The 115529-nt window shown below is 42.0% G+C and overlaps 3 protein-coding genes across 10 annotated transcripts; all 3 read left to right on the top strand.

The window, feature by feature from the left end:
- Positions 1 to 9516: 9516 nt before the first annotated feature.
- Positions 9517 to 12976, top strand: LOC132891142 (uncharacterized). The gene is made up of 7 exons (XM_060928600.1): positions 9517 to 10288; positions 10381 to 10434; positions 10527 to 10580; positions 10666 to 10907; positions 11046 to 11205; positions 11295 to 11382; positions 11492 to 12976. The coding sequence occupies exons 1-7, from the start codon at positions 10150 to 10152 to the stop codon at positions 11511 to 11513; spliced, it is 759 nt and encodes a 252-aa protein (XP_060784583.1). The 5' UTR covers positions 9517 to 10149; the 3' UTR covers positions 11514 to 12976.
- Positions 12977 to 21386: 8410 nt separating this feature from the next.
- On the top strand, positions 21387 to 77698 carry LOC132891482 (uncharacterized). Of its 3 annotated transcripts, XM_060929096.1 has the most exons (9): positions 21387 to 21445; positions 21575 to 21688; positions 22450 to 22546; positions 56355 to 56427; positions 56615 to 56792; positions 61396 to 61667; positions 73359 to 73943; positions 74263 to 74450; positions 74909 to 77698. In XM_060929096.1, exons 3-9 carry the CDS (start codon positions 22500 to 22502, stop codon positions 75594 to 75596), a joined length of 2031 nt encoding a protein of 676 aa, XP_060785079.1. In that variant the 5' UTR covers positions 21387 to 21445; positions 21575 to 21688; positions 22450 to 22499; the 3' UTR covers positions 75597 to 77698. The 3 variants fall into 3 exon arrangements, with proteins under 3 accessions (XP_060785079.1, XP_060785080.1, XP_060785078.1); XM_060929095.1 differs by lacking the exons at positions 21387 to 21445; positions 21575 to 21688 and adding an exon at positions 21706 to 22134; XM_060929097.1 differs by lacking the exon at positions 22450 to 22546 and having other exon boundaries at positions 21434 to 21688.
- A 2234-nt stretch (positions 77699 to 79932) lies between these two features.
- LOC132891481 (uncharacterized) lies at positions 79933 to 112057 on the top strand. 6 transcript variants are annotated; one of them, XM_060929092.1, is made up of 16 exons: positions 102220 to 105184; positions 106717 to 106743; positions 108945 to 109150; positions 109238 to 109343; positions 109449 to 109576; positions 109666 to 109710; positions 109806 to 109865; positions 109973 to 110002; positions 110113 to 110157; positions 110313 to 110372; positions 110477 to 110506; positions 110617 to 110661; positions 110743 to 110975; positions 111127 to 111287; positions 111781 to 111888; positions 111987 to 112057. In XM_060929092.1, exons 4-14 carry the CDS (start codon positions 109324 to 109326, stop codon positions 111226 to 111228), a joined length of 798 nt encoding a protein of 265 aa, XP_060785075.1. In that variant the 5' UTR covers positions 102220 to 105184; positions 106717 to 106743; positions 108945 to 109150; positions 109238 to 109323; the 3' UTR covers positions 111229 to 111287; positions 111781 to 111888; positions 111987 to 112057. The 6 variants fall into 6 exon arrangements, with proteins under 6 accessions (XP_060785076.1, XP_060785073.1, XP_060785075.1 ...); XM_060929093.1 differs by lacking the exons at positions 102220 to 105184; positions 106717 to 106743 and adding an exon at positions 79933 to 79947; XM_060929091.1 differs by lacking the exon at positions 102220 to 105184 and having other exon boundaries at positions 105208 to 106743.
- Positions 112058 to 115529: the final 3472 nt, after the last annotated feature.

The raw sequence follows: 115529 nt of genomic DNA, 5'->3' as shown, positions 1-115529 counted from the left end.
GCCGCATGCAGGTCATGTGCGCTGTGTGCATGCCATGCATACGGGTAGAAAGTGAGATGTACTTCTGTCTTGGGGGCCACACAAATATCAAGTGTGGAGTACTTATGTAGTAGTTCTGAGGCACGTCACTCATACAATAACCGTGCATCACTCATGCATCTTACTGTCATCGCAAAGCCCCTACTAGCCGTGCTGCTGATTTGGTTCAGGTGTACAAAAGGAGTACGGGTCCTGTACGTAGTGTATGCGTTCTTGATTTTTCACAAGACCTGTAGAATTTGCATGTGCAGGACTAAAAGTCTCCACAGCCAGTCTGCGATATTCTATGGTGCTGAACACACGCAAGTGTCGCGCAAGTCTCAAGCATGGTTTTGCCAAATTTTTTACTGGAGACCACGTGTAGTGGTACGTATGGCAGGTTGTGAGTGAGCCTTTAACCTTGGTAGATGGTGACATTTACACATGAGTCACTGGACAAGTCATGCCAAAAAGGTGACTTCTGGGAATATAAAGAATACAGTACATAAGAAAAACCATACAGTAACCCCATTTCCAGAAAAGTTGTGATGTTTTCCAAAATGCAATACAAACAAAAATCTGTAATTTATTAATTCATATGAACCTTTACAGCCCTGCGATGACCTGGCGACTTGTCCAGGGTGTGCCCCACCTCTCACCCATAGTCACCTGGGATAGGCTCCGGCTTGCCTGAGACTCTGTACAGGATAAGCAGCTACAGATAATGGATGGAGGGATGGATATGAACCTTTATTTAACTGACAAAAGTACAAAGAAAAGATTTTCAACAGTTTTACTGACCAACTAAATTGTCTTTTGTCAAGATAAATGAAGTTAGAATTTGATGCCTGTAACATAATCAAAAAAAAGTTGGGACAGAGGCAAAATAAGACTGAAAAGTTAATAGGATATTCAAATAACATTTTGGAAGATTCTACAATAAGCAGGTTAATTGGTAACATGATTGGATATAAAACGAGCATGCACCAAAGGCTCAGCCTTGGCGAGCAAGGATGGGTCATACATAACATTGTGAAATATTACAGTATATAATATTTTGAAAAGATTCAGGAAATTGGGAGACATCTCAGTGCGTAAAGAGCAAGGTTGGAAACCACTGTTGAGTGTGCATGAATTTTGAGCTCTCAGGCCTGAGAAACCATCATGCAAATATGACAAATATTGTCACATGGGCTCAGGAGTACTTTGGAAAACCATTATCACTTAACACAATCCACTGCTGTATCCAGAAATGCAACCTGAAACTGTGTTATGCAAGGAGGAAGCATTCCTCAATTCTATGCAGAAATGCTGCTGATTTCTCTGGGCCCGAACTCATCTCAGATGACAGAAAGACAGTGGAAACGTGCTGTGGTCAGATGAGTCCACATTTCAGCTTGCTTTTGGGAAAACCAGACACTGAGTTCTCAGTGCCAAAGGTGAACAAGTCAAGTCAAGTTTATTTGTATAGTGCTTTTAACAATAAACATTGTCACAAAGCAGCTTTACAGAATTTGAATGACTTAAAATATGAGCTAATTTTATCCCTAATCTATCCCCAAAGAGCACGCCTGTGGAGACGGTGGCAAGGAAAAACTCCCTCAGACGACATGAGGAAGAAACCTTGAGAGGAACCAGACTCAAAAGGGAACCCATCCCCATCCGGGCAACAACAGACAACATGACCCCCCCCACCGATGTAAACCCGAGCGCAAAACCGTTCACAACAACCGTAGTCCCAAAGTCAGTAAGTCAACTGCAGTCCTAGAGTCAAGTCAAGTCAGCAAGTCAACTGCAGTCCCCAGCCACAAAAGCACCACTGCAAGAGTCCAGAGCATCCTCCAGGCGCGACCTTCAACTGTCCACATGGAGCCGCCCTCCACAGGAGCGATGCAATGAGACTCCAACCAGACAAAGGGCACCAGGATGGATCAGGCAGGTCCAAAAAGCAGAAGAGGTCAGCATCCTGATCCCAGGACTGACATGTAACTCAGAGGGACAGATTTTTTGTTTTTGGGGGGGGGGGGGGGAGAGAAAACATGGTCACATGAACATGACCATGCAGTTTGTTATTAGAGGAAGGTGCAAAAGCCAGCATCTGTGATGGGATGGTGGTGCATCAGTGCCCACAGCATGGATAAGTGATGTGTATAAAGGTACCATTAATGTATTGGGGCATATATTGGGATTTTAGAGAAACATGTTCATCAAGGCAACATCTCTTCCTGGGAAGTCCATGCTCATTTCAGCAGGACAATAGGGATGGGAGGGGGAGGCAGGGATGGTGAAGGAGTCATGAATGGCCATTATCTTTTCTTCAAAGAAGACCTCAAACTTCTCTGCAGTGATGGAGGACTGAGGTGCAGCTGGTGGAGAGCTGAGGAGAGAAGACAAAATAGACAACAGTTGACAAGTGTTAGAGATGGAGTTATGAATTTTGGATTGATAAAATTTGAGCTTAGCTGATGTAAGTGAAGCTGTGAATTCTGCCAGGAGGGACTGGTACTGAGGGCAACATAGTGGTGTAGTGGTTAGCACTGTCACCTCACAGCAAGAAGGTTCTGGGTTCAAGCCCAGTGGCCGATGGGGGCCTTTCTGTGTGGAGTTTGCATGTTCTCCCCATGTCTGTGTGGGTTTCGTCCGGGTGCTCCAGTTTCCCCCAAAGGCATACAGGTTAGGCTAATTGATGGCTCTAAATTGACTAGGTGTGAATGTGAGTGTGAATAGCTGTTTGTCACCATCTGTCAGCCCTGTGATGATCTAGCAACTTGTCCAGGGTGTATCCTGCCTCTCAGCCATAGTCAGCTGGGATAGGCTCCAGTTTGCCTGTGACCCTGCACAGGATAAGCGGTTACGGATGATGGATGGGACTGGTACTGAGACAGGTCGGCTGGGGCCTTGGATATTCTCCACTTCCTCTCTGCAGCTCACAGGCTGCTTCTGCTAGAGTGAAAGGTTTCAGACATCCAGGGACTAGGATATCTTGCTGACCCGCAAACAAGAGGAGATAATGTGTTAAGTATGAGGAGAGCAGAGAAGATGTAGCAGACTCGGTGGGAAGATTGGAGAAGGAGTCAAAGGGGGGAGGGAAGCAGTGACAGAGGAGACAAGAGAATAAGGAGAGAGGGAGAAATAACACAAATGAAATAGCAACAGCATGAAACTCTCAGTTAGAAAATATGCAGTTTGACAAATAGTTTAAAACTTATTTATCTCCTTTAGACTTTATTGAAATCTGCACCAGAGCCATGTAAGCACAATCTCATGTAATATATGCATGCAGAAGGTTCTGTTTCAACTCCCAATGGCATGTGGATGTGGGGATGGATTTTAAGAGGCGAAAATGACTAATTACTTCAAGCATGAAAGTGCAAAGATAGAGACTGTTGAGGACTGTCTTGCACATAAACAGTGAGCTTAGGTCTAAATTTCAGACTGTAGTACAGTTTACCAGCGCTGAACAAGCAGAGCCACTGTTAGACCTAGACAAGTACAGCAGGTTGAAAAGAATGTTAAGAGTAAGAGCATGCGTAAAAAGATTCATAGCTAATGACTGTTCTAGTTAAAAGACTCAGGGAGAGCTAACTGTACAGGAGCTCACAGCAGCAGAAGTGTACTGGGTGAAAGTGGCCCAAGAGCATAGTTTTAGCCAAGAAGTCAGTCAGTTGAAAGCTGGACAAGGTGTGAACAGGGTGTCAAAAATCAAGGACTTGAAACCATTCCTAGATGAAAACAGCCTTATTTGTGTAGGAGGCAGGCTACAACACTCAGATCTTAGCTTCAGGGAGCAACACCCATGGGTGCAACCAACAAAACACAAATACTCTGAGTTACTGCTACAGGACTCTCACGAGAGAGTGATGCACTCTGGGGTCAGAGATACTCTAGTGCAGGTGAGAGAAAGATACTGGGTTTTAAAGGGGAGACGGCTAGTAAAAAAGGTGGTCTCACATTGCTGTTGGTAATTAAAGGTGAAACCAGCACAGAAAGTCACAGTTCCACTACCCAGAGACAGAGTTACTAAAGCCCCACCCTTTGAGATTACTAGGGTAGATTTCACAGGCCCATTATATGCAAGGTCTAGTGGTCATTCCAAGGCATACAGTGGTGCTTGAAAGTTTGTGAACCCTTTAGAATTTTCTATATTTCTGCATAAATATGACCTAAAACAACATCAGATTTTCACACAAGTCCTAAAAGTAGATAACGAGAACCCAGTTAAACAAACGAGACAAAAATTATACTTAGTCATTTATTTATTGAGGGAAATTATCCAAAATTACATATCTGAGTGGCAAAAGTATGCGAACCTTTGCTTTCAGTATCTGGTCTGACCCCCTTGTGCAGCAATAACTGCAATTAAACATTTCCGGTAACTGTTGATCAGTCCTGCACACCGGCTTTGGCTCATTTAAACCAAAAAGTTCTATTTTGGTCTCATCAGTCCACAAAACATTTTTCCAATAGCCTTCTGGCTTGTCCACGTGATCTTTAGCAAACTCCCGATGAGTAGCAATGTTCTTTTTGGAGAGCAGTGGCTTTCTCTTTGCAACCATGCCATGCACACCATTGTTGTTCAGTGTTCTCCTGATGGTGGACTCATGAACATTAACATTAGCCAATGTGAGAGAGGCCATCAGTTGCTAAGAAGTTACTCTGGGATCCTTTGTGACCTCACCAACTATTACACACCTTGCTCTTGGATCACTATCTTTGTTGGTCGACCGCTCCTGGAGAGGGTAACAATGGTCTTGAATTTCCTCCATTTGTACACAATCTGTCTGACTGTGGATTGGTGGAGTCCAAACTCTTTAGAAATGGTTTTGTATCCTTTTCCAGCCTGATGAACATCAACAATGCTTTTTCTGAGGTCCTTAGAAATCTCCTTTGTTTGTGCCATGATACACTTCCACAAACATGTGTTGTGAAAATCAGACTTTGATAGAACCCTGTTCTTTAAATAAAACAGGGTGCCCACTCACACCTGATTGTCATTCCATTGATTGAAAACACCTGACTGTAATTTCACCTTCAAATTAACTGCTAATCCTAGAGATTCACATACTTTTGGCACTCACAGACATGTAATATTGGATCATTTTCCTCAGTAAATAAATGACCAAGTATACTATTTTTGTCTCATTTGTTTAACTGAGTTCTCTTTATCTACTTTTAGGACTTGTGTGAAAATCTGATGATGTTTTAGGTCATATTTATGCAGAAATATAGAAAATTATAAAGGGTTCACAAACTTTAAAGCATAAAGTATATTGCACTTTTTACTTGTGTTGTCACAAGGGCAGTGCATTTAGAGCTTTTATCAGATCAAACTACAGAAAAGTTTCTCTTAGCCTTAAAGAGGTTTATTGCTCAGCGAGGGCTGTGTAAGGTTATATACTCAGATAATGCCCAAACCTTCAAAAGGATATGAAAGATCCATGGAAGTCAATCAGAGAATCAGAGCTCACAGAGTTCTTCACAGACAAAGGAATCACCTGGGAGTTTATTTCTGAGTGCACTGCACAGTAGGGTGGCTTCTGGGAGAGACTCATGATATCTGTAAAGGCATGTCTAAAATGGGTGCTGGGAAAGGCATTGCTAAGCTTTGAGGAACTGACAACTGTGCTTGCAGAGATTGAGGCTCTGTTGAATTCCAGGGCTCTGTCATATGTGGACAATGAAGCATCAGAGCCACAGCCACTCAAGACTAAATTTCCCTAGTATGATTCCACTATCTCAGGTGACCAACACCAGCAGAGAGGATGTGGGCTGGAGATGGAAATACTGCCAGAGACTCTTAACCAGCTTTTGAAACAGTCGGAAGAAGGACTACTTTATGGACTTGAAATCAGCTCACAAGTGTGAGACACCTGTGCCCACTGTACTTAAGGTGGGAGATGTCATCCTGATTGGAGAGGACAACTTGCCCAGGCAGACCTGGAAAATAAACAAGATTACAGAACTGTTTCCAGGGAGATTTGGACTTGTATGTTCCTGCACTGTCTGTACCACTGCGGGCAGTTTGTTGAGGAGAACTGTTCAGCTGATATACCCTTTGGAAATTACTTGAAAACTAAACATTGAGTAGTAACAAACAGTCGTTCATTGGACAAGAATGTTGAGAAATGTTTATTTGAATAATTAGATAAATAAAGTAGAATAAATAGATAAATGTTAATTTGTTTAATTAAAAAGGCATAAAAATATTAGTTAAAATGCTTTATTTACAGTTGTGATGTTGACAGAAGGTGACATAAGAACTGCAGTAATGGTAATAATTCAGTATTGCCACAGATGTATTTTATTCTGAAATGCCTTGGTTCAAGTTAGTCAGATGCTTTTATTTTGAAGCAAAAAAACCAGATGTGGCATTGTTGTTTTTTCACACCCTGCAAGATGTTGGATGTCCACGGTTCTCACTCCTCCTGTAACTTACCTCAGCAGTCCAGTGATTAAATGTTAAGTTTTGAAGTTACAACCATTCTTATTATTGAGAAGCTCCAGCTAATCAACAGTTACAACCCTGGCTCAAAGGGAAGCAACACAAGGAAAACACAAAATAAAGTTTAAGTTAATGTGTTTATTAAACACACACACAAAAAAGGGAAAAGATAAATAGGGAGCAAGCAGCAAGTCCTGCTGCCAGGTAGCAGCAGTGTGTATGTGTGTGTGTGTGTGAGGGAGAAAGAGAAGGGGAGGGTGTGTCCGGATTTTAAGGACAACTCACACTTGCAGGTAACCACAGATGAGACACCTGCCTGCAAGAGAGAAAGACACCAGCCACAAATACAGGGCCTGCAAGACCCCCACCCTTAATAGGATTGCTCCAAGGCAACCAAACCCACATAAAACGCAAAATTTACTCAAGCTCTGGAGAGGGCATCTGCCAAGACATTGTCCTATCCACAAATGTGGCAGAACTTCAGATTCAGATATCCTTGCAGAAACAAGCTCCACCACATGAATCTCTGGTTGGAGCCTTTCGTACTGCTGATGAACACAAGTGGATTATGATCTGTATAAACCAACAGTGAAGCACTTGAAACAAACATCAAAATGCTTCAAGGCAAGAATAAGTACTAAAGCTTCTTTTCGGCATAATTGCTGCGGCATTACTGCTGCTAGACAAAGAACATTCGCGCCAGTTAATGTTTATTTTATTGTTGCATGGCAACCCGTTCTGTTGTCTGGAATAATGTGGCTAAATAAACACCCATGCCACAAGGCCAGGGGGCAGTAACCAGGAAAGTTTGCGATTCCTGTCAATTCATCAAAATAGTAAATACAGACATTTCTCCGCTAATGATTCCCACGCTGCTCAGTCGCAAACGTCACAAGTGGTGAAAACCGGGACATATCCGTGTCCCGACAGACTTTTGTCGGGACTCGGGACACACAACCCCAAATCGGGACTGTCCCGGTAAAACCGGGACATCTGGTCACCCTATCTGTGGTGCAGTCTCCATTCATTGTTTTTATAGCACATTAATTGAACCAAAGCTGAAATAGAAAGAGTAAAGTACGCTACAATAAAATAAGTATATATGTCGCAAGTTGTATTAAGTCAAGTAGACTACAATAAAAATAAAATGTAGATGTCTCAATAAGTATTCCAAACTGAGTTTTAAATTCACACAAAAAACTAGAACAAGAGCAATTAAGCTTAGCCTACTTGCTAATGACAGCCATTCAGAGGCACATGAAATGGCTGGGCTATTAAAGCCATTGTGTGTGCATTCTGGCTTTTGGAAACTGGTTCAACCAGTTTTTGTTTTTGTAACTGACAAAGCTGCTACAGCAACACTTTGCAAATTCAATAGATTGCCATATAACTCATGAGTTAACGGACACAACAGCATATTATTGTAGCAGTGGACTGAAATTATTAATCTACAAAATTTGCGGTATGCCTTTAAGACTGCCTCGCGTGTGTGTGATGTCACGTCCTGTAATAGCCATGGTTAGAGAGCTCACTGGAAATGAGAGGACAACTGGATGTTTACATTTTTGCAGAGGTCTTTTTTTTCCTCTGTACACTAAATGAAAAGTCTAATGGCACAGCAATTCAGCATGCATCTATTTGAAAATGTTTCACCTTACAGCAAGATCAACTGAAGGTATGTCGATAGTACAGCCATTTATTTAGCATGTTAGCTACCATGATGCCATCCTTTATGGAAAGAATCATACTCTGCACTACAGTGAATTGTTATTACTAGAGTAATGCTGTAGTGCAGAACAGAATTACTACAGTGTTAGTGCAGTAAATGCTATAGTTTGGATAAAAATAAATGGCATACTGCAACGGCTCTGTATTTAATGCAGAAGGCAATTTCGTGGACAGGAAACACTGCCGTCCTGCCGCAAGAAAAAAATGTATTGTTTTCGCATAAGGGATATCTGCCTCTATATTTACTAGAATAAATGGTTGTTGTTGCAAACTTTATGCGGTAGGCTATGTGGGTAGAAAATAGAAATGTATTTTTAGAATGTGGTAGTTTTATATCATGAGAGGGTTCTGTGGAAGTCATTTGTTAACATTTTACTATCTAAACGTTTGTATCCCAACGACCGCCCTCCTCAGTTTGAAATGAACATAGACTGCTGATTGGCCACCAGGTTGCCTGACGTGGTGGGGGTGTGGCTGTGAAGACATGGATAATTGGGCTGATCGCAATGAACAGAATCAATTGCTGCTACCTTCGGATGCAGAGAGCACCTTTTGCTTCGACAGCGCCTACTTTGACAACAAAGCTTTGGATTCTACTTGACTACACGACTAGGATTCACTCTTGAAAAGGTAAGATTCATTTTATTGTGGTTGTATAAAGGCTAGTTTATATACACTCTGTCTCAGGCTGGAGCTTCACTGGATGTGGTGCGCTATGCTTAGTCAAGTTGAGTCAAAATACATGAAGTTGAAAAATAATGGGCTATTTTTAGAATGTTCTCTGTGCTGCCTTTTCTGGTGTACCTAATTCCATTGATTATAGTTAAGACTTTAATATTATAGTAATAATACTATAATAGCTACTATAAAAGCTAATTCCATTGATTATAGTTAAGTATTTGACTTAATGCATCCATTGTAGTCCCAGCCGCAGACACAAGTTGCCAACAAGTAATTGCAGAATATTATTATATATATATATATATATATATATATATATATATATATATATATATATATATATATATATAATATTCTGCAACAGACCATTCTTTTGTTACACATTTGTTTTGCTTTCCTGCTCGATTGAATGCAATGCTACTGTCATGTTTGTCACACATATTCTTACCTCATCCCCAGTTTTAATCCTGTGTGTATTTTTGTCAAGTGCAAGTATGGTTGTAAACTGAAACACTGTGCTTAAATTTATGTTGTTGTAATCTCATCTCATCATTATCTCTAGCCGCTTTATCCTGTTCTACAGGGTCGCAGGCAAGCTGGAGCCTATCCCAGCTGACTACGGGCGAAAGGCGGGGTACACCCTGGACAAGTCGCCAGGTCATCACAGGGCTGACACATAGACACAGACAACCATTCACACTCACACCTACGGTCAATTTAGAGTCACCAGTTAACCTAACCTGCATGTCTTTGGACTGTGGGGGAAACCGGAGCACCCGGAGGATACCAACGCGGACAACATGCAAACTCCACACAGAAAGGCCCTCGCCGGCCACAGGACTCGAACCCAGGACCTTCTTGCTGTGAGGCGACAGCACTAACCACTACACCACCATGCCGCCCCTGTTGTTGTAATGTTGTATTTAAATTTTCCCCGCTTTTCATTGCAACAGGTACACATTGTTTGTTTGCATTGTATTGCATGGCATTGCATTGCAGCCAATGAGTTCAAAGAGGTTGGCCAGACAGACCTACACAAAGGAATGGAAGAGGTGCGAGAGGTGTTGAATGTGTGAGCACTGGTGCATGCCCAGCTGGATGCAGGAGATGCAGCAAACAGGGCAGAGCAGGCTGCGCGAGATGCAGCAAGCAGGGAAGAGCAGGCTGCGTGAGATGCAGCAAGGACAGGCCAGGCTCTGCAAGAAGCAGAGCAACAACATCATGGACCTCAACACATACCAGAGATACAACCGGCGGAGATTGAAGAACAGCCTGAGTTCATGGCAGAGCCAACAAGTTCAGTCAGCAGCTCGGAGCAGGACAGCAGCAGTCCCTCAACCCATGTCAGTCCAGCACCCAGCCGTCAGACATTGGAAGAGTCGTACATTGAGGAACAAATATCATCCGACCCAGTTGAGGGTACATTTGCTTTGAATTTTATATTTACTATCTGATTACAAGCTCTTAACCAAGAAAGCAAACACTAACAATTTTCTTTTCAAAAACTTCAGGAATGACCCATGGCGAAGAGGAGGGGGCTTCAGGCATGGCTACCGTAATAAGGCGTAAGTACTTCATACACACTTGTTGATGTTCACACAGGAAAAGTGTATTGGGTATAAAACTAAAATGAATTTCATCTCAATTCTATCTGTAGTCCTGGAGGAACAAAAGAGGCTCCTATTGAGGACGACGGATGACACAAAAAGAAGTAAGTACTATATACACACATTTTCACATATGACAAGTATATTATGTTCAAAAACTAAAATGAATTCTATCACAAATGTACCTAGCCATGGAAGAGCACATGGGGAGAATGACTAGGAGAATGGAGGCTATGGAGAGGAGGATGGAGGCTATGGAAAGGAGGATGGAGGGTATGGAGAGGAAGTCAGAGACGTTGGAGGCTGCCGTGGTCTCGTACCCGCCTCAGCCTCCTCTGCAGGAAGATGTGCTGTTGGGCCTATGCAGCACAGTGGAGGAGCTGGAGGAGCTAGACAGGAGTCTGGCTCAACCAGAAAGAAGGAACCAAATGGTAATTAATTGGACATAATTATATATGAAATAAATTGTCATTGGTAATGTATTGATTTGGCTAATGAAAGTAGACCACATAAGCTCTCCACATTCATTTTCATTGGATACTTGGTTTTTCTTGTTTTTTTTTTTTTAGAAACGTTTCTTTGAAAGCCTGGGAGGGGCGAATCTGGGGGCAGCCATTCGTCGCATTCTACGCCAGGTGGCTACCAACAATGTCCTGGAGCAGTACAGCCTGAGGGGGAGGAGAGCAAAAAAGCCTTTCCAGAACTTAACCCTTTGCAAAATTATAATGGGTAAGTGTTCATATATTTTTCAAATCAGTGTTATGCCAAGCTTGACTGAGATTTAAATGTGTAACTTTTTTTTTTACTTCTATTTGTAGAGGCCTGCATGCAGAACTTCCTTGGCAAGAAGGTAGCTGATATTGAGGAGTGCATTGGGCATGCACTGAAGTTTGCACCACACAGACGGTAAATTAAACTTAAGTCTTTCTTTTATCAATCACTGAATAGTCACAATAATTAAATGAAACGTTGGCACTAAGTTGGTGTTAAACGTTTTGTTTCTTATTCTTTTTAGGTCAGCTGGTCCTCAAGATTGAAGAAGTACACCAACTTCTATGCACACGCACCCGTTTTTGGCATTTCTAAAATTTGTTTTCTTATTTTTTGCCTTTATTGTATTTTATTAAGAAATAGCTTTCATAATTGTTTATAGTTGTCAGATGTTTTATAATGTATAATAATGTTGCACTGTGTTGCTGATGTCCTTACCAATGTTGTATTCTTGATATTTTTTCTATCAAACTTTCTAGTCCTGCAACATTTTCCTGGTCATTCATCACTGCTTATATGTTCTGAAGTAAATAGTTGTCATGCAACCAAAACTTTTACAATGAATTACATACTACAGAAATATGACAACATTATGGTGTGGGAAACAACATTGGGGGAACACTGAGGGAACCAAACATGTAACCAACGAGGTTACTAGAATGTTGTAGGGGAACCTTGTGGGAACCAACACGTAATAAACAAGGTTGGGGGAACATCAGGAGCACGTCTAGGGAACCAGACATGTAACCAACAAGGTTATGGAAACGTTGAGGGAACAAACATGACATGAACAAGGATAAAGGGACGGTGTGAGAACGGTGAGGGAACCAAATGGGAACCACATGAGTAACGTTCTGGGAACCAAAATTAAACTTTCCTGCCAACCAAGTGACAATCTAAACAGAACCAAAAATGACTTTCAGGGAACGTAGCCGGAACCAAACTGGAACCAAAGGCTCGTGTTCCAGGAACGTTCTGGGAACCAAAAATTGTTAGTAGGGCAGAAGCACGGCAGGCCAGAACTGAGTTCTCAATGAACTATTTATTGCTAGCTTTTCAGCTTTTTATCACTTCCCAGCCACGTGCACACACACACACGTGTTCTGGTTGGGGAGAGAGAGCTCCCTTTCTCTGCTCTCCTCTCCTCTCCTTTTAAAGGGTGTGGTCACTGGGGAAGATACACAAACACAGGTTAATCCCCATCAGGTGCAATGATTCCACCACTTACCTTCCCTAACTCCGCCCTCCATTCACAGACCACCGCTTGGCCACGCCCCCGCTGCCACATCACGTTATCAAATTCAATAGATGTGGCCACATTATTGTCCATTTAAACACGTGTTTTTGTTGTTGTTTACATCTAAATCTGCCAAAGCTACGTTGCGATGTGGAATTTTCTGAGAGGTGTACAGAAACCGCCAGAGACGGGGACAAAGCGACCTCGGTCTGAAGAGGAGAATAGACAAAGGACTTATAAGCAAACGTGGGAGCAGGGTAGGCCTTGGCTGCGATATGATTTTTATGGAATAATTAATTTTTTTCAAGTTGATTCCTAGTCAATATGAAGCTCCTAATGATTTCTCTCTCATAAATGGTTAAATACAGAAAGCATGTTGGACATATTTTGGGTGCTATAGTCATGATAGTAAGTATGTTTGCTTTCAATACTCATACACCAAGTTGCCAAGTTTTCCAATATATTATTATTTGTTGATATTATATTATGGTGCTCTGTGTTGTTCTCATTTATGTATTTAACAACAGTATCAAAATACTCAGGTCTTGAAATAAATGCACATTAGTCATGAACAATGGTAACTACTCTCTTTTGCGTTATTTTTGACAGAAGTAAAATTCATACATGAACAAATTTTGGCTAGTTGATTTTCTGTTTGGCTAGTTACTTTGGAAGGTCACTAGTCTGGCTGGCTGGTGAAAAAAAAAAGAATTTCGAGCCCTGACATTCCAGCATAAGAACCTTATCCCATCTGTGAAACATCAATCGATCAATCAAAGTCCTTCCCACGCCATGTGGTGCATAGGGCGACGCCAATCCCCGTTTCCGTAGCCCTCGGCCTCTCGCCTATTACATAGCAAGGGTTACAGTGGGGGGCTAGTCGTCTGATAACCATGAGAGTTTGACTCCCCACTCACATCTGTATTGCAGTGTGCCTTGCCAGATGGCAGTAGGTACCATTTTTAATGATGGTCTTTGGTATGACCCAACCATGAGTAGAACTCACAAGCTCATTATTCCTGAATTTCACATCAAAGTGAATGCTGAAGGCCAGCATGGTGGTGTAGTGGTTAGTGCTGTTACCTCACAGCAAGAAGGTCTGGGTTCAAGCCCCATGGCTGGCGAGGGCCTTTCCATGTGGAGTTTGCATGTTGTCCGTGTGGGTTTCCTTCAGGTGCTCTGGTTTCCCCCAAAGACATTTAGGTTAACTGGTGACTCTAGTGTGAATGGTTGTCTATGTGTCAGCCCTGTAATGACTTGTCCAGGGTGTACCCTGCCTTTTGCCCATAGTCAGCCGGGATAGGCTCCAGCTTGCCTGTAGAACAGGATAAAGTGACTAGAGATGATATGAGATGAGTGAATGATGAAATGTCAGTTTTCACAGGAGAAATGTTAGCAATACAGTGGATAGAGGACACAAGGCCAGACTGAGAGCAATAATCTGTTCAGATTCAAGTTCAGTATTTTCCTTTACAGCTAATTTACAATTAGTTTACAGCTCATTTAGACAGCAGACCAGATATCATGATAGAGATGCAGCAAAGACTGTACAGAATTTAGATCATGGGGCTGACGTTAGCATTCTTATGGGTACCATCACATGTTATGAATTAAATGGCAGACAAGGCTGCTAAGGAAGCCACAAATAAAAACTATTGATTTTGCAGAAAATATAAACAAAACAGAAATCAAAAGTATCATCAAACAAAGAATTAGGGAGAGATGGCAGAAACAATGGGAGGAAGAAAGGAAGGGGAGAGGGGTTTATAAAATTTAAAGGAAAGTGAGAGAAATTAGATATGCAACAAGGAATAGGAGAGAGGAGATGATACTATCAAGACTCAGATTTGGACATACAGGACTAAACAATACTTTATACACTACCCTTCAAAAGTTTGGGGTCACCCAGACAATTTTGTGTTTTCCATGAAAAGTCACACTTTTATTTACCACCATAAGTTGTAAAATGAATAGAAAATATAGTCAAGACATTTTTTCTGGCCATTTTGAGCATTTAATCGACCCCACAAATGTGATGCTCCAGAAACTCAGGCTACGTTTACATTAGACCGTATCTGTCTCGTTTTCTTCGCGGATGCACTGTCCGTTTACATTAAACCCCCTGGAAACGCCAGGAAACGGGAATCCGCCAGCGTCCACGTATTCAATCCAGATCGTGTCAGCTCCGGTGCTGTGTAAACATTCAGAATACGCGAATACGCTGTGCTGAGCTCTAGCTGGCGTCTCATTGGACAACGTCACTGTGAGATCCACCTTCCTGATTCGCTGGCGTTGGTCATGTGACGCGACTGCTGAAAAACGGCGCGGACTTCCGCCTTGTATCACCTTTCATTAAAGAGTATAAAAGTATGAAAATACTGCAAATACTGATGCAAATACTGCCCATTGTGTAGTTATGATTGTCTTTAGGCTTGCCATCCTTCCACTTGCAAGTAGTAAGTGATATGCGCTGGGATCACACACACAGCGGCTCAGTCCCGAATCGTGGCTTGTTCACTTCACTCGCGCGCTGTGTGAGCTGCGCAGGGCCGGAGTGTGCACCCTCCAGAGGGCACTCGCTGTTCAGGGCGGAGTGATTTGGAGCGCAGAATGCCTGCGGAGCCGAGCGTATCCGTGTATTAGGCTTGCCATCCTTCTACTTGCAAGTGGTGAGCCTTGCGCGGCTTGCCATCCTTCTACTTGCAAGTGGTGAGCCTTGCGCATGCCCTAAATGCACTGGGATCATGTTACGCGCCGTCTAAAGTCATGTGATTAGCGTATCCGCGTATTGCCGTTGCTGTGTGCACGGCTAACGGTTTTAGTGTAAACGCGAATCGTTTTAAGAACGTTAATCTGATGATCCGCTGATTCGACGTAATGTAAACGTAGCCTCAATCTGCTCAAAGGAAGGTCAGTTTTATAGCTTCTCTAAAGAGCTAAACTGTTTTCAGCTGTGCTAACATGATTGTACAAGGGTTTTCTAATCATCCATTAGCCTTCTGAGGCAATGAGCAAACACATTGTACCATTAGAACACTGGAGTGATAGTTGCTGGAAATGGGCTTCTATACACCTAGATATTGCACCAAAAACCAGACATTTAGTAGAATTTAGCTAGAATAGTCATTTACCACATTAGCAATATATAGAGTGTATTTCTGATTGGTTTAAAGTGATCTTCATTGAAAAGAACAGTGTTTTTCTTTCAAAAATAAGGAAATTTCAAAGTGACCCCAAACTTCTGAACGGTAGTGTATAAAATAGGTAAACAATACTGGCAACTGTGACCACTGTGGACAAGAAGAGACTTGAGCATGGTACATTACATTGTCAAAATATAAATCAGAAAGAAAGTAGTTAACCATAAACTCAGGAAGAGAAAAGTACATCTTAATATCATAGATATCCTGCAAAGAAACATGAGAGAGGAATGCTTCCACATTCCATTTAGGTTCTTAAAAATAACGAATTTAATTGAGAGGATGTGGGGGAAGAGTCTGATCGAGGCGCGGAAACACTGAACGCAGAACCTGGTGTTAGATTTTGAAGTGGGAACGAGTAAGTCAGAGAAAGAACCACCGGACCCGGTGGATTCGAACTTTGTTAGAGGAGGACTGGGGTGTGACACTGGACAAGATTTTGATAATGTCTTAGACAGTATTGAGTTTGAGGAAGATTAAATGAGTACAATCAGTGAGGGTGACCAGCAAGACGACTTTCAACTAGTGCAGTCGAGAAACCAAAGGAAAAAACGTAAGACAAGAGATACACCTGATGGTCCTAGAATTAAGCAGAAGAGGAGAGACATTAAGGTGGTTATGAAATTTCAAAAACCCGGTTTACTGAACCCCTTGAAAGTGAGTGCAGCGATACACAAACTGGTTGGTGATGTGTTTGATGTTAAACCTCTAAGAGACGGGAGTCTGCTAATTGTTTGTCGGGATAGGGACCAGTGTATGGGACTGATGCAGTGTAGGAACCTATTAGGAATTAACGTTAAAGTTCAGGACTGGGTAGAAAGGGGGAATGCACTGATTGTGATAACAGGTGTGCCGACTGAACTGTCAGAAGAAGAAATTAAGCAGAACATTAGAGGTACTAGAGTGATCAGAGTTAAACGATTGCTGGTTACCAGGGCGGGGATAAAAACGCCAAGTCTGTCTGTTCTACTAACATTGCAGGAACCCAAGCAACCTGAAAGAATTATGATCGGATACGTTAGTTATCAGACGAGACCATATGTTCCACCGCCAACAAGGTGTTTTAAGTGCCAAAGATACGGCCACATTGCGTTAGTGTGTAAAGCCAAGTGTAGGTGTGCTAGGTGTGGGGGGGAGCACGAATATGGTAAATGTGAAGAAGGCACTAAAATTAAATGCTGCAATTGTGGTGGAGAACATAGTGCGGCATACAAAGGCTGTGAGATGCATAAGAAAGCCGTTCAGGTGCAAAATGTTAAAGTTAAAGAGCAGATCTCATATGCGGAGGCCATCAAACGGGTTAACAAAGAAAACAAAGCGAGAACTGCTGTTAATGTTGGTTTGCATGCTGCCCCTATGCCTGCTGGAGTCCAAATGCCCCAAAAGTGTTGCAAACTCACTGACGATACACTTATAGTGAATAAGAAGAATTTTGTTGCTTTCATAGCGGAGGTTATTAACCGATCAGCACTGATTGAGAGTCGGACAGACAAAATTAAAATGATAAAAAAGGCAGCTGAGAAGCATCTAGACATTCGAGGATTGACAGTACTCGACATACATAATATGCTTTCAGAGCCATTGGACCCCGACTTTCGTCTAGCCACCCCCAAGTGTTCATAATGTGTTTGCGTGTTTTACAATGGAATGCCAGGAGTCTACTGGCCAATGGCCAGGAGTTTAAACAGTTTATTGAAGAGCAAGACGTCAAACCCAACATCATTTGCGTACAAGAAACATGGTTGAAGCCCTCTTAAGATTTTGTTTTATATGGTTATGTGGCAGTGAGGAAGGATAGGGATATGGTGGGAGGGGGGTAGCGACGTTTGTGCAGCAGGGGATCAATTACAGGATTTTAGAAATGAATGAAGATGTTGAAGTGGTGTTAGTTGACATATGGATTGACAAAACTAGACTGAGAATTATTAATTTCTATAACCCATGCAAGGTTATAGTGAGAAAGGCACTGGAGAGTTTGTGTGAAGTGGGACATGGGAATATATTGTTTTGTGGTGATTTTAATGCACACAATACCTTGTGGGGGGGCACAAAAACTGATGTAAATGGGATCACTGTTGAGGAAGTCATGGATGATTTTAACCTCAGTTGTTTGAATGATGGTAGTAGTACAAGGTATGATGCTGCGCATAGAACTGAATCGGCAATAGATCTCACATTTACTTCTGGGCCAATAGCTGGCGTAAGCAGATGGGAAGTTTCTGACCATTCTCTTGGCAGTGATCACTATGTCATAACTACAACGATTAGAGATCAAAATATCTGTTTGGAGGAGAACTGGTTTCCGCGATGGAAGTTGAAGCAGGCAGATTGGGGATTGTATAGGGTTACTGTAAGTGCTAAGCTTATGCAGCTCCCTCCTGTACTCACTGATGACGTGGACGAGCTAAATTCTATAATAACACTAATACTGTGTGATTCAGCTGAAGAGGTAATTGGTAGGTCCTCTGGAAGGCAGGGAAGGAAGATGGTACCTTGGTGGTCTGATGAGTGTACAAATGCTATTAGGATCAGGAATAAGGCTTTCAAGGTTTTAAAGGCAAGTCATACTTATCACAACCTACTGGAATATAAAAGGGCTCAGGCCAGAGTTAAAAGAATTATTAAAGACACAAAAAGGAGTTATTGGAGAGCGTTCTGCAGCCAAATAGGGGCAGATATTAAGGTCAGTGATGTGTGGGGCATGATTAGGAAGATGGGGGGCATTAGGAGGGATCACTCCTTACCGGTGATCAAAGATAATGGAAGTGAAGCAGTAACAAACTTGGAAAAGGCAGAAATGTTGGCGAGAGCCTTTGTTAGAATACATAGCTCAGGAAACTTGTCAGGTGAAGAACTATCTCGGAGGGGAAAGATTATACAAGACAACAAGGAGATCCTGGAGAGGGAACATGTTGGTGATGGTGTGGTGGATAGGGAATTTACAATGAGTGAGTGCATAAGAGCCTTGGCTGGAGTTAGGAATACCTCACCAGGGAAGGATGGTGTGTGCTATAAAATGATTAAGGAATTAGATGTTATGGCTAAGTTTGTGATTTTGAAATTGTATAACGAGGTCTGGAAACAAGGAAAGTTACCAGTGAGTTGGAAACACTCAGTTGTGGTTCCCATTGGAAAGCCAGGTAAGGATAAGTCTAATGTGAAAAGTTATAGACCAGTCGCTCTGACGTCTAATTTATGTAAGCTCATGGAGAGAATGGTGACTAAGAGGTTGACCTATGAAGTTGAAAAAAGAGGCCTTTTTTCATGTTATCAAAGTGGATTCCGTAGTGGGTGCACTACCATGGATTCTGTCCTGTGCCTGGAGAATGAAGTGAGAAAGGCACAGGTTAACAAGGAGTCTGTGCTGGCTATCTTTTTCGATATAGAGAAAGCATACGATATGTTGTGGAAAGAAGGGCTGTTGTTGAAATTGCATAGGATGGGCATTAAGGGTAAAATGTTTAACTGGGTACGTGACTTTCTTAGAAATAGGACCATCGAAGTGAGAGTGGGGACAAGTCTGTCCAGGAGATATCAAATAGAGAATGGAACGCCGCAGGGGAGTGTGTGTAGCCCTGTATTATTTAATATAATGATTAATGATATATTTTGCGGTATTGAGGATGCTGCTGTTCATAGAGCGTTGTATGCAGACGATAGGGCTTTGTGGATGAGGGGCCGCAATGTAGACCATGTGAAAAAGAAGATGCAGGGGGCTATTAATATAGTTGAAAGGTGGGCTAGAGAGTGGGGATTCAGGCTGTCGGTGGAAAAGACACAAGTTATTTGTTTTTCAAAGAAGAGAGTGAATCCTACAGTAGACCTTTGATTGTACGGTCAGACTCTTTTTCAAACATGCACTATTAGGTATCTGGGTATATGGTTCGATGTCAAGCTAACATTTAGGGAACATATACAGAAAGTCATGGAGAAATGTAAAAAGGCTGTGAATGTTCTCAAATGTGTATCAGGGTTTGACTGGGGAGTGACAGGGTTTGCGTTGAGAAGAATTTATATTGCCTTGGTTAGGTCGGTGCTAGACTATGGCTGTGTAGCTTTCATGGGGGCTTCTAAGACCTTGCTCAGCGGCCTAGATAAAGTTCATTCTACAAGCTTGAGAATTTGTAGTGGTGCATTTCGAACATCCTCTATACCAGCATTACAAATTGAAACAGGGGAAATGCCCCTACACCTTAGGCGACTTAAGCTCGGTATGGCGTACTGGACAACTTTACGGGGGCATGAAGAGTCACACCCTACAAAACAGGTGCTACTGGATTGTTGGGAATATGGTAAATCGCAGAACAACAGTTTTGGTTGGGGAGGGAACAAGTGGGTGAATGAGTTGGAAATTGGTGCCGTTTCTTGCTGTGACACAGTTCCTTTAAGCAGAACCCCTCCATGGCTATTTGGTATACCCTCTGTAATATTTGAAGCAAAAAATAAAATTGCAAATAATGGAATATATTGGGATGTTGACCAATATCTGCAGCATGCGTTCTATGGCCATACAATCATTTATACAGATGCATCCAAAGATCTTGATGGCAGAACGGGGGCAGCAGTGCACATACCAGACCTTAATATCTCAATTAAAAAGAGAACCTCTGACCATTTGTCTATCCTTGCAGTGGAAATGTCAGCCATCATACTTGCCCTCCAATGGATAGAGGATTTTAAGACTCTTCAGCCTATGATCTGTTCAGACTCAATGTCGTCCTTATTGTCTATAGAAAATGGTTCCTCACCATGCCGTCAGGACTTACTAAATGAGATCAATCAAATATTGTTTGTACTAACCCAACAAGGCCTGCATGTCCAGTTTGTGTGGGTCCCTGCTCATAGGGGAGTGGAGGGCAACGAGGCAGCAGATAGGCTAGCAAAGGAGGCTACTACAAACACTGAAGTCCAACTTGTAATTCCCCTCAGCCGGCCAGAAGTTAAGGTTTTAATCTACACTAACGTGAGTAAACTTTGGCAAGCCGAATGGAAGGAAGAGAAGAGAGGAAGACATCTATATAAGGTACATAGACATGTCACATTCAGTAAATCAGGTTATGCCGGGAGACAGGAAGAGGTATGGTTTTCCAGATTAAGGATAGGCCACACAGGGCTGAATAGCAGCCTATTTAAGATTCAGAAACATCTTACTGGTTTGTGTGAGCACTGTGGAGGGACAGAAGATGTAGAGCATGTTTTACTTAAATGTACGCATTATTCAAGGCAAAGAGAAGGACTGAAAAAGGCTGTGGAAAAATCTAAACTGACACTGTCTTTAGAAAATCTACTAGTTGAGCCTAGATCCAAATACATCACCGATGCAGTATTAGCATTTCTCAGGGAAAGTCAACTATCTAAGCGCATCTAGGGGATTTCAGCTTTCACGTTTTGCAGTTGGTCATTTGTTTCTTTGATCTACTTTTGTTTAATTATGCAATTATTTATCTGGTATTCAGTTGGAATTTTTTTTTCTTTCTCTCTCTGGCTCTCGCACCCTCTCCTCATTTACATCTCTCTTTCATAGCACATTATGAGTAGTGCAAGTAATTAATTCAAGTGTACACACCCCAGTCCTGTAGATGGCGGTAATGCACTGCGTTTGCCAACCGCCACATAAACCTGACAGAAGAAGAAGGAGAGGATGGGGGGGGGGGGGGGTTAGAGATCCGGAGCCATCCTCCATGCCAGTTGGTGGCGGTATTGCGCCGATTTGTTGATTGCCAACCGCCAATAAACGAAGAAGAAGAGGAGGAAGAAAAAGGTAGGTGACGGAGGATCGTATCTGTATGAGCACGGAACCATCTTTTCAGTTGGTAAAGTTTATGGATGTGGAGGGAAGGCAGAGTGTGACTGGAGTTACACACTTATCTCCTTTCCTGTTTCTGAGCAGAAATCTGACTTCTCTCAGCTCGGTGGTATCAGAAGTAGCCTGATTTTCAGCTGGAACAACAACAACAAAAAAAAAAAACTAGAAGCAGTTGGTAACGCACAAGTTTGTTACATGGTAAGTGTGTTGAGACCTTTCGTCGAGACACTGTAAAAACGGTCTCTCGAACGCGTTTTGGCTATATTGTGTACACTCCAGTGACGACTGGAGTGACGGTGCGGATTTGTGGCATAGCGTTAGCCTACATGGTGGATCACAGGAAAGTTCGGTGTGACGTCACCATATGGTCACGTGATGCTTTGGTTGGCAAGAGGTTATTTATCGTATTAGAGGTTAGCCGATCGGAGTTATCGGGTCATTCACACTTATACGTTAATTAATTATGGTAGTGTCGTGTTGTGTTATCGGCTGTACATACAGATTTGATAAAAATGATCCCAAGAGCTTTTATCGCATACCAAAGAAACCTGAAGCTCGCCGAAAGCTTTGGATCGCAGCAATTAAGCGTGATAAGTGGGAACCTACTGCCAACGACCGTGTTTGCTTTCGACACTTTATATCTGGTAAGACACATTACTTTTTTTTTTTATTATGATTTTGTTTTGCAGTTTAATATTATTAGATAAAAACGCACTCGCGGCAAATTTATATACTTTTTGCAGTATAAATATTTGACATTAGAAGATTGGTCGAACTTTTCATGATATGTATTTGAAGATAAATAGCATAGCCTGGATTTAAAACACTGCTCGTGCATTCTAAATGTAGAACTTGCTTAAGTTTAGTACTGTACTCTTTGGTGTGTGCGTGTGAAGCAACAACATTAACTTTTATGTTTCAAAGATTATATTGTGCCTATTTCATCTTTTTATTATTAGGCACAAAAAGTAATGATGAAAGCAGTCCAGACTACACTCCATCTGTAAATATGGGTTACCATGCTAAACAGGTCAACAGCAGTCAGCAGTATGCAAGGTACCAAAAAAATCCTTATATCAAGCAATTATAACTAGCTTTTTTATATATATATATATATATATATATATATATATATATATATATATATATATAATGAGAGAGAGTATTTCAATAAAACAACTGAATAACACTTACTTGTATGCATCAAGAGACTTGTAGGCTTTCATTGATTCTTTTGTGTATATTGAAGGCGTGTCAGTCACATACAGGTAGATATCGCCAAAGGTCAGGCCAGGTGCTTGGATTTGGGTCCCATTTGTCCGTAACTGCGTAAGGATCAGGCAGAACTTTGGTGCCACTGTTGTACAGAAGCTTTGCTGCATATCTTTGCTTAGCATCAATTGACAACGAACTTGCATACTGCGATAAATCGCTACGAAAATTAGGTGATGATGCAACTTTGTCGGCCATTGTGAATGGTTCTTGCCAACCAATTTTATGCGCATGTGCAATATTCCGTCATGCTCTAGTTTCGCAGTTTCCTATACCTTCTTTTTCCCGAATAGTCCCGACATGGAAGAGCTGTTAAAATCGTGCAAAAATGCAACAAACTACTACAAAAGCAAGCAGACCTTCTTTGTCTAAATATTATTTTCCCTGACATCAGCTTTTAGGAACAGAGTGCTGTGAAAGCCAGAGCATTTACTCACAAAGGACTCCTACATGAACTGTTGGCTAGATGGTATTCCGGCCCTCCATGTCTCAACAACCCCAAGGACATCTAGTTACACAGCTATTTGCACTTTTTACGGTTAAACATTAATACTATTGTTGAAACAATATCTGAAGTGTTATTTGTAAAGTAACAAAATATCTTGCTCTAGACTTTCATTGTTAAGATTTTATTTTAATTTTACCTCATAGTGGATACTAACAGAATCCGCACATTCCAATTGTAGCTGTAGTCCTATAGAGTGGCGGCTACAATTATCAACACCTTAACGATCTTTTGGCCATTTGCAAAAGTAGAAAAGACTTTCAATGTATAAATTGTGCATGAATAGTTACTCAAATTTCCACTGGGGGGAAGAGTTGATTCCTGATAACTTGGTGTGTCAGATCGTGATACACCCCGTTTCACCATAACGCAATTCAAGACACTAGGGAATCCCCTCAAATTAAATAACTTCCCAGCTACAGAATGGCCTGTGGTGGTTTTTTTTTTTTTTTTTTTTAAATTGACCAAATTTCAGAGGGGACTAAATTTCACTGATTTTGCCTGCGACCCTGTAGAACAGGATAAAGTGGCTAGAGATGATATGAGAAGCTGTACAGCTTTAAGCAAACGCTTCCATAGGGCAATTCCATGTAAATGTCAACCTCACCATGCAAAAATAAAGCAGCATGTAATACATCAAAACCACTCCCAGAGATATCACCTAGGCCTGTATTTTACAGATGTGAATAAGTTGAACCAATTTGTAACCAACCTAATATGTCACTGTCAGTCTTTCTTTCTTATAATGTAAAACCCAAGCTAAAATCAACTTTGATCATGTACAATTCTATATTATTGCCACAAGCCACAGAAATGTATGCTAAAATCCACAAAACAGCAAAACAATAGCCATCCTAAATATTATTTAAGAACTTTGATAGTTTTAACTGATATTTAGAGAGTTTTTCAAAGGGTTATGGTGGTTAAATTGCTGATTTTCTAAACATATGCCATGTCTATTTCAGACGCGTCACAGCCATAACGGAATTTCGTCACATCCATAACGCTGACTTTTCCTTCTGAAACTCTGCATGAAATACAAAATATTTTAAACAAAGATTTTTTAATATTCACCTTGGACTCCTCTATCAAATGGATATCTCCATTTCGACATTAGGTTTATGATTTCACAGAGTTTGATAAAAATGTACAGTCACCCAAGAAAAGTGATACTTTTTCTGTCACATCCATAACGCATCTTTTATTGGCATTTCCTGGCATGCCCTAGATGTACTATGGGAATTGTTCTTGTTCTATCACTTCTCCAGTATGGTACAGCCTTAAAATATGCAACACCTGTTTAAATACTGGGAGACAATAAAACATGCACTGGGTCATTTGTTGCCATTTTGAGTTCAAGTGTCGCGTCCATAACGCTGGAATTGCCCCATACTCACTTCCGATATTCTTTTTTTTAATACAATCGTGAATTTCTCTGGAGTTTTCAGGCTTAGATCCTCTCGTCGTATTCTCTAACCCCTCATTTCTTTGTTGTTCTTGAAGCATTTGCTTCTCTTTAACATTTTTCTTGATAGCGGGGAGACAGTAGTACCTTTTTATCTACTTCACTATTTGAATGATTTGAACAACCAAAAACAGCGTAAAAATGAACCATGCTGAAGACAGATTAAGCCTTGCTTACACGAAAGACGGTGTCTGTCTGTTCCCCAGGTGTAATTATCATGTGGTGTGAGATGTCATGCGCAGGGGCTCTATTGTAGGACAAACATGAGTATAGACCCTTTTCAGTCACGTGACCTTCGTAAACGCGACCACCATTTTGGACATGTAGCGGACTTCGGCTCGAATTGGTTTGAATGCGAGGAAGGCGACAAACGGAGAACATACAAGAAAAAGGAGCGAGATGCAGAAAACACCTTCGCTATCCAGCGACGGAGGGCATTTACAGGGCGAGCAGAGGGAGAAATAACAACAGTAACAACACATTAGCAACGCCGTACAGAAATAACGGTTTATGGCACAGACCCTTTCGGTTCTCGCTCATCTAGCTGCTACAATGACTGCTTAGACTGCAACAATAATACCTAACACACATTTAAGTATCCATCGTAAAGACGTGAAACTCGTCGAGTGACGAGTGTGTTCATTGATAAGCTAACACAATCTCTAAAAGTAGACATACCATCACACTGCCCTGGCACTGTGTACAGTTTACCTTCTATGGTTTGTGCACTCACTATTTGCCATTACTTTCTCCAACCGTTGTTACAGATTACAGGGAATGGCCTGGATTTAAGAGACAAATACATGTTCCTCTTGTTTTGAACACTTATTTGTAGGCAGTGCTTAATTTGTAAAGTGGGAGGTCCCGGAGCGCAGAGGATGAGCGGCTCCGGTGCGGAAAAAAAGGGGGCGGGGGGCACGGCGCTGCGCTTCTGGGCATGTTTTGTAATAACACTGCAAATTAAGTTCATCTGCAGATATTTTGTGGATGTCGTTTCATGAGAGAGATCACCAACAAGACAGATATCAAAATCAGACATTAACACTAAATAAACTTGCATTTTTTTATTTAATTATTTGGGATTTTTTTTTTTTTTGTTACATAGTCAAAAGAGGTGTCGGATCACCGGATCCAGTGTAAATAGCTGCCGGAGCCAATGCCCGAGGTTCTGGAGCGCGCTCCGGCTTGCTCCCTCTCAAATTAAGCGCTGTTTGTAGGACACTGCCTCTGATCTGTCCTACAGTGTACCAACAGCAAAGGAACACAACGCTAGCTAATGTCGTTAGCTAATAGCTACTACAGAAGAACAAAGAGGTTACAATAGGTTATTTTTGCCTATTTGGTTACACACTCGCTGCCACAGAATGTTAACAGCAATGTAATGCCTTTTCTGGCTAATTTTATTCGTCTTACCTCCAACAAAGTGGTCACTGCACAAGCGCTGGTATGCCGAGGCCTGCCAATCTTTCCTGTTTATGGCCGCTATCCATCTTCTCCGTCGGGATCTGATAAAATGATAACCCTTGCCTTGTTTGTTGATGGTTACTACATCCAGGTGCACAACAATATAGTGGCATGATGGAAGTCTTGCTGAAAATAAACACTTTCTTTGCTGCCGTTCCTCAATGCTGGCTGTGGTAAACTACTGGTAGTACATGTCCAAAATGGCGGCCGCGTTTGTCGTGACGTCACGTGAAAAGGGTCTATAAACACCTTGCACATGTCACGCATCACGTGATAATTACACCTGGGGGTCAGACACACAGTCTTTCATGTAAGCAAGGCTTAATCTGTCTATAATATGAGTCGGTCTCAGAAACTGGGTACTGTGGGGGTACCCCACTAAATATACTGTCAATAAACTATACGGTTTTGAATGGTGGTGTTGGTTTTAATTTTAAATAAAATGATGAAAGAAAGAATACAGATAAATCTTTGATATGAATATTCAGAATTTGGCAAAAATTCTGAAAATTTTTGGAAAAATGGCGGCTTGATCTGGGACATGATAAATGGTTGACTGCATTGCATTCCCTTAAAAAGACTGTAGTCCACTGAAAAGTCTACAGTAATCACTAATTGTATTTTAAGTTGTAACTTTATACACCTAAGGATTGGTGCACTCACAGAATAATCATAACTGTAATAAAACATCATGCAAAATATTTGATCACCGTTGTAACTCCATTTTCTGCATACCCAAAACCAATACGATCGTGTGTTTTTTGATCTAAACGGAAAGCCTCAGGGTCAAGGTCGCTACCTCACCAAAAGTAGTAACTTAAAATCACTATGCCATAAAAAAATTGTTATAAATCATCTGTGATTTGTTTTTTAAAACGAAAGCTGAAAGTTAGTTATAGAATGTTTTTCTTACAGAATGTTACAATGGTAGCTGGTCTTGTATGAATTTCTGAGCTATAATATGAGTTGTGGTCTTTTTTTACTGTAGCGTGTTATTTGTGTGCGGGGAAGGACACACATTAACAATTTGCATGTGTAGAATGGAATTTTCCGCCCCAATAGTTAGAAGTTGATCATGCTTCCATTTGCGGTCTTTCTGTTACATGAGTGATCTGTTTGGATGTTATCACTGAAAAGGTGATTTTTGACAGTTTTTTGTTTTAGTCTTGCAGTATAAGGCAATGTTTCTTTTTCATCTTACTTTCATGTTTTGTAATGTTTGCGTATGTATGGCCAATATTTTGCAACCATGGTCAATTTAGATCAAACTTTTGATAGAATCTACGGCCAGTCATTTTGCCCTGCCCCCGCCTCACACTCCATCTGGTGCGGTAGTGATGTCCCGCTGCTCGCGTGCCGCAGCAGACACCTGTGCGACCTTCAGCTGGTACAGTCACTGTTCTTTTACCACCGCTGTTATTCTCATCTTTCTGGTGTGTTCTTGATTTTTTTTTTCTGTTGTGTCCTATTTCGCCATATCAAATACCCAAAATGTATCATATTATTCATATTTAAGTGAATAATCAATTCAGTCATCATAACTTGGCATTTTTAACCCAAGCAATCAAAAAGAGGAAATTTATTCAATATTTTCACTCATCTGTGAAGAAGGGGCTTTAATTCTTCATGATGTAGTTACTTTATATGTAAATCAATTTTACAAAAGCATTTGGATTATAATGAAGATTTTCCACAGTGGAGGCCATATAAAGCAAGATACGATCTTTATTCTTATTAAACATGACAAAAGAAACATTTAGTGTTAGGTAAATGCAAAAAAAATAGTAAAATTAGAATTTATTTTTTGACCATAATGTCCCAAACGAGAGACCAGTTTCTGAGACGGACCCATATGGTTAATTTTTGCGGTTTTTGGTTCTTCAAATTGAGAAATAGATAAAAAGCATTACTGTCTCCCTGTTTATTAAGAAAAATGTTAACAAAGAGAAGCAAATGTTTCAAGAACAATGAAGAAACAAGTGGTTAAAGAGAATATGATGAGAGGAGCGAAGCCTGAAAACTCCAGAGAAACTCACAATTGTATTTGTTAAAAAAAAAAAGAGTCAAAAGTATGGAAGAGTTTAAGAATCTCGTTTTATTTGTTTCTGCTTGCATTCAAGTTAGCTTCTTTATGAAAGTGTTTGATTTTCTTACAGGTGAAGCAGCTTCCTTATTCAACGCAGAAAACCCAGATTGGTTTCAAACCAATAAATCTCTTAAAAACCCAACAAGGAGCGACATGTACAATATGAACAGAAAAGATTAAGAGCAGAGAGCGCTGAAGCTTTGTTTCTGTTATCAGAGGAACCCAGTCATGTGCAAAATGTCCCCATGGAGCCAGAGAGTAATGAACCTGCAGTTTGGGAGAGTTCTACACAAACACACTGAACTTTACAACAGTTGCATGCATGTAAAATGGAAATAAATCGACTAAGGCAGGAAAAACTATTTTGGATAAAACTGTTTACCGTACATTACACATTTATCAACCGGTGTCACTCAGTTCTGCCTTTTTGAATAGAGAATAAATGAAGAGGGTACTGAACATTAACCATTTATTGAAATTATTATTATAAGGGTGATTTATACTTACTATATGACTATAGCTACAACCGGAATGTGCTGATTCTGTTAGCCTTTGTAATTATTGTACCATCCATGATTAGGTAAAATTAAAATAAAATCTGACAATCTTGTTTGAAAGTCTAGAGCAGGGGTTTTCAAAGTGTGGGAGAGTCAGCCCCCCCTTACAATTTTTGTTGTTGCTATACTTAATGTTCCATTTGTATTTTAAAAAAAATGGTTGTACACATTTTTATTTTTTTCTTTTACACATTTTAAACATCTGTCCTTTTTAAAACATCTTTTTTTTTTTTTTTTTTTACACATTTTAAACATCTCATAGCATCGTTAGCTAGCACCTCTTGGCAGACAACACACTGTGGCAGTGGAGCATCTTCAGATCCAGTCCATGAAAATCCAAAACTTTAAATAATCGTGGTCATACTTCCTTCTTTTTTCAGTCCCCCCAGGATTCCGTGGGCCTTTTTTGTGGTTGTTGTGGGCTAAAATGTCTGTTGCGGGGGGGTTCCAAAAAATTGCGATGAAAGTTGCGGTGTTTTTTAGGTTTTTGTTGCGATTACATTGCGGGAGGAAGTGAAAGTTGCGAGAAATTGTTGATTTTCTCTTTTTGTGATTAAAATTGAGTGATATGTAAATATTAAGTTATTACTAAAAACCTATTGATTAAAAAAACAGACACTGAGAAATGGTCCTATAAGCAACTTTACCAATATAAAAGATTACCAGGACTACAAAAATGCAGAAAAATAGGCTTTACTTATCCAAATGCACCTGTTGGTTCAAAAGTTAAAGTGCAGAGAACCTCACAGCACAACATGAAGTTACCTTAAAATATAATATAAATGCCTCAGCTTTCATGTAAGAAAAAAAAAACTATTACTAATACTGTGTGCAGGCAGTCTCTCCTGAAGACTAAATTAATAATTATAAACTAATAAAATAAATGGCTCAGGCTTCATAGAAGAAACAAAACAATTTGAACAGAATCTCACAGTATGATGCTGAAGCTGCCTAAACAATGGAAAATAAAATACCATTTTGGCAAAAATGTTGGCATCCATTAATTTCTTGTATTAAGTAACAAATAATGTAAAGTGCACACAGTCCTTCACTGTAAACATAACACACTTTCAGTAACAGAATTTAAGCCTACATAAACAATGACTCGCACATGCAGTGTTGCCAGATACTGCTGACGTTTTCCATCCCAAAATATGTTCAAAACCCCCCAAAATGCACTTGAAACCGCCCAATCTGGCAACGCTGCACGCATGGTGCTTCTCTTGAACGTATACACGGAAGTGAGGCGGAAGGTAGTTTGTCGACGTCACCTCAAGACGACGCTAACGATTGGTCAAATTTGTGGGAAAGTTGCGGTGATTGGATATAATTGCAACACCACCCTGAATTTGCGGGGATTGGTTGAATTTGCGTTGATGTTGCAAATCGCAACATCGCGAAATTCTGGAGGGTCTGTTTTTTTGCTTGGCCCAGACTCTGTCTCTTCACTCACTGTAACTTTAGGTACTAAAAATCGGTCCATTTTGTCTCTGGCAAAGGCTAGCTGAAGTTGTGCCCCCCCGGATAATTCTGGCGCCCCACACTTTGAAAAGCCCTGGTCTAGAGCAATATATTTTATTTTCCAAGTAATAACACTTCAGATGTTATTTTAACAATGAGTATCAATGTATAAGTGATAGAGCTATTTGCACTGTAACTAGATGTCTTCAGGGTTGTTGAATCATGGAGAGCTGGGAATACCATCAAGCCCACAGTTGATGTAGGAGTCCTTTTGAGAGTAAATGCTTTGGCTTTTGCAACATTCCTGTTCCCAAAAGCTGATGTTGAGGGGTGTCTTTACACATGGGTTTTCTTGCTGTTGTGGAGGGGGGGTTGAATATAAACTGTTGTTCTGTGTTGGGACTTTTTTGGGGGAAAAAGAAGCTACGTTTCAACACGTGGCTAACGCTAGGCCACAAGTCTGCACCATCACTCCAGTCGTTTTGCAGAATTTTGTATGGTTCATGACTGCTAATAAACTAGGTTCCATGTGTGTGTATATATATCATTCACTTCTTTCTGACTAAGATTATCCAAATAATCCAGTAGAAGAGCTTATTTTAGCTGTAGTTTTCTTTGGGCAACAGATGCTGGACATCTTCGCTTGGCTTCTGTGGAAGGGGGTTTATATATCCACATGCAAGAATGTGTTGATTTAAAGATGTGATTGACAAAATTAAGTATGACTGCGTACATGGGTAATAAATTACATCACTGGTCCCGATAACCTTATGAAAGGAAGAAGATGGACATTACTGGTCAAGATAACCTTAAAGGAGATACGCAAAGCCTTTTATTTTTAAATACATTTCTGAGTGGATACTATCTCCAGCCCTGATTCTTGTATGCTGCATAAATGAGAATTTAAAAAAAAATAGTGGTGTGAAAATTGACTGCAGAGTTGGCATTTGAACTGCCCTGCTGAGCCAGCCAACCCTGAGTGAGTGACGTCACAGTGGTAACCTGTTTTAAGGCCGAGGTCTTTGACAGCTATAGACCAAAGTCAAACTCGGCAGGCGAGAGTGGTTGCAATGGCCTCTTTGTTCGGATTTATTGGAGATTCTTCGGATTCCTCAGATAGTAATACATCTGACTGTGATAGTCCTGAAATTGGAGTGTATGTACATGCTACACGTAGAACTGTATCAGTTCGAACCATCAGAAAGTGAATCTGATAGTAACACGCCGGCCATGGAGGCCCCCAGCTTATGAAATAAAGCCAGTGAACAAAGCAGTCTAGAGAATAGAGAATTTATCATCAGCTCTGTGTTTTAGTATAGCGGAAATGGCGATGAGACCGATAAACTTCCTGCCGTGATGTTATGGACGTCAAGGTCATTCACTCAGACTGCTACCTATATGAATCATTATCATAAAAATTACTATATTAGATTTATTGCTAATGCTTAAAACTATTCCTATGCCATTTTTGAGGTCTAAAGGCATTTATAAACAAAGTGAAGCCATGGTTCTGCGTATCTCCTTTAATTAAGCAGAGAACAGATGTGTGAGCGAAGGTAAATCTCAAGGATTAAACTAGCCAAAATGAATAACAATCAGAACAGCCTGTACCAGTTTCAAGCATTGTTGATGCTATGCATGATGTCTGTCTCTCTTTAGGCTGTGTTTGCACAGACCATTGGGTTCACCTGGGTTTGTTTACCTGTCCAAACCTCGTACTTCCGGCAGAGGGGGTGGTATTGCATTAATCTATCGCGAGGGTGCAAAATTAGAGCTGCTCTCCCAACCTGAGCAATCCTCGTTTGAGATGTTGGCTGTTAAACTCCATGGACACATTATTATTATTATTATTATTATTATTATTGTTACATTCTATAGACCACCCAAACCATCAAATACTTTCATTAATGAATTCTCAACTATTTTAACTTCCTTCAGTGCTATGTCTTCAAACATTATTTTACTGGGGGATTTTAATATCCACTTTGACCACTCGGATAACTAACTTACTAAAGATTTTAAGGCAATGTTGGATTGTTTTGATATGGCCCAATATATTGATTTTCCTACGCATTCAAAGGGCCATACTCTTGATTTAATATGTTGTACTGGCATTGCCCCATTTAGTATCAATTCAGCTGACCGACCCATCTCTGACCATAAGCCTGTCTTATTCAATGCTAACCTACTGCTCAGTAAGTTAAAATCGCATCACGTCTGTTCGCAACATCGGACATATAGAGAAGGAGGATCTTATTAATTTAATTGCCTCAAGCCCTGTCTCTGCTTTTCTACCTTCAAACCTAGTGGACTATAACAGCTGCCTATCCTCTGCGCTTGATGCCCTCGCCCCTGTTAAAACTCGGGTTGTTTCCTTTACCCACTCTGCCCCTTGGTATACACCGGAGCTACGGCGGCTCAAGGCAGCAGGATGTCACCTGGAGAGGCTTAGTGCAAAAACTGGACTTAGTATTCATAAACAAATGTACTCTGATCATATACTTCACTACAAAAATATGCAATCAATAGCGAAAAACTCCTACCTTACTAATGCCATCAGCTCTGGTGAAGGGAATACTAGGAAACCTTTCTCCACTGTGAAAAATCTACTGAAACCACCAGTATCCAGCCTTAACAACCTCCCTAATGACAACTGCTCTGCTTTCCTGAAATTCTTTGATCTAAAATCACCAACATCCATTAACAGCTGGCCACTGCAAATGTCATCCAGCCTGAACTGCTGGCAGCAAGTGCCACAAAACTAACCTCACCTAGTGCCTTATGTGACTTCAGTCTTCCAACTGAGGACTACATCTCTGAGCTCATTACTAAATCAAACTCTTCAACCTGTCTTCTGGATCCCATCCCTACCTCTCTAGTTAAAGCATGCTTACCAGCTTTAATAACCCTGATAACCTCCATTATAAAATCCTCTCTGACAGCTGGCACAGTCCCATCATTACTAAAAGTTGCCATAATCAGACCAACACTGAAAAAAATCTGGACTGGACTGTAATGACCTCAGCAACTATCGTCCTATATCTAACCTGCCATTCATTTCCAAAATACTTGAGAAAGTCAAGTCAACTTTGTCAAATATGCTATACATGCTCGACATACAGCACAGATGAAATTTCAGTCCTGTCTGACCCACGGTGCAAACAGGCAATGCAAAAAATAAAAATAGAATAATTGAAAAAAACAAACAATATAAACAGTATAAACACTGCATCTCAACTTCTGATATGCCTCCAATATCCTAACCTTTTTGAACAATTCCAATCTAGTTTTCGCCCTCAACACAGTATTGAAACAGCGCTTGTTAAGATCACAAATGATCATCTTCGTACAGCTGATGCTGGTCTGTTGTCCATCCTCATCCTTCTGGACCTCAGTGCTGCTTTTGACACAATATCCCCTCAACTTCTGTTAGAGCGGCTAATGAGCATAGGAGTCTGTGGCACTGCCTATAAGTGGTTTAAGAGCTCCTTATCTGACAGAACCTACTTTTGTCCAGATCCAGGATCAGCGATCTGAAAGCTCCACCCTCCATCATGGAGTTCCACAGGGATCAGTACTGGGGCCACTCTTGTTCATTGTCTACCTCCTTCCCCTTGGTAACATTTTCAGGTGCTATGGAATACAGTTTCACTCATACGCTGATGACACCCAGCTCTGTGTCCACTAGGCCCGCTGCCAGCATCCCACCCAGTGCCCTCACTGCCTGTCTCCATGACATACGGGCATGGATGACAAGAAATTACCTAAAACTCAATAGCAGTAAAAGTGAGCTTCTACTCATTGGAACCACAACAAAACTTCAAAAAAGCAATATCATCACTCTCTATAGGTAAGGACATTATACCAGTCTCTAAACAGGTAAAGAGCCTTGGAGTTATCCTGGACAGCACCCTCTCATTCTCCAACCACATCAATAATGTCTGTCGAACTGCGTTCTTCCATCTCAGGTAGAGCTGTGCAATATATCGTATTTTTATCGCGATATCGATATTGGTGTCAAACGATATCAAAATTCATAATATCGATATGAAACGATTTTTTGTCATTTGTCGAAAGGGACGTGCACAATATTTCTACAATGGCAATAAAACAACAATAACATTGACGTGACAGTAAGGTAAAACGAACCCTTCTGTCCCCTAAGGCACACCGTAGCCTTGCATACGTCATCCATTCTACTCCCGCGATATCTCCGCAACAGTAAAAAATCAATTCTTCTGTTTTCATACGTGTCGGGTGATTTGATATATTGATTTGTTAATATGTTGTTTGATTTGCTTGCTAATAGTTATAATAATACAATTAACATATTTACGTCATATTTTTGGATGTGGGACTGGGTAATGTAAAAATGGCATCTACGGAAGAAAACAAGCACAACAATATTAGCACATATCCAGCTTGCTAGCTGTGTTAGATGTGTTAAACCGTGTGGATTTAAGTGGAATAATTGCGAGTCGTCCTGTGGTCAAGGCAGCGTTTTAAGGTAAGGCAATTTGGTTATTAATGTTGCCCGCCGCGGCATGTTTACTTGGGTTCATTTGATTTTGACTTGTGCATCTGCAGCTAGCATCATGCTTTGAAGTAGGTTCTGCTAAGGACGGGTTTATTGCGCGATGTAGACGGACTCAGATGTAATTACATTGTTTTTAAAATTCCGTGCGCTTAAAACGGTGTCCCCCTGCTAATCATGTAGCCCTAATCATGTGTTGCTTTTACTTTTCGAGTGAAATATCTCTGCAAATGGTATTTCAATGCTGACATGCCAAAAAGATAGCGGAGTCCACATTTGGAAGATGAAGGAAGAGAAGCCTGATGCTTGAAAATAGATCGCTTAATCCACAACGCATATCTGTATTTGAGACATAACCTGCAACTAGTGGGGATGTTTTGGAATGACTGTGCATAGGGTGTTTTTGGCCACAGAACACTAACCCACAGTAGTAGGAGGACTACTGGGTTCGTGGATTTTGTCTGTTGACTGAGCGAAGCATGGTGTTTGCCTTGTGCCATTTCACGTAGCATCTAGCCGCAGTGCCACCTACACTTTCAGGGAATGTTTACATGCCGCTGAGCTATTTTCATATATGTTAATTCTTAAGGACTTGTCTCTATATTGTGCGTGTTCACACACGGACTGGCCATCGGGAGTAGCGGGAGTTTTCCCGGTGGTTCAGTGTGGGCCGGCGGAGAAAAAAACAAAACAGTTGCGCGCTGGCCTTTAATATGATAAGCAATGTTAACAGTTTCTTTAAGAAACTGTTAACATTGTTTATTACAGTTGCGCGCTGGCCTTTAATATGATAAGCAATGTTAACAGTTTCTTTAAGAAACTGTTAACATTGCTTATCATATTAAAGGCCAGCGCGCAACTTTTTTTTTTTTTTTTTCTCCGCCGGCCCACAAACTCCCGCTACTCCCAATGGCCAGTCCGTGTGTGTGCGTGTTTTAATGTTGGTGTCTACAACGTAAGCTTGTGTGTTGTTAAGTGTGTGTGTGTGTGAGAGAGATTTTATCCTTGGCTGGCTACGAGCCAGTGCGGACGTTACGCAGTAATCACTGGTAATACCAGCGCTGGCTCCAAATTCTGTGATCGGAAATGTTGAGTGAGGAGAACGTGAGCCTTGTGCAGGCTATAGGACCTATGCAAAGTACGCGCTTGCACAGTAAATAGTTTAAGTAAAAGGCGTTTCAGGGTACAACGGGAAGGGTTGACAGGTAGCCTATGAGGCCTGTACTATAAAAATGTGGCCCGGTGCCTCAGGTGTTAATGATCAGGGCTTTAAAAAAAGGTGTATAAATATCGTTTTAAAAATCGCGATATCGATATTTACTGAAAAAATCGTGATATTGATTTTTTCCAATATCGAGCAGCCCTAATCTCAGGAACATCTCCAGACTGTGTCCTGTACTTGCCCAGTACTCTGCTGAAGTGCTTGTTAACACCCTGGTAACGTCCCGCATGGACTACTGCAACGCAATTTTGACAGGCATCCCAAACAAACTTGCCCATCGTCTACAGCTCATCCAAAACTCTGCGGCATGCATTATTACCTGTTCAAAGTCCTTCCACCATGTTTCACCCCTGCTGATCCAACTACACTGGCTTCCAATATCCCAACGTATTGACTTTAAAATCCTGCTAATCACTTTCAAAGCCTTCCACAATCTTGCCCCTCCATGTATTAAAGAACTCCTACAGACCTACACACCCTCACGTTCACTACGGTCATCTAGCACGGGATTATTGGCTGAACCAAACGTCAGACTCACTACAATGGGAGGAAGGGCTTTCTCATATGCCGCTCCTAAACTATGGAATTCCCTTCCTTACATATTCGTACCCTGGACTCTGTTTCACAGTTCAAAAGTGCACTTAAAACTCACCTTTTTAAATTAGCATATGGGCTCTAAGCCACCCACTTGCTGTTATGATTTTGATGTTTTTATCATTGATTTTTCTTTTTAACGTTGACTTTTTATCTGAAAGGTGACCTTGGGTGCTTTGAAAGGTGCCGTGAAACAAATTAAATGTATTATTACCATTGGCACTTGGGTAGCTTTTTCTTTTGTCATGCAGTCAGGTGTGCAGGTTCAGATTTCAGACTTCACCCTGTGTCCATTAGCCTCCCACTAAGGTCTAAGCATTACAATAGACTGGGTGGAGGAGAGGGGGCTGTAGGCCTATTTCACACTGTCATTTAAAAGTGAGAGACACAAGGTTAATCAGTGACTATTGAATACTCTAACCCTTCTGTTCAGGTAAAATTGTCCTAAATGAAATTTTACAGAAACGGACTCCTTTTCTTTGTTGAACATGCAAAATGATTGTTTGCAAATATTTATAGTAATTTTGACCTAGGAATGAAGCAGTTGATTTACGTATCAATTTAGTTGATCATGTACCTGATTACATACACATGACAAACATCCCTAGGCATAAGAAGTGTTTGTGTCTCTTGATCCCCCCCCCCCCCCCCCCCCCCAAAAAAAAAAACTTGTTGGCCATTCCAAGTATAGCAAATGGGATTATGACATCAGTCGAAGTGAGCAATGCAAGGCGCTGTGGGATTTTAGGACATGGAAGCTACTGTAGAGCAAAAGAACATAGACTCACCAAGAGGTGAAACTCAATTGTTTGTTCCATTGCAACGCTAGGATACAGCAGCAGAGCTATGGCTACATCCACACAACGGCAATGAGATGTTATTTAAAAAAATATCGTGTCCACATGGGCAACGATCAGTAAAATATCAGGTCCATATGGCAACGCAACGCTTGCTGAAAACGATGCAATACACATGCCACACCTCTAGGGGCGCTGTAAGACGGTCCCTTCGGAGACACCAGAACAATAGAAGTAAGGACGCATGCGCATAAACTATTATGCGTGAGACTTCATATTAGCCACAAAGTCAGAAAAATCTGTTCGTAAAATTACATTATAATGACCAAATACAATGAAAAGTATTTTTCCAGTCTCACCTGTGAAAGGTAATCCCATGTGATCTCGTTTGGACGGTAAACCTGTTGGTACAGGTAAACCTGTTGGTACAGTTAAACACAGCACATGAATGAGGCATCTTTATTCTCCGCTTTGACCCATCCAATATGGCGGCGAGGATGACGTATGAGTCTACGCGGAAGGCGGCGTCTTTTAATGGTCCGGAATAAATTGAATGCTACACGTTGATGGATTAATTTATTCTTTTACGCCCTTTTTGAGGAATGTATTGTAGGACTTAAACCAACATCTGAAGAGGTGAGATCGCTCCTTTTTTTTTTCCCTATTTTTTGCTGGCGGGATTGACTCTGCCCTAAGGGCTATATTCATTCTCTCTCTCTCTCTCTCTCTCTCTCTCTCTCTCTCTCTCTCTCTCTCTCTCTCACTTTGCACCATTACACAAATATTCAAGCGCGTTTCATGAACCAAGTTATAGGATTACACTTCTGCCTGGCGTGAAGCACTCAGTCATGTGGTTGTGACGTAATCATAAACAAATCCGTTCTACTCATCCAGACGACTTCGCAACGGCAACGTTGCCAGATCTTTCCACTCTGGAACCCGTTCTCAAAAGATTGTGTTGTGGGGCACCCAAAACGCCGGTGCCGTGTGGACGACAGGCCAAAACGATAAACAATTGTATCGGATTCACCTGAATCCGTTGCCGTGTGGACAGGGCCTACAGTGGTGCTTGAAAGTTTGTGAACCCTTTAGAATTTTCTATATTTCTGCATAAATAGGACCTAAAACATCATCACATTTTCACACAAGTCCTAAAAGTAGATAAAGAGAACCCAGTTAAACAAATGAGACAAAAATATTATACTTGGTCATTTATTTATTGAGGAAAATGATCCAATATTACATATCTGTGAGCGGCAAAAGTATGTGAACCTCTAGGATTAGCAGTTCATTTGAAGGTGAAATTAGAGTCAGGTGTTTTCAATCAATGGGATGACAATCAGGTGTGAGTGGGCACCCTGTTTTATTTAAAGAATAGGGATCTATCAAAGTCTGATCTTCACAGCACATGTTTGTGGAAGTGTATCATGGCACGAACAAAGGAGATTTCTGAGGACCTCAGAAAAAGTGTTGTTGATGCTCATCAGGCTGGAAAAGGTTACAAAACCATCTCTAAAGAGTTTGGACTCCACCAATCCACAGTCAGACAGATTGTGTACAAATGGAGGAAATTCAAGACCATTGTTATCCTCCCCAGGAGTGGTCGATCAACAAAGATCACTCCAAGAGCAAGAGTAATAGTCGGCAAGGTCACAAAGGACCCCAGGGTAACTTCTAAGCAACTGAAGGCCTCTCTCACGTTGGCTAATGTTCATGAGTCCACCATCAGGAGAACACTGAACAACAATGGTTTGCATGGCAGGGTTGCAAGGAGAAAGCCACTGCTCCTCAAAAGAACATTGCTGCTCATCTGCAGTTTGCTAAAGATCACGTGGACAAGCCAGAAGGCTATTGGAAAAAATGTTTTGTGGACGGATGAGACCAAAATAGAACTTTTTGGTTTAAATGAGAAGTGTTATGTTTGGAGAAAGGAAGACACTGCATTCCAGCATAAGAACCCTATCCCATCTGTGAAACATGGTGGTGGTAGTATCATGGTTTGGGCCTGTTTTGCTGCATCTGGGCCAGGACGGCTTGCCATCATTGATGGAACAATGAATTCTGAATTATACCAGCGAATTCTAAAGGAAAATGTCACAACATCTGTCCATGAACTGAATCTCAAGAGAAGGTGGGTCATGCAGCAAGACAACGACCCTAAGCACACAAGTCATTCTACCAAAGAATGGTTAAAGAAGAATAAAGTTAATGTTTTGGAATGGCCAAGTCAAAGTTCTGACCTTAATCCAATCAAAATGTTGTGGAAGGACCTGAAGCGAGCAGTTCATGTGAGGAAACCCACCAACATCCCAGAGTTGAAGCTGTTCTGTACAGAGGAATGGGCTAAAATTCCTCCAAGCCGGTGTGCAGGACTGATCAACAGTTACCGGAAACGTTTAGTTGCAGTTATTGCTGCACAAGGGAGTCACACCAGATACTGAAAGCAAAGGTTCACATACTTTTGCCATTCACAGATATGTAATATTGGATCATTTTTCCTCAATAAATAAATGACCAAGTATAATTTTTTTTGTCTCATTTGTTTAACTGGGTTCTCTTTATCGACTTTTAGGACTTGTGTGAAAATCTGATGATGTTTTAGGTCATATTTATGCCGAAATATAGAAAATTCTAAAGGGTTCACAAACTTTCAAGCACCACTGTATGTCTCTGCCATTCTGGACTGAAGGGAATTATAAAACCCATTAGTGAACTACAGTCCAACTATTTTCTTAATTGGCTGGTAAGATTGGCTGATAATGGTCCGTAATGATTGTTGGAATTAGGCCAATCAAGGGCAGATACCGTGCCTTTATTCTGTTATGCAGCTGGTCGTTTAGCCTGAAAGATTCGCTACATGTGTGACTTGAATGAGCAGTGAGCAGAAATGTGCTGCATGTGCCAGTATGTTTGTGAATTTCAAGCTAGCGTAAATGCTGTTTTATTTATAAAAGCGATGGAGGCCTTTTATGTTTGCAGAGAAAATGGATTAGTTATCCATGTTTAAGTAATTCCATTCAGTCTTAATTCACCTTCTTCCATTTTTGCTAGGGCTGTCAAAGTTAACACATTCATTTTAGCACCATTAATTTTTTGATGTGCAATTAACGTGTGAACGTTCTTTGCCCCTGACCCTGCAGTTTGGGAAATTAGGAAGTCACATCACATGAGTTAGCGATGTAGCTGGTCAGTGTAAGTCGTGATAAAGTGCACTTGTGTACAGAATCAACTTGTATTGTTGCATTTTAACTGACACAAAATGTTTGGGATTTTTTTGTTTTTTAAATTATTTATTAAATATGCCTTTGATGGTCCAGAGGGGAGAAAAGATGTGTGGTCCGTGTGTGTGTTTCAGCATGCAGGCTGCACACTGGAGTGAGTTTGTTTTTATTCTGAGAAATTTGAGAGTTATGGAAAAGTGTTTAATTGCAATTTTTGCTCATGAATGTACTGCATATTTGCCAGTGAATGATTGCAATTTATTGGAAAACATCTTTGAGCTGAGTGGCTTAATAAATGTATTTATTTGGGTTTTATTTTCTTTATTTAGATCGCTATTACTGTTGTCCAGAGTCCACATGATAGTTTCTGGGGTTTTTTTTTATTGTGTAGTTTGAGGCTGTAAGTCATGTACAGAACTGGAGGAAAATACTGTATTGTTTTGTTCACACTGAATTGTGCTAAACCCTCAATTTATAAAGGTAACGCTGCTTTATTTTTTGAATGCAGTGGGGAATAAAATGCCCACAAAAGTACCCCCCCCCCCCTTCCTGTGTCGAGCCTTATCCTTCCTAACCTGGCCATGTACATTTGCATAAAGCAAGCATATTTGTCCACTCCCACTTCCCAAAAAACTTTGGAAAAATATTCCTTTAAGATATATTTGGAACAGATAGTGATTAACTCACAATCACATGTTAACTGTGGACAATGTGATTAATCATATATAATAAATAAAATCGGGGATCGAAATTCACATTTTTTTCACCAGCCAGCCGGACTAGTTACTTTCCAAAGTAACTAGCCAAATAGAAAATCAACTAGCCAAAATTTGTTCATGTATGAATTTTACTTCTGTCAAAAATAACACCCAAGAGAGTGGTTACCATTGTTCATGACTAATGTGAGTATTTTGATACTGTTAAATACATAAATGTGAACAACACAGAGCACCATAATATAATAATATATTGGAAAACTTGGCAACTTGGTGTATGAGTATTGAAAGCAAACATACTTACTATCATGACTACAGCACCCAAAATATGTCCAACATGCTTTCTGTATTTAACCATTTATGAGAGAGAAATCATTAGGAGCTTCATATTGACTAGGAATCAACTTGAGAAATTAATTATTCCATAAAAATCATATCGCAGCCAAGGCCTACCCTGCTCCCACGTTTGCTTATAAGTCTTTGTCGTTTCTCCTTCTCGTACGCTTTATCGGCAGCCTTTTTCTCCTCTTCAGACCGAGGTCGCTTTGTCCCCGTCTCTGGCGGTTTCTGTACACCTTTCAGAAAATTCCACGTCTCAATGTAGCTTTGGCAGATGTAGATGTAAACAACAATAAAAACGCGTGTTTAAATGGGCAGTAATGTGGCCACATCTATTGAATTTGATAACGTGATTACTGCGATATTCAACTAGGGCTGGGTTCAAAAGATCGATCCACGATCCGATATCGATTCACGTTCAAAAAATACGAGATCGATTCAAAAATGTGTGGATCGATCTCTTCCAGGTGGCTATAGGCACTATTTTCTCGACCGCGCAAGGACCGCTATAAAAAGCGGGTGCCGGCAAACGAAACCGAAACTTAAGAAGATGGCTGAAGCTGCACAGCGAAAATCACCGCCTGGCCTGAAAGCTGATGTATGGCATTACTTTGGATTCAAACGTTACGAGGACAGACGAAGTCGACAGAACAAAAGCAGTGCAAACTGTGCCACATAGAGGTAAAATATAGTGGCAATACAACCAATCTCCGCAACCACTTATCCAGGCACCACGCCAACACAGTTTCAGCTAAACCTGCGGCAAATCAAACTGCACTGGAGAAGGCATTTGGTGTTAAATTACATGCACAAACACATATTGGGCTGTTCCTGTCAATAAGGACAGTTTTTACTTTAAAGTGACAATCCTGCAATATCTAAGTAAATCGATATCGAATCGGATTGTGACCTTATGAATCGGAATCAAATCGATCCAGGAAATCTGGATCGATTCCCAGCCCTATATTCAACTAGATGCATTATATGCATGTGCAGTAGTGAAAAAACCGACAGCCTGACTCGTACACGATGTGATTCGGAATTCTTCGGTATTTTCCGTCCTGCCGATAAACACATCGATTAACACCGACATGGCACACGCTTAATATGTGGCGGCTTTAGTTGACGGTGTGTCTGAATTAGGGCTGTACGATATGGGAAAAAATGAATATCCCGATACATTTTCTCCATTTCGCGATATACGATATATTGAAACCTCCTCGAAAGGACCCCATGAAATCTAACTTTTACTCTTTACTGTTTTCACTACAATCCCTGCAGATTAAATAACATTCTTGGTTAACTTTACAGGTGGTTTTCAACAACACATTTTAACTTTTCATGTTCGTGATTAATCACAATTGATTTGAAATAAGACCTATTTTTATTCAACAAAGATGTAGCACAAACTGAAAAAACAGTCTTGAAAATTGCAACAAAGGGGCAATACAATACAGAGCTGCTCAGAGCTCAAATCAAAGTGCAAGCTCAACACTGAGACATTTAGCCTAAATAAGAAAAGTGCTGCGGCACGGTGGTGTAGTGGTTAGCGCTGTCGCCTCACAGCAAGAAGGTCCTGGGTTCGAGCCCTGGGGCCGGCGAGGGCCTTTCTGTGCGGAGTTTGCATGTTCTCCCCGTGTCCGCGTGGGTTTCCTCCGGGTGCTCCGGTTTCCCCCACAGTCCAAAGACATGCAGGTTAGGTTAACTGGTGACTCTAAATTGACCGCAGGTGTGAGTGTGAATGGTTGTCTGTGTGTCAGCCCTGTGATGACCTGGCGACTTGTCCAGGGTGTACCCCGCCTTTCGCCCATAGTCAGCTGGGATAGGCTCCAGCTCGCCTGCGACCCTGTAGAAGGATAAAGCGGCTAGAGATAATGAATGAATGAATGAATGAAGAAAAGTGCTCTTTCATTAAATTACTTTAAAAAATAGAGGTAGCTCTCCAAGCTATTAACCTGACTACTGAGAAACATTGGAACATTCGCAATAGAGAGCTTGATTGAGGGAGAGAAGAGAGAGATCTGCAAAACATAATTTTTTTTTCTTTGCACACTTTTGAACTGAATGTTTTCTGGCTCTGCCTCTCAGATGTGTATAATTCCAGTATTGCCTTCTCTGTAAAATGTCTGCGACCAGGCAACTCGTATTTGGGATCAAGTGTGTTTTTTTAGTAACTTTTGGAAGCCTGGTTCCACTATGCTAACTGGGATCATGTCTTCGGCAATGACGTTAGTGATTGCATCTGTTATAGCTCTCCATCTCTGACTCGTTTTCTCATATGGGGTGGCTTTGGAGAATGAGGCCGCTATGGTCATTTGTTTAGCTTGTGGGGGGGTTAGCTCGTGAGCAAGTAGTTTGGAGTTTGAGACTCTTCATACTGTACCGGGTGAGTTTTCAGGTGATGGAACATATTTGTAGTGCTGCTGCCTTTCGTGATGACAGGTTTTTTTTGCACACTTTACAAACTGGCATTTGCTGTTCCACGTCCTCCTCGCGATATCCAAAAAAAAAAAAATGCCAGATGACTGACCCCTTACTAGTTCTTTTAGGAACCAATTCGTCCGCTTCCATTTTTAATTTGTTGCTGAAATTGACCGAGCTTACACGGTAGCCTATGCAACACCAGCGATTGCACGAACTGAGTCAGCGCTGTAAACTGAAACTAGAAAATCTTCCCGCAAGTTCCTTTCAGCACCTAGATGTCGCCCAGGATTGGTTGGCGAGTGTGTGACGGTTTTTTTTTTTTTTTTTTTTTTAAAAACCCTTAGGCAGCCTCTCGTGTGACTGCCTGAGGGACCGGGAGAACACCACCGGAAAATGTTTTAAAAGGATAGTTTGGGATTTTTGACATGAATCTGTATGGCATCCCCATCAATAGTGTCGTGCAAACACACTGACTTACCCCTGACAGCATCCTGTGAGTCCAGTTCTTGTCCAGTTTTGGTCCAGACGAAAGTAGTCCAGCAAGTTTGTTGGGGTCACGAAAGTAAAACGTTTTTCGTCTCAAAACAGTACGTGTTCAAAAGAGTGATATATTTGCATCACAAAACCGTTGCCAAATAAAAAGTCAGACCTTGAAATCGCTTGGCACTATTTTCTCTCCCTTCTTATCACTGCGCGCTGCCGCCAGGTGACAGGCACGGCTGTTTCATTCATTGTTTTAGTGATGGGAATTTCGGCTCTTTTGGCTCTTCTTACTATAAGGAGCCGGCTCTTTCGGCTCCCAAACGGCTCCTGAGATTTTATTTTTGATTTAATTGCTGCAATTAACTAGTTAATTACATTATTATTTATATTTTATCAATAGGATGTTTTCCATTTTATTTTTTAGTTTTTGTAGCCATTGTAAAGCTTTGTAAAGTATAGCAGTGTAACTATGTTCTAGCTATAGAAATAAAACTTACTTACCAATTAATAAATTATTTTCTCACAAACTTAATGCAAAACTGTGTGATATTACCAATATAAAATACACAGAAGACAACTGTTTATCCTTTATGGCTTTATTTCACACTCGACCTTGAACAAAATGCCACAAAATAAATTATGAAATATAAATCAGGCCTAAGAAACTATGAAGCAAAGTTGGAAATTATTAACAAACACAGAACAATGTGCAACAAAATATGTGGTACCTTGAGCGCATGTAAAAAGAGAAAAAAGTGCCGCACTCTGCTCCACCAGTAATGAGAAGCCGCTGGAACAGCAAATATGCTCCTGTTATAATGACTGCTGTCTCGTTGTATACCGCAGATTAATCTGGCCATGCCAAGGCGGTTGCCGACCGAACCTGTCAATTTATGAGCGACAATTTATATCATGAGCTTTAGGAATTCACGGCAACAAAACAATGATCATGGTTGTCAAATAGACAATCATCCTTCAGCTGAGCTGAACTCCCTCTCTCTCTCTCTCTCTCTCTCTCTCTCTCTCTCTCTCTCTCTCTCTGAGGCACCTAAGGACAAAAAACTGATTCGGTTCCCCAACTCGGCTCCCACCGAAGAGCCGGCTCCCGTCGTTCACTTCAAAGAGCCGGCTCTTTGAACCGGATCGTTCGCGACCGACACATCACTACATTGTTTACTGCTAGCAAAGTTAGCGACAACATGTCTGACTACGACAGTGAAATGTGTGCGGAGATTCAGCCACATCTTTGTTGCTACAGCCTGGATAGTCGCAAGTGCGTACCATTTTCACAAATGTATTATTGTATAGGTTATAGAAGGTGATAAATTTGTCGCTGTTCTTGCTCTCAAATTAGCTTGTTAGCGCCGCTGATCTGAACTCCTAATCACTGCCAAACAATGGGAAAGGTGTTGATTCCTGCGCAGATGTCAACATGACAGCGCGCAGTGATACCGAGGGAGAGAAAATAGTGCCAAGCGATTTCGAGGTGAAAGGGCACTCCAGCAGGTAGTATCAGAGGGCGAGGACCACCCACTTGATGGCGAGACACTCCTTCTCAATTGTGCTGTACCTGCTTTCAAGCATCGAAAGTTTCCGGCTGATGTACAACACGGGGCGCTCCTCACCTTCCACCTCCTGGGACAAAACGGCCCCAGCCCTCTGTCTGATGCATCAGTCTGCAAAATAAAGGGGAGAGAGAAGTCAGGGGAGTGTAAAAGTGCCCCCCCCCCCCCTCCACACACACACTGTAGCTTTTACCTCAGAGAAGGCCTGTTGGCACTGCTTCATCCACTGGACCGCATCTGGAGTCCCCTTTTTAAGTGAGATCGGTTAGCGGGCTGGTGACGTCCGAATTGAGGTATTTCACCTGACGTCACAGGGTCATGTGACGCCCCGGTGTCCGCCATTTTGAACGTCAAGCTACATACTAACGCTGCAGACAGAGAGGGAGAACCAGCTTGAAAAAAAAAGTGTAACAGACACCTAGAATTTGTCAGTAAGCACTCTATAAATAACCATGGTGTTTGCTTGTTGTGCTGTGGGCTGCCACAACAGACAGGGACAGCGTGCAGGACGCTCCTTTTACCGGTTTCTAGTGATGGGAATTTTGGCTCTTTTTCGGGAGCCGGCTCTTTTGGCTGTTCTTACTATAAGGAGCCGGCTCTTTCGGCTCCCAAACGGCTCCTGAGATTTTATTTTTGATTTAATTGCTGCAATTAACTAGTTAGTTAATTACATTATTATTTATATCAATAGGATGTTTTCCATTTTATTTTTTAGTTTTTGTAGCCATTGTAAAGCTTTGTAAAGTATAGCAGTGTAACAATGTTCTTGCTATAGAAATAAAACTTGCTTACCAATTAATAAATTATTTTCTCACAAACATAATGCAAAACTGTTATATTACCAATATAAAATACACAGCTGATTTTCCCCTCCTCAGGTGCCTCACAGACTCCTCTCCCCTGCGCTCCACAGCTTTAAGCATTATACCAATTTTCGTATTTTCACAGCTGTGAATGACATCAACCCCCCCAACCAAAAAAAGTAGGCGTACACCATGCTACTTTTTTTCCTTTGAATGGTAATAGACAACACAAAGACGCAATCGGACAGCACCTTTTTTTTGAAAGTCTCTCTCTCTCTGAGGCACCTAAGGACAAAAAACTAATTCGGCTCCCCAACTCGGCTCCCACCGAAGAGCCGGCTCCCGTCGTTCACTTCAAAGAGCCAGCTCTTTGAACCAGATCGTTTGCGACCGACACATCACTACCGGTTTCCTACTGACCCAGACAAGAGGGCCAAATGGATTGCAGCTGTGAAGAGACAGGATTGGGAGCCAACAGAGTACTCCAGACTTTGCAGTGATCATTTCATTTCAGGTTAGTTTATCAGTTAACGCAATTTTGATAAAATGTATAGCAAAAAGTAAATGGGTCAGTGTTTGTTAACCCATCTGAGCAGTGAAACAAGGCAGTGTTAATTTTCTAGGGTTGCATGTAGCAGACATGAGACATAAAACGCAATAACAAAGGCTAGAAAGAAACGGGACACAGAAATAAATAAACTGGGCTCCATACCAAGGCTGGGTACAGTGTTTGTGATAAAAGACAGATCCAATTTAACACGAATCACAGCTTACTTTCTTGTTAAAATGTGCAAAGGTCTCCACCATCTCATACCGCCTTGCACTGAAGGACTTAAGCGTGCTGTCCAAAATGGCTGCGTCACGTGGGTGAAATACCTCAATAATTAGCTAGAAACCTACGAGAATAGCCAGCCAGCCCCAAGAACTGTCTCCCCTCCTTTTTGGTCTTGGGCCTCGGGCAGGCCGCAATTGCTGCGGTCTTGTTAATTTGGGACACACCTGCCCATGGCCCAAGTGGAACCCCAGATACCCGCCCAATCGCACACTTCTTTTTTTTTTTTTTTTTTTTTCCTTTTTGGGATTAGCTGTGAGGCCCGCTCGCCTCAGCGACTTTAGAACGGCCCTCAGGTGTTCCAAGTGCCGTGGTCAGTCATTACTGTAAATTATGATGTCTAGATAGGCAGCGTGAGGGCGGAGGACCCTGTCCATAAGCCGCTGGAACTTGGCGGGCGCCCCAACCAACCCAAAAGGGAGCATGACAAATTGGTGTAATCCAAACGGTGTGGAAAAGGCTGTTTTCTCTCGGGATAGAGGAGTCAAGGGGATCTGCCAATATCCCTTTGTTAGATCCAGTGTTGAATAAAGGCAAGCAGCGCCTAACCGATCAAGTAACTCATCAATGAGAGGCATTGGGTATGCATCAATTTTAGACACCACATTGACCTTTCTATAGTCCACACAGAACCGAACTGACCTGTCGGTCTTGGGAACCAGGACCACTGGGCTGGTCCAGTTACTGTGGGACTCCTCGATTTATGCCCATTTTGAGCATGGCCTTGAGTTCGTCTCGAACCACCTTTTTCTTGTACTTGGGCAAGCGGTAAAGGCGGCTACGCGCTACCACCCCTGGGGTTGTTTCGATGTGGTGTTCTATGAGGTGGGTACGACCAGGAAGGGGCGAGAATGCGTCGGAAAATTCCTTCTGCAACTTTTCTACCTCCGTGAGTTGGACCAGTGAGAGGTGGTCTCCGCAAGGGACCGGAGTGGTCCCCAGATGGTTTTTTTTTTTTTTTTTTTTTTTTTTTTTTTTTAAATCTCCGGCCCCAGCTCCGCCTTCTCTGGGACTACCAACGCCACGGGGACCCCCTCATTCCAGCGTTTTAAAAGGTTGATGTGGTATATTTGCAGTGCCCTGCCCTTATCAGTCCGCGTCACCTCATAGTCGAGGTCCCCGACTCGCCGTGTGACCTCAAAGGGCCCTTGCCACTTGGCGACTAATTTAGAATTCTACATGGGCAATAATACGAGCACTTTGTCTCCCGGCATGAACTATCCAAGGCGTGTGCCCGTCATACAGCTGGATTTGACGTTCTTGTGCCTGCTGCAAATTCTCCTGGGTTAGGTGCGTGAGGGTGTGGAGTTTTGCACACAGGTCAAGAACGTACTGGATTTCATTTTTACTCTGAAGGTCTCTTCTCCCAGTTTTCCCATAGCACATCCAGAATGCCATGCGGCTTATGCCCATATAATAATTCAAAGGAAGAAAACCCCGTGGAGGCTTGCGGGACCTCTCATACTGCAAATAACGGGCTCAAGCCACTTATCCCAATTATGGGCATCTTCACTTACGAATTTACGGATTATGTTTTTGAGTGTTTGGTTAAATTGCTCTACTCAGCCATCTCTTTGTGGGTGATAGACACTTGTGCAGATAGACTTAATCCCCAATAACCCATACAGCTCGTGCAGTGTGCGTGACATAAATGTAGTGCCTTGGTCTGTCAGGATTTCTTTCGGATTCCCGACCCGGGAGATAAAGCAGAAGAGCGTTTCCACAATACTGTATGCTGAGATATTACGGAGAGGCACTGCTTCCAAATATCGCATTGCATAGTCCACTAGAACTAAAACCGATATCCCCATGCTGACCGATGTAATGGCCCGACAAGATCCATCCCAATTCACTCAAACGGGGTCTCAAGTAGAGGAAGAGGGTGCAAAGGCGCTTTTAGAGTGGCCGCAGGATTTACTAATTGGCGTTCATGGCATGCCGCACACCACCGATGGACATCGCCATGAATCCCTGGCCACTGGTACCAGGCCATTATTCGGGCTAGTGTTTTGTCTTGCCCCAAGTGTCCAGCCACATGGAATAAGAGTTCCCTATGGCTCTTTGGGATTAACAACTGGGCTATTCGTTCCCTAGTTTGAGTGTCCTGCATCACTTGGTACAATCTATCTTTAATAATGGCAAAATAGGGGAAGGTTGGTGCTGCGCTTGACTGAAGAGTTTGACCATCGATTACTCTCATTTGGTCACACGCATGCCGCAGAGTCTCGTCTCGCGACTGCTCTAACGGGAAATCCCCAAGGGAATCCCCGAGAGAGGGAGGAGGAGCGGGCTGCTCCTCACTCTGATGTGGTGTTGATGTAGATGGCTCTGTGACAGCTTCTCCAGTCAATGCCACACCGGGATCTTCCCATGACCTACTAGTGCAGGACCCACTACGTGTTAAATATTCCATTAGTTTTTTAAATCCCGGTCAGTCAGTACCCAAAATCAACAAGCGGGTGAGACGGGGACTAACCGCTGCCTTTATTCTATGCATTTGGCCCCGGAATAGAATTTGGACAGACGCTAGAGAGTAATGGTAAACATCCCCGTCCACACAACACTTTCACTGCTCGTCTTCCCCCCCCAAATGCCTCACCTTGCACCAGGCGTTGGTGAATTGTGGTCTGATTACAACCGGAATCCACCAAAGCGTGATATGTATCCCCTTGAATACTCACTGGTATGCAATATGTTCCGGCCCGATTGGGGGCGGTTTCTGGTGCGTCGGGGATCCGGATTACAGCACCCACCTCCCTTGTGGAGCTCTGACCCGGAGATGTTCCGATTCCCCGCCATGCCAGCACACCAGCCCAGGCTTTCTCTCTGCACTGGTGTTATGGGTGTCACTCACCTAAGGGGGAGACAACACAGACACGGGAGAGGGGAGGACATGGGTGTGATGGGCCGGCTGGGGAGGAGCCAGCTGCCACCTCCGTGGTAGGGGAACGGGGTGGAGAGGGGGACAAGAGACTGGGAGAAAAGAGAGAAGAGAAGCGAGGGGAGATGCCTCACCTGCTGTTGGAGCCGCCTCCAGATGGTCCTCCGCTAGCTCCAGCGACACCGGGTGAGGACACTGGACCTATTCTGCCGTTCCTTCCGGAAGTCGAGAGACAAACTGTTCCAGTGCCACCAGATCAACGATATTGTTGGTGTCGTGGTCTTCTGCCCTCAGCCACCGCTGGCAGGTGTCTCGGAGTTGCTGGCCAAATGCAAACGGTCGGCCAGCTGGCCGACCACCTCCAATGCCAGTGTCTGGAAGTGCTGGTGATGTTGCTCTGGGGAGCGGCCAAGCCACTGCAGGATGGCTTTCCTTAGGTCCGCGTAGACCAGCCAGCTGTCAGCAGGGAGCTGCTGAGCTGTGCCTCGCCAGTCAGGAGCAGGAGGAGGCGCACTGCTCCACCGGCCACCCCCACACCTCGGCTGCTTGCTCGAAGAGAGCGAGTAACGCTTCTGGATCGTCCTGCAGTCCCATCTTCGTGAGGGTGGCGGCAACGGTGGTCGACTCCCCTGCTGACGTGAGCAGGTGCCGGAACGCCTGGCGATCTTCCTGCTGGGCCAGCATCAAGGCTTCGAAGCATTGCTCCTGCTCCTTTCGGAGGGTGATCAGCGCTTGATGCTGGTTCTGCTGGGCGGTATCGAGGGCAAGGATGAGCTCTTCGAATGGCAAGGACTCCATGGGGTGGTTCCCTTCTGTGCTCTCGGGTTATGGCACCACTGTAATGCTTCCTGATGTGGGTGGAGCATAGAAGCACAGCAGGCGAGAGTTGATGGTTGCACAAACTTTTTTTTTTTTTTTTTTTTTAAATTAGCTTTTCAGCTTCCCTTCTGGGCAGCATGGTGGTGTAGTGGTTAGCGCTGTCGCCTCACCGCAAGAAGGTCCGGGTTTGAGCCCCGTGGCTGGCGAGGGCCTTTCTGTGTGGAGTTTGCATGTTCTCCCCGTGTCTGCGTGGGTTTCCCCCGGGTATTCTGGTTTCCCCCATAGTTCAAAGACATGCAGGTTAGGTTAACTGGTGACTCTAAATTGACCGTAGGTGTGAATGGGTGTCTGTGTCAGCCTTGTGATGACCTGGCGACTTGTCCAGGGTGTACCCCGCCTTTTGCCCGTAGTCAGCTGGGATAGGCTCCAGCTTGCCTGCGACCCTGTAGAACAGGATAAAGCGGCTAGAGATTAATGAGATGAGCTTCCCTTCTTTCACTCACTCACATACATTGTGGTCTGGGAGAGAGCTCCTTTTCTCTGAGATATATATATATATATATATATATATATATATATATATATATATATATATATATATATATATATATAATTTTAGCCACTTACCTTCCCCGACCCTGCCCTCCATTCACAGACTGCTGCTTGGCCATGCCCCTGCTGCCACAATATCAGAATCCAATTAAGGTTCACTACAGATATTTATTTTATTGAGGTTTTTGCTCACCGTTTTCTCTGATTTCAATGAATTCAAAGTTGAATAATTTAAATGTGACATCGTTACTTTTACACACACTTGCTGTACTCTGCTTCCCTGGAATTTCGTGAACAATAACATGACCGAATCACTGAGGTGACTGAACTAGTTTTGTTGGAACTTTATTGATGTCACTCTGGAATAATTACTATAAAAATGATTTTCAACGAATATTCAGTTTGTCCCATCGGACAGACAGATGCGAATTTGACTTGTCTGGACCAAACATTTTGGTTGTCCGACAGTCACGCTACCTTTTTAATGTCAAGCCTTGGAAGAGTGTTTGTTTAAAAATGGGCAGGCAAACAGTTCAAAAACATAAGACAAAGGCAGGGTTGTCGAATAGGCAATGGTCAAGCGAGGCACAAACAGAATATTGGTGGTAATCACAAAGGCCAAGTCCAAAATACAAAAATGAGTCAAAAGCAATATACAAAACAAAGGCTTGGTAACGTGAGACACAAGGTCAGAATTTCTGATTTAGATTTTTAGAATTGGAAACCTTTGTCACACATGCATGACAAACCTGGAAATTGAATGTAGCTGAACTAGTGCAGGGTACTGTGTTAAATTGTTTGTAGGGAGGATTGGTGACTAACATGCGGGCTTCATCAAACGTGGCAGTTTCAAGATGGTGGAGTGGCGAAATGCAGTATGCGCACCCTCCTTCAAATGCTGATGTAATCAAGCTGGAAGTTTTGTTTGTTTTGGTAGCAGTCAGGAAAGTTTGAAAAAGTAGGAAGTAATTGTTGTTTTAGACTCCGTTTTTGTGCAATATTTAGTTTGGAAAAGAGTTTTCAAAATGGTAGCGCTGACACTTCACGTTTCAAAGTCTCACACAAGTCTCGTGAAGATCACGCGGATAAGTGATGCCTGCTGTGGACCAAACGAACTAAATTCAATATGGCTAAAAACTGAATAGGCCAATAAGAAATATTTAATTGCAATTAGTTGCCAATGCGAGACATCCTATCTAGCTCTCTCCATAGCTAGTTGCACCTCTAGAGCAACTGAAGGCTACCTCACTGTGATGGTTCACTATGTACAGGGCTCGACATTAACTTTTTAATCCACTTGTCCAATCCGACAAGCAGCAAGATTTTTCACTTGTCCTGACCATGACCTTTTTATTCTATGTATTTACTAGTTAAATAAAAGTAATAGTTTATCAAAAAGCAGGTATAGATACGATGATCACTGTGGTTTCATGAGTTTTAATTTTTCAATACAACTCAAACTGTAACAATAAACAAAAACTATCCAATTCCCCAGTATGGTGCATGTGTTATAACCCATGTGTTATAACCCATTACCTGATCTGCAGTTTTTATGGGGCAGCTTCTTGGACAGTGTTGCTGGGCAGTTGCGTTTCAACGTTTTCCCATTGATATTGGCAACCTTAATTTCTATCTGAATAATTTTGATCATTTTGGGCAACTTTAAGATCATCCAATCAGAGTGCCAGCAGCAAATCACTTGACCACCTGAGAGCTTCGGAAATTTTGAACAAAGATTGTGGTGTGTCTGACTGGAGCAAAGGAAGAGAGACAACTTGTATCTTTTTATGCCAGTAAGTTATGTGTAAACCCAAAGTGGTAAATTTACCTCCATTTAAATGCTTAGAAAACCAGTAGACCTCTTATGTGCTGAGGTTGTAAATAAGACTCCCCCCCCCCCCCCCCCCCTCTTCTCCAAGCCAAGTGTAAACTGCCGTTAGCTAACCACCACTCCAAAGAGGTTGAATGGGATTTAACTAACTAGTGGTGGTTTTTGCTAGCATAGTTAGTTGAACGTTATCGTTAGCTATGTAGGGATGACGTTAGCGCTCTTGCGTCAAGTTAAGTGATGGACAGCTCTTTTTGTTATTCAAGTTGTAATAGAACTTGTCTGGCTTGATGTGCCTGGATACACTGAACTGATGGACTTTTTCAGTCCGGGAGAGAAGACGTAAAGCCTGTCCACACAGAGAACTGTTTGGTCGACTTAGCAAGAAAATGCAATCAGGATATATTCTCTCTCTCTCTCTCTCTCTCTCTCTCTCTCTCTCTCTCTCATATGTGTGCTGTTGCTCACTCACTCTAGCTTCTGGGGATATTGTATCTAATTTTCAGGTGTCGGGGAGCTGCTATGTGGGAGACTCCCGGAACTTCTCAAAGAGTTGGGAATAATTCAACTTGATCAGACAACAAATGCAGATTTGACTTGTCCAGACCAAACAATTACTTATCCATTTGGACAAGCATTAATGTCGAGTCCTGTATGTACTGGATTGGGAGATGAGGAGCCATGTGTTGCCAACTTGTACCCTGTATGGGAGTCATACAAGTGCACACTTAACCCTAGAGTTAATGAATGCTGTCACCTGAATGAAAGCTAGAGAGACCAAATATCACAGTCCCAATCACAGCCGATAATGCGCAAAACATTGTGAATGCCATCCATGAAGCTGATGACTTTGGGCCTAACACTGGATGTTTTGCACAGACTTGTAGAGGAGATGCACAGACCTAGGTCTTCTAGTCTACTTTTAGAGAGTTACAAACTTGACAGGGTTTAAATCCCTGTCTTTCCTAGATGGAGGCCGAGTCAGTCATGCTGTCATTTTTCTGAATGGAGAGTGTTGTCTATAGGCAAACTATAGTGGTGAAGCCATGGCCTAAGGGTTAGCGAAGCAGCTTTAGGACCAAAAGGTAGCTGGTTCAATTCCCTGGACTAGCAGGAATGGCTGAAATGCCCTTGAGCAAGGCAGATAACCTCCAACTGCTCCCCAGGCTGTGCTGGGTATGGTGCACACCACTCTGGAGAAGAGCGTCTGCTAAATGCCATAAATGTAATGGTGTTCCTTTTTTTTTTTTTAAGGGTGGCATTTACATTTTTTTAACTTGGATACCGAAACCATACCATTATTGTGGCCCAAGAACTGTGATACATACTGTACTGTGGACCCATTGTACCATTGCATCCCTAGTGCCCACTCACACTTGAGTCTAATTTCACCATCAAATTAATTGCCAATTCTAGAGGTTCACGTACACATCAGTGAGTGAAAAAAGTAATATTGTATTATTTTCTTCAATAAATAAATGATAGTTTTTTGGGGTTTTTTTTGTTTTGCCTGCGTAGCAGGTTTGCGAGACATGGCAGTCACTTTTCCGGACATCCGTCTGTTTGTAAAAACCTCATTTTCAAATATTTCCAAAAGTAAAGGTGATCCTGTGCCCATACTGCATATTTGCCATGCGGAGGGCTTCTCCCCCGGGGTGAATTTTTAAATTTCGACCTTTTGACCTATAATGAAAAATTTGACAAACAACATTTTCAAATATCTCCAAAAGTAATGAACTGTATGTAATGAAGACCACATTTTCACATCCACTCTAAAAAGGCCTTCTCCTCCAGGGTTTTTTTGAATGTGAACTTTGATCTTTTCTCTTAATGCAATGTGAAATTGTTTGCCTGCTTCTGAGTAGGCAAGACTTTGCTGTGCTTCTGCTTTTTATTGGGTTCTTTTCACCTGCTTTTAGGACTTGTGTGAAAAGCTATTTTGATTTAGGTTATCTTATGCATAAATATAGAAAATACTAAAGGGTTCACAACTTTTAAAACACCACTGTAAATTCATGTAGAAATTGGAGCTGTCTTTTTAGACTGCTGAAAGCTAAAGAGAAGCAACTGCATTGCTGCAATTTGCAGACACAGCTGGAATCCAGGCACTGAAATGTGGATTTGCAGTTGCCATTTTGTCAAATTTGTAATAAAAATGTGTGCAAATCTGCCATATCCAATCAGAGTATCTGTTGGTGTCTTGCAACTTTTTTTTTAATTACCCCAGTGAATCTCAAGTATGACCAAATGTAAAGATTTGTGTATTTCCATGACCTCAAAGTCTGGTACATGTAAAGTCAGAAATCCTGATTTCTGTCCACATATCAATGTCCATGAACCACTGGTCCTTTGGTAAGTTGTAAAGGTCACGGTTAAGTCCACCTCCCTTTTAATTTAAGCGGATTTTTGAATTATTTGACTTAATAATGATGATCTTTGTTTAGACCTGTTATAATGAGTTCAGCACGAGACGGACAGCACTTCTCAAAGAAGTCTCAAGCTCCTGATTCCTCACAGGTAAGTCTTAATTTTGTGTTTTAAAAAAAAAAAAAAATTGGTGATAAAGTTTGACCAGAGTTTGTATTTTACTGCCTTGCTTCATTGCTAGCCTACAAGCTGTCCTGCTCATTACAGAGCTCCTAATGAAGGATGAAAAGGGAAATCTAAAGTTTCTTCTGACTAAGTGGTATTGGTTGATCTTTAGGTGTGTGAAGGCATGAAAACTGAGACTTCAGATGGAGAGATATCCGAAGTGTCCTATATCTGTGTGAAGGAAGAGGAGGTGCTGGAATTGAACATCTCCAACCAGAGAAATGACCTCAACAACCCACCTGAAGTTCTTTCCATTAAAGAGGAAGAGCCTGACAGTAAAGACTACCTCTGTAAGATATCAGGCCACTCTGCAGCTCAGTAACACTCTGACTATTGTACCACACCTAGTACAGTGGGTTTCAACTGGTTTTGCATCAGGACCCATGTTTTATGTTTGACATCAACACTAAACTAAAGTTGTTGATCATATGGAAATAAACAGACGTGCATATTCATTTTTCATAATGATGTAATTATCCATTGCATAAGCCTCATAAAATTGTATAATTATTTACAGGAAATCAGAGAAATCAATATACAGGAGTCTTTACAATGGGAAAGAATTTTATTAAATGCAATGCACATGCTTTACTTTGAGTGCAAAATTGATGAGAAAATGCATTCTCTAAAGAGAATGCGAAGGATTGCGTATGATGCAGCAGCCTGTTAACATTGTGTGAGAGAGGGAGAAGGTGTGTGTGATCATGTACGTGATGGGTGGGTTGGCCTGAGGCGCCATATGAAGTTTGGTGGATGTGTGGTGAAGTGTTACTGAGCAGAGCTCTGTTCATTTGAATGGGCCAAAAATGAATGGAAGTGTATTGGGGGGGAAGGGATGTGTGAAAACCAAGGAAAAGATGAGTGCAGATCTCAGATGAGGGATGGCTATGTGGGAGGACTTGGCCTGAGGCATCATGTGAAGTTTGGCCAAAAAATTGTGAAGAGTGAAATTGTCCTCCTGAAACTCCATTCATTTTAAATGGGAGGTGGGGGGATGAATAATTTCACATGACAAATGAAGTGCCTTGGTCTGTCAGGATTTCTTTCGGAATCCCGACCCAGGTGATAATACAGAAGAGCGCTTTCATAATACTGCATGCTGAGATATTGCGGAGAGGCACCGCTTCCGGATATCATGTTGCATTGTCCACCAGAACCAAGTGATATCCTTGTGCTGACCGATCTAATGGCCCAACGAGATCCATACCAATTCTTTCGAAGGGGATCTCTATTAGAGGGAGAGGGTGCAAAGGCACTTTTGGAGTGGCAGTGGGATTTTATTAATTGGCATGCGCAGCATGCTCCGCACCACCAACGAACATCCCTGTGAATCCCTGGCCAATAGAACTGGGCCATTATTCGGGCTAGTGTTTTATCCTGCCCGAAGTGTCCAGCCATGAGATTAAAGTGAGCCATGTAGAATAGGAGTTCTCTATGGCTCTTTAGGGATTAACAACCAAGTTATTTGTTCACTGGTTTGAATGTCCTGCATCACTTGATACAGTCCATCTTTTAATAATTGCAAAGTACGGGAAGATGGCGCTGCATTTGGCTGGAGAGTTTGACCATCAATTACTCTCACTTGGTCAAACGCATGCCGCAGAGTCTCGTCTCATGACTGCTCTAAAGGGAAATCCTCAAGGGAATCCCCGAGAGTGGGAGGCGGGGAGGGCTGCTCCTCACTCCTCGTATTGTCCTGATGCGGTGATGAGTTGGACGGCTCTGTGACAGCTTCTCCAGTCAATGCCACAGCGGGGTTCACCCCCTGGTGACGTTTTACAGTAGGACCCACTCCCTACTATGTATTCCAATAAAGTTTGGAACCCTGGCCAATCAGTCCCCAAAATCGGCGAGTGGGTGAGACAAGGATTAACCGCCACCTTAACTCTATGCTTTTGGCCCTGGAATAGAATATGGACAGGCATTACAGGATAATTGTGAACATCCCCATGCACACACGACACCTTCACTGCTTGTGCTCTCCCCAATGCCTCACCTTGCACCAGGCTTTGGTGAATTGATTTCTGATTACAACCGGAATCCAACAACACGTGATATGTATCCCCTTGAACGCTTACCAGTATGCGATACATTCCGGTCCAATCAGGGGCGGTCTCTGGTGCATCGGGGATGCGGATCACAGCTCCCACCTCCATTGCAGAGCCCTAACTCAGGAGATGCTGTGGCCCACCAGCCCAGGCTTTCTCTCTGCACCGGCGTCATGGGCGTCACTCATCTGAGGGGAGAAAAGACACATGGAAGAGGCAGATAGGAGGACAACACAGGTGCGATGGGTCAGCTGGGAAGGAGCTGGGAGCTGCCTCCGCAGTGGGGGAACAGGGTTGGGGGTAGAGAGAGAGAATGGAGAGGTGCCTCATCCGCCTGCTTTCAGAACCGCCTCCAGATGGTCCTCTGCCAACTTGATGACTCGTTCTAGCAACACCAGGTGATGATGCTGGACCCATTCCACCGTTCCTTCCAGAAGTTGAGAGGTGAACTGTTCCAGTGCCACCAGATCAATGATCCCATCGGTGTCGCAGTCTTTTGCCTTCAGCCACCACTGGCAGGCGTCCTGGAGTTGTTGGCTGGCCAACATCAGTGTCCGGAAGTGCTGGTCATGTTCTGGGGAGCGGCCGACACACTGCAAGATGGCTTTCTTCAGGTCTGTGTATGTGAGCCGGCTGTCAGCAAGGAGCTGTGAGCTGCGCCTCGCCAGTCAGAAGTGGGAAGAGGCGCACTGGTCAAGTGGCCACCCCCATGTTTCAGTCGCTCGCTCAAAGAGAGCGAGAAAAGCTTCCGGATCGTCCTGCGGGCCCATCTTCGTGAGGGTGACGTGAGGAGGGTCTGCCGTGGTGACAGTCAAAGCCCTTGCCAATGCAAGCAGATGCCGGAACGCCTGGTGATCTTCCTGCTGGGCCAACATCAAGGCTTCAAAGTGTTGCTCTTGCTCCTTCTAGAGGGCAGTTGGTGCTTGATGCTGGTTCTGCTGGGTGGTAGCGAGGGCATGGATGAGCTCTTTGAATGGGGAGGACTCCATGTAGTGGTTCCCTTCTGTACTCCTGGGTTTCGGCACCACTGTAACAAGTCCCTGATGTGGGGCACGGCACAGCAGGCAGGAGTTGATGTTTGCGCGCCCACTTCTTAATTTCACTTATTTTCGTAGCTTTTCAGCTTCACTCACTTAGTCACACGTGCAACACGCGCGTGTTCTGGTCGGGAGATATATATATATATATATATATATATATATATATATATATATATATATATATATATATATATATATATTAACCACAGGTGCATTGACTTTGCTGCTCACCTTCCCCGGCCCTGCCCTCCATTCACAAACTGATGCTAGGCTACGCCCCCGCTGCCACATATACCTGTTAGAATACAGAAGTATTGTGACAACCATGTATGCAGTGCTGCAAGGGAGCCTAACAAGCCAGGGAATGTGAAGGATATTTCTCCTTGCTATATATATTACTTACGTGAAAAGTAAGCGAGGTTGTCTGGCCAAATGGAGCCAGCTATTTCATTTCGTCTTTACTCTTCAGGGTATAATGAACAGAGACTTTGCCATAATTCTCATTTTCAAATATCTTTTTCATTTTAGTTTATTCATGTAATAAAAGGTAATCAATAAATACTTATCAGTGTTTCATTTAGTCAATGAAACTTTTGAAGATTACAGTTTCCCAGCACTGGAAGAAAAAGGCCCAGACCTATTTCAGCAGGATCAGCTGTGCACAAAGTGAGCTCCATGAAGACATGGTTTGTTAAGGTTGGCGTGAAAGTACTCAAGTGTCCTGCACAGAGCCCTGATCTCAACCCCACTGAACAACCTTGGGATGGACTAGAACACTGCACCCCAGGCTTCCTCACCCAACATCAGTGCCTGATCTCACTAACGTGCTGATCACTGAATGAGCACAAATATGCAAAGTCATGCTAAAAAATCTAGTGTAAAGTCTTCCCAGAAAAGTGGCTCTAGCAGAACATTGAAGGAAGAATAAATCTGGAGTTGGTTTTTCAACAAGCACATATGGTTAGGTGTCCAAATATCAGAATCTGTCTACAGTTTTTGGGGCATCATGGTGGTGCAGCTCCAAGGCCTCACAGCTCCAAGGGTCCTGAATTAGACCTTGAGCTCTGGTTACGGTCTGTGTGGGGGTTTTGCAAGTTCTCCCCACATTCTTATGGATTTGCTCTGCGTTCACTGATTTCTTTTGGAGAAGGTGGCAGTTTAAGCTTCCGAAGTGTAAATGAATGTGTGGATGCATGATGCTGTGCAATGAACTGGGTGAGTATATTTGGGTTTACTCGTGAAGTGGGTATGGCCTAAACAATAGTGTTAATTAAATATAAATCCTACAAATGTACCACTGGAAAAATGCCTAAATCTAGAAATCCCAGAACTGTCAGTGTACATAAAGTATGTGTGACTCTTCACAGTAATGATTGCTGGTACCTGTCTGACTTCTTTTTTTTTTTTTTTTTTTCCTCACAAATTTATTTGGTTCTCTTTCCCAAAATATAAACACATACGTACCCTAATTTAAATCAGCTGTGACTCTGACCTGGCAGTTTACTAAGGATGTGGTAAATGCGTCACACAGCATTTCATCTTAATGAGCATAGGGTTTGTTGGTCCTGCAAGCTTCATATCTGACAACTTGTTTTGTGAAACAATGAAATTTTTTATGAAAGTAAAAATATTCATATTCCTGTAATTTTTTTTGTTGTCCTGCAATGCACACCTCTAGTCCTAACTAGGTATTGCATATACATTTCTGGCAAGCTTTCTTGGACTAAATTTTTTTTGCAATACTAATGTACACGTTCTCAGATACATGTTTGGGCATCATTTCTTCCTGTTGTGTTTTGTCTCAGACTGTGAAGATTGCAAATCCTTTTTCTTCAACAAGTGTGAGGTTCACGGAACACCCCTTTTCATCCGTGATACTCTTGCTCCCATGGGAGTCCCTGACCGAGTCAGACAAACTCTTCCTCCTGGACTAGAGATTCGGGAGTCCAGTATTCCTGACATAGGACTGGGAGCCTTTAATAAGGGGGAGACTGTTCCAATAGGTGCACACTTTGGACCCTACAAAGGAGAACTGGTAGATGGAGAGGAAGCAATGAGTAGTGAAGACTTCGGGGTGGTGAGTTTTTGTTATAAATTTGCTTATTTTTAAGCAGCAAAATAACTGCTGGATGAAGGTAACTCCAAATAATATTTTTTTTCTTGTCCGTGATATGTGGAGACATCTTTTAAATACTCTCAGGTCTATCAAACTGCTGATGATAAATTATTGCTACTTGTACATTTCACTCAAACTCTATCCAGAGAAACCCCCTCCCCAAGATAAAATATACAGACTGGATTTGGATAAATGAACTGCAGGAAATCAAATTTGTGAGCTTAATCTAAGAACTATTGCCTAAAAGATTTCATGTGATTTTTATTTTTTCTACAAAATTCTATAAAGGCGAAGATTGCAAATATCTGAAAATTACAAATTGAACAAATAAACAATGACTGACTGACCTGACTCGTAGGCTTAAAGTCAAATAATAAATGCCATTTGCCGACCACGGGAAGTGCCCCGATGTGTATGTAGTACTGATACAGATGTCCGTGAACAATGTCTATTTTAGCAATGCAATTCTTGTCATCTAAAAAGATCGCTTATCTCAGTGAATAAAAACAAACAAAAGCAAGTCACATACAAATAGAAAGGAAAATTTTAATTTTTTTGGAAAAAATAATGCTGTGAGTAGCCAGCAATGGAGCATTTATGGGGGCTTTTCACAAACATCAGATTTTTGTTTCCCGTAGCGTTTGCCATATTGCCAGGTAAACAAATTACATCTAAGAGCTAAAACATGCAGGCATCACAGTTCCATATAATTTCCCCACAAATGTTTTTTATTCCTCTTGAAAAGTGTACAGCAAACCAGTTACTGGATTTGGGGCACAACATCCTGAACTATTTGCTATTTGGGACTTCGAAATATACTGGAGACAAAAGCAGACAAAAGTACAGATGCCTACCAAAATTTTAAGGGAGGTTTCGTGCATGCTGGAATGTTTATAGGAAATTCCTGATTAAGCAAAAATACCTTATGACAAAGGTACCTCAAATGTGGACTTCTAATAGTAATAAGACAGGGCCTTGATCTAGCATATTTTACGGTATTTAGCCGAATCTACATTATCGGTACATAACAAACCTGCTGCTAGTCTAGGCAAACACTTTGTCTAATAAAATACATCGCATCCAAAGCCCATATCCAGAAATGCCTTTTTAACATTCATACATTTTGCTATTTATCATGTTTTTTTGTTGTGCAGTAAAGCTGCTAATTAGGACACGCTTGTGTATGTACCAGCAGGCTGTACTGAGTAGTGCCAGATAATGCAACTTGTTAACATCATTTTACATTTCAGCCTTTAAAAAGGCCTGTATTATTAGATTTAAAGTTATACAATCCAAAGGAGTGCACTAGCATTACTAAGGACTTTTATTTTACTAAACTTTGCAGTTGATCTACTCAGACTTGTTTAAAAAAAAAAGCCTAAGCTTTAAATCAAAATACTTAAATTTTTTTTTATAATTTTTATGAAAACCAAGACTCTAGTCGTAATATTGCATTATATAATTTAGAAGTGAAAATTTTTATTTTTTATTTATTTTTTATTTATTTATTTTTTTTATTATTGATTCAAAGTTGCAGTAAACAGTACATTCAGAGAGAGTTTCATTTTGGACAACCCAATACCCATCTCACCTGTCCCAGAGACCCTTACTAAATTATATCAACAAATTAATATACCCAAATCAGTTTTAGATACAGTGCATACTTGTATAAACAAGAGAATAAATAAATAAATAAATAAGAAAAGGATGTAACATATTAGTTGTTTGCTGCCTGCATCTCTGCATGTTCTTCAGATCAGCCCACTGTTCCCGGGCCAGGCCGAGTGCAAAGCGTCATATCCTAAGGGAGTGGAAGTCAGTGGACTATACAAGGTGTGGGTGTAGAATCAGGGGGACGTTTCAGAAGCAGGGAGTTTATCGACATAATCCAGAAGTGGTTTCCAGTGTGAATAAAACTTCTCAGGGCGGCCTCTAAGGCTGAATTTGATTTTCTCCAATTTCAGTAGAAATATTAAATCATGTAGCCAGGATTTAAAGGAAGGCGACTGAGAGGATTTCCATAAGGGAATAATTTTCCTGCATGCAATCAAGGACGCAAAAGCCTATAATATTTTCCTGCAGGGATGTGATGTGGTTACAAGTTCATCAGGAGGCACTCCAAAAATGGCTATCTGTGGGGAAGGACTAACAGGTATACTTGAGATGCCAGAGATGGATTTAAAAATTGATTGCCAATAGTTAGATAACTTGGAGCATTTCCAAAACGTGTGTCAGATTGCATGGCTTCTGAGAGCATCTGTTACAAGTTTCAGTAGTCTTGTCTGGGTAAAGTTTGGAAAGTTTATCTTTGCTATAGTGCAGCCTAAAAAGTACTTTAAATTGGATAACAGAAAGTCTGGCACAGCTAGAAAAGGAGTTAACAGCTTTCAACACCTTTTTTTTGCATAGAGCATCAGAAATGCTTATCTGGAGTTCAGTTTCCCAGTCGGTTCTGCTCTTATCTACAGATGACTCGTTTGTTGTTGGTAAGAGATTAGAGATATGAGACATGGCCCTTAGGCAAAGACTTGGGGTGTTTTCACACTTGGTCCCTTTCAGCCATCTAACCGAACTCGGCATCTAACCGATGACTCAGCATTTTTTGCGCATATGTGAACACTCCAACCGTACCCAGACCCCTTTAAAGCAAACCGAACTGAGACCACCTCAGGAGGTGGTCTCAGTACAGTTCGCTAAAAATCAACGGTACGGTTCGCCTAATCTGCACATTGTGAACAAAAAGCGCACCGGGTTCACTTCGCCTTTTTCACTGTAGTTTAACCTTCTTCGTTTGCCGTAGTTGGTCACGTGACTGTAGCAGGGAAACTCAACTTCCTTTTGGAACTTACCACAGCCGCTGGAATAAATTTATTTTCCTTAATCCGCACTATTTTGATCAAAGAATACAGCAGGGCAAGCATGGCAGCAGACATTTTGATTCAAGAGAAAATTACCCAGAATTCCGTGCACTGGGGGTCTGGGGGCTCTAGAGGACCTGGTGTGAACAGAAAGAGGACTGAGGCCCCATCAAAGCTTAACTGGATCAGAAAGAGAACCCAGTCCTCTTTGTAATAAATTCAGTGTGAACACAAAAAGAACTGAGTTCTTTTTCTGTTGGTCCACTTTTTGGTCCACTTAAAGAGGACTGAGTCTGGTTCCTTTAAAGGGGACCAGGTGTGAAAACACCCTTAGTCTGGAGTACCAGGTCCATGCTGATGAGGGGTGGGGCTTGTGGGAACTGAGGAGAGTAGGTTTGTGCAAAATCACGAAGTTGGAAGAACTGAAAAGTCTGTATTACCTAATCTGAAGGTTGAGCGTAGTTGGTTGAAACTGGCAAACAGTCCATCCATGTACAAGTCTCCCAGGCATCTCAGACCTTTGTTTTCCAGAGCTGTAAAGTGTGAGTCAATCTTGGCAGGTACAAATAAGTGATCATTACAAAGAGGTGTAGCCTGGGGGAGGGAGAGCCATCCAAACTGTTTCCTGATTTGAGTCCAAATTTTTAACGTATGAGTTACAATGGGGTTGGATGTGAAATTTGCAAGCGAGAGGGGGAGGGTGCTACATACTAGTGCTTGAAGGGTCGTGGAACATGAGTTCGCTTCCAACTGGCACCAGCCATGTTGAGGAAAGGTGAACCAGAGTGAAATCTCTTGCGCGTTAGCCGCCCAATAGTACCCAAGGAGATTGGGCAGTCCTAGGCCACCCTCTGATCTGTTCCTCTGGAGTAAGGATTTATTTGCTCTGGCCCGTTTACCTGCCCAAGTAAACGTGGATATGATGCTATTGATAAGGTTGAAAAATGATCGTGGAAGGCAGATTGGTAGGCATTGAAAAAGGTAAAGGTATCTTGGTAAAATATTCATTTTTACTGTTTGCACTCTACCTGCCAGAGACGGTGGTAAACTGCTCCATTTTTGGAGATCCTGTTTGACTGCTGTTGTCAGTACCGAAAAGTTTTGTTCTTTCAGCGTATGCATAGATCGTGTGACCATTATTCCCAGGTATTTTATGCCCACCATAGCAGTCTTAAATGGTATGAGGCGAGTTTCTGTGGCTAGTTGATTTACTGGGAAACACTCACCTTTTGGAGATGTTGAGTTTATAGCTGGAGAATATGCTAAAAAAGTCCAGAATTGAGAGAATAGGTGGGAGGCTTGACAGGGGATTGCTTACATACAGGAGTAGGTCATCAACATACAATGAGACCCGATGTTCCTCTCCATATCTCCTTATCAGGGCTTTCCACAAGCGCCGGCTGCCGGCCATACAGCCGACTACACAGTTAAGTCCAGCCGGCTACTTTAATGACTATTTTTGTAGCCCACAGGCTCTAAATATTAATTTTTGATTTTAATAAAATTAAATGTTTATCTAACGTACTGACAATGTCAAACTGAACCGCACTCATTTAAGTTGTGATTCGTGCCACAAATTCCTCGCCGACTTCGTAACTCATCTGTGGCCCGACATGCGGTGTGTGCGCACGCGCGCTCAGCGGAGGCAATAGTGTGTCGGGGCCATCGGAGGGAACAGAAGCGGAGATAACGCTTATTTTGTCTCCGGTAAACCAGTCTTCTCTCGTTCAATTACGTGCTGGCATCAAAAGACACCGTTGGTTGTAAATGAAACCAAACTGAGTCGTTGGAGTGTGTTTTCATACACAAATGGAGAAATGTTCGCTGAGTGTTTGTGTAGCCACCACTGCAGACCGTTGTCGCTGTTAATTCATAGCATGCTCAGTTGCGTGAATGTGTCATGCACCGAAAAGAAGAGATTTACAATCCAGGAATGCCTCATGATGCAATATGTGAGCTTGTATAGCCTATTACTGATTATTTTCGGTGCGTAAATCAGTTTTCATTGGTGCATTAGTGTCTGGCATACGCCTAATGAATAAAAAAGATGCAATATGTTGTAGTAATAATAGAGCTCATCTCATCTCTAGCCGCTTTATCCTGTTCTACAGGGTCGCAGGCAAGCTGGAGCCTATCCCAGCTGACTACGGGCGAAAGGCAGGGTACACCCTGGACAAGTCGCCAGGTCATCACAGGGCTGACACATAGACACAGACAACCATTCACACTCACATTCACACCTACGGTCAATTTAGAGTCACCAGTTAACCTAACCTGCATGTCTTTGGACTGTGGGGGAAACCGGAGCACCCGGAGGAAACCCACGCGGACACGGGGAGGACATGCAAACTCCACACAGAAAGGCCCTCGCCGGCCACGGGACTCGAACCCGGACCTTCTTGCTGTGAGGCGACAGCGCTAACCACTACATCATCGTGCCGCCCATAATAGAGCAAATGTCTGAGAAATTAATATAGCTTGTCTATTATAAAGGCATTCTCATCTCATTATCTCTAGCCGCTTTATCCTTCTACAGGGTCGCAGGCAAGCTGGAGCCTATCCCAGCTGACTACGGGCGAAAGGCGGGGTACACCCTGGACAAGTCGCCAGGTCATCACAGGGCTGCAGGCATACTTAGGATAATAATAATATGAACGGTTTTTGAATAATGCTCTCCTGCTTTGAACGTTCATGTTCATTGTTTATTCCTGCCCATAGGTGTGGCAAAGATGCCACCTAAAAGAAAACTTAATCAGCAGATTCTGGAAGGCTTCTGAAAGAAGAGAAGTGGTGGTCAGTTGAAGTGCTTCAGAATAGTATTAAGATTCAGATTCAGGTTAATTTATTCATCCCAAAAGGGACATTCATTGTTGCCAATTATTTTTTTACTTTTATTTCAGAGTATTTTTATTTGTACATTTTAGGTTATATTTTTGTTGCTCTGACTGTTATTCAACAGGTTATAATGACCTGCAACCTCAGTTTGTCAGTTGAACGCAAGAAAAGAAAAGATTTACTGCCATTTTACTTTGTATTTGAGTAAAGTGAATAAATAAATGGTCTGTGGAAAATACATTTAATCCTGGGAACTGCGTGCACAGGAGTTTGTTTTTACTACCCCCCTGGGCTGGCTACTTATTTGTTATGGCTGGCTAGTATGAGCGTTAGTGGAAAGCCCTGCCTTATTCCTTTGAATCCTCCCTCCAATTTCAATGCTATGGACAATGGCTCAATGGCAAACGTGAACAGCAGTGGAGAGAGGGGGCACCCCTGGCATGTGCCACGGAAGAGGGGGAAAGGATTGGGGTGCTGTGTGTTTGTGCGTACTGATGCCTGAGGAGAAGAGTACAGTAATTTGATCCAGGACATAAAGCAGGTGCTAAACCCAAATTGCTGTAAGGGAAAAAAAAAGAGGTAGGGCCATTCCACTCTATTGAAGGCCTTCTCGGCATCAAGTGACACAACCACCTCCGGATCTGTAGGGGAGGCTGGAGTATGAATGACGTCGAGAAGCCTCCTGACATTAGAAGAAGAGTGCCTCCCGCCGATGAACCCCACCTGGTCCTCTGAGATGATTAAAGGCATGATGGGCCCCAAACGATGTGCTAAAATTTTCACAAGTATTTTCACATCTACAGGTAGAAGGGAGATAGGCCTATATGAAGCACAGTTTAGAGGGTCCTTTTTTTTTTTTTTTAATAAATGAGTGAAATGGAGGCCTGCATTAAGGTGGCTGGTAGAGAGCCCTGGCTGTATGAATAGTTAAACATCTCCAGAAGTAGAGGGGCCAGCTGGTTAGAAAACTGTTTATAAAACTCAATGGGGTACCCGTCAGGGCCCAGTGTTTTGCCACTATTCATTGAGCTTATTGCTTTTATCTCAGTGTTAAAGGGGTGTCTAGCGTCTGATTGTCATTGGGAGAAACTCTTGGTAAGTCTAGATTTTGAAAGAAGGCATCCATACGGGTTTCATCGTCGGGGGATTCAGATTTATACAGTTGACGGTAAAATAAACTGAATGAGGTATTAATTTTAATAGGGTCTGTCACCACCATGCCTGATTTCATCTCTAATCTGAATGATTTGGTTGGATGCTTGTTTGTTTGGCTTTTAGCTGGTGAGCAAGGAGGCGCCCAGCCTTGTCGCTGTGTTCATATAATGATCCATAAGAATGGAGAAGCAGTCGTTCAGCTTCTGTTGAAAGGAGCAAGTCAAGTTCTGTCTTAAGTCTAAGTCTCTCTCTATATAAGTCTGGAGTATTTGTTACTGCTAGCGATCTATCCAAATCAGCGATTAACCTTTGTATTTCTTCCTTGCGCATCCTGCGTTGTTTATTTGCATAGGAAACATATTAAATTATCTTGCCTCAAAGAAAGGCCTTCAGGGTATCCCATAGCGATGATGGGGAGATTTCTTTATTTTTATTAGTGTCGCAAAAGACTGTGATTGAGTCAGAAAGATAGTTACAAAATTTTTATTCTCTAAAGTAAAAGAGGGTCGAGATGCCAGGATCTGAAATATTTGGGTTTTAGGTCGAAACGGAGATCTAGTACTACGGCTGAGTGATCTGAAACTGTTATGGGTAAATATTGTACACGAATAAGAGAAGAGATAAGAGTTTTATCCACTAGGAAGTAATCAATGCGGGAAAAGAACGATGAGTGTGTGAAAAAAAGGAATATTGATGAGAAGATGTGTTCGTGAATCTCCAAGGATCGACGTAGCCAAATTGGTCCATGAAGGCAGTCAAAATTTGTGACATTTTTGAGGGCGGAATAGTTCAGTGGCTCGATCGGCCAAGAACTGGGTCGATAAAACAATTCAAATCCCCACCAAGAATCAAGGTATGAGAGTCCAGATTGGGAATTGGGGATAATACTGAATTGAAGAAGCTGTGGTCATCCCAATTAGGGGCATAGATTGATGCTAAGACTACTGGCTTCTGGTATAATAAACTGGAGATAATTGTATAACGTCCTTCTGGATCTGTGATAATACTATTGGAGGTGAATTGAACGTTTTTCCTGATTAATATCGCTGTACCTCTTGTTTTACAGTTGAGTTGAGAGTGAAAGATTTGTCCTATCCATGGTCAGCTCAACTTTCCATGTTCAGTTTTTAGCAGGTGTGTCTCCTGAAGTAGTATCACATCGGCGTTCGGATTTTTGATACAAGTCATTATCTTTGTTTTAATGCGGCATTCAAGCCCCCCATGTTTTTAAAGAGGTGAATCTTACCACTTGCCCACCGGTGGTCCTTCCATCTAGTGAGCCAGTCATGTTACAACAAATGAGGAGGATATCCGGTCGATTCTAAGACGCAGGCAGCAGAAGATAAGTAAAATCATGACAAATGATGTCAAACTTAATAAACCACAAAACAGTGGAGCTTACACACACTAAAGGTCTCTTTATCAGCCCATACCCCAAACCCCCCACCCCATCTGTGAGGAGACCTGGTTCCCTGAATTCGTCTCCTCCCATGTCCCCCCTACTCCTAAAAATGTCATCCACTACTAAATTAACATGTTCATACTTCCCTTTCTGAAGCATCTTACCTCAAAAGTAATCTCAGAACCCATAACTCAAGTGTTATGTTTTACATAACCCTTTGAACCTTTTAACAAAATGCTTCAATGTACCCCTCCAATATGAGGTGGCTAATGTATAAAAATATTATGTGGAATGTGACATAGTAAACTATGACCCATATAGAGTATTAAATATAATTATTTACCCTTAGTATATTAAAGTAAGCTTTCAGAACCGAACATAACCAAGTGTAGGACTTAGTTTAAGTTCAACATTAGTCAAAATTTACAATTATTGTGCTTTTCTTCATCTAAATAAAGAGTGTTAGCTCTGTAGAAATGACAGCTCTAAGCAAATAAAGAGAATAAGTCTGTATACTTTTGCACACTTGGTTGTCTCTTACAACCGGGCAATTCTCGTGAAAAATGTAACCCGCAAAATGAAATGAGAATAAATAAATAAATAAATGGAATGTGAAATTAACTCAGTTTGCTGCAGGAGAGTGTCTTTGGATAAGACAGCTTAGTCCTTTGGTGCCCAAGGCAGAGGCATAGCCAGCGCGATAGCCGCTGGCTAACACAATGAACGGTTATCATTAGTCCAGAGCAGATAGTTTTCAGTCACATGTTATTACACAACGGTTAGTATTTTAATAAGTCCTATACCTCTGGCCTGTTATGCATAGGTGGTCAAAAATTAAACTTAGCGGTGACCTTATGCCTTACCGGAGCTGCCATGGTGCTGTATATGCTTAGCCTAGCTGGCTAAGCTAGTTAGTCCTCGGGCTCTGTTTGTAGCTTGAGGTGAACGCCGCGACTTCTGAGGAGGAGGAGAACCTCTTCTTTGTCCTGTCGCTGAGTGATATCTGAAGGCGAGCCGGAAAAAGTAGTGCAAGCCTGACAGAAAGGTTGTACAGTTCTGCCATCACCATCCGGTATTTTGCACATTCTTCTACTCCCCGGAGGTGGTTGTCTTCGAAGATCTGGACAGGGGCTCCTTTTATATTGTAGTTTCCCTCTCCTTTTGCGGGCTTCTCGTATGATTTAAATCCTTAATCCGATAGCGGTGTAGGCGGATAATCACTGGCCTCGGCCGCGATCCTGGTTGTGGCTTGGCAGTTGGCGCTCAGTCAAGCTCGGGAGGGGATTCTAAGATCTCCTCCCTGAGTAGTTCAGTTAACAGCTTCAAAAAAAACATAGTGGGTGTCGGCAGCGCTCGAAACTAACGGTGTCCCGACGTCCCGGGGACCATAAAAGATGTCATCGGGACACAAAATTATCATATCTGGGACAATCCCGGGACAATGGAAAAAAAAATAGATCTAGAAAAAAAGTTCTACATTAATATTATTTACAAAGCCGTAACACATACGTAGACATTCATCTAATTTGTCAATTTTAATTTTAAAACGTTAACAGCGAAAAATACATAGTAGCTACACTTTCGATGCACCTGCATCAGTAGGCTACAGAGCAGCGCATTCTGTTCTAGAATCTTCGGCCGGTGTCTGCATTATATGGAATGGAATTGCTACCGCACACGCTGCGCCGACTCTTGCCAGAACAAAAATGCTTAAGTGGTTGAAGCGGACCGACCGCGGGGAAGAAACTGAAAGCCCAGACATAACATCTCTGGGACCTTCAGGATCCAAAGTGTCCTCGCCTGGTCTGCAGGCAACGCTAGCAACTGAATGAACTTAATGAACACTGTTAGACACGTTATAAAATACAACAGGAATGATGTGGATGATATTGACGGAAGATACCGTTCAACAGAATAAGTGAGTTTTCTTGGTGTCTTTCTAGTTCAGAAAGTTTAGTCAGTCAGCAGCACCACTAGGCTCGGACCTGGCACTATGTTGATGTTGCTAACGTTTGCACCCACGTTTCGGCAGCGAAAGTTCATAAAAATGGATAACGGAAAGTTCATAAAAATGGATAACGGAAAGTTCATAAAAATGGATAACGGTAATGGTGAAAATTATAAGTTGGCCTTATAAGTGCCAACAGATATTCAAGGTATAAGTAGATGAAATGAACATAAAAGGGGTCTTATTTTCAACTAAAGTGTACTGCAGACGTAGGGAGTTGAAACATTTTCTGAATGAGCTAGTTGGCCCCTTTAAATAAACGGGTATCTATTCATACAGTGAGATCGCCAAAGTTTAATAAACTGAAAATGCAATAACTGTAATTTTGAAGTAGATGATGTATAGGACATGTGTCGCTTGTGTCTTGTGACTTATTGTAAAAATGATATAAAGGATTCAAAATTGCATAGTTACAAATATAATAGTAACTTCATATGATAATATTAACCACTGGTTATTTCAGAGAGGAAAAAAATGGGGACACTATTGCTTCCATTCGGGACAATACAACACAGAATTCGGGACCACTGGGGGACACAAAGAAAAAAAGTTAATTTCGAGCCCTGGGTGTCGGACCCTCGATTGATTCTGGAAGGCCAATGATTTGGATATTATTCCTGCAGCTCTGGCCTTCGAGGTCCCGCGTCTTCACTAGTAGCTTATTGTAGCTATGGGCCAGAGCTACCAACCTTGCTTCCAGAGTGCGAATACGCTGGCCATCTAACTCTGCGCTGGTTTCCAGTGAGATGATGCGTTGTCTGTGATCTAACATAGTGGTCTGCATTTTTTCCAGTCTTGACTCCAGGCCAGCGAAGGAGTTTTTAAGGTCCGTCGCTATGCTAGCTCTGTGTTTTTCCAGCAGGCCTTCGATGCTAGTTAAGCATATGCTAGTGCAGGCACTCGGAGCATCATTCTCACTCTTCTTTAGCTGTTTCACTGATTTTGACATTATTTCTGGCAACACGATGTTATACTGAGTTTATAAGGCGTCAGTTCTTACTTGGGTCGTTGAGGGTATAATAAAAATACGGGTTTTTGCAAAATTGAGTTACGGGATACAGAGACTACGCCGCTCTCACATACTCACCAAACCGGAAGCCCCCCTAGAAGTGAACATTTTAATGACTAAAATTACTGATTATATGGTAAGCTGGGAAATAAAGCAGTCTTGTCTGACTTTTGTATTAGACAAGGAGTATTGTGGAAGGGGCTCAATGTGTGTGCGCGCGCGCACATGGGGGGGGATGTTTATACATGTATAATAATCATGAGGCTGCAGTATGCTATATAGGGCTTCTATGTGCTCTACAATGGCAAGGGGCTTCTAGTGGTATTTATGAAAGTCACAGACTTGTGGATTTTCATATCCTTTTTTTTTTTTTTTTCTGATGCAGGTTCAGCATTCTCAGAGACTAAATGACCCACCTGTCCGTTCATGGGTGGTTGTGGCCAAAAACAACGCTGTAGAGTGTTGCCACTGCACTTGCATGGCTGGACGAGGTGAGACATGCTCTCATGATGCAGCCATGTTGTTTGCAGTTGAAACCGCAGTCAATACTGCACAAAAGAGAACCTGCACAGACATGTCATGTGCATGGATAAAGCCCAGTGCCAAAAAGTTTGACTCTTCAGAAACTGCAGACATTGACTTTTCAAGTCAACAACTGAAACACAGAAAGAGAATGAAGCTGCCTGAAGATACGGAAATGGGGGAAACCATGACAAAAAAAGCTGTTCCACCCCCAACACCAGAGGAATGTTCTTCCTTTTATGCAAACCTGGCAAAGAATGGAGCAAAGTGTGCTGTGTTTACCATACTTCCTGGATATTGTAATAGGTTTAGCCCCAGGTCTGTTACTGGGGACCTGCCAAACCCCCTGAACAATCTGTACAATCCAGATGATCTAGTACTGAGTTACGATGAGCTATGTAATAAAAGCAGAGAAGTTTTTGAGAGCTTAAAGGTTTCAGATGTTCAGGTGAGTTCTAACCATAGATTTTGTAGAACATAAAACTTATTACAAAATTGAATTTTGAAGTGAGTGATTTAACAGCTTTCCTCAACTTGAAATAAGGTGTGTGATGGGGAGTGATCACTCTCCTCAGATTTGAAGTACTGCCTCTAGGTGTCTTAATTTTTTTGTTAAATCTTGTGAACATTTTTACTCTGATAAATTTTCATATAATTATACTTTATGTAAGTAATACAAGTAGTACATAGCGCATGCATATAAATGATGCTTTAAAGAAATAAAAAATTATTAGACAATTTTCACATGGGGTGTTTTTAAATGACAGATCTCCACTGTTGAAGCTGAAACTAGAAAACAGTCTTCCAACAAAATGTGGTTCCAGCAAAGAGCAGGTCGAATCACAGCTTCAGTTTTCAAGGCAGCTGCAAGAACCAGCCCTGCGAATCCATCGAGGTCCCTGATCATGAGAATATGCTATCCACAAAACTACGAGTTTTCAACTGCAGCCACAAGGTATTTATAAATTTATGCATCTTTTTTACTTTTCATTCAGTATATAAGACTTAATCAAATAAAATGGGGACCTATATAATTAATGCCAACTATTTTCATATGACCTACATTTGTTCTGCATCTCGCAGCACTGCAATCTGTCTGAAGAGTTTGTACTTTAATGCCATTTTGAATTTTTAAAATGGATAATGTCCACTTTAATTCATTCATAAGTTTATGAAAAAACTGGGTGCTTTTGCTTAGACATGTACTAGCATTCATACATATGTACACTATATAAAGATGATGCTTGTATTGTTACTGTTCCCTTAGAATCCTGTATTGTGAGTTGGGTGCTATGGAAGTAATTAGATTAGATAATACACAATGATTCATTTGCACTTGTTTCCTTAAATTGTAAGGGTATGGAAATAATGCATATTTGTAGAGTAGAAATTTAATATTAGTTTTGTTTTTAGGTGGGGATGCAGCCATGAAGAAACAGCCAGAGAGAAGTATGTAAAGCACTACAGCCAATGTCACAGAGATTTTACTGTACAGGAATGTGGTCTGTTTCTGTCCAAAGAATACCCTTACTTGGGTGCTTCACCAGATGGCATAGTTGAATGCACATGTTGTGGCAAGGGTTGTGTTGAAATAAAATGTCCCTGCTGTGTAAAGGATGAAGATATGGATGTGTCTGAAAAGTCAACATTTTGTTTAGGAAAAGATGATGAAGGCAATTTGTTCCTCAAGAAAGACCATGCTTATTATTTTCAGATTCAGTCACAGATGAATATATTAAATTTTCAGTATTGTGATTTCATATTCTGGCAAGGAAATGGATGGTTTGTGCAAAGAGTTCAGAAAGATGTTGATTTTTTCCAAATGCAAGTTGCAAAAGTCAGAGAATTTTACATAAATGGTGTTTTGCTAGAATTGTTGGGAAAATACTTTTCTGAGGCGCAAAGAAATTCATCCAGTACAGACCCTGAAAATATCTGGTGTTACTGCAGAAAAGCTGACAGTGGTGTAATGCTGAACTGTGAGTCCGGTAGATGTAAAATAAGAAGATTTCACATGTCTTGTTTGGGTCTGAAAAGAATGCCAAAAGGTACCTGGCACTGTCTGGATTGCAAAAAGCTTGCAAGCAAGACCAAAAGTTGAATTACTTATTTCCCCCCCCCCCCCCCCAGTAAAAGAATGTGAAATTTGATAAACTTTGAGCTACACTGTGCTCCTCACTACAAGAACATTGTGACAAATGTACCATTGATGGCTGTATCATTCTATTTACAACTGTTATAATTTAACATGTTCAACCCTGCAAAAATTAAATTTTTTAAACAGTTTTGGTAAAGAATTTTGTCATTATAATTCAAACTACAACCCCAATTCCAAAAAAAGTTGGGACACTTTGTAAAACATAACTTGCAAATCATGGAAACCCTATATTTCATTGAAAATAGTACAAAGACAAGTCAAATGTCAATTGAGATTATTTTATTTATTTTGAAAAATATATATGCTCATTTTTTAATTTGATGTCAGCAACATGTTTAAGAAAAGTTGGGACGGGGGCAACCAAAGGCTGAAAGTTGTGTAATGCAAAAAAAAAAAAAAAGATTTGGTTAATTGGTAACAGGTCAGTAACATGATTGGGTATAAAAAAAAAAAAGAAGAGTATCCCAGATAGGTGGAGTCTCTCAGATAGGGAGGGGTTCACTGCTCTGTGAAAGACTGCGTGGGCAAACAGTGCACCAATTTAAGAATAACATTCCTCAATGTAAAACTGCAAAGAATTTGGGTATCTCATGTATGGTACAAAATATCATTAAAAGGTTCAGAGAATCTGGAGAAATCCCTGTATGCAAGAGAAGGCTGAAAACTGACATTGGATGCCTGTAATCTTCAGGCCCTCAGGTGACACTGCATTAAGAGCAGACACATCTGTAGTGGAAATTACTGTATGGGTTCAGGAACACTTCAGAAACCCATCTTCTGTGAAGACCGTTCATTACTGCATCCACAAATGCAAGTTAAAACCATGTATAAACAATATCCAGAAATGCCACCACCTTTTCTTTTATGATGGACTGGGGCAAAGTGAAAAATTGTATTGAGGTCTGATGAATCAAAAGTAGAAATTCTTTTTAGAAATCATGGACACCATGTCCTCCAGGCTAAAAAGGAGAGGGATGATCCACGTGATCAGTGCACAGTTCAAAAGTCAGCATCTGTGATGGCATGAGGGTGCATTAGTACACATGACATGGGTAGCTTGTGAATCTGGGAAGGCATCATTAATACTGAATTTTATGTGTGTGTGTATATATATATATATATATATATATATATATATATATATATATATATATATATATATATATATATATAAATAAATAAAAATGTGCTTCAGAGCAATATTCTGCAATCTAGACAATGTTTTTCAAGGAAGGCCTTCCTTCCTTCTTTCAGCAAGACAATACCAAACTGCTTTCTGCACATATTAAAACTGCATGGCTCTGTAGTAAGAGTCTGGGTGCTAAACTGGCCTGCCTGCAGTCCACATCAGTCTCCTATCAAAAACTTCTGGCGCATTATGAAGTGCAAAATATGACAAAGGAGACCCTGAGCTTCTGAGCAACTGAAACTGTGTATCAGGCAAGAATGGGACAAAATTTCTCTTTCAAAACTACAGCAACTGCGCTCCTCAGTTCCTAAATGTTTAGTGTGTTGTTAAAAGTAGAGGTGATGCAACACAGTGGAAAACATGCCCCTGTCCCAACTTTTTTTGAAACGTATTCCTGACATCAATTTCAAAATGAGCATATATTTTTTAAAAAAAATTCTTAGTTTCAACATTTGATATGTTGTCTTTGTACTATTTTCAATGAAATATAGAGTTTCCATGATTTTGCAAATTATTGCATTGTTTTTATTTCCAGTTTATACAGCGTCCCAACCTGGTTTGGAATTGAGGTTGTATAAAGCGTACAGCAATGTTGTAAACTTTTGTCATTATATAATTTTTACAATAAACTACATTTGAGTTTTGTCATTTGCAATATGGTAATTTCCATCAAATCCTTCAAGTATGTCCACTAATTGCGATTGTCTTTCAGTATTTCACATGTATCTAAAATTGTCAAGAGAATTTTAAGCTGTCTTTAGTCGTAAGTTTTGTACAAATAAAAACTCTGTAAAAGTAGTTTTTCAGACGTCAAGTAATGCATAAAATGAGGGTTTCAAATAAACCTGAAAGTGAATTTTTGTCATCATTTTTTATCTCTCTCTGTACCAGTCACTTGTTGGGATAATACTTGTATAGGATGAAAGGGTGTGGCAAGAGTCTCTTCTATGGTGGCCCATATTAAGCCAGACACCATTCCGCTCCAATGTTTAGCTATCTTGGCCATTTCAAAAGACAAGCTATACAATCTAATATTAGGTAAACCCAGCCCACCTTTATCCTTAGGCGTGAACAGTTTGCTCAGTTTAAATCTAGGTTTCCTCCCTGCCCAAAGAAATTCCTTGATGAGATTATCATACTATTTAAAAGTATGATCTGGTATACTGAGTGGAAGCATCATGGATATATAATTAATTTGTGGGGCAATCACCGTTTTAATAACATTTACTTTGCCACACAAGGTCAGGTTTAACTTCTCCCATTTCCTTATATTTGTCTTGATTTTTTGAAGCAGTGGATCATAGTTCAGTGCAGTCATTTCACTAAAGTCTGGGCTCAACTTGATACCCAGGTGGTAGACCATGCCCTTTGGGATCCATTTAAAGTTGTACTGTGTCGTTACTTGTGGATAACAATGTTTGGATATTGGCATTGCTTCAGATTTGGTCCAATTAATTTTGTAACCTGAAAGCTGAGAATATTCACTGATCGTATCCATTAAAGCAGGTAGGGAGTTTTGTGGGTCACTAGTCAGAAAAAGTATGTCGTCAGCATAAAGCATTAGCTTATGTTCACTACCTCCTCCTTTCGCTCCTTTGATGGAGGAGTTTGCTCTTATAGCTACTGCCAGAGGTTCCAAGACAATTGTAAATAGAAGTGGTGATAGAGAACACCCCTGTCGTGTTCCTCTGGAGAGGTTAAAGAATGATAGAATGATGAGATCAGACCATTTGTCATAACTGCTGCCTTAGGATTACTGTACAGTATCTTAATCCATTTCATGAAACCAGTTCCAAACCCAAATCTTGACAGGGCCGAATGAAAAAAAACCCACTCGACCCTGTCAAAGGCCTTCTCGGCGTCCAATGAGACTGCAGCCACCGATGCAGTGTTGGAGGAGTGTAACCATATCAAATGTGTAAGCCTTCGTAGATTATCAGTCGAAGATCTACCCTGTAAGAAATCAACCTGGTCTGGGTGTATAATGTCTGGTAAAACTGTTTCTAGCCTTAGGGCCAATACCTTGGCCAGTATTTTGCTATCTACATTAATTAGGCTAATTGGCCTGAAATTGGCAGGATCTGTATGGTCTCTGCCTTTTTTAGGAATCAATAATATGAGCGCTTCATTCAGAGATCGTGGAAGTGAGTCGGTCTGAAAAGCCTCTTCATACACCTTAGTCAAAACTGGAGTAATTATGTCTATATACTCTTTGTAATATTCGACAGGAAACCCGTCGGTTCCAGGTGATTTCCCTGTTTTCATAGCTCGGATAGCTTTCATCACCTCTTCTTGGGACACTGGTTTGTCAAGAAATATCTTCCTGTTCAGACGTTAGGCTTGGAAGAGTTATGTTTGAGAAAAAGTTCTGCAATGATAGTTTGTTTGGCATACCTTCTGATCTATACAGCTTCTCATAAAAAAACTTTTGAAGACCTCATTAATTCCCTTGGAAGATGTTACTAGTGACCCCCCTCTTCTTATCGCTGGGATTACATCATAGACATATAAACATAGACGCTGCCTTCTGCGTAGAATCATACGTCATCCTCGCCGCCATATTTTATGGGGCAAAGTGGAGATTCTTCAACCGTCTCTGGTATAGCGTCTAGACAGTAGCTGAGAATAAAGATGCCTCATTCATGTGCTGCGTTTAACTGTACCAACAGGTTTACCGTCCAAACGAGATCACATGGGATTACCTTTCACAGGTGAGACTGGAAAAATACTTTTCATTGTATTTGGTCATTAAAACGTAATTTTACAAACAGATTTTTCTGACTTTGTGGTTAATATGAAGTCTCGCGCATAATAGCCGCTCGGTGAAACCTGTCTCCGAACAACGAAGTATTTCCTTCGTAACTACGCTGATTGTTGTTAGTTGCTTCGCTAACTTTTCACATACTATGTAGGTTTCCCAAAAATAAAGACATGAAAAAGCAGTGGGAGACAGCTGTGCGACGGGAAGGGTTTTCTGCTACTCCGTCATCCATGCTCTGCAGTGAACACTTCAGAACGGAGGATTTTGACAGAACAGGTCAGACAGTCAGGATCAGAGAGGGAGCTGTTCCTTCAGTCTTCAGTTTCCCAGCTCATCTCCACCGGGTAGGTGTATAGTTATAAGCAGTGAGAATTAGATAATACAGTGCCACACTATGATGAACGTTTTTGAACGTATGATGAATGTTTTTAACCTTTCTGAATGTGAAGGAATCAGTGATATTTTGTTTTGGTATGACATTAGAACCTGGCCGAACTCAGTTTGGCAGTCATTCAGCTCACTTTATTCAACGAGAGTAGGTCTGTGTGGTGACTCAATAAATAAAACAGTAAATTTTTATTTTCATTCACTATTTCCAGTTTTTCCACTATTTCCATCATTTTATCATATTCAGTCTTGTAGGTTGGTTATTGTGGCCTCAGGTTTTGGTAGCTTGCTACGGTATGCTGACTGATCAGCTTACCTGAGCTATCTATCGTGTATCTGTCGCTAGTTTGCAGTGTACAGGGTATTTCGCACACTATTTATAACCATCACATTAAAAGTTATATATGTTGTTTTGATGCCTGTTTGTTTCCCAAGTATATACGTGTGTGTCTTAATGGGTGAATAAAAGGCATCGAGTTAAATATTATTGTAGAAAGGGGCTTTATGAAGTTCAGTCCATTTACTTGCATTGGTTTACGGGGAAGATTTGCCACATCCAATATGGCGGACGCTCTGACGTATCCCAGCAACTGGGCCACCAGCTCAATGCGGCGTCTATGTTTATATGTCTATGGGATTACATGAGCAGTGCTTTGCTCCTTAAGCTGTCTAGCCAGAAGCCTGCCTGTTTTCTCTCCTGCTTCATAAAATGTTTTCAATCTAAATAGAGCATATTCAGCCTTTTTGTTAAATATTTCATGTATTTTGAATTTACATTTGCAAATATTATTAAAGATTTTTTTTGGGGGGGGGGGCTTTTTGCACCTTTATTGGATAGGACAGTGTAGAGACAGGAAATGAGCGGGAGAGAGACGGGGAGGGATCGGGAAATGACCTCGGGTCGGAATCGAACCCGGGTCCCCGGATTTATGGTATGGCGCCTTATCCAACTGAGCCACGGCGCCCCCTACATTTGCAAATATTATTAAACAGACTATCTGTATAATGCTTGGCCAGTTCTCTCTCCATTATGATTAATTCTGCTTCCAATTTTTTAACAGTGTTAATGTGCTCTTTTTTTCTTTTTTGGAAGTTTGTGCAATTATTTTACCTCTAATGTAAGCTTTTGATGCCTCCCAGACCATTGCCACACTGTCTGTACTACTCATGTTGATCTCAAAAAACGATGATAGATCTTCAGCCAGTTCATTATGAAATACCTCATCTTGCAGCATGGAAGTATTCATCCTCCATCCACCTCGCCTGATTCTGTCTGGGTGTATATTTATACAGAGTTCAACAGGTGCATGATCTAACAGTGAAATAGCATTAATGTTGCTGTCGATGACAGCATTGATTAGATTCTGAGAGGTCAAAATAATATCTATATGTAAAAAGGACCTGTGGCAATGAGAGTAAAAAGAATATTCTCGTTTATTTGGATTAACCAAATACCATATGTCAATCAAACCACTGTCTCTCATCAACATGTGAATGGCTGCTCTATCCTTAGGTATTACGGTTCAGGAAAATCTGCTTTTATGTAATGTATTATCCAAAACCTGGTTAAAATCTCTTGCCAAAACCACTTTACCTTGTGCATTCCCCAATATGCTATTAACCTCATGGAAAAAAGGTGGCTCGTCTTTATTGGGGGCATAAATATTACAGTGTGTTAATTCCATGCCGTTTATGATGGTATCAAGACAAATAATTCTACCATTAGCATCCCTAAATTCCCTTACCAATGAGAAATTTAACATTTTGTGTACCAAAATAAGAACTCCATTTTTCTTGCTGGAAAAAGAACTATAAAAAACTTGCCCCACCCAATCTCTTTTAAATTGTTTAGCCTCATCATCCTTTAGGTGTGTTTCTTGAATAAATGCTAAGTCTGTTCGTTGAAGTTTAAGATATGAGAGCACCTTCTTCCTTTTCACTGGGTTTCCGCATCCATTTATGTTCCAGGACACTACCTTAACATAAGAATTATTTGCCATTCAGGCCTTATGGAAAACAAATTAAAATATTGAGCATATAAAGGCAATTCCATTTTGTCTGACCTTCTTGAGACATTACCAGAGCTTTTGTACCACTGAATAATTTCAAAATCAAAATGTCCAGAACTGGCAAGTGAACAAACATGACCAAACTGGTCAACAAAAACCCTCCCTTATCAGTAGAAGAAAACATATTCACACACAAGAAACTCCTACTAACTGGAGACAATTCCTTTTTTTAAATCAGTCCAAATACCGAAAAAGAAAATCTGACTTGGTCTGTGGAACGTCCAACTCTCCTAGATTCAGACAGCTACACAAAAACCGTCCAGCCACACCATACCTTTCTCAAACTCTCCATTAAATGTAAATGTCATCTCTTCCATCGCCCTCCGCCTCCGTCATTTGTCCCTCAATGAACTTGACAGCTTCCGACGCGTCTTGAAACTTTCTGTTCCTCCCATTCCATGTGAACCACAGTGTTGCAGGAAATGCGAGGGTGAACTTCACTTTCTTGGCGTGCAGTAGTTGTTTGGCCGCTGTAAAGGCCTTTCTGCTTTCAGCCAGATCCTTTGTCATATCTGGAAAAAGCGAGAGGTTGCATCCGCTCCACGTTGCTCCCCCTTTCTCCCTCGCTGCTTTAAGCACCTTTTCTCTCACAGATGAACGTAAGAATAAAATCATTATTAGTCTCGGTGGTTGGTTTTCCTCCAGACAATATCCGGGAGAACGATGTGCCCTTTCAATCTCAAATTCACTGTCAATGTCCATGCCTAAACCCTCAGACAAGATCCTTTCAATGCATACCTTTAAGTTGTTTCCCTCAGCGCCCTCCTTCAGACCTAGCAGCCTGACATTTGTTATGGTGGCTTCTGTTTTCCAAATCTTCTACACGACTCCACAGTGTGTCTATACGCCTACGGTGTACCTTACAGTCGTTGACCAACTGTTGGGTAGTGTCCTCCACTTCGGATATTCGGGTTTCGGCCTCAGTCAGCCGTTCTTGCATGGCGCTTACAGCATTTTTCAGTTCCGTTGTAGTCTCTTTAATAGTTGACACGTCCGTAGCCACTGTATTGAGCATAGAGCTTATTTTACTCATTTCAGTGAAAAGGTTTTCCGTGCTAGCATTGTGTTCAGAGCGTTTTGGGCTAGCACCACCAGTGTCCCTGTCAGGCTTCCCATGCATGTTCATGAAATATTTCAAGGGTGAAGCCATAGTCTATATTTGATGGATAAATTGATGAGGAAACCATGAAGCTATTGACGAGTATAACAGATAATCGTAAATGAGGAGATATTGATGGATAAATTACATTATTTCGGTGACGCTTCTGGACAACTTCTAGTGTGCGGCCATCTTACTCGGCGATCCCACGTGACTCCAAGATTGTGCATTTTTGATGAACCATGCCAATCACCCTCTCAACATGGATTCTGACTGGCACAAGTGCACTTGTGTCCTCCACATCCAACACATTCATTTGGGACTTTCCCCATGTCACGGCAGGAATTTTTAAATTTGTAGAATACAGTCCAATAGCATTACCTACATCAAACCCTCTGTCTGCTAGTATAAGATCCCCTGACAAAGTCTTATCCAGAAATCTGCAATGTTATATATTTGTCACTATAAGGGACCACCCACCCCTTAGAAGTGAAACACACTGTGCCTTGTGGGATAATACCTATAAAATATTTTGAAGTGTTGTGGCTTTTATACTGCAAGTAGGTTTTTGCCTGTGCTTCCAAATCACTGGGTCTTTCCTGAAATATTTCAGATTATATAGCAGTGTTTCTGAAAGTTTTGTCAAAATGCAACTGGCAAACTTTGCGGCAAATGTTCGCTATCTGGTGCTGGAACGAGGTGACATAACATTACGTGTTACTAAATACTCTGGATGCAGTTGCCAAAGAAATAGAAAATAAGTAGGCTAAAAACTAAGTTTATTTGAAGACATGTCAGTAGGAACTGCTGGAAAGGTGAAAGTTTCATATTTAAATTTAAATCAAGCCTTATAACCTGGAATGCTGCCATCATAATTCCATATGTTGGAAGACATGTAAAGTGTTTATCATTGTCCTCTGAAAAAGACTCCTCAAGAAGAGAGCATTTTTTTTCAGTTGTTCCTTCAAAATAAGAATGTGCTCCTTCAGGTTCCTGCATTCTTGCTCAAGACAATGTTTCATTTCCACCTGAAGCTTCTGTACTTCCTTCATCTGTGATAACTGCATCTTTAGATGACTGTTCACTTGAATCAGAGGAGCTTTCTGAAGGAGTGGTTACATTGGTATCTCAAAGACCAAAGCATTGCCTGTGTTGCTGCAATTTTTCTTTTGTTTTCGCATTTCCTCTTGAGGTCTTGCTGCTTTTCAAACTCGTGCAATGCTTTTTTTTGTCGTTTTGCAGGTGACTTTACATGTGTGAAAATACTCAGCACATTATCAGGCGAAAGGGGGTGATCACTTTTCTTCCCTGTAAATCTCAAGAATCTTGGCGGCACGGTGGTGTAAGTGGTTAGCGCTGTCGCCTCACAGCAAGAAGGTTCTGGGTTCAAGCCCAGCGGGCGATGGGGGCCTTTCTGTATGGAGTTTGCATGTTCTCCCCATGTCTGCGTGGGTTTCCTCTGGGTGCTCCGGTTTCCCCCACAGTCCAAAGACATCCAGTTAGGTTAACATGGGATGGCCTTGGGCTGAAGTGCCCAAGTGTGGCAGCACACGTATGCAGCAGCTTTGCTCTCCTATGATGAACTAAATTTCATTGTACATTTGTGCAGTGACAAAGGCATTAGATTCTAAGAAAATATGAATTGGATAACTTGGAAGTTATTTTAATTAAACTGGTTTTATAGTAGTTTTATGCATGCTAGGAAAAATTAGGTGCTAACAGTGTAGGGCAAAAAAGAAGTAATATATTCATTTAAGTAATAAGTAATCTTTTCATTCTGTTTGTTAAAAGCATGAACAGCTCAATTTCATTTACACCTAGCCTATTTATTATATGGAGATACTTGATCGCAATTATCCCTAATTCACACAGTTGCAATTAATGATTGTTGGGCTTGAAGAAACCTTATTTAAGCTTACTGAAAAAATTCAAGGGGATTTAAATTTCAGAACCGTATTTTAAATAAAGGAGGAAAGGATTATGGATGGACCCAATAACTAATATTAATAAAGTTGTTTAATATTGGCCTACAGTTTGAAGAGAATCAAAATTAGGCAAACCCCCATGACCAGATTTTTACACACACACACTATGAATGAATGGGTCATTCTAGAATTTGGGATAAACCTTTTATTTTCCACAAAATAAATCGTTATTGAATCAGACTTTTAATAATACACATGACACCTGCACCGAGAGATGTCACTTCCTCTGGCGGGAAACTTCAAAAAGGCAGTGAGGTATGTCATGTTTCTTCTCTCATTAATTTGAACAAAATATTGAGGATACACCAATAGTAGATTAATTATTTGTCAAATCTGTTGTGATACTGGAGTGAATCTCTCATTTTTTAAAAACAATATTATGATTAAAATCCATAAAATTATGTTTTTATACATGCCAAGAATACAATTTGTCATTTGCACAAGTACACTGCAGTACAGGTACATTGGAATTCTTGAGCATTTTCCACAAGTCAGCTTCATAGACATTAAAAGAAAAATACCAAGAGGCAATTTAAAAATATACAAAACAATATGCATTCTAAAATTAAAAAAAACATGCACAATAACAAACAGTGAGAGTACTAAATAGAGCTATGTAAGGCTGTCATTAAACTGAGTGTAACTGTATAGAAATAAATATATAAAAAAGTAATAAATATCTATCTGAAATGGTATTGCACATTTTGGTTGAGGAGGAGGCAGAGATAGAGGTTTTAAAAAATCGAGTTATATTGCACATGGAGACATTGTGTGTGGGGGAGGAGGGAAAGAATAATCAGTGAGGTAGTTAGCTGTCCAGAGTTTGAGTGGGTTGTGGTAAGAGGTACTTCATTCCCTCCTTAATGTCCTGTGCCACCAACCTAACGGTAGAAGGAAATAAGCTGTTATACAAGTGGGCCCTGTGAATGCTGATGCTTACAGGCTTGTGGTGTCTCAGGTTGTAGCCCGTGTTCACCCACTTGAACAAAGCATAAGCTGGGTGGTGTTTCTCTTTGAGGATGCTCTGTGCTTTCCTTCTGCAGCGCTGGGTGTATGTCATGTCAATGGAGGGGAGGACAGACCCAATGACTCTCTCTGCTGTTTTAATTACCCACTGGAGTGATTTTCTCTCAACCAGGGTGATGTTGCCATACCACACTGTGATACCACTAGTGAGGATGCTCTCAGCAAGTCCTCTGTAGACTTGGATGAGGGGCTGGCATCTACAACCCCGATTCCAAAAAAGTTGGGACAAAGTATAAATTGTAAATAAAAACGGAATGCAATGATGTGGAAGTTTCAAAATTCCATATTTTATTCAGAATAGAACATGGATGACATATCAAATGTTTAAACTGAGAAAATGTATCATTTAAAGAGAAAAATTAGGTGATTTTAAATTTCATGACAACAACACATCTCAAAGTTGGGACAAGGCCATGTTTACCACTGTGAGACATCCCCTTTTCTCTTTACAACAGTCTGTAAACGTCTGGGGACTGAGGAGACAAGTTGCTCAAGTTTAGGGATAGGAATGTTAACCCATTCTTGTCTAATGTAGGATTCTAGTTGCTCAACTGTCTTAGGTCATTTTTGTCATATCTTCCGTTTTATGATGTGCCAAATGTTTTCTCTGGGTGAAAGATCTGGACTGCAGGCTGGCCAGTTCAGTACCCGGACCCTTCTTCTACGCAGCCATGATGCTGTAATTGATGCAGTATGTGGTTTGGCATTGTCATGTTAGAAAATGCAAGGTCTTCCCTGAAAGAGACGTCGTCTGGATGGGAGCATATGTTGCTCTAGAACCTGGATATACCTTTCAGCATTGATGGTGTCTTTCCAGATGTGTAAGCTGTCCATGCCACACGCACTGATGCAACCCCATACCATCAGAGATGCAGGCTTCTGAACTGAGTGCTGATAACGCGGGTCGTCCTTCTTCTCTTTACTTCGAATGACACGGCGTCCTTGATTTCCATAAAGAACTTCAAATTTTGATTCGTCTGACCACAGAACAGTTTTCCACTTTGCCACAGTACATTTTAAATGAGCCTTGGCCCAGAGAAGACGTCTGCGCTTCTGGCTCATGTTTAGATACGGCTTATTCTTTGAACTATAGAGTTTTAGCTGGCAACGGCGGATGGCACGATGAATTGTGTTCACAGGTAATGTTCTCTGGAAATATTCCTGAGCCCATTTTGTGATTTCCAATACAGAAGCATGCCTGTATGTGATGCAGTGCCGTCTAAGGGCCCGAAGATCACAGGCACCCGGTATGGTTTTCCGGCCTTGACCCTTACGCACAGAGATTCTTCCAGATTCTCTGAATCTTTTGATATTATGCACTGTAGATGATATGTTCAAACTCTTTGCAATTTTACACTGTCGAACTCCTTTCTGATATTGCTCCACTATTTGTCAGCGCAGAATTAGGGGGATTGGTGATCCTCTTCCCATCTTTACTTCTGAGAGCCGCTGCCACTCCAAGATGCTCTTTTTATACCCAGTCATGTTAATGACTTATTGCCAATTGACCTAATGAGTTGCAATTTGGTCCTCCAGCTGTTCCTTTTTGGTACCTTTAACTTTTCCAGCCTCTTATTGGCCCTGTCCCAACTTTTTTGAGATGTGCTGCTGTCATGAAATTTCAACTGAGCCAATATTTGGCATGGAATTTCAACATGTCTCACTTTCGACATTTGATATGTTGTCTATGTTCTATTGTGAATACAATATCAGTTTTTGAGATATGTAAATTATCGCATTCTGTTTTTATTTACAATTTGTACTTTGTCCCAACTTTTTTGGAATCGGTGTTGTAAGTCCAGCTTTCTTCAGAAGTCTGATGAAGTACAGCCTCTGCTGGGCTCTTTTCACTAAAATTGCAGTGTTTTTAGCCCAGCTAAGGCTTTCTGAAATGTGAAAGCCTAGAAACTTATAGCTGTCAGTCCGCTTCACCTCAGTCCCCCTGGTGGTGGGAGGCTGCAGGAGGGGGGGCTCTCCCCCTAAAGTCTATTATGAGTTCTTTTGTTTTGTCTATGTTAAGGACAAGATCATTGTCCTCTCCATAGACAGTGATTTTGTGAACCAAGTTTCTGTATGACAACTCATCCCTCCTCTGATGAGGCCAGCGATGGTTGTGTCGTCCGCATACTTGATGACACTATTGTCCTGGGTGGATGCCCAGTCATGTGTGTCCAGTGCGAAGAGTTTGGGGCTGAGGCAGCAGCCCTGCGGCATCCCTGTGCTAACTGTGAGCTCAGCAGAGACCTTCTTTCCCATCCTCACCACCTGTGGCCTGTCAATGAGGAAGTCCAGGATCCAATTACAGGTGACTGTTGGTACTCCCAGGTTTGCCAGCTTAGTGGTCAGCTTCATCAGCCTGGTCATGTTAAAGACAGAACTGTAATCCAGGAACAATAGCCACATGTAGAGTGTCCAGGTGTTGCAGGATGTAGCGAAGTGCCAGTGCCACCGCATCGTCCACTGATCTGTTCGTGCAGTAGGCAAACTGAAGAGTGTCCACTATGTCTGGAATCACAGAGTTTGTCACATTCCTCTTGTGGTGTTTTCCCTATAGCAACTCTCAAGTCTCTGGGTGTATATCCTCTTGGCAGCCTTGATGGATTTTTGAAGCTCATACCGAGCATGCTTGTACCCTGTGATGTCTCCTGACTTAAAAGCCATGCACTGGTTCCTGATTTTGATGCACACATCCACGTTGAACCAGGGCTTCTGATTGGGAAACACATGAATACTCCGGGAAGGGATGCAGATGGAAGTGCACCAGTCAATGTATCTGCTGATAGTATCTGTGTATTCATGTACATTGTCTGTGGCTTCCTTAAAAATGTTCATATCTGTGGCCTCCAAGGAATAAAAGTCAAGTCAAGTTTATTTGTATAGCGCTTTTAACAATAAACATTGTCACAAAGCAGCTTTACAGAATTTGAATGACCTTAAAATATGAGCTAATTTTATCCCTAATCTATGCCCAATGAGCATGCCTATGGCGGCAGTGGCAAGGAAAAACTCCCTCAGATGACATGAGGAAGAAACCTCGAGAGGAACCAGACTCAAAAGGGAACCCATCCTCATTTGGGCAACAACAGACAACATGACTATAATATTAACAGTCCTAACATAAAGTCAGCTTTGTTGATGCTATAAACCCCCCAAACTGTTCACGACAACCGTAGTCCCAAAGTCAGCAAGTCAACTGCAGTCCTAAAGTCAGCAAGTCAACTGCAGTCCCCAGCCACAAAAGCACCACTGCAAGAGTCCAGAGCGTCCCCCAGGCGCGACCCCCAACTGTCCACATGGGGCTGCCCTCCACAGGAGTGATGCGATGAGACTCCAACCAGACACAGGACACCAGGATGGATCAGGCAGGTCCAAGGAGCAGAAGAGGTCAGCATCTTGATCCCAGAACCGACATGTAACTCAGAAGGACAGATTTGGGGGGGAGAGAAAAAAAAACACAGGTTGTTAGGTATGCCCAAAGTCACCTGAATAAGTAGGAACAGTATACATATTGCACCGAGTACAAGCAGGGACTCCGGCAACTAACTATGACCACATAACTAAAAGGGGAGAGCCAGAAGGTAACACAGGCATGAGGGAGCCCCGGGACATAAAGCAGCCAGGCACTACACCATCAACAAACTTGAGTGAGCAAGCGAGTGGGGGACTGACAGCATCCATACATCCCAGTTTACCAAAACACTCTATGTCTGAGGACCCTCTAGATCTACACCTTTACCTCATAAACACCATTAACAAAAGACTTGACTAAACAGATATGTTTTCAGCCTAGACTTAAACACTGAGACTGTGTCTGATTCCCAAATACTACTTGGAAGGCTGTTCCATAACTGTGGGGCTTTGTAAGAAAAGGCTCTGCCCCCTGATGTAGCCTTCACTATACAAGGTACCAGCAGATAGCCTGCACCTTTTGATCTAAGTAGGCATGGCAGGTCATAGAGGAGCAGAAGTTCACTCAGGTACTGTGGTGCAAGACTATTCAGTGCTTTAAAGGTCAACAGTAGTATTTTATAATCAATACGAAATTTGATTGGGAGCCAATGCAGCGTGGATAAGACGGGGGTGATGTGGTCATATTTTCTAGTTCTAGTAAGAACTCTTGCTGCTGCATTTTGAACTAACTGGAGTTTGTTTATGCACTTATTGGAACATCCAGACAGTAAGGCATTACAATAATCCAACCTAGAGGTAACAAAAGCATGAACTATTTTTTCTGTGTCATGTAGTGACATTAAATTGTTTATCTTAGCAATATTTCTGAGATGAAAGAAAGCTATCTGGGTAATGTTATCAATGTGAATTTCAAATGAAAGACTGGGGTCAATAATCACTCTGAGGTCTTTTACTGCTGCACATGAAGAAACAGAAAGGCCATCCAGAGTTACTGTGTAATCAGAAAACTTACTTCTAGCTGCATGTGGTCCTAGTACAAGTACTTCAGTCTTATCAGAGTTAAGCAGAAGGAAGTTAATAAGCATCCAGTGTCTAATGTCCTTTACACATTCCTCAATTCTATTAAGCTGGTGTTTCTCATCAGGTTTTGAAGAAACATACAACTGTGTGTCATCAGCATAACAGTGGAAACTAATACAATGTTTACGAATAATATCACCCAGAGGTAACATATATAAAGAAAAAAGCCGGTGGACCTAAGACAGAACCTTGTGGAACACCAAACTTTACCTCAGTATGTAGTGAAAGTTCATTATGTCTACCTATTGAAACTATTCTTTAAATTCGTTTCTTAAGACAAGGATTTTTTAAGATGTTACCTTGACAGTTTCGGTGATAAACTTCCGCCTTCTTCAAAACAGTCACCAGATGTCAAGTGGTGACATGCCTTATCAGCTGATGTTACTCTAAGGAGGCATGAACGTCCCCCCCAATTTGACAGGTAGTTCACGCCTCCTGCTGTCAGGTCGCTCCTCCAGGACGGCGCTCCAGGTGTGTGACAGCGCGTACGCTCCCTCATCCCGGTTCATCGTTCTCTGCGCACGCTTTCGTATACAATTCATGGATCATCTAAACTCCATAGACAAGACAGGCAACATCAAATTCACACACGAAGAGGAAACGGACAAGACAATAGCATTTCTGGACCTAAAAATACACCACACAGAAGAAGGGAACATTAAAATCACAACATACAGAAAGCCTACACATACCGACCAATATCTACTCTGGACACCTGAACATCCCATCGCACACAAAATGTCAGTAATCAGAACACTATACGACCGAACACAGAACATCACAGAGGAGAAAGACAGACAGGAGGAGGACCAACACATCCAACAGGCATTAAAAAACTGCCAATATCCACCGTGGGCAATTCGAAAAGGGAAATTACAGACACAAACAAAGGAAAAAAACAAACCGAGGCTTTGTCACACTACCATACATAAAAGGAGTTACAGAACGCATCCAACGATCCATGAAGAAATACCACATCAACACCCCGGTCAAACCATACAAAAACCTCCGACAGCTGCTAGTTCACCCCAAAGATAAAATACAACTGGACAATAAATGCAACGTCATATATGAAATCCCTTGCCGTTCATGTAATAAAGTTTATATTGGCGAAACGGGCAGATGCTTCCATACTCGCAAAAAAGAACACCAAATAGAATGTGAAAAAGAAACAACAAAAAGACTCACAAGATCCGAAAAAGAAAAAGCACACCAAGAAAACTTAAAATCAGCCATTTCAGACCACTGTAAACGGCAAAATCATATAATGAATTGGGAAGAGGCCAGAGTCATTCGCGCTGAAGAAAATAGATTCCAGCGTTGGATTTTAGAGCCAGTGGAGATACGAAAGCGTGCGCAGAGAACGATGAACCGGGATGAGGGAGCGTACGCGCTGTCACACACCTGGAGCGCCGTCCTGGAGGAGCGACCTGACAACAGGAGGCGTGAACTACCTGTCAAATTGGGCGGGACATTCATGCCTCCTTAGAGTAACATCAGCTGATGAGGCACGTCACCACTCGACATCTGGTGACTGTTTTGAAGAAGGCGGAAGTTTATCGCCGAAACTGTCAAGGTAACATCTTTAAAAAATCCTTGTCTTAAGAAACGAATTTAAAGAATAGTTTACCTCAGTATGTCTAGAAATATCATCATTTACATCAACATACCGATAGCAATCAGTTAAATAAGACCTGAGCCAGGAGAGGGCTGTTCCCTTAACTCCCACAACATTTTCCAGTCTATCCAGAAGAATGGAATGATCAATTGTATCAAATGCTGCACTAAGGTCAAGCAACACAAGCAGCGAGACACAGCCCTGATCAGATGCCAACAGTAGGTCATTTACTACTTTAACCAGAGCTGCCTCTGTGCTATGATGAGGTCTAAATCCTGACTGATACATTTCATGGATGTTATTCCTATGTAAATATGAGCGTAACTGCTGTGCCACAGCTTTTTCAAGGATCTTGGAGATAAAGTGGAAGTTTGATATTGGCCAATAATTGGACAGCTGACAGGGATCAAGGTCAGCTTTTTTAATCAGGAGTTTGATAACTGCTAGTTTAAAGGATTTGGGTACATAGCCAATCCTAAGAGAATAATTTATTATTTTTAGAAGCGGTTCAATTACTTCAGGTATTATCTGTTTGAATAGACATATAGGTAAGGGATCGAGTGCACAAGTTGAGGCTTTTGATGCTGAGATTAATGAAAGTAATTCAATTTCTTTTAGGGGAGTAAAACATTCTAATTGATGATCTGATACAGTTATATTGTTAACTACAGGGTCACCTACATTGTCTGACCTTAGATTAGTAGTTTGAATTTTTTGTCGGGTATTTTCAATTTTGTCATTAAAAAAATTCATGAAATCGTTGCTACTACATACTACAGGTGTGCATGTGTCTATAGTGGACTTATTCCTGGTTAATTTTGCTACAGTATTAAATAGGAATCTAGGATTATTTTCCTAGATTCCTAGAGCCATAAGGAAAAGTTCCTTATGGCTCTTCGAGATCAACAACTGTCATCTCTTCTTTAGTTTGAGTGTCTTGCATCACTCAATATAGCCTATCCTTATATTTCCACAAAAATATGGAAAGGAAAGCACAGCATTAGGTTTGAGTTTCTGGCTATCAATCACTTTCACTTGGTCAAATGTGTGCCTCAGAGGCTCATCACACATTTGCTCCACTGTGATTTCCCACAGAGAGAGGAGGGGCTCTCCCCACTCTGTGTCATCAAGACATGGAGCTGATTCAGACAGCCCTGGGACCACCTCCTCAGCTAATGTTGCAGCGGGATTCCCCCATGACATACTACTGCCGGACTCCCCTCCAACTAACTGTTTTAACGTTTTAATCCCTGGCCAATCTGTTCCCAGGATAAGTGAATGGGTGAGACTCGGGATAACCGCCACCTCCACACTATGCTTTTCTCCCTGGAAATGAATAGTGATGGGCATTACCGGATATTTGTGAGCATCCCCGTGTACACACCTCACCTTCACCAATCATGCTTTTCCCAGTGCCTCGCATTGAATCAGGCTTTGATACATGGAGGTCTGATTACAACCAGAATCCACCAAAACCTGATGTGTACTCCCTTAAATACTCGCAGAGATTTGGTACATTCCTGCTGTATCTGGGGAAGCCTGCGCCACATCAATACCAAACAGAATCCTTCCCTTTTGCACAATTGCTGATCTCGGGAAATCCCCACCTTCCTGCTGCACTTGCAGACCTGCCCAGACTTTCTCCCAGTTTTGGTGGACATGGACAGGTTCACCTGTGGTCAAGGTCAAGGCTTTTTGTATTTGTCATTTCAATCACATGCAGTTGGTACAATACACAGTTAAAACTAACTAAACGTTTCTCCAGGACCATGGTGCTACATTAAAAATCACAGGACTACAATCTATAATACAACAAAGTGCCAGAGTGCAACAAGTGCAACACTGCAGACAATAAACTATACAAACAACTTAAAGTGCAGACACAACATAAAGTCCAGAGTTGAGTGGGTATATTGAGGTAGTATATGAGAAGGGAATAAATAAATGTAAACTTTGTGTGTATTGTAAAGTAATAGTGCATTATTGTCCACTGTGCAAAGATTACAGTGAGTGGTGTGTTCAACAGACCATGAGTATCAGTCTAGTTCCTCAGAGTTGAGAAGTCTTATGGCATGAGGAATTGAGGTAGTACAACCCTGATTCCAAAAAAGTTGGGACAAAGTACAAATTGTAAATAAAAACGGAATGCAATGATGTGGAAGTTTCAAAATTCCATATTTTATTCAGAATAGAACATAGATGACATATCAAATGTTTAAACTGAGAAAATGTATCATTTAAAGAGAAAAATTAGGTGATTTTAAATTTCATGACAACAACACATCTCAAAAAAGTTGGGACAAGGCCATGTTTACCACTGTGAGACATCCCCTTTTCTCTTTACGACAGTCTGTAAATGTCTGGGGACTGAGGAGACAAGTTGCTCAAGTTTAGGGATAGGAATGTTAACCCATTCTTGTCTAATGTAGAATTCTAGTTGCTCAACTGTCTTAGGTCTTTTTTGTCGTATCTTCCGTTTTATGATGCGCCAAATGTTTTCTATAGGTGAAAGATCTGGACTGCAGGCTGGCCAGTTCAGTACCCGGACCCTTCTTCTACGCAGCCATGATGCTGTAATTGATGCAGTATGTGGTTTGGCATTGTCATGTTGGAAAATGCAAGGTCTTCTCTGAAAGAGACATCGTCTGGATGGGAGCATATGTTGCTCTAGAACCTGGATATACCTTTCAGCATTGATGGTGTCTTTCCAGATGTGTAAGCTGCCCATGCCACACGCACTAATGCAACCCCATACCATCAGAGATGCAGGCTTCTGAACTGAATGCTGATACCAACTCGGGTCGTCCTTCTCCTCTTTAGTCCGAATGACACGGTGTCCCTGATTTCCATAAAGAACTTCAAATTTTGATTCGTCTGACCACAGAACAGTTTTCCACTTTGCCACAGTCCATTTTAAATGAACCTTGGCCCAGAGAAGACGTCTGCGCTTCTGGATCATGTTTAGATACGGCTTATTCTTTGAACTATAGAGTTTTAGCTGGCAACGGCGGATGGCACGATGAATTGTGTTCACAGATAATGTTCTCTGGAAATATTCCTGAGCCCATTGTGATTTCTAATACAGAAGGATGCCTGTATGTGATGCAGTGCCATCTAAGGGCCTGAAGATCACGGGCACCCAGTATGGTTTTCCGGCCTTGACCCTTATGCACAGAGATTCTTCCAGATTCTCTGAATCTTTTGATGATATTATGCACTGTAGATGATATGTTCAAACTCTTTGCAATTTTACACTGTCAAACTCTTTTCTGATATTGCTCCACTGTTTGTCGGTGCAGAATTAGGGGGATTGGTGATCCTCTTCCCATCTTCACTTCTGAGAGCTACTGCCACTCCAAGATGCTCTTTTTATACCCAGTCATGTTAATGACCTATTGCCAATTGACCTAATGAGTTGCAATGTGGTCCTCCAGCTGTTCCTTTTTTGTACCTTTAACTTTTCCAGCCTCTTATTGGCCCTGTCCCAACTTTTTTGAGATGTGTTGCTGTCATGAAATTTCAATTGAGCCAATATTTGGCATGAAATTTCAAAATGTCTCACTTTCGACATTTGATATGTTGTCTATGTTCTATTGTGAATACAATATCAGTTTTTGAGATTTGTAAATTATTGCATTCCATTTTTATTTACAATTTGTACTTTGTCCCAACTTTTTTGGAATCGGGGTTGTATATGAAATAGAAAAAAAATAAATGTAAACCTTGTGTGTGTAAAAGACATTGTAAAGTAATAGTGCATTATTGTCCACTCTGCAAAGATTGCAGTGTGAGTGGTGTGTTCAACAGTCCATGTGTATCAGTTCAGTCCCTTAAAGATGAGAAGTCTGATGGCATGTGGGAAGAAACTGTTAGAGTCTGGCTGTAAAGGCCTGAATGCTTCGGTACCTTTTTCGAGATGGCAGGAGGGTGAAGAGATTGTGCGAGGGGTGTGTGGGGTCGGCCACAATGCTAGTAGCTTTCCGGATGCAGCATGTGGTGTAAATGTCCGTGAAGGAGGGAAGAGAGATTCCAATGACGTCCTCAGCCGTCCTCACTATCTGCTGTAGAGTCTTGCAATCTGAGACAGTGCAGTTCCCAATCCAGACCATGATGCAGCTGCTCAGAATGCTCTCAATAGTCCCTCTGTAGAATATTGTGAGGATGGGTGATGGGAGATGGGTTTTCCTCAGCCTCCATAGGAAGTAGAGATGCTGCTGGGCTTTCTTGGCTATGGAGCTGGTGTTGAAGGACCAGGTGAGGTTCATGCCAGATGAACACCAAGGAATTTGGTGCTTTTGACATTCTACACAAGTGAACCATTGATGTACAGTGGAGAGTGGTCACTCCTTGTTCTTTTGAAGTCAACAACCATCTCTTTTGTTTTGTCCATGTTCAGAGACAGGTTTTTGACTCTGCACCAGTCCGAGGTTAGCAGCAACACAGACATGGGAAGAAAAAGGGATGAGGAGACACGAGGATGGACATGAATGCAGGGAGCAGGTATCGGGGGAACTAGCCCCCTTCTCTGTGGGACTGGTTTAGGGGAGGGGTGAGGAGAGGGAGAAAGTGAAAGTGAGAAAGAAAGGAAGAGAAGCTGCAGGAGCACCTGCTCCCAGAAATGCCATCAGGTGATCCTCTGCCAGCCGGACTACCTCCTCCAGTGACGCCACATGGTGACACCAGACCCATGCCAAAGTCCCGCTTGGCAGTTGGGCGACAAACTGCTCCAGTGCCACTCGATCTATGCATTGCATAGATCTCAGCATCCACTGAGATCACATAGACCTCAGCATCGCGTTCCCCAGTCAGCATCCACTGACAGCAGGTGTCTTGGAACCATTGGGCGAAGGCAAATGGATGGCTGGTCTCGCTGTAGGTCAGAGCGTGGAAATGCTGGTGATGTTCCTCTGGTGCATGGCGCACCCACTGCAGTATAGCCCACTTCAGGGCTGAGTACTCTAGCATGCTGATGACAGGGAGCCGCGAGCTGGGCCTCCCCCAACAGCAGCAGCAGAAGGTGGGCTGCCCACTGTGAGGTTGGCCAAGAGCATTCCTCCGTGACACACTTAAACAGCTCAATGAATACTTCTGGGTCATCCTGTGGCCCCATTTTGACCAGCTGGATGGAGAAGTTGGCCACAGGAGTGACCGCCGGAGTACCTGCTGATTGACCCAAGCTCCGGATCACCTGCCGCTTCTCAGCCTGGGCCTTGAGCAGGGCCTGGAAGTGCTTTTCCTGATCCAAGGACTGCTCGACGAGGAACTAATGCTGGCTCTGGAGGTTGCTGGGAAGGGTCTGGAGGAGCTCTCTGGCTGGTCTGGACTCCATGGCAGCATTGTTCCTCAATCCCAAGTTTTGGCACCAATGTGACAACTTTCTGGGGTTTGGTATACAGAAGAACTGGGAGCAGGCTTCAGAACAGGCATGTTTATTTTTTCACTTTTCTGTGCAATTACCAAGGCACACACAGACATCACACTCACTGGGGAACACAGCTCTCTCTCTCTCATTACTGGCTCTCTGCAAGATGCCCATTAATAGACAGCCAGTAATTAGACATGGGTGTAACTTGTGACATGTTACCTGCTGGTTCAACCTGACTCCTCACCGTTCACTGCCAACACTCAACCACACCCTTGCTGCCACATAGTCAAATACAAAGCTTACCCGGCAACATGGCCTTATAAACAAATCCGCAGTAATGATGATGTCATGTGAAAGGCCCCGATAGAACTTTTTTCATGGATTGTGTTATGATTTCTCTTTCTGTGTAGTTTTATTATGGCGCCGCAGACGGTTGCCTCGGTACTTTGCTCTCTCGTACTTTCTATGTTTTTGTGTATTTGTTATGTTTCTTGCACTGCTTCTCTGGTCACATACTCCAGAGAAGAACTTATAAACATTGGAATAACCACCAGTAAAGTTTTTTTCATCCGCTTTCATTGATCTGGAAAGTTTTCCAGAGCTACTTGTTGGAGGAGCAGCAGCTCTCTATGGATTACGCTGAGGACGCCGGAGACACTGGGGGAAGCGAGCCGGTGTGCTCGTCAGGCTGAGGCAGCGGGGGTTTCGCACTGTGCTCCCGTCTATTCACCTGGCTAACGTCCACTCTCTGGCCAATAAGATGGACGAACTGCTGCTCCTCAACACAATCAACATGGATTTTAACAGATCTCCTGCCTTGTGCTTCACTGAAACCTGGCTCAGTCAGCATATCCCGGACTCTTCTCTCCACCTGCCTGGATTTCACCTGCACCAAGTGGACCGCGAAACGGAGCTTACGGGGAAAATGAGGGGAGACAGAATCTGCTTTTACATTAATGAAGGTTGGTGTACTGATGTCACAGTTCTAAACAAATCATGCAATCCTCATCTGGAGTCATTATTCATAAACTGCAAACCGTTTTATGCTCCGCGAGAGTTTTCCTCGTTTATTCTGTTTGGAGTTTACATCCCCCTCAGGCGTGTATTAATGAGGCGTTACAACACCTGGCTGACCAGATAAACAACGTGGAGAAAAAACACCCGGACTCTTTGCTCATTGTTTTGGGGGACTTTAACAGAACAAACCTCAGCCACGAACTGCCAAAATATAAACCGTACATTAAGTGTCCCACCAGGGACTCTAACACTCTGGACCATTGTTACACTGTTTTAAAAAACTCATACCACTCTGTCCCCCGTGCAGCCTTGGGACTATCTGATCACTGTATGATTCATCTTATCCCATCCTACAGGCAGAAGCTGAAAGCTGCTAAGCCTGTAGTTAAGACAGTGAGGAGATGGTCCAATGAGGCCAAAGTGGAACTACAAGCCTACTTTGACTGCACTGATTGGAGTGTTTTTGAGGCTGCAGCCTCAGACCTGAATGAACTGACTGATACTGTGACATCTTACATCAGTTTTTGTGAGGATATGTGTGTGCCTACCAAAACCTTCCGCATATACAACAACAATAAACCCTGGTTCACTGCAAAACTCAGGCAACTTCGACAGAACAAAGAAGAGGCCTACAAAAGTGGAGACAGAGTTCTGTATAATCAGACCAGAAACACACTGACAATGGAGGTGAAAGCAGCTAAGAGGAGCTATGCTGATAAGATTAAAAACAGCCTTTCAGCAAACGATCCGACGTCAGTGTGGAGAGGCCTGCAGAACATTACTGACTATAGGAGACCATCCCCCAACACTGCAGTGAACCATCAACTGGCTGACGAGCTGAATGTGTTTTACTGCAGATTCGACACATTCATACCTCTCCCCCTTCAGTCATTAAAGACCCATTTACACCCCCTACCATTCTGCCACCCCCCGTCTCTGACCCCCCACCAGCACTCAAGATCTGTGAAGAGGATGTCTGTCAGCGTTTCTGCAGACAGAAGATCAGGAAGGCACCTGGCCCAGATGGTGTGTCACCCTCTTGTCTGAAGGTCTGTGCTGACCAGCTGGCTCCCATCTTCACCCAGATCTTTAATAGATCCCTGGAGCTGTGTGAAGTCCCCTCATGCTTCAAACGCTCCACAATAATCCCGGTTCCTAAGAAAACCAATATCACAGGACTGAATGACTACAGGCCTGTTGCCCTCACATCTGTAGTCATGAAGTCCTTCGAGAGACTGGTGTTGTCCTTCAGGTATGACATCACAGACCCCCTGCTGGACCCCCTGCAGTTTGCCTACCGGGCAAACAGGTCAGTGGATGATGCAATAAATATGGGTCTACACTACATCCTACAACACCTCAATACTGCAGGGACGTACGCCAGGATCCTGTTCGTGGACTTCAGTTCGGCATTCAACACCATTGTTCCAGACATCCTCCACACCATGCTCACCCAGCTCACTGTGCCCTCTTCCACCTGTCAGTGGATTACAAACTTCCTGACTGACAGGAAGCAGCAGGTGAGGATGGGGAGCATCATATCCAGCACTCGGACTATCAGCACTGGCGCCCCCCAAGGGTGTGTGCTCTCCCCACTGCTCTTCTCCCTTTATACCAACGACTGCACCTCAAGAGACCCATCTGTTAAACTCCTGAAATTTGCAGATGATACAACGGTCATCAGCCTCATCCGAAATGGTGATGAGTCTGCATACAGACGGGAGGTTGAACGGCTGGTCTGTTGGTGCGGTCAGAACAATCTGGAGCTGAACACGCTCAAAACTGTGGAGATGACAGTGGACTTTAGGAGGAGCCCCCCCCACTCTGCTGCCCATCACCATCACCAACAACATTGTGACTGCTGTTGAAAGCTTCAGGTTTCTGGGTTCCACAATCTCTCGGGACTTGAAGTGGGAGACCAACACAGTCACTATCATCAAAAAGGCTCAGCAGAGGTTGTACTTTCTGCGCCAGCTCAGGAAGCTCAACCTGCCTAAGGAGCTGCTGACACAATTCTACTCTGCCATCATTCAGTCTGTTCTTTGCTCTTCCATCACTGTTTGGTTTGGATCGGTCACCAAACAGGAGAAGAGCAGACTGCAACGGACAATAAGGTCTGCAGAGAAAATTATTGGTGTCAACCTGCCCTCCATCCAAGACCTGTACCTGTCCAGAGTCAGGAAACGGGCAGGTAACATCTCTGCGGACCCATCACACCCTGGTCACAAACTGTTTAAACTTCTCCCCTCAGGGAGGTGATATAGATCACTGTATGCAAAAACAACCAGACACAAGAATAGTTTCTTCCCTCAGGCTGTCTCTGTGATGAACAGCTAAAATCCAGATTCATATATCAGTAATATCACTTGCAAAATATCTGCACACTCATACTGTCATTCTGTGCTCACTGTTACTTGTATTATATTTATACTTATTTATATTTACTATTTCATCTTTGCACTATGCACCATATTGCACCAAAAGGGAAAATCCTTTCTGTGATGAACAGCTAAAATCCAGATTCATATATCAGTAATATCACTTGTAAAATATCTGCACACTCATACCGTCATTCTGTGCACACTGTATAGCAGAGGTGGGACAAAGTCACTAATGTGCAAGTCACAAGTAAGTCTCAAGTCCTACCACTCAAGTCCGAGTCAAGTCACAAGTCAAGGCACTTTTGACCAAGTCCAAGTCCTACCCAAGCCAAGCCAAGTCGAGTCCAAGTCTCATTTTTTTCCAAGTCCCTAACAAGTCACCATTTATTCTACAGGCAATCAACACATTTTTGATCACAAATGTATTACCTCTCCACACTGCAGTGTATGTCCTCCTTTTCCAGTCACCTTGGATAAAAATGTCTGCTAAATGTAATGTCAGTGATTCATAGAGTCAGCACAAGTAACTATAGTACACCCATTCTTTTCCATTTTAAAATGTTTTAGAGCTTGTGCCCCAAGACAATCAAAGAATCTCAGAGGAGACAATGATTAGTTAGTTAACGTTAGTAAAGCATCCTAAATTTTCAGTGAGTTTAGTTTGAGTGAGTCAGTGTACATCTGAGGCTAAGGGTGTGAGAATGAGTGAAAGTATGACCATTTCCTTAAATTTTTTATTGGAAAATTAGTGAGAAATTAAAACAAAATTCTAAACAAAACTAGTACTGGTACTGTGTAACAAAAATCTTTTCATTTCATTCATGTCATTTTTCACATAAAAATGCTTTTCATGTGCATTTTAAGACATGAAACTCAAAGTCCAAGCTAACAGATGATCTGTGTACTTTTAGAATCAAAGAATGGTTTTCCTTCTGAAGTTAGGCACTGTCCCAACATACAACATGACATGCCTTTAACACAATACAACGTGACTTGAGTACGTTTGTGTGTGTGAGAGAGACCAACTAACTGACAAAAAATTCCGGAAATATCTGTTCTCCACTACTGAGAGAGGGATGTTGCATCCAATGACCAAATCTGTTAGTATTGAATTTGTGATGGCTTTTTGTTGTGGGTGGGTAGCATTAGTACAATGCTACCCACCCACAACAAAAAGCCATCACAAATTCAATGTGTATCTTTTGCAGTAAGGAATCCAGAAATGGACGGCTGCTCTGTCTCACTTGGGATGATCTTGTTCTTCAGATATTCTGCAAATCTAAACAAGGAAAAAAAAATGTAAAATTAGTAGGCCTACTTGTTTTCTGTTTTTAATCATGTAGACATTAACATGTTTTTATCATTTTCAATATCAAAGTCTGAGTTCATTTAATCTGAACATATTTGTTTATACACAGTATAATGTTTAATACAAGCCAGCCAGGATGTTCCCTTAAGCAGTTTAGCTAGACCACGATGCATTCACTAAACACTCGCTAAAATACCGGTAGCCTCAGTAAACACAGAACGTTGTGACGATGTAGCCAGAATCAGAGTCCTCTAGGGCTCTGGCCAGAATGTGAGAATGAAGCCCTGGCAACATTCTAGAGAGCCGTATAATAAAGTAGAATAAACAGTTGTTGTGAATTTCAGAATGTTCAGCGGAATCCTCCAGATCCAAGTTGCGTGCTTTTGGCGAATTTGGTTTCTCGCCAGAGACTAATAAATGCACTGGTAAAGCCACGCTATGTAGAGGCATTGTGTGCCCTGTCGTTTGGGTAAGACTGTGGGATAATGCTTCGCGTCGGAGTAGGCTACACTCCAATCTGTCGGGATGTACTGCGCTATAAAACGTCAGCTGAGCTTACATTTTACATAGCCCAAATGGCCCATTATTCACATTGCCTACATGACACCAGAGAGAGGAAGAGAATAGAATTGAACGTCTCTGATGACACACATCGCACAGCGTCCACGACTTGGTGCAGTACGTAGCAAACAGTTAAACGCCTGGTTTAACTTGCATTGCTAGTCATCTCGTCTCAGTGGTTTAAATGCCTTTCATGACAAGCACTGACTTTCCCATTGCAAAGAGCGAACTTCTGTTTTACATACTTAGTTTGCAGCCTGGGTAACTGTATTTGATTCACGTTTTATCCTTTGCTGTCCGGTTCTTATCATAAGTCTGTGTCGTTCTGACCAGAGCCTTTATAACAATCTTGTAAATGTTCTCTGCTCTGACCAAATCACCACCTTCTGGCTATGCCTTCCCAATGTGTGTTAACTGGTAGCCTAGTCCACATAATCTAACACTAGACTGAACACAAAAGCAATCCAATAAAAAAATCTACTTCACTATTTTATATTCAGCAAAGCAAAACAAATCCTTGACAGCATTAATACATTAACACATTCCACTTCTAGCCACCAACTAGCCTGTACAGATTCTTGCGAGCTGTAGCCTAGCTTTGTTACTTACTTTTCCTTATGCAGCCTCAGGTGACGAACGAAGTTTGATGTGGTTGACTGGCTGTCCGAAATTGTGGCTCCACATGTTCTGCACGTAGCAATGCGTTTGCCATCTGTATTGGAGTATTCTTTAAATCCAAAGGAAATTACGCAGGGAATCATGTTTTTATCCATCCGTTCATCATTCAGCATCATCAATGTTCAGCGTCCTCGTTGCCCATCACCGTTTGGTTTTTCATTTGAACCAGTTGAAGTGCTTGAGTGACACCTAGTGCTAGTAGATTGAGCTGCCGTAGCCTAGGACAAGGAGCTACACCGCATTCAAATAATAACGAGTGTACTTGGATTCAAAATCGAGGTGGGGAAAAAAAAGAATATTTATACCTGATACGCCAAGTCATTGCAAGCTAAAACTGTCAAGTCCAAGTCAAGTCTCGAGTCAACAGTGTGCAAGTCCGAGTCGAGTTGCAAGTCATTCCTCATCTAGGGATTTCAAGTCTCAAGTCATCAAAATGGTGACTCGAGTCTGACTCGAGTCCAAGTCACATGACTCGAGTCCACATGTCTGACAAATGTTACCCATAAAGGACAGGAAACATCTTATTATAAATTTATTTCAAAGTGACACAGAGTGACATTTCAATTTGATCAATTACGTACGTATTTCTTCATATGTTGTAACCTCTATCCCTCTTTTATGTGTGCTGCGCTTTCTCCAGCTCCTCAATTTGAAACCAATGGTTTAGAACGTGTGAACATTCCACACACATAACCATGTCAAACACTTGACTGGTGTCCGTTATTAGCAACACTTTAATCTAGCAAACTGTATATGGCGCTCGCTCATTAAAAACTTCAATCCTAAAGCATTTATGGGTTATATTGCTGCTTACCTCCTTCTCCAAAGGGGGGTTCAGTGGTTTGGTAGGGCGGAGGTCCCCCTGAGGCTGAATCTGTGCATACCCAGATAGCAGAGGGACGTTGAAACGGCACTGATTCTTGGTCAGAATGGTCGGTTTCCGTCGTAAGTCAGAAAATCAAGGCTGAAACGGCGCCGTGAAACGTCGATTTCTCCGCCGTCGGAGAAGGTCGATTTATCACTGTTGAATCACCGTGGGTAAAGGTTGATCTGTCGACCGTCAGAGAAGGTCGAATATACGATGTTGAACCATCGTCACTTTTGCCGGCCAGTTTTCAACATTGGTAGGATGAGCAACTAATTGTTCAGAATATAAATTGCCACTGTTTGTCTTATCCTGCTTACACATAGATACGAGTAAATGATATAAGTGATAATGATAAGTAAATGATAAAAAGAACAAAAACCAGTTTACTTTCTTAACTCAGCAATGGATTTGACCTATCTTTGAAAGTTTTTTTGCAAATAACTTAACATTTCCAAGATGATCATAAATTAATTATAATTTATAATTATAATTATAATTTATAATTATAATTATTTAATTCATAATGTCCCATAATGCAGTGCGATTACCACTGCTGTTTACTGGATGACGTCATTTTCGTTATATACCTGGGTGCACGTGAAACTCCCACCACTCGGTTGGATCGCGACTCTCTTGTGGATCGGCCTGCTGTTACGCTTGGACCATTGAAACAACATTGAGAAAAACACTGGACCACGCTACATTTTCATTCATCCCTGGACATCTGGTACGTACCATTATTCAGTCACTATTAATAAAGGGAATTTCGAATACAATTTCAAGCAGTTTAAGAAGTTATGATGAACTTCAGTCATATCACGCGTTGGAGAAATTTCCCTCAACTAGTATCCATTTGAAACAACAACAATGCAGATGCATTATTCAATCGAAAAACGAGTCGAAGTACTTGTCTTGTTGGAGTGAAAACTTAGCGTTGGAGTGAAAACTTAGCGTTTAAATCGAGCATGTAGGCCTAGGTCGCATGTCGTTTTGAGCTGACCTGTTTTGTGTAGCCATGGGTCGCGCCTCGCGGCCATGAACTTTAAAGATTATCCAGGCTACCAACGCTTCTGTAGTGACCACTTTGTTTGAGGTACCACGAACGAAATTGCTTATATTCCCTCAACTAATACAATAAACATGCAGATGCATTGTTTAGTCGAAAACTAGTCAAAGTAGTTGTCTTGATGGAGTGAAAACAAAGCATTTCAATCGAGTATATAGGCCGTGGTTATAACCGGTAGCTCTATACCCGGCTTGAGGGGGTTGGGCTTTGTAACGCTATGGGTCGCAGCCATTAGAACAGGACTCCAGACATTGTTAAAACATTGTTGGTATTAAAACAGAACTTTCTATAAAACAATTGTTTGAACTGTGTGTGTGTGTGCGCGTCCATTTGAAACAATAAACATGCAGATGCATTATTCAATCGAAAAACGAGTCGAAGTAGTTGTCTTGTTGGAGTGAAAACTTAGCGTTGGTGTGAAAACTTAGCGTTTAAATCAAGCATGTAGGCCTAGGTCGCATGTCATTTTGAGCTGACCTGTTCTTTTGTGTAGCCATGGGTCGCGCCTCGCGGCCATGAACTTTAAAGATTATCCAGCTACCAACGCTTCTGTAGTGACCACTTTGTTTGAGGTACCACGAACGAAATTGCTTATATTCCCTCAACTAATACAATAAACATGCAGATGCATTGTTTAGTCGAAAACTAGTCAAAGTAGTTGTCTTGATGGAGTGAAAACAAAGCATTTCAATCGAGTATATAGGCCGTGGTTATAACCGGTAGCTATACCCGGTTTGAGGGGGCTGGGCTTTGTAAAGCTGTAGGCCTATACTGCCCTACAAAGCCAAAAGACCTTAACTCATCAGACTCATTACAGGCTTCTGCCTTGGTTTTCCCTTTGCTTTTGGAAGTTACGGTAAAAACGACGTCTTATTGTTACCAGAAAAAAACAGAAATGACTCGAAATAATTCATCACATGATACAACTGATGTCCTCTGTTCCAAAAATGGCAATAACTCATGTTGACCTTAAGTGATATTAAGGTCTTTTGGCTTTGTAGGGCAGTATGGGTTGCAGCCATTAGAACATGACTCCAGACATTGTTAAAACATTGTTGGTATTAAAACAGAACTTTCTATAAAACAATTGTTTGAACTGTGTGTGTGTGCGCGCGCGTAAGGTTATTTCAAATGTAATGACGTAAATGTTGTTGTCTTTGTTCCCCCCATGTTTACCTCAATGGAACCTGAAGACCACTACCCCGTCATTCCCTCAAAAGGTACTGCAGACATTTATTTCTTTAGGGGAGAGAACATGGCTTCTTATTGGTCAAAAAGAAGACGTGTTGTGACAGCTACTGAAATGTCAGAAAGGCAGATTCTGTCCGATTTTGAGTCAGCTCTGGGTAATCCTGCTGCTCAAGTCTCTCCTTCAATTGCATCACCCAGGCCTGCATCATCAATGGGTTTAGATGAGGATGGTGGGGATTCTGTTGAGTTGGGAGGGTGCAGTGATGCAGAGTCTGACAGCAGTAGCATGTCTTCAGAGGGTGACAGTGACAGTCATATTGATGGTGACTCTTTTGAAGAGTCAGGGCTTCACCAAAAATTAAAACACTGGGCTGCATCATTCTCTGTGCCTTTGATTGCCATTACTGCTCTGTTGACCATTTTGAGAACAAGCCACCCTGAACTGCCCAAGGATGCTAGGACCTTATTGGGCACTAAGCCTGCAGTACCATTACAGACCGTAGGTAATGGGGAATACTTCCATTTTGGCTTGGCAAAGGGAATTTTGTCCAAATTAAGCACCATCCATTTACCAGATGTTATTCAAACAATAAGAGTTCAATTTAACATCGATGGTCTCCCTATTTTCAAAAGCACCAGGCTTCAGTTTTGGCCTATTTTGGCACTGATTGATTGCGATTACACCAGAACACCGTTTTTAGTTGGCATCTTTTGTGGCCCTGGAAAACCCTCCAATGTGTTTGATTATCTGACGCAGTTTGTTAAAGACCTCTCTGATCTGCTTTGCAATGGGGTAACATTTGGAGGTAGAAAGCTGAGGGTGGCCATTTCATCCTTCATTTGTGATGCTCCTGCTCGAGCATTTGTAAAACAAATTAAATGCCATAATGGGTACTCCGGATGCGATAAATGCCATCAGACTGGTATTTGGCAGAAAAAAATGGCGTATCCTGAGACTGATGTTAGGCTAAGGTCAGACGAGGAGTTTGAAAATATGGTAGATGAGGACCACCACATCAACAGAAGTCCTCTGACGGGTCTGGTGAAAATGGTGTCTGCCTTCCCAATAGATTATATGCATTTATGTTGCCTTGGCGTTATGAAAAAGTTGATACATTTTTGGATGAGGGGGAAAAACTCTACAAGGCAGCCTACAAGAGCCATTAAAGCCATCTCCGAAAAGTTAATACAGCTTCGTCCCTATACTCCAGCTGAATTTGCACGGAAACCCCGTGAACTCGCCGAAACTGATAGGTGGAAAGCGGCAGAGCTGTGCCAATTTATGATTTACAGTGGGCCATTAGTTCTGAGGAACATTCTTCCACAAGATCTCTATGAAAACTTCATGTTGTTTTCTGTGGCCATGTTTTTGCTACTCACACCAAGCATTTCTGAAAGTATGGTTTGTTTTTCCGAAAAATTGTTAATGGCTTTTGTAAAGCATTTTGGAGAGGTGTATGGTAAAGACGAAATTGTGTTTAGCGTACATCAAACAATACATCTGACACATGAGTACCGCCAGTATGGTTCCCTAGACAACATCTCATCCTTTCCTTACGAGAATTATTTGGGTAAACTAAAAACAATGCTACGCAAGCCATCGCAACCTTTACAACAGGTTGTCAAACGCCTTTCAGAGGAGCCAGTTTGTTTATTTCCACCACCACCTACACAACCACAGTTGTTACACCCACACCAGGAGGGCCCATTACCCCAACACTTAAGTTCTGGCCAGCAATTTAAAAAAGTGCATTTCAATGATTTCTGTTTTTCTTCAAAGCAGGGCGATGATTGCCTAGTGATTAAAAATGAAATTGTAATGGTGAAAAACATAATTAAACATGGTGACTCTGTCTTTGTGGTTTACATGAAATTCAAGAGGAGGGAGTGATATTTCCACTATCCTTGCCCCTCCACAAGCATTGGCTGCTACAGAGTATTTGGCATAGACAGCTGCCTTAACGTTGACCGGCTTGAGGTTGTCCAGGGCAAATGTGTGTTGTTCCCAGATGGAGAGACCTTTGTGGCAATCCCTCTTCGTCACCATTCGTAAACCTATATGGGAAGAAAAAAACAAAACAAAAAAACCACACACACACACACACACACACAAAGAAACACATCTTTACTTATGCATTAGAAGGAATCTGGACAGTTGGAGTACTCCAGCTGGATGGCAGGCACTAACTATCCATTCCATGGAGTACTTTTTTTATTTTTTTTATTATAGATGGCACAGATTTGGAAAGTTGTGGAATTCCAAGACCGGAGTGCAGCAGTTGTGTCGTCCAGCTGGGTGGTAGATGTTGACGGAGAAGTGGGATGCTACTGGCCACCCTTTGGCGGAAACAAAGCTGTGAAGGCCGCCATGAACTGCACCCCCCCCGGGACAAGGATGGCGATTCCATCAAAAAATAAGGGTGCTGGCAACCTGTGGTGAGCTGCATAGCTACTTCATTAAACCAATGACAATACTTCAATACTGCATTAAGCCAATTTCATTAAGACTGCCTTCCCTTTCAGGCAACTTTGCCAAAGCAAGACGTTACCTGACCCGATCGCTTGAGGAAGGCTGCCTTACAGCAGACCTGCAATCGGATGATGGTGAGATGGGGCCAAGGAAAAGACGGTAAAAGTGTTTTCTTTTTTAAATCACAACTTGCAGTTATAAGTTCAATTACGGTTTCGTTTGTGTTTTGAGCTGTGTCAGTAAGGTCCTGGGTTTATTTTAAAGACCAAACAAAAGGTATTTGGAGGAGGACAGCGAGGAGGAGGCAGGACCAAGCCGTAGGGGGAGGAGGCCACCATCTTTTGATGCCACTCAGCTGGACAGCGAGTGGCAATTCCCCTCCCTTAATGAAGGTGACTATCTGTACCACTTGTTGTTGTTGTTGTTCTACTAAAGACCTAGAAGTTGTCTGAAATAATAATGCTTTCATTTCCGTCTTCAGACACCCAGCCAGGCCTGTTTCTTCACAGCCAGCCATTAACTCATGGTAACTATGCATTTCCTTTATTTATGCCAGAAATTAAAATACCAATGAGTAAGTGAAGATATGTTTTGATCAACTGACTGCTTACTATTTTTCAGATTCACCGTCGTCAGAAACCCCGCCAGGCCCTTTCCTTCACAGCCAGCTACTAACCCATGGTAACTATGCATTGCCTTGATTTATGCCATAAACGACTAAAAAAACAAAACAACAAACAAATATCTGTGTAGATGCGTTTTGATCAACTGACTATACAATTTTTCAGATTCACCCCAGCCACGTCACCGCTTCCATGGTAAGTCAAAGAGGAAATCAATCAATCAACATGAAAATTGTGAATTTAGAACAGAAATTAAATTAAGGCGCACCTTGAAGTGAACTAAATTGTACTGTCTGATATTTCAGCCACACCTCTGCCATTGCAACAGGGGAACAATCAGTTGCTGCGTGGTGAGTCCACAACTGTAATCACTGGTCATAAATTACCAGCAATGTGAAATAAAAGTCCTAATGTTTGGTGTTACTTAACAGACATGGGCATCAGCACCGTCATTGCTCTCCTTGGCCAGCTGAGGGAGGAAAACTGACTGCTTACTATTTTTCAGATTCACCGTCTTCAGAAACCCCGCCAGGCCCTTTCCTTCACAGCCAGCCACTAACCCATGGTAACTATGCATTGCCTTTATTTATGCCAAAAACGACAAAAAAACAAAACGACAAACAAATATCTATGTAGATGCATTTTGATCAACTGACTATACAATTTCAGATTCACCCCAGCCACGTCACCGCTTCCATGGTAAGTCAAAGAGGAAATCAATCAATCAACATGAAAATTGTGAATTTAGAACAGAAATTAAATTAAGGCGCACCTTGAAGTGAACTAAATTGTACTGTCTGATATTTCAGCCACACCTCTGCCATCGCAACAGGGGAACAATCAGTTGCTGCGTGGTGAGTCATCAACTGTAATCACTGTTCAAAAATGACCAGCAATATGAAATAAAAGTCCTAATGTTTGGTGTTACTTAACAGACATGGGCATCAGCACAGTCATCGCTCTCCTTGGCCAGCTGAGGGAGGAAAACAGGGAGCTGAAGGGGGAAGTAGGAAGGCTGGCGCAAGAGGTCAGGGCCCTAAGGAGAGAGATGGGGAGACAAGACACACCCCAGACATCGCCCCTAATCAAGCTCCCACTCTCCACCATGGAGGAGTTTTTGGCAGCAGAGGCCCTGGTGAAGGAAGATGCCAAACAAAAGCAGCTAATGGTACTTATTGAGTCTTACCTTTCCTTTCCAGTCATCTGCAACACCTGCAAAAAGAAACACAAATACTTAATATCATTGTGAATCAATGAAACAATGATAAACACTGAATACTTTCTCATTATTGTCTTCATGCTACATTTTATTCTATCAGGTGTCTACCTTAGCCCTTTGTGGAGGAACCGACGTAGGGGTCACAGTGAGGCGGATGCTGCGTAGCCTCCTGGTCAACAGCTTGGCCAGCCAATTTAACTGAGCTGGAAAGGGGGGAAAAAACTGCGTTTAAGGACACCAAGATCCATGATGTCCTGTTTGGTAGGTTATGCATGTGCACAAAGCTGTAAAAGAGGGTAAAATAGTAAGCTGTCGCAAGTACTTGCACACTACTTCTAAACGTTCTTTGATAACTCCTTCACTAACTGTAACATTACGATTATAACGACAATGACAAACATATTGTGAAAGATGCAAAGGATTAAAAAGGATTAAGAAACTCACCAGGCGCCTTACTCAGAAAAAGCAGGTGTGCAGGCAAGTCCAGGGAGGCTGACTGAGTGACGAACGGTCCGGTAGTGGCATTTCTATTTCCGCTTTGTGTCAATGGGGAAATTAAAATGTTTTTTTTTAATCCCGTTTAAATTGTCACAAGATTCACATCTATGGTTTCTGATTTTTACATATATTTTCTGTACTAGTACCATTACTTGCCACCTACCACTAGAGTGTGACATGCATAGTCTTAACAACTCAAACTTTAACAATTATCACCATGCAAAGTCTCAATGTTGTTTTGTTCTTTTTCTTTCAGATGCTCTACAAAAGCAGCTGCCAGGGAGCACACACGCTACTTTTAGTGACGCAATCAAGAAGTGGCTTAAGTATGCGCCAGAGAGAGGGAGGGATGAGGAGACGTGACGTAGGGTGGCATTTAGAAACCCATAGCCTACTGCTGACTTTCTTTATCAATGCTGCATCAAATTAATTTTGGTTATGTTTTTCTGTTTCCATGTACAGGTGTCTGCGCCGCAGGAGGAATATAGGCCACAATTATAAATTATAAATAAATCATAAAATGTTTCTAAGAACTTGTTCAAGTGTGTTCTGTTCCTTATAAATGTTAAAAGTTATGCCTCATTAGATAGCTTGACAAACATTAGGAGAGGTGCATTGTTGCATGCATTTTTATATCCTGTTGTACATAAAACAGGACGTAGCCTATGCACATTGATATAAATTAAGTTTCACTTTCATGGTTGAAGTATGCATGTGTGTGTTCATCCTAGGCAAGACCCCCGATGCTTTATTGTTAGCTAGTTTAATTTAGCCTGTTTTGCTTAATTTGTAGCCTTCCTGTTGTACATAAAACAGGAAGTAAAGTTGGATGAATCATCGCCGAAAATTAAACTATAAATCGACCGAAATCCGTAGTTGAATAAAGGCTGAAAGGGGGTCTATTCTCTGTCGGCCACCATCCACTTTTCAACGTCGTTTCAACGCAAACTCGTACGAGCAAAGCGGTGTTGAATCAACGCCGGTGATCCACGATGATTCGACGGCGTATGGTCGAAGAACATGCCGATGATTCCCCGTCGAATCAACGCCCTTTTGCTATCTGGGTATTTAGGGCACCCCATTAGTTATGAAACTGGTTATTAGCGCTAGTTATTAGCACCAGCATAACGTAATATTTCATCTTGTTTATCACAAGTCAGTTCAGTTATTAAAATGGAAAAAATGTCACTGTACAAACTGTAAAAGTGTTCTCTTGATAGGGTAATCCAACCACGTTCATACTGTTCATTTACCATTCGCTAATATTTTGAACACACGTGAGCGATAGCTACCTTTCTTTGGGAAAAACTGAGTGACCAGTTGCCTGCCTCTCCAGTCCCTCTCAGCTTTCAGCTGCCTTTCTTTATGTTTTTGACAGCCACTCTTCATATTTAGCGATCATAGACTGTACGCACTCCACTGCTGGCTGGCTGCTGCACCGCGACACAGCAGCAAGTAGTGTTGCACTGATCAGCACACAGATTTAACGTATCGCGCTTCTACCAGAACTGGACCATACCATTTCGCAAAAGGGGGATGGTTAAATGACAATATGTTGAAGAACTCAAGAAATAGACAACCTTGTTCAATTAGCTCATTTTACCAGATGGAATATTGCATTGTTGTTATTTCAAAAGTCTTATTAAAATCATTAAAAGCATATTATCAGCCCCTTAAAGGGCCCCATGGCAGTGCTGGGCCCCTAGAATTGTTCTAACCTTTCCCCCCCTGGCGGCGCCCATGGACAGCATAATGTGCGCTTTCAATGGCTACCGGATGTTTACAACCATCCTGACATTTTAGCGGAAATTACATCACGTTCCGGTGTGCACATAGGGTGTTGAGAATTTAACTTTCTGGTATCTCCCTTGCTTTGTTTTAGTCTAATACTGCAGTACAATACTGATAATAGTCCTAGTTAATACATAATTTGTGTAGTAATAATTTATATAATTACTTCAGGTCAAACGAAAACATTAATAATCTTTGTGGCAGCAAAGGCGTAGTCAAGCATCAGCTGTGAATAGCAAGGAGTCAGACTGAACCAGCAGGTAACACTGATGAGTTACACCTGTGTCAAATTACTGCCTGTTTATTAATGAGTCTTTCAGTTGGCCAGTTATGAGAGAAAGAGAGCTGTGTTCCCAATGAGTGTGGTGTGTGTGTGTGTGTGTGTGTGCACGCATGCATGTGTGTAAAGTCACTAAAAAGTGGAAGTAGATGAAAAATAAGAAAAAACACACTTTGAACGGTAGCAACTGTCTCCCAGTTTCTCATTGCCCCAGCATAAAAGCTGTTACACTGGTGCCAAAACTTGGGAGTGAGGAACAAACACCACCATGAAGTCCAAACCAGTCAGGGAGCTCCTCCAGATACTCTCCAGTGATGACCAGCACCAAGACCTTTTTGTGCTGTCTGTGGAACAGGGGCAGTGCTGCTTGAGGCCCAGGTGGAAGACCAACAGGTGATCAGGGCCCTGGTCCAGTCAGCGGGTATTCCAGCGGTCGCTCCTATGACCAGCGTTCCTGTTCAGCTGGTCAAGATGGGGTTGCAGGACGACCCAGAAGCCTTCATTGACCTGTTTGAGCATGTTGCAGAGGCGAGCTCACAGCCAAACTCGCAGTGGATGGCCCACCTATCACCGCCCCTGACAGGGGAAGCCCAGCTTGTGGCACAGCAGCTCCCAGCCACCAGCATGCTGGAGTACCCAGACCTGAAGCTCGCTACTGTATATTGCAGTAGGTCGTCTGCAGCTCAGAAGAGCATTGTCAGTGCTTCTGTGCACTGGCATATGGCAAAATTGGCTGCACATTTGCTTTCGTGCAACAGCTCTGAGACACCTGCCAATGGTGTTTGCTGGTGGGTGAGTCAAGGCCATCATCACTCAAGTAGTGTTGTGGAAGTCTGAACCTCAAAAGTAGTCAAACATACACTTTCATGAAAGAAATTACCTGTAAAAGGCGCCCTTATTGCATTCACAATCCAAGCACTTTTGGGTCTGGAACACACCCCAAGGTCTAAATTTCTACCATTAGTTTTTAAAGCTTTTTTTGGCTACAAAAGACCAACCCTAGAACTGCCCCAAAACAAAATGGCAGCTCCTATTAACATCACTGTAAAAGGACTTTGTTTAAACACAGACTTCTGATTGGCTGCCCAATGCAGACTTGTCATTTGGCTAAAACATACCTTCCAATGTCTTTAAAATAAAACACACACTTGTATTTCTTAACGTCATGGAGTTTTATGACACAATGGTGAGTCTGTGTTTGTCACACAAAATGCCCTTACAATGCTAACAATCAGTGTAGAAGGATTCAAGATAATTACACACAAAATCCTGTTAACATCTCCTAGAACTGCCACCTTATTGTGGTGGACGGGTTTGTGTGCTTGAATGATCCTAGGAGCTATGTTGTCAGGGGTATTACACCCCTGTTAGGGTATCCCAAGGCAGACAGGTCCTAGGTGACAGGCCAGACCAAAAGCAGTTCACCAAAACCCTTATGGAGAATAATCGATCAAGGACTGTGACATTGCCCGGTATGGCGCAGCCAGGGCCCCACCCTGGAGCCAGGCGCTTGGTGGCCGGGCCTTTGCCCACGGGGCCCAGCCGGGCTCAGCCCGAAGCAGTGACGTGGGCCCGACCTCCTGTGGGTTCACCACCCACAGAGGTAGCCGTAGGGGGCCGGTGCAGTGTAGATTGGGCGGCAGTCGAAGGCAGGGGCCTTGACGACCTGATCCCCGAACACAGCAGCTAGCTGTTGGGACATGGAATGTCACTTCGCTGGGGAGGGAAAGAGCCTGAGCTTGTGTGGGAGGTTGAGAGGTACCGGCTAGAGATAGTCGGGCTCACCTCCATGCACAGCTTGGGCTCTGGAACCCAGCTCCTCGAGAGGGGCTGGACTCTCCACTTCTCTGAAGTCTCCCATGGTGAGTGGCAGCGGGCTGGTGTGGGCTTGCTTAGAGCTCCCCAGCTCAGCCGCCATGTGTTGGAGTTTACCC

This window comes from Neoarius graeffei, chromosome 9 (genome assembly GCF_027579695.1).
Source record: "Neoarius graeffei isolate fNeoGra1 chromosome 9, fNeoGra1.pri, whole genome shotgun sequence".
NCBI lineage: Eukaryota > Metazoa > Chordata > Actinopteri > Siluriformes > Ariidae > Neoarius > Neoarius graeffei.
Note: the sequence above shows the minus strand (reverse complement) of the source record. Positions and strands in the feature narration are given on the sequence as shown.

What these genes read in the sequence shown, in the direction of transcription:
- LOC132891481 (XM_060929088.1), top strand. Translation starts at nt 106,692, where the DNA reads ATGTTTACCTCAATGGAACCTGAAGACCACTACCCCGTCATTCCCTCA.
- LOC132891142 (XM_060928600.1), top strand. Translation starts at nt 10,150, where the DNA reads ATGGCAGAGCCAACAAGTTCAGTCAGCAGCTCGGAGCAGGACAGCAGC. An exon ending in CATGGCTACCGTAATAAGGC is followed by an intron (nt 10,435 to 10,526) that starts GTAAGTACTTCA and finishes TTCTATCTGTAG; the next exon opens with TCCTGGAGGAACAAAAGAGG. An exon ending in CAGAAAGAAGGAACCAAATG is followed by an intron (nt 10,908 to 11,045) that starts GTAATTAATTGG and finishes TTTTTTTTTTAG; the next exon opens with AAACGTTTCTTTGAAAGCCT.
- LOC132891482 (XM_060929095.1), top strand. Translation starts at nt 21,954, where the DNA reads ATGGTAGTGTCGTGTTGTGTTATCGGCTGTACATACAGATTTGATAAA. An exon ending in AAGCTCCTGATTCCTCACAG is followed by an intron (nt 56,428 to 56,614) that starts GTAAGTCTTAAT and finishes GTTGATCTTTAG; the next exon opens with GTGTGTGAAGGCATGAAAAC. An exon ending in TAAAGGTTTCAGATGTTCAG is followed by an intron (nt 73,944 to 74,262) that starts GTGAGTTCTAAC and finishes TTTAAATGACAG; the next exon opens with ATCTCCACTGTTGAAGCTGA.